Below are 144179 nucleotides of genomic sequence, written 5' to 3' on the forward strand. Positions count from 1 at the left end.
TAAACCATTCACTTTGCAAAACTCTTGCAAGATTTGATTCACGGAAGTGCTCTGAGGCCTTGGGTGTGAAATATTATGACAAATGAAGGCATTCCAGCTCTTTATTTACATCACACATTTTAAATCGTGAAAAATTGGTCTAAAATACAAAAAAATTAATATAAAAATGAATGCTTTCCAGTTGTCTGTCAGGATCTCTTCAGTCTCATAACTGTTTTCGTGTGAAGCAATGAGTGTAATTCTTGTTGATAGTTGTTTGTTCCCTTGTTGTTTCGAAGTTGCTGGAAGCAATTTACAAGTTACTCTTGCTCAATGTCTCGGAAGAGAAGAGAATGGAAAATGTTTACTCGTTTCTGTTTGGTAAAGAGTTCATTCCCAACGAAACACACTGGACTGAGGATGATTTGAGCCATTGACTTTGGAGGTGGAAGGAGGTGTCTCTTTGTACCTCCACCACTGGTCATTGGTGGTACTGAGCAGAAATGTGGGTGTCAGGCCTGTATGCTCCTTGCTATGTTCATTTATGTTGTTCCTGTTAAGGAGAAGGTTGCTATGGAATGAGTCATAATATGAAGGGAAGGATAATTTTTTTTTTTATACTATTTGTTGGTACAGAGTTTCTTTCCCTTCAGTTTGAATGGGACAATACGGTACCACTCAGCTTCCCTGCTCCTACGCAGGCCTTTCACCCCCAAACCCAGTGAGTAGTTTGCTCACCCTGTGCAAATCTGAAGATGTAATTCAAACACTTTATGATCAGTCAGGGTTTGTTTTCACATGTTGTCTTCATGTGTGCATTACTCTTTGTTGAATGAGAGATGGCATTTGGAGATGCAAAACAATGACAGAATTTCTAAGGGCATTTTAAACTGTACTTTCACTCTGTAACCTGTCCAGGGCTAAGGGGAGACATAAGATTGTCTCCTGAGGATTGCATGTCTCCCACAGCACTGAAAGCATCACAACTTCTTCTTTTTGACTTCCTGCAGACAGTCTAATTATATGAAAGACTATCACTGTCCATTTGGTCAGAAGATGTATTCTTAGCTAAATTTACCTAATGCTTTCCTGATTTCTCCCCAGGCACTCCTCCCCTGTCCTGGACAGCAATGTGATCTTAGTCCTGCAATCAAATATGAAAGAGAGTCCAATATATATGAAGTACCCTCCCCATGCTGGAACTTGTCCAGAAAGGACAAACTGGCTTCATGCAGGAGCTCTGGTTTCACATTAAAAAAAAAATATATGTATTAAAAAAGGAGAAAAAAAAATCTGACATGAGAAGTGTCTTAGGATAAGTCAGGGCAATGCTGTGGCCATTGCCATGGTGCCGAGCTGCACTGTCAGACCTGAGAGCTCAGAGATGCAGTGGTTCTTCTGCCAAGACCAAGAGAGGGCCAGTTAGTGCTAGGAGGGGTGCTTGTCCCCTGCACCCCAGGTTGAGAAGCAAATGAATTGACCTGGTGCCTTTCAGAGGGGGCTTTCAAAGGGTACATGTTGCACTAGCATTCCCTGAAATGCATACCCTGGCGTTACCTGAAGAACTGAGCCAGTGAATGGAAAAGCCAGGAATGCTGGTACAAGGCATTTTTAGGAGTGCAACAACGTGGTGGATTTCAATTAGGTCTGTGTGGGATGATAGTGCTGCTGATTCCCTGCAATCTGTGAAGACATGGGTGGATATTCTTGGGAGGAAAAAAAAAAGTCTCTCAGTTTCTATCAAATTTGCCGTTTCCTATTTGAAATCTGGTCAAGAACATTTTTGTAGATGACAGTCTAATTGCCAGCCTGGAGGTGTCAGATGGACCAGTCCTGTGGGACTCCCTGGCTTTGCAGATCTCCTCATCCACAGACAAAACTATCTGGTCTCATCTCCTAAAGCAGGCCACACACCCCCTGACAATGACTTAGACATCAAATCTCAGCTCTCCTTCCATGTGCCTCTTTGGAGGAGGTGAGGTTCAGCTCCCTGTATGACTGCCCAGGTGCTTTTTTCTATCCCAGGACTGAGGTTCAACTTGGCAGCGTTGGATCTTGTACGTTGTTCTTGGAGATTCTGACCTTCCTGATGATGGGATCATCAGTGCTAGTGATGGTCAGATATGGAGCACTCTTCTACTTGCCTTTGGCTCACAGATTGAACCTGCACCGGCTGCAAAAGACAACACTGTCCTTCTAACCAGGCCACCCAACCTAGCAATGATAGACACGGTTGTGTTTGAGGTTGTGTCAGCTTCCTCTCCCACCTCCACCCTCTGCATCTCTGGTGGCTTCGTGCCTCCCATCTCTGTGCTAGAAAGACGAGGCTGGGTGCCCCTTTCCTTGTGTGGAAAGAGGCTGCAGAGGGACTCCCAAGGCAATGCCCCAGCTCGGTTGTGCAGCCAGTGGTGCTCGGAGAGGGCAAACCCACTGTCCTGGGTGGGTGGTTGATACAGAAATGAGAGCAAGGGGGTGTGTGAGTGTTGACCTTTTGAGCAAAAGCTGCAGTAAATTACAGGAATACCGATGGCTGTGCTGCTATGAGTGAGTGCAAAACATAGTTATTTGTCAAGGTTAACCACCACCGTCAGCCTCTTGTGGACAGCTAAAAGCTGTGGTGCAGCTACCACTGCACTGTGGCCTCTGTGAGCACAAGGCCTTCTGGGCTCTTATCTATGAAATAAGGATCAGTAACTTCTCCTCCCCTTACACCTACTGGGTGTGCCTTCTAACTTGGCTTTTCTGGAATTGTGTTCTTTTGGGTGTGTTCTTTTGCGTGTGTGTTTTGTGCGTGGTGTTTTTGCGTGCGGTGTTTGCGTTTTTTGCGTGTGGTTTTTTGGGGTTATTGCGTGTGGTTTTTTGGGAGTTTTTTGTGTTGTTGGTTTTTTTTGTGTTTTTTTGCGTGGTTTTTTTCGTGGCTTTTTCTGTGTGTTCTTTTTGTGGGTTTTGCGTGTTGGTTTTTTTTTTTTGCGTGGGTTTTTTGGCGTGTTTTTTTCGGCGTGCCTTTTTCGCATGCCTGTCTTTTTCATGCGCGTTTCTCGCGCGTTTTTTACACGTGTTTTTCACGCGTGTTATTTTGCGTGTGTTTTTTCACGTGTTCTTTAGCGTGTTTTTTTGTATGTTTTTCTGCATGTGTTTTTTCACACGTGTGTTTTTCCGTATGGTATTTTACGTGTTTTTTACACGTGTTTTTTGTGTTTTTTACACGTGTTTTTTTACACGTGTGTTTTTACACGTGTTTTTTACGCGTGATTTTTTAAGTGTGGTTTTTTGAGTTTGTTTTTTACGTGTGTGTTTTTTGCGTGTTTTTTCACATGTGTGTTTTTTGTGTGTTTTTTAGCATGATTTCGCGTGTGCTTTTTGTGTGTGTTTTTCATGTGTTTTTCATGTGTTTTTTGCGGTTTTTTGTGTGTGTTTTTACGTGTTTTTCTACGTGTTTTTACGTGTTTTTATGTGTGTTTGCGTGTTTTTTCACACGTGTGTTTTATGTGTTTTTGCGTGTTTTTACATGTGTGTTTTTTGCGTGTTTTTATGTGTGTTTTTTCACATGTGTTTTTTGCGTGTTTTTTGTGTGGTTTTTTATGTGTGCTTGTTACGTGTGGTTTTTTGCGTGTTTTTTACGTGCTTTTTGGGTGTGTTTTTTTACATGTGGTTTTTACATGTGGTTTTTTATGTGTGTGATACTTTACGTGTTTTTTTTCGTGTTTTTTCACATGTGTTTTTTGCATGTGTTTTTTCACGTTTTTTGCGTGTGTTTTTTACATGCGTGTTTTTTACGTGGTTTTTCACGTGTTTTTTCATGTCTTTTCGCGGTTTTTAACGCGTTTTTTACGCGTGTTTTTTACGTTTGTTTTTTCACATGTGTTTTTTGCATGTGTTTTTTCACGTTTTTTGCGTGTGTTTTTTACATGCGTGTTTTTTACGTGGTTTTTCACGTGTTTTTTCATGTCTTTTCACGGTTTTTAACGCGTTTTTTACGCGTGTTTTTTACGTTCGTTTTTTCACACGTGTGTTTTTTGCATGTGTTTTTTGCGTGTGTTTCTTACATGTTTTTTCGCGTTTTTTAAGCGTTTTTAGCGTGTTTTTTGCATGTCTTTTTGCGTGTCTTTTTTGCGCTTGTTTTCATGTTTGTTTTTCTGCGTGTGCTTGCGCGCGTGTATTTTTGCGTGTGTTCTTTTGCGTCTATTTTACGTTTGTGTTCTTTTGCGTCTTTTTTGCATGTGTTTTTTTGCGTGTTTTTTGCATGTCTGGAGTGTGTGTTTTTGCGTGTGGTTTTTTGCGTGTCTGTCTTTTTCGCGCGTGTTTTTTTGCTTGTGTTTTTTGCAGCTTCTTTCTCACCTGAGAGACTCCTCCTGCTTCTGCTCTCCTTTTCCTGTGTGTTTCCCAGTCAGGCTGGAAGTTGAGGGCTGTGTAAGAGAACTGGGGCCCTGAATTCAGGTCATCATTGCTCTCAGACATGATTCCCGCTTGTCTCCAAGCCATCGCTCGCTGGCATGCCTGGAATATCCAGGATATATTCATGTGAAACGGAGCTCTGCTTTTGCCTCCTGGTAGGGGCTGTCTTTGGACAAAGGTTTCATGCCAGGCTGGATGCCCTGGCTATATGGGGAGTGACGGGACTGTGGCAGTGCTGGTCAGCTGCTGGAGATTTGCCTGCAGGCTTCTTTGGCAAGAGGGAGGTGTATGAAGCCCAGCAGTGCTCTGGATTGCAGAGGCTCCCTGTTGACTGCCTGGTGGTAGATGCTGCCAGGGAAAATGGGACACAGGAATCCCCGTGTCTGTGTGGTCAAGTGCATCTGCATGTTTTCCATCTTCTTACCTGACTTGGAGAGCCCACCCCAGACAGACAGAGCTTTTCCCAAGATCATCTGTGCCCTGACTCTGTTTTTTGCAGCTGAGGAACATCCCCTCAAGAGCTGCTCCTGGAAAGTTGGGAAGGGGGGCAGCTGCAGCTTGGCTTTGGGGACAAATGTAAGGGTTAAGCACTGCTGTGCAGAGGGAGCAGCCATCTGAGAAGATGATTCTTGGAGTTGGAACTGGTTCCCAAGCTTTCTGTGCTCCCCCAAAACTTTCTGAGTCAAATCCTCCACCTTGGTGTGCAGATGCTGTCCCTTGATTCAGGCATATTTCACAGCTGTACCAGAGACTCATGTTATGTTTTTTGCCCAGTTTTAAAGAGGAAATATTATCTAAGAGCTCATATATATATATATATATATATAATACATTCTGAATCCCTTAAAAACTGCATTTTACTGACAAAAACTCATCTTTGTTTTTGAAAATTCACCCCCCAGGTCCTTCCTGGAACAAACAAGGAAAATATTTATAGGTCCTTAAACTGATAGAAAATTAGCACAATCATCAAAGGTGCATGTGGCTTTAGCGGTGCAGCTGAGAAGGAAAAATGATTAAACGTGCCACTCAGAAACTAAAAGGCAGAGCTGAAGAATGCTGCCATTTCAGCTTCCTGGCCCTTGTCCCTGTGCGAGTGCAAAAATAGTCTCATCCTCCCATGCAGGCCAAAGGGAAGTGCTCCTCTGCTAGGATGTTCCTGCAGACACTACACTCAGTATTGTGCTACTATAAAGTGCATGACTAGAGGATATCCTAAATTAATTTACATAGATATATAAATATATGCATGTGTGTATATTTTCTGTGAAATATGAAACCAGTGATTTTGTTAGCCAACCCCTTAATTTGTCTGAAACAGTTCAGGCATAATGGAAACTGCCCACACATTTTTCCATTAAAAGTTACAAAGGGAAGGGAAGGGGGGGGGAGTGATGGATAGAAAAACACATGCACACTCAGCTGCCACAGAGATGCCATGCAGCTGGGCAGCAACATACACACACTTGCACCAATTTGCTGGAAAAAGGGTCACCTGTGTTTTGGTGCTTGGTGCTGGTCCCCCTGCTCACACCCTCCCTCCTAGGCATGTGGGCTGCAGCCGTGCTTGTGCCTGTGCAGGTGCTCTCAGTGAATGTAAAGCCATCTGAGGTTGCCCATATCTGATTGATTTACAGGTTTCCTCTTCTGGATTAACAAGAGAAAGCCTCACCATCCTCTTGTGGTGTCAGGTGATAGTGTTGGTGGCTGTGTGAAGCCCCAGAGTAACTTTGTCCAGTTGGGTTACAAAAACAGGATCCCTGCCCTGGCAGCTCCTTGACCCTGCTAGGTGTGGCGCTTCCCTGGTTTCTGTGCCATCTGTCCAGACTGAATGAGAGTAATTTTCTCCATGGATGGATGAATGAGCAACTCTGTGCTATGCTGCTGAGTGTAAACCCAGTGCCAGCCAGCAGGCAGATACTGCAATGAACCACACTGGCTGCTGCACTGATGGAGAGGGCAGGATGGAGCCTGAGGGGAGGCCTGAGGGGCACCATGGATGTGCCTCAGCATCAGGCAGCTCCCTGGGCCATCCACCACAAGAGAGAGGTGCTCCAGCTACCTTCTTGCTGCTGACCAGGGAGACCACCACAAGCAAGGGATTGCAGCATTGAGGCTCTGTCTCTGTGGCCTGGCAGAGGTATCCCATTGCTAAATAGCTCTCATATATGTGTGAATGTATATATATATATTTGTGTGTGTGTGTATGTACTGCAGTCGCCTGCCTTGAAACAGAAGCTTCTTCAGCTACGAAGGTTGATTTTTCCCCCTTTGCCCATCTTTGGATTGGGAGTGTCAGGTGCATCAGTTATTCATTGCAAGCAACCCTGCAATCTCAATGAACATGTTGTATCTGGAAAAGGCAGTACCATGAACTCACTAGTATTTTTTTGAAAGAATGTGTTGTGTTGACAGTGCTAACCAATTTGCACAGTGGGGGAGAGAGGGGGCTGGTGAAATGCAGCTGGTAACTAATGCAGAGCTGTGGGGATTTGTGAATGTGTATATGTTTTTGTTTTTCACTATATTGTCCTATAACCCATATGCATCACTGTGGGTTATGGTAGTGGAATTTTGCTGCTCAGCAGCTGTCTGGGCAATGTGAAGCCAGGCCCACTCATCCTTTCAACCATCAAAGGTATGTGTTCAATCCATTTATGGCTGCCTCAGGGTGCTGCTCCACATGGCTTTCTCAGCAGCAGTGCCAGCTTAAGACATTCCCGCCAACTCTCCTCTAAAGCCATGTGGTAATCTGTATCTGTTGATTGATCAGAGTTAAAAATAACTTGGTTGATTTGACTGGGTCCTTTTTACTGCACGAACAGCTGTGCTTGCCCAAGAGAAAGGCGGTGCAGAGGAATGAGGCTGGGAGGTGAAAACACCAAACTCTAACTTTGCTGATGAGAAACTGTAAGCAGATCTGCTCAGATTGGCGAGGTGGCTGTGAAGTCTGTGTTTTAAGTCTCCTTTTGGGAAGCAGGATTGCTGCCAGTGAAGGACTATGAGAGCTCCTCAGTGTAGAGACCACCAGCCCTGTTTAGTTCTTCTGCTTGTTTCAATCTGCCTCTTATCCTTGGTTGGGTCTTCCAATATGCCTGTTCTGTGGTAATTTAGACATGTAACAACTCCTTCTTCTAACTACTGCCCCATGCCTAGGAACCTAAGACCACAAACGCATCTTCAGGTCTGTTCTGGTTTGGGCCAGGATGAAGTTAATTTTCTATCTTGTAGTTTCGCTTTCAGCTAAGTTTGTTGTAATTTTTTTTTTCATTTTTATCATTACTGTTTCATTAAACCTGTGTACTTTAGTGTCCAACCCGTAAGTCTCTCTCCCTTATTCTCTCTCCTTTCTTTATCAGGGAGGGGGATTAATAGAGAGCATCTGTTACTTGGTTTACTTGCCAGGCCAGTGTTAAACTGTGACAAGGTCTTACTTGAATGTGAAGATCTCTGTATTTAGGAGAATAAGCTAAATCTGGCGAAGGCAAACTCCAGCACCTTGCTAAGGAACACTGCACAAAGTCATTCCAGGTATAATTTTAGTTGTAGGAAAGGAGAAAAAGAAATTAGAGCTAAATAAAAGCAGCCCAACCCTGAATGGATCATAGTTTATTATAAAATACACCAACTTTGTTTTAAACTAAGACCATTGCTTAAGGCTGCAGAAGTGAGAATAGTCTCGACTGCTTCAGGACTCATCCTATGGAAAACCTGGTAGGTCCTTGTAAGTGGTTATTAGGCTCCCTCAGTTTATAACCTTGGCAAATTATAAGTGGTAACACTTGAAACTTTGTGCGTCATTTCATTTATTAGAATAATTTTTCCTCTTCCTTGACACTTTATTTGTTATGTTCAGTATTAACTGTGTCGTAGCATTTCTCAATAGCACCATAATTTACTAATCCATAAACTGCAGGGATATGTTTTATATTTCAAGAATTGTGAGTGCCCTCTCATCACCCTCCCAGAGAAACCTGAGACTGTTGTTCCCCCCACGTCATTAAGTGAAGTAAAAAGCAGAGCTTTCTACCCCATGTTGCAGAAAATACCTGTCTTCCCTATTAAGTGACTGATCCTGGAGTTTCTTATGCCTTGCATCCATCTGCTGTCAATTTAACTGGCTCCGCTAGCTGGTGGCTCCTTCTTATGACCTTGGAAGAATTTACAAAACATGGTTTCTATAAAAATCAAGGGGTGATCCCCATGTTTACCCTGTTGCCCAACTAACCATGTTTTGTTGCTACCAGCTAGTGCTGGAATATATGTGCAGCTCCCCCCACCTCTGCTTCAAGCCTGCATCCGGGAGGATCTGATGTCTTGGCCAAGATTTCCAGCTGCTGAAGTTAGCTCAGTAGATCAGTTGCTGTGGTGTGTGTGCAGTAGCTTTTTCTGGACCACTGTCCTTCTGGAAGCTTGGAGCACAAGTGCAGTGCTGAGGCTCTGCAGCCTGTCAGACCACGTCTGGAAGGTCTGGGGACAGCCTTGGCCATGTCTGCATCTCATATTTGGTCAGAATGGGTGTCCAAGGACCAGCCTGCTTTTGAATACCCCAATTTGCACTGCCTGGGAAGACCTAAACAGGCCTGACACTTCCCAGTCTCAATGGACTTTTTCTGCATATGTTAATGCTGAGGTGGGGGGAACCAAGCACACATCTGTCTGGGAAGCTGCAATCAGCCAGCACCTGAAAGGCCAAGAGGGCTAAAGAAAAAACTTACAGTATATGTGTGTGTGTGTACACAGCTGAAGGAGCTGTCTTTCATGGCTCTCTTGAATGCTTCAGCTACAGTGGCTGTGTGTGGTTCCATGTGCAGTGCACACATGTGCATCAGACCACATAACCCCAAAATAGGCATTTCTCTAGGAGCATTTAACCTTAGTTTTCCAAGTGCAGACATGGACTTGCAGCAAGACAGCCTTTTGCAAGATGGAACTGTGTTTATTTACCCACGGAGCAATTTTTATCTTTCATAAGGATGCGGGTACCAGCTGCTTAATTACAGGATTATGTATGTAAACTTGCATTTCATAAAAATTTGGAAGTAAAACCTTTGCCTAACAACAGTCTTATTCTTGGCAGTCCAGTTCCATCTACAGAAGCCTTTCATGGTAGAGACATATCCCACATGTGAGTTATTGTTACAATTCAATAAATACTTTACAAAAATAATGCTAGCTTTAAAAAAAAAATAAAAAATTAAGACATATGAACTCACCAATAGTTCCTCCCAGCTTCCTCTAGGAACAGCTTCCTCTAGGAACAGCCTCTCCTGTAGGACACTGTGCACTCAGCATATGATAAACAGGGGGGAAAGGGCCAGCTGCATGTTTTAGCTCAGGGGCCTTAGAAATGTGTATCCCATTTTTCCTGTTCTTTAAAAAAATAAACTTATTTATTTTCTTAAAAGAAAAAACCCAGCAGATCTAAAATGCTCTTCATACTAAAAATTAGGAAGTAACTCTTTTTTTTTTTTTTTTTTTTCCCCTTGTTTCCTTCTCTGGCCTCACTCCAGAGACTTACAGCATGCTTACTTTACAGATAGTTGCCCTGAAGATCTGCTCTCCAGCATAAGACATCAGCCCTGACAGCTGTAGTAATGTATCTGAGATGTCTCCAGGAGTGGGCTGTTTGTAACTCTTGCAGAACCACTGCATTGGGACTTTTTCTGCTCTGTAGGAAAACCACAGCTACATGTCCCTGCAAGCCTACCCTGGGTGGACTGCAAAGACCTGAGCTAGAAGGTAAAAGGAAGAATTCCAAGGCAAAAAAAAAAAAAAAAGCTAGTAGCTGTCTATATTCACTTTTGAGTATTAATCTTAAAAAAAATTTATTCCTTACTTAGATATGACTAGTCATGAAATCAGAGAAAACCGGTGCTGTAGGTGCATTAATCTTGTAAACCATTCCCATATGGAAGACTTCAATCCTATTTTTTATAACAACTTCTAAATATGTGCCCTCCTCAGCTGGGGCTTTGGGCCCTGATGGTGATGGCAGCTGCTTCCCCCCTCCCACCCCTTCTGTTACAGTTGGGGAATAAAATGAAATGCACATTATTAAATGAATGTTATTGCAGTATAAAATCCTACCAGGAAAAGTTTTATGTATGTTTGTGTGTAAAAATAGGTGTGTGTGAGATAGAGAGATATGTGTTTATAAATTACACACACTATGAAAAATACTTATGTATTATATTACAACTATATACATTCATTAGAAAGAAACTGATCAACCCCCTGTCAAGGAGACAATGCAGCAGCCACCATCAGTTCTATAGCATCCAGGAAATGAATGCTATTTTGTGTCTGAAGAGGAGGAAAAATCTCAGTATTCCCTTGCTTCTTGAAATTGCTTGTAGTAGTCTTCATCTGAAGGGTTTTCTGTGCACTTCTGCCCGTTGTTTGGAGGCCGTGCTTCATTGTATCGGCTCCAGTCACCTTTGCATATAATCCAAGGCAGAATGTCCACTTTGTAATGGAGTTCTGCTGAGAATTCAATGCTGATCAGGTTTGGTGTGCCTGCCCCTTTCCCTCTGGTAATCAGCTGCATGTTATCATCATAGCAGCAGTGCTGTGCTGCCAGCGTTGTGCTTTCCAAAGAGAGCATGGAGCGGATGCAGTATCGGGCAGTGGGCTTGTAGATCTCCAGTTTTTCCTTTGGACCACTTGCATCTTTCCAGCGGAAATTTTTCCTCTTAATTCGATCGTAGATTTCAGCAGTGCTGTATGCAACTTCTCTGGGGTAGGAGCATGGGCAGCTAGGAAGATCATTGACCACTTTGTGCATATATTTCTTCAAGAACTCACTTTTGCAGCTCATCCATCTTTCACAGCTATCAGTATCTGTTTAAAGGCAGGAAATGGAAACTTAAGATACCTTAAGATCAGTGATAACAAATGAGTAAAACCCAACTGCTCAGCATCAGAGCTTTGCTTAAGAAAGAAAGGGCAGTCAGAGCTTGCCTCACTATCTGCAAGGTGTTAAATGTGCTGTCTCTTCAGATAAACCAATCATGTGTGACTCAGGCACTGCTAGTCTGAATTACAGTGCCAGCAAGAATCCTTGACATTTCTTTGACCTGGCAAATTCTAATTAAGCCACTGGTATCCCCATCTCTGCAGCATGAGAAACACTTAAGGCTTTACAAGAGACAGAACTGAAATGGGGCAATCACAGTGGCCTGATGCCAATCAACAGTTCAAACCCCACTCACCTGGTAAGAACAGCAGATTCAGGAGTTGAAGGATTAAGTTTATCAGAATGCCAGAAATACCAAGATGGCAAGCAAGGCCTGGATTACTTTTTGTAGCTCATTATTAAGCCTTAATTCAGCCCTTCTTTTAACTAACCAATACTTTTTTCCTATTTGGTCTCTGTCTTCCCAAAGGGGTATTTCAAGCATCTGTAGTTCAGACATGGAGATTGACAGCTGGCAAATGCAGCCAAAAATGATTCAGATTCTAAAAGGGCATATGTGACACAATATCAATGTCTGTACATTAGGAAGACTTAATGGCACCAGAGCCATAACTTATAGCTGGGATTAAAGAGATTTATAGACTAGTAGCATATTTAAGACTTGCACCTTATTATTTTGCAGAAGTCTCGGGAGAATCCAGTTAAACATCTCCTACCTAAAACAATATTTAAGGTGTCTGTATCCTGCTATGGGCTTTCAAAAAGAACCCTGCATGCCTTGCTCCATACTTACTTAACAGGACTGTGGAGTAAGGCAAAGACTGGGACCTAAAACTCTGACAGCAAACATTCTTGCAAAATGTTTACTTATTTATCTGTGCCCTGTTTTTCTGTTTCTTTGAAGAGTCCTGTCCAGTCTGACAGTAATTATTGTGCTCTACCACTATAGGAGGGAGGTGCTGGATTACATTAGTAATCCAATTAGTCCAGCTTCCAATGTCTATGAATGGCCATGCTATTGGAAGAATGAAATCAGAATATTATAGAGGTTGTGGTGAGTTTTAGATAGATCAGTATCATCCCATGCCCTATAATACTGTTTCGGCTACCCCCACAGCAGCACAAACAGTTACAAAAACTACACATGCTCATAAAAGTAACTGTAATTTTTGAAAAATGTGACAGTTCTGCCTAGAATGCTTTTATAGTATCTTCCATTGGAGATACTTCAGCATTCTTCAGCAAAATACTAGACAGTGTTTGATTTCCCCCCCCCCATCTATTAGTGTGGAGCTTTAAGGGTCTTTTCTGAAATAGGACACTGAATCACCATTTTGGTGATAATAATGGAAGAGGTGTAGAAACGTGCTAAGACTTAAGAGGAGAAAGATTCTATGACAGAAGCAATCTAAGGTTGTGACTGTAAAATTAAGCAATTTAACGGCCATTATTACTGACATTTTTAATTATAAACTCAAAATCTTTGTCCTGCTGTGAGAGTCGAACCAGGAAAAATCTAAAGAAGTCTTTTATCTGTTTCTGAAAACTTGAGTAGGCTGCTTACCAACTTCAAACAGTTTGGTAGCATTGAAATCTTCACTTCCTGCGAGTAAGCTCACTTCTGTGGCAGCTGTTCGGAAAGTATCTTCGATCCCTAAGACAAACAAACACTTGTTAGTGGAGGTGATGTTTTCCTATTAAAAACACAATGCCATCAGCTGCTTCCCTTCCCTAGTTCTGTGAGGTGTTCTTGTTTGTCAGGAAAGTATTCTGAAATTGCTGATGGAAGGAGCATTAATTTAAAAGTATAACGAACAAGGAATGCGTGGTGTTAGGAAGATAAAGTATTACCGTAGTACAAAGGTCAAAAGCTGTCATGTTTTAGAGGTTTGATTATATTTAAGCATCAGACTTGTCAGTTATGAACCCAGGGACTGCAGTGAGGGAGCCAGTTTTCTTCTTCCTCTTCCGAATGCAAGGCTTGCCAGCATCTCCCAGTTATCCAGGCAGAAGCTTTGTACACGCTTCACCAACAGCCACCTGGTCATCTTTATGAGACCAGCATCATCTCCAGATCATGTACCACAGGTGACTGACAAGATAAAAACAAGCCTCCAGATGGAAGCTGTCAAGCCCTGGGTACAATTTGATGTCTAATACAGACAGCCTTTGTGCCACCTCTAAACCAGAGTGACATGCCTGAAGACAAGTGAGTAAGTTCCTATTCCTTTGTGGGCAAACATTTTCCAGGATGTACAAGGAAGAATGCTGCTATTACAAGAAGATTGGTGCTTGTTGGTCTCTCCAGTGACAGGGAGCTGAAAGGTGTGAGTAGGCAAGAGATAAGTAACTTCTCCAATCTATCCCATACCCCCACCTACAATAATCAAATAAAATATTAGCATCGTAAAATATCAGGATCTTCCACCAACCTCCAGTTAAGTGTTTGCTATCACTAGAGAGAAACACCATCTGTCAGAAAACGTATTAATTGATTATGCCAAGGCCAACATCTTTTCATTGCTGCTTCAGTTTAGGCTCCCTACCAGCCTAATGTTTCCCTAATGTTTCTGTGACATGTAGCCTTAAAACAAGTATCTCTCCAAAGAAGTAAAAGAAGTATCTGAATAGGTTTGTTGGTGGGCTTTTTTTGAGGGATTTTTTTGGTTTTTTGTTTTGGTTTTGGTGTTTTTTTGTTTGTTTTTTTGTTTTTTGTTGTTGTTCTTTTCCACTGAATTAAAGACCTCCAAAGAGTGCAGAAAGCTCTTAAATGCATGATAACTATATGGTTAATAATGAAGCATGTTCACCATCCACCTTCTTGCCAATAAACTTTCTCCTTATCTCTTGAACTGGGGCATAATAGTGGCTTGCAAAGCTTCAAAACAACCTCAGGCCACTTTTCAATAAAATTATGATAGGGTTTTGCCTTAACTCCAGCAGTAGATGCAGAGTAATAGATACTCAAGAATCTATTACAAGGCAGTAATTCACTGCGGGAATCATAAACAGCAGAAGCTGAGCTTTGCACTTGTAATTTAAAAAATGTCAGCAGATCCTCAAAGAGTGAATGTATTTTGCTTGCTGATCGTTGGGGGTCTATTGTATGACATACTATATTATTTCAAGTTTGCCACTGTTTGATGCTAGATGGTAATAAATACTGGAGAACAGAACTGGTAGCTACATGCTTTCTTCTGGATTTCACCCTTTATTATTAAGGTTTTAGGATGTATGACAGCATCTAGAAACGTTTTTCTCCTGAACTGCCTAGCACCCATGACCTTACAAAGGATGGAAGCATCTATCTGTGAGTGAGAAACTTTCTCCAGCTCTCTCTCTGAGGCTCCTAAGTCTTCTCTTCAGCACTGCTGACATTTCACTTGCCATAAAAAAAATCGTGACCTCCAGTTGAAGAACTGCCTTTCTGAGTCACTAAGTAAACTCACTGAAATGGATACCACCATGGCATGTGTTTTTACTTCTCTCTGATCTTGAGAAGTAATGAAATTGCACATACCCCATGCATTGTGGCAACTACTACATCACTCCATTACAAACTTGCCTAAATCCAAACACAGAGTGGCATTTAAAGAACATCATGGGAAAGTTTTCCACAGCAGATTTAATTTTTTCTGATGTGGGTTTGAGTGCTCAGCCCTGTTTTCACCAAAGTGAAAACTGCGTGATGGTAAGGACACCTCTGGGACTGGCATTTAAATGTCAATCCCTGTGAATGGGTAGCAGCTAAGGTCACCCATGCATCCCTTCATCCTACTGTGCATAGCTGCTGCAGGACCAGACTTGCTGTTTTATAGTTCTCCAATTATCAAGCAACATGTAAGGTAACAGAGTTGGTGTTTCTACCTTAACATTGACTTTCTAGGACAGGAAATTTTGTAGCTTAATGCCAAAAGAACCCAAAAACTCCGGAGCAAAGCAGGTATTTAAAGTATTTTTTTTCACTATTAGTGCACATGGCAGTCTTGAAGCAACTCTGTACACATTAGGCAGAAAACTGAAAAGCCATATAACTGGGGGGAGCTATTTGTTCACAAAACAGGCATGCCCATTCACTGCACAGCAACACATGAGCTCGCTGAGGTAACAGCACAGCTGTTCTCAAATTCTAAAATTAATACAAATTTGTTTCAAGAGAGTCGATTACATCCTTTGGAATACAAAACGTACTGTGCACAAAAATGACTGTCGTAACCTAAAAAATGTCTGTATTTGTCTTTTAAGTCCCAGGGGACAGCAGACTGCATCAAGCAGCATATTATTACCAGTGGAGAACCTGCCATTTCACACCCCCCCTTGAAAGTCAGCATGTCCCTTCCCACTAAAACTCTTACCTAGCCGGGGCACAAACAGGCCTCGGGCTTTGTGTGCAGGAAGGCTCTGTCCCCCTCAACCATCCCTGCCCACTCCCCCCGGACTGCCCCTCACCTGGGCAGTTGGGTCTGTCACAGGTCCGTGACTCAGTGGCAGTGCAGGCGTACCCGCAGGACCGCGTCCGCTTCTGGTTGCCGCTTCCGCAGGTGACGCTACAGAGGGACCATGGGCTCCAGTCTCCCTCACCATCTATATAATCTGTGTGAGAACAAGGATGGGGAAGGAAATAAAGAAACGAAACTCCTGCTACCCAAAACTACTGAACAGTGTTCCGTATTTAAGAAGGCGAAATAAGAATGGAATCCAGATGTCTCTACCTGAAGCTCAGGCTGAATGCCAGGCATAAGCCTGCTGTTTAAATGGTTTTCACACTTGATGCTCCTCAGGGAAATGAACACAACATTATTTGAAAAAATATTTCCTTTCTCTTTTGACCTTTTGGCAGCTGCAAATCCTCAGCTGCAACGCTGGGTCATGAACTAAAAGTGCACATCTATTCACATAATTTCCCTGTATATGGGAATAAATTTTCTGACCACAGACTAATCAGGCACAGGATAAATGAAGTTTTCTTTTTCTTTTTTTCAAAACATACTCACTCAATTAATTTTAGGACAAAATGAATGTTGGACTATGAGTGGGCTGAGGGTCATGCAAAAAGTTGCAATTCTGTTTTTAAGTTTCTTGAACAGGAACTAGATATCACAGGAGTACTGCTATGAATACAGGGAGACGCACACGCATCTTGAACCCAAAACAACAACATTCATAGTATTTCATATGAATTATCAAATAACATAAAATCTGACTAGCAGGCGTTTACTAGGAGGAATATTATGAAAATGAAATATGACTTTATTCTCTCCTGGTACACAGCCAAGGGCAACCGATACCAAATCTGCACCACTGTGCCTCGATGTCACTGTAAGTAGCTAAACCCCTTAGAACCCATCTCCTTTGTTTGCTGAGTTAATTGTCACACATCCCACTTCGTGAAGGCCAACAAATGAAGCCCATAAACCAATCCCAGTTTACTTGCTTTCCCAGTAGTCTCTCCAGCTGAGTGTGGTATCTCACTAGCAAATGTCTGGCTTAATGAATTGCCCTGCAGACTACAAGAGATGCTTAACTGCCCCCTGTGATGATGACTTGCATCCTTTGCTCATTTGGGTTAAACCAGGACTAGTATCAAAACAAAATCAGGTATAATGCCTCTGATCCAGCCCTGCTCTGTAGCTAGAGGCTGAACGTGTATGTGCAGGCGAGACACAGGGACAGATCCCTGCCTGCACTGGCCTCTGTGCTACTCGCGATTCCTGCTCCCCCCCACTGCCATGCTGTCTGTGGGCTTCCTGAGCTGGTTAGTAGGACACGTAACTTGATTTGTACCATATGTAATGACTGACGACAACTCTGTGGGGTGCAATTAAACATTTATTGCCAGGAGTAGGGGAAGGTTATATATCTCACTCATAGGAGGCTGCCTAGATGCAAGTTCCTTGTGGCTGGGACCTCACATGCTTTTGCACACTCACACTGCCCAGGAAGCCACCACACCTGAATCAGGTATCCATGCTGTAACAGGTGGGACCATGGGCCTTGCAAAGTGCTGTGATTCTGGCATTTGCTAACCCAGGGGGCACAGCAGCACTCCAAAGAGGCATAAGATCTCTTGGGAAAATGTCATCTACATCTCTCCCTGGCCTTGCTCTCCTACCCAGCTCTTTTCCAGCTCTGAATTTTTATCTCCATGAGCCTGGTGAGGAAGAGGGAGGCTGAGCAGGTGCAATGCTTGTCAAGAATCCCAACCTGGGAGGCCTGCGAAGGGCTGGCAGAGCCCTGCAGTGCTGTTTTTTCTTTTTTTAATCAGGGGCAAGAGGAAGGAGACAGAGCTGTGAAACGTGTGAACAGGCCTATGAGTGGAACAAGCATAAAAGCTCCATACAGGCAGGATCTGTGACTATATACTCCTGGCCAAGGCCAGTGGCCCATGACATTTTAGGTTAGTCAGAAGGCCAGGAGTCTTTTTTTAAATAGTGGGGTGCTCTGGTGTATGGCAGAGAGCTCTAGGATCCTTTTGAGTCCTATCCACCAGGAGCTTATACTTCACTAAGAAACACAGTATCTATGTATCTGTATCTATACCACATTATATTTTTCAGCTGGAGGTCAACCTTTTCCTCCTATTTTCCTATTTTTAATCCTTACTGGGTTTTTTTGGTTAGTCTCGTTTTGTTTTTTTCTTCTACCACAATTATTTGTGAAAGCGATTTTATTTTATCTAAATTAATAGATACCTATATAGATAGATATGATACCTATATATATAGATAGGTTCCATGAAATGTCTCTCTCACTTGTTCAGTCTCTAGAACTTAAAGTTAACAAAAACAGGGGGAAAGTAAGACTGGATCAGTGCATTACATGGAGTATCTAGGGAAGGCAACATAAGTCCCAGGGTTAAAGCACTTTGAAACCCTGCTCTGACTAGAAATCTTCTGTAGTTATATATAACTTAAATCCAAGAGGCTCTGCGCTACCTGTGGGCACATCCTAGTTCACCTCCTTTGAGTCATTCCCATGTGGATAGTTACTACAGGTTGGGGCAGTGAGTAACCGTAGCTGGTCTCTGTTTCTAGTTTCAGCAACTGTTTCATACAAGCTGAAAACAATTGTTTTCACCATGACACATCTGGAAGAGAATTACACACGCAAATACACAATGTTCCTGCTGCATATGCCACTCCCCACACATGCACCAACATAATTCATCTTATTTGTGTATTCACCAAATACTACCACATTTTAGATCTTGCTTATTTATACAATAATTGTATTTCGGTTCAGAAACCACTGTATGATTCTAAATTTGTATTTATCCTTAGACTAAAAATAAATACGAAACCTTGTTTCCTTTGCTTTTTTTTTTTTTTAAAAAAACAAGTACACTTAGGACTAAAAAAAGGTCCTGTTATGGGATAACTGGTATGATTTTCAAGATTATAGACTTACTAGAGGAATGCAGCTACCACAGTACAGCTTGTGCATCTGCACAGATTTGTATTTAAAAGCTGATGAACAAAAGCCACATGTTGAAAAATTCTGTTTTGCTTGGCTTTTGTTCAATGATGCCTCACCATTCCCATTTCCCCCAAACTCGTTTTTACAGTCCCAAGATGCCCATAAGAGGCCTGGAACGCAAACTCACCATACTCTGGCTGCTCCTTGGACTCAAATGTCCGGTGACTGGGTGCATGACTATCCCACCCACCGAGAGGGTTTAGGAAGTTGCTGTCCTCAGTAGTGCTGTCATACTTGTAGTCCTGGTCACCGCTGCTCATGCGAGCCAAGGTGGAGGACCTCTGCCACCAGTTCCTCCAGTCAGGTGATGGGACTGGCCAGCTAGGCTTGCTGCTCTCTTTCTGCAGATCCTTCTCTGCCTCGGTGTCAGGGCCATCCACCACTTCAATAGTAACCTATGGTATTCAAACAGACCAGCCCGTCCATCAGCACCTCCTCCTAGCCAGTGGGAAACTTTCTATACAGTGAAGACAAATGACTGGTGTGCTGCCTTGCAAAGGGGCTGTGTGGGGTTCGCGTGTTGGAAACCATTTGGGGATTACTGAGCCCAGAGATATGCAGGGGCTGAGTGGTTCCTTCTGCCACCTCTGCTGAATCAGACCTTGGAACAAAGGCTAGGAAAAAATCCTGCACAAAATAATAACCCATGCTGTGCCTAAAACCTTTGCAGCGTGATTTTCTGCCTTATGGGGAAAAGATGTTAAAACCCAAACACATATGACCAGGAAAAAGAAAACCGAATCTGTTACACTAATTAGGCCGAAGCTGAATTAAGCATGAAGCACACAAGCCTGCAGAGCCCGTTCGAACAACTCGGGATGACTCAAGACAAAGGAAGTCCCCGGGCGCGAAGGTGGCGGCGGCGGAGCCCCGGCCCCTGCACCTGCCTTGCCATCTAGTGGCAGCTCAGCCCGCCCCCTTGCAGGGATTCCCCGCAGCACCCGAGCTGCCATCGCCCACCCCCGTGAGCTGTCACCACTCCACGTGGGCTGTCACCGCTCCGAGAGCCAGCGGCTCCATCAACCATGGCCGAGAAGGTCCCTTGCTGCTAAGCCCTTGGAAGCAGGTCCTCCTTCTGTGCTGGAGACCATAATGATACACAACCTGTTTATGGTTTCTACAGAAGCCCAGAGCCAAGATTCAGTTTGCTGCCCAATTCTCTCACAGACATCAAGAATGTAAATATAATTCTGCACAGGGCAGCCCTTGATTAGTCCTTGTCTGTGCTGAACAATGTATAACTATGAAACTCTTAGAAAAATACTATGTGTGGATATAGGTGGCTATTTCAGTAGAAACAGGAATTACCCATCAGAAACCTTGGCTCTATGAGTCATGCAAGTGCACTGTGGCCAGAGATAAATCATAAAATGCTCTGATGCCTCACACTAATGTGTTTCAGTGGTTGTATTGGTGTGGCTAAACAAGCACGACACAGAAGTGACTATCAGATATACTCATACTGTTTAATAGGTGTGGAGAAGTTCTTCATGTTTTACAGATTTCCAAAGCAGTCTTTCAAGACAGTGCTCCATGAAAATCAGGTTGTGTAAAACCAGGAAAAACAGAACAATGCACTATTATGCTACAAGTCATTTACATAGCTCTAAGGATTTGCATGTTGGATAAAAGGTTTAGTTTTATACATCTGTTGTTAGTAAAATCCAAAGGCACACAGAAGAAAAAGAAAGAAAAGAGCATCCTTTGTTTCTTCAGCTACCTGTGATCCACAGACGAGTGTGACATAGGAAGCAAACCAGAACTGCTGGTGTAGCTTTCTAGCTGCAGGCACAGCTACACAGACAAGACAATGCCCAAGCATCGTTTTTGGAGAAATGAGATTGTGCATCTATTTCATGCTTTGCATTTGACTGTAGATCAAGCCATTGAAAAAGAAACAACTTTAAGTCTACAAAGAAGCTCCACGGGGAGAAAGAGCAAGAGTGAGAGAATGTGTGGTTGTCAGCCTAATTGCATCATCTTTACACAAGAGATATTTTACTCCCAGACAAAATATGGAATTACAATGATTACTTCCTTAAACCTTAGCTTCTACAGATGAAGAATTAAAATGGGCTTCATAAGCTTGAAAACATCAGGGTTAATTCAGGGATTCAAAATAGTTGCATTTATCCAAGCAAAACAGAGTCATCACAATAAGTGAAAGGAAACAGTGTTATTGGGCGAGTGATGCTGCGCACTGCTGCCACTTGGGGGGCATTAGTACTGTCCACATGAAAATTAGTATGATTAGCATTTTAGTAGCAAGTATTTGTAAGACCACATTGACTCTGTAAGCAATGGGGGTCATAAAACCTCATCAGACCTCCAGCAGCACTGCCACTAACTTGGCTTCATGACATCTCTGTGCAATCAGTTATCCATCTCCAGTCTGGTTTTGCTACCAAAGAGGCTTATTACAGCGGCCTTTAAAATGAGTTTTCCAAGACACTTCCTGTTAAAAAGAGACCATAACAAAAGCAAAATCCAGTGTGCTGATCTGACACCTGTATTCCTCCCTCTGCTGTTTTAAGCTTTGATTACCAAGTTCTTTGTTTAACATGTGTCATAAAAAAAAAACTATGAGGGAAAGAAATTCTGTCAAGGACACTGGGATTGCCTGAACACCTACTCTTGGAAATTAGAAAAAAAAGACAGCTTCAGTTGACTCTGGTTCTGCTTGTTTCCAGGCATTCGTCTATGCTTTGTCCAGCCCCATTTAACTCTAATGGACCTTCCAGAGGCAGGGAGGAAATCTGTGAGTAATCCCAGTAATCCCTCCGTGGTGTGACCCAAAAGTTAGGGCAGAGGTGTGAGAGGAGGCTGCTGCTTCCAGTGAGCAATTGCTCCCCCATCCCAGTCTAAAATTTAGAAAAATTGGCATTCAATATGACTACATAAACATATACATGATACCTATACATGACACATAAACATGTATCTTGTTTGATTGGTTTCTATATTGGAGGTTGTTTATAAAAAGGGAAAGAGAAATCAGATCTAAAACTAGTCAGTAAAAAAAGACCATTTAAAGCAGCTCTGGAAAAAGTTTCACGCTGTGTAACTACTCCAACAAAAACTTGTTCTCTCAAAAACTAAAAATTAGACCTGGTCTAGTATTTCTATCTTGGATTTGGCTTAAAGACTTCATTTTCTCCAGTTTCTTCTTTCAGTGATTATCAGACCTGTAAAGACTGTATTTTCTCAAGCTTTCCAAAATGTCTGTGGTAACATGGTTCTTGTATAAATCCACAATCATCTCTATAGGTATTCAAAACCTAAAATGAAGCTGCTTCTTTTATGGTTGTAAAAGCTATAAATAAGGATGTTCCTCTACAAATTGTTAAAAACAATTGGCATAGGTACATTAAAAGAGGAAATTTGCAGTCAGTTTGCGATGAAACAAATGTATCAAGCACAGATGTCTTGAGACACCAACATCCAATTTTCTCCTGGCCAAAAATATACAGAAGATAAATGTTATCCCCGCCTTTTGGAGTGCACAAGAAGTTCTGTGTACTTAGTTCTGTTTACTGAGACAATGTTTCTGAACTCACTTTACTGGGGTAAACATTGCCCTAAGCAACAGGAAGATGATGTTGCAATATTGTGCAAGCAGTGGGTTCTAGGACATTTCTATGGGATGTTTCTTTCAAGCACCTGATGTAAAGTTTCAATGCACAACTTGCCACCCTGTGAATGTGGGTATATGGAAGTCAGCAATGAGATAACAGCAACAGCAGAACATAAATGCTTTCATTATAAAACACTGAAATAATAAATTTAGGCTTACGCCACAAAACAACTTCAGTTAAAATGATATCATTAGATATCAACACTTGGAACTGTTTTCTGGACTTGATGAAAAGAAAAGCGAAGGACGCCCAACATTTGCTGGGAGTAAAGAAGACATCATGACTTCAAGGCTGAAATTTGTATTTAATGTTGTCAGTCCTAGTTGCAGTCTTTGATGGGCTTAAGTGAACCTCAGAATTAAAAATCTGGCCCAAACCCCAGCTCTGAATGCTGCACTCTGCAGCGAGCTCTGGTTACACCACGACATTAAGAAATCTGCGCAGAAGTAGGAACAGCCCTGGCGCTGAGAGTGGTTTAACTATGTCCCTCTGGCACCCTGCTCTGCCCAGACCAGTCTCTCCAGCTCCCTAGGAGGACTTGCTAGCTTCTGGCATGGCTATGCTGCACTTCTGGCACTGCAGCTAGCTCAGGGAAGTGGGAGGACTGACCTGGGAGACAAGTCTTGGGAGCAGGGAGTTCTCCATGCTACAGACACAGCCCAAGGGTCAGAAAAGCCCTGCTTTTCTGGGGATTAATTTAGTGATACAGACAATAGCTTCACTGCTACCTAAATGATTAAACCTTATAGGAATTACAGGAAATAATCTCTGCTGAAGCTCTTCAGTTCTTACTGTGCTGGATTGGGGCTGAGATATATTGCATCAAAGCTCAGTATTGCTGATGCTGCTGAGTCTTGTGTGACAACACAGACAGTGTATTACTTTCCAGTGCTTTGAAACAGCAGCTTCATATGACAAATACAAATGCCACCGAAAAAAAACCCTCTAATAAAATGTTAAAACTGATACAGATGGAGGTGAAGGAAATGGCTGTGGATAAAGGTGAAGAGCTGGTTTGAAGGCTGCAGTTCTTTCTTAAAGGCTGATCACGCAACCTTTTTTTTTTCACTGTAGTTGTTATGTTGCTAGAGTGGGTTGGTCTGTGTAGGTATTTTTTTAAGGGAAGGTAGAAACAAAATATATATCAAAGAGAATAAATAAAGCTAACACAGCAGCACTGGCATGGCATGATATGGCCCATAGGCCTGATGCAAAATGATAAAGACAGCATGCTGGCACCATCAACTTCTTCTGGCTTAAAGCACTCCTATCAATTGCTATGAATCCCACAAATCAAAGCAAGGATTTAAATCACAACAGAATTAATAATATACCGCTTTAGTTCAGTTTTCCAGGGAACATAAACATATTTTTAGGCCAGGAAGGAATCCTACCTAACCCTGCCTAGTTTCTACTTGGAATCCATCACCTCATCCAAAACATTTAACACATCCATTGCGACTGGAAGTACTTAGCTGTGTTTCAGGTATACTTAATGTGAAGCTTGATCAAGATTCAAATTCTCTAAAGAGCATTAATATCAACAAAATGTTCTTGCACAACAAACAGTAAGGAGGCTCCCCTTTCCTGCTTAGCTGTCATGGTGTGCAGCACTGATAGGAAAGCAGCAAAGCAGTGGCATGACAGAGAGCAGCACAATACCTGTTCCAGTACAGAAACCTGGCTACCCAGGAGTAAAGAAAAAAGGGAAGGTTCAAGAGCAAGAGTTCAATTGCAAGTTGAAAAATCTGATTCCAAACAGAGGATCAGCTGCAGAGAAGAGCTGAGGGCTTGTAGAAGGCTTGTTAGAACAGATGAGAAAAAACATCAGAAATGGAAAATAAGCAGGTTCCTATAAACCCCCCATGTGACTTCATTCTGCTACTCAGGTGTAAGAATGTCTTTACTCTGAATAATCACCCAACCCAATTACAAGGTCTGCATATATCCCTTGGCTAGTTTGTCAAACAAATGTAAGCCTATACAAAAAAGGATTTTCCACTTGTGAAAGGAAATCCAAAGAAAATGTGCAAACAGTTTTGCAACCAGCTTTTCATCCAAAAGTTTTCCAGGCACTGACAGAATTTTTAAAATGACAAAAAAGAAGAAAATATGCCCCAAACCAAGCAGCCTTTGCTTGCTTAAGAGCAGCTGCTGCAGTTAGTCTCAAACAACTACTGTGGAAGCCATGTTAAAGCATAAAATGCCCCTTCAAATGGTGAGAGATTTTACAAGGCTAGAACACCGCAGAATGCCCAGTAAGTTTTGCCCTGGTCTTGCATACAAAAAGTAAAATTACACTGGGATTACTGCAGCTCTGAAGTTTTTCTAGAAGACAGTCCACTATGCTTGCATTCGATTATCACCTGATAATCACAGTAGTACTTGGGAACTTGTTAATTTTCTGAATACTTGTGCTTGTATTCTACTTTCCAACTCTTCCTCCCTGAAAGAGCATACAACCAGGGCATGATTCAGCAATTGCAGTCTCACAGGAAACCAGAGTAGGAATGGCCATAAATAGAACTCACTGGAGTGCCTTTTTGATCTGACTTTTTAGGCTGATTGTTATGTCTGTTTATTAGGTTTTTAAATGTCCAGGTATAATTTCCCTAGAAAATTTTGTTTGTTTGTTTGTTTGTTGGTTTGGTTTTTTTTGTCCATGGAGGTTTATAGTAATAGAAGGGAAAAGAAGTTGCAGGTCTTCAAGAGGTAAATGAGGACATTGTGCTAGACTTAAGACACAGAGGCTTTTTCCACCTTTCCAACCTCACTGTCCTAGAAGAACTTTTAAATTAGCATCCCCAGGACTGTAACTTACAGAGCCTGAAGCCATTGTGCAAAAAGAAAAATGAGTCTTGAGTCTTCTTTCACCTGTTAAACAGCTGATGAGGAATCTGCAAGCCAGCAAGTGTCATTATTTCCATTTAGGTCAGTGTGGTACTGTTTAATGAGCAAGAATTTAGTATAACCCTATTTTCTCCAAAAGGGCAGGCAACGTTTTTTACAACGTTTAGGCAAAGAAATAAATTTTCATTGACTTTGTAGTGAATTAATGGGACTTTTATCTCCATGAGGCCTGACCCGCTGCAGGACTGTCAACCAAGAACTTAAAGAAGTGTTGTATACACTATATATGCACCTAAGTGAGCTTAGGAAATCGAATACAGCACTCAGGGAGCTTGTTTCTGAAAGAGCTGATCTTTTTGCACGAGAGCTCTGGGATTAATGTTGCCCAATGTTTTGCAGTTTACAGGACTAGGCTTCCCAGTTCTCAGTCCAGCAAAAGTGCTGACATAGTTGACTGACATTTCCAAGATCAGGTGATGGAAAAAGAGGTCCTAGCAGAAGCAGTTGCTACAAAGGCAAGCCAGGGAAATGTTTTAATCTCATTTATCTATTTTCTGGGTTTAAACATCAAATGCTGTTATGAATCAGATAGATTTTTTGCTTCCTCCTGTCCTCCTCTGCAGCTTACGTGCCCATCAAACAATGACATACACTATTTACCTAATGTCATAACCTGAGGCCCCTGCAGCTTCCCTACCTTCCAGGCTTTCTGGAAGGCTTCTCCTAGTGTGATGGATATGTGCAGGCACCACATGTTGAACATGTTTACTACCTTGGCCCATCAAGCATGGGACCTGCACTTGATCCAGATCTGTTAGGCTGCTTCATGTTGCAAGCCATCTATGATGTAATGGAGTGTCAACTTGGAGACAGCTTGTTCTTGCCTGATCATGTTGGTCTCTCACAAACACATCTATTATATCTTTACATACATACTTCTTAGACATATCAAAAGGATGGTAATTTTGTGGGCTGGGGTACTACAGGAAGCCAGGAGGTAACTTACAAGGAAAACCCATTCTATTAGAGTATTGTTTTTATAAGCACATCGTAGGCAGAACAAGAGTTCAATTTATTGTTTGGTTAAAAAGACTGCTTATTAATGCCAATTCTGTTTTAAGGCTCTGAATTAAAAACAAATAACTCAGATTTTCCTCTTTCTAATCCTTGAAGTTTGAAGATGCAAGTGGTTTGTAAGAGGCCATTTCCGACCCAAGGAACAGTATGAGGAACAACATATAACAAAGCTACTTGCAGACAGTTTTTGTTTGTTGGTTGGGGTTTTTTTTGGTTTTTGTTTTTGTTTTGGTTTGGTTTTTTTGTATTTTTTTTCAATCCAGGCAGCTGTTGCATAAATTAACTTTATGTCTCAGTTCCATACAGACAACCACATTTTGAGTTGAAACTTGTCCTGTAAAATTTGGGGATGTTTCCATTTTATATTAGCACACCAAAAGGGAACTGTTCACAAACAAATTTTGCAACAGAATTGAAAACAGAATCTAAAATACCCACTTAATATCAATGAAAAAAATATGTTCTAAAACAGCAAAGATGGCTTTAGTATCATAAATAGGTCTATGCTGGCCCCCAAGCTTATTCAATGGACACTATCCAAAGAGAAATTCAGAAAAAAATTAAATCTGTGCATTCACTTAAGACAAGAAGTATAGTATATTTTCTATATGTATAATATACACCTATTACATTGCAAAGAGCCTTTAGTAGAGAAAGGGTGTTTTGACTTCATGTCATGGAAGCTGGGCTAAAAGTTGTCTTTGTTCAGTAAAATAATTGCGTGCAACTCATAAAAAAAAAATCACGTTAACATAAATTTGTACCTGAATGTTGGGATTCTGCCCATTGATATCTGCTTTTGAAAGGTCAGGGAAGTTTGGGAGATCCAGAAGGAAAGATCTGGGTCCATCTCTTTGCAAGGATGTATGCCCGTTTTCCTGCCTGAATCGCTGCTTAGGGAATGGCCGGTGGGCAGCCTGGAGATCAGGATATTCTCTTCTGTCCTCAGGGTTCAGGGTGAAGCTGTCTTCAGGAGAATAGTCATCTGCTGTGAGTGTGTTCTAGGGAAAAAAGCAATGCACTGTAACAACAACAGAGAAAGTGTGCTGTCCTGCCAGTGCTTCTCTTCTTTACCTTCTTGCCAAAGATGGCAGCAGCATGTGTACAGAAAGCCTGACAGCATACAGACACATACCTTGCCACTGAAATACATCGGATTTATGGTATTTTCTAGGGTCCTCATGAGTTTGGCATCTGAGTCTTGCTGAAATTCCCTTGGTGTCTGTGGTGCAAATCTCTAACCATATGACACAAGATAAACCTGAGTCAGCCCCAGGCACTTGGCTCTTTCAGGTTCCTGTGACATTCCAGCCCTGTGTGACCACCTACACATTGACACAAACATCTGACTTGAAAAGGGACTGCAAAGCTCTGAAGTCACTCCTGGCAAACCAAATTACATCATGTTAAACGTGTCCCTAAAATGGGGAAAGGTATCTTTATCATAAATCACTTCAGTTTGCTTTGTTCCAAAGTGGAGCAAAAACCCTGATTGCCAAGTGCATGTTGAAATTTATGGTATTCAAAGTCCTACCGCTGAACTGGCAATCTCCCCCTTTCTCTCCTCAGTCTGTAGCAACTTCAATCTCATCGTCTGTGTTCCTCACCCAATTTCTCTGGTCTTGAACATCTGAACCTTCCTTCCTCTGGGACCTCATTTTCATGTTTGCCTAAATGGTGGGATTGGATTTCACCAAGTTGTGGGTCAGTGGTTAATGCTTTTGTTATTGTTGAACGTACTTTTGGGTTTTGTAGCAAGTTACAGCAAGCTGCTTTGGAACCAGTAGTACTTTTGCCACTGTCTTTAACCTCACCAAGAAGATACATTTAGTATCAAAACATGCACTCCCTGGGTTAGGACTGGCTTGAGGACTCGGAGAGGGAGGGGGAAACAACAAAGAAGTGGAATCTTCTTATAGATATAAAAAAATTAAATATACACATAAATAACACATTGGGTAGATTCAGCACAGGTTTTGCTTTTGACTCAGCTGAAAAATTTTAGTCTTGAGGTGGTAGTATGACTGCCTGGGGAGCTTTTATTTTCAGTTCATAAAGAGACAGCAAGCATGAAGAGGGTAAATGTTAAAGACCCTTTTTTTTTTAAACAAGCACAATTAAAGTGGAATGGCCACATGTGGTTCTGGCTTTACTGAAGCATATTTTTGCCAGCATTTCTGGTTAAAAGCAATCTCCATCCAGCTTCCCTGGCTCAAATTAAGCTCGCATACCTTTTCTTAAGCTCTCAGATAGATAACAGTTCCAATGCCTTTTCTTTTATTTTGTGTTTATTTGCTTAGAAGGTTCTAAATTGACCTTTTGATTTTACAATATAATATGTGCACATAACAAGAAAATATTCAGTGAGTTAAATAAACCAAGATTTAAGAGTTAATCTGGGACTAAGTGAATCATTTCAAGCAAGAACTAAGGCCATTCTCCTTTTCCTTCTTGCTGCACTGCATTTGTAAAGACCAAAATCAGATTTAGCGGCATTAATGTCTCGGTATTTTCATGATGATGATCACTTTGAAAGTGCCAAAAGGGTACTTCTATACATCTATCCACAGCAGAGAGGTAAAAAGTTCATGCTGAATTAGTGTACATGAGCAGTGCTAAGAATGCATGTGCTCCTGAAAGTCTGTATTGCTGAAACAAGAACACTTCTCTTTGTTGATGAGCAGGTAGGATTTTCAGATGCCTTTGGTGGGATGCCCATCAACACACTTCTTATGTGTGCCACTGGAAAGCAAATCACACAGCAGCAAGCTTGGGGAAACAAAACTGAGAGCCACTTAGGGACCTTCAGGTTCCTTAGCCATGTGCTAGTGCTTTAGCTTGACACCAAACAGAATGGAACTGCAGCTTCTTGGTGCATGAGGATTAAATGGCTTCTCAGTTATGTCTGACTAACAACAAGATGTAGTTGTGCTTCAGACAGGAACAAAAAAACCTGACATACTTAACCATTTTTTTGTTCTGGGGTATCATGTCCATAATCTTACCTTTATCAAAAAATAATAAAATTCTCATGAATGCAATTTCATACTTTCCCTATCTGCTTGCCACTTCAGGAGCACTGTGATTCTTCAAATTAATATGCCATACAGCTAGAACTGGCCAAGGACTTTAGAGACCAACATTTAATTCTCTGATAAGACTCGCTATGTAATCTTGGCAGGTCACAGTCTATCTGTGCCTTGCTGGGGATAACAGCACTTCCCTTCCTCACTGTGATGTTTGCAGGAAGCTCAACAACTACAATAGTATGAGCTATATAAAAAGTTTTTAATAGTGTCAGACAGATGGAATATCACATGGAATTAGTTAGAAAATTGTCATGGTGAAGTAATGACATCAGGCTGATCGGGCCCACTACCAAGCTGCTTGGGGCAGGGACTGTCATTAATTACAGACTGAATTGGGGTTGTTTAAAAAGAAAAACAGAGGGGGGGCATGATAACTGCCCTATACTGAAGGCTGCTGCAGTCAGGAGGGTGCTTGCTCAGGGTGCATGTGATCAGAACACCCCGGTCCAATATTAGGTACACATTTCTCATGGCAGTGATAGCCCAGCTTGAGAGCACACTTAGGGGGAAGTGGAGTTTGTCTTTATGAGCAGGACTGAATAACGCCTGCCAGGAGTGATACAGGTTAAACAGTGTGTCCTCTGCCTAAAAGCAGTGTTACTTATTGCAGTCCCTTTCACACATGTACAAGCCCATGCTATGCCATCCACAGGGCTTCTGTGTAAGATGGCAACATAAGCAAACAGAAAAGCTCAATATGCATGAACATTTCTGTTGTCTGCTCATAGAACCATGAGCAAAAGATCATTTGTTTCTAAACGGTTACTAAGATTAATACTATGCCTATTTTTTACGTAGATAATTTGGTGGAGTGTCTAAACTGATTTGCAATGTTACTAGAAATGTGTATTTCTGGTGAAAAGGTTAAAAGAGGCTATCATCAATAAAAAGTGAGGTTGAACTGCAGGTGAAAAGAATACGGGCTCACTCTGTTCTACTGCATTAGCTCTGGAAAAGAATCTGCCAAGGACAATCCAGCAAGAAAAAATGCATCCTTACTGAAATGCTAGCATCCTTTACGAAGAAAAGGGATTGTTTCTGTGTTCCTTTATGTTCTTATACTGCACATTATTTAGGTGCACACGATTCGTATTCCTGACTACTTTTGGAAAAGCAGTGTTGTTGCTTTTCATTAAACGTTATGTCACTTCATTCTAAACTACTGACTCAGTTTCTTTGGTTATGACATTTCTGGTTCAGACATACTGGTTTCTTACTCAGACAATGCATCTCCTCTAAATATTTTAAGATAAAAGACTTTTCCTCCCCACATTTAACAGGATTATTCACAACTTTAAAACTTTCCATTAAGATGATACTAAGGAGTTACTCATGCTTGCTGCCAGTTATGCAATAGTTCAGTCCATATCAATGTCTTTGTGGCCGTTTATAGAACAGGAAAGAAGAGAATTTCACAAGGATTTTGTGAGGGCAACTTTAAATGCTCCTGATCCAGGCAGGACTTGCATCATTGCAAGTTTTAAGGCACCAAGAGACAACTTTGCAGGAAGTTTCCTACCCTAATGCAGTTTAACTTTTCCATAATCAAATGGGTATTTTAACTCTTTCCATTGTCTCCCTATTTTTCTTCTCCCTCTGTCACGTTAGAAATTAGCTGTAGGAAACTGTACCTTTTCCCCACTGAGAAGTCAAACAGAAACAGGAACTTGTAAAAATACTAAACTGGGGAAAAGGAATTTCTCTGCATTTTTAGCAGGTGATGAATCCAGCCTCCTCTTCTCTTCCTTATTTTCCTTAATCACATTTTCAGTTCTGGAAAAACATCCAAGACAGGCAATAGTGAGGAATGTCTGGAGCTGCAAAAAATATTCTGGAGCAGCTGCTTTTTCTCTGTCATTCATACTTCTTACCTTCCTTCATTCCTTCCCCACTTGCATATTTGCAAGTTAAAGGCATATTTGCAAGTTAATTACAGAGTTGAAATAATTTGGGAAAACTGATGCAACTTTTATCCCTAACAGTTCCCAGACAGCAAGGGAATCTATTACTAAACCCTTGCTGCAGCTACACTGCTTTTTTATTTCTTGTATGCTCCTTTGAAATATCTTGTAAAATGATCTTGACAAGAGGTCTTGAACTGAAAACCAACAGTCTGTCAGTGCACTTTCATGATGCACCTGTACAGCATCTTCAACCACCAGGAACAGGGAACGTTTATTTATTAGGAAACTTCAGAGACGCTATAAAAGATTATATTGCTATCAGAGACAAAATGAGGCCTGGGGCCTTCACAGAAAACCATTATGGCCATTAGGACCGGTTTCATTTCCCACCTGCCTAAACAGATTGTTTTGATTTTGAAGGCTGTTGTGTGTTTCCAGGTTAGTGCTAAATGATCACTTTAAAATTAACTGGTCTGGGGAGGTGCAGTAACACGCCAGGATAGTACATGAGACTTTCACCTCTCCAGATCCAAGATCTGTAATGAACTTGGGTGATCCAGTTGCTGGGGTTCATTTATTTTACTGTCTATCATAAGCATAAACATAAACAGCACAAGACCTAGCAGAAAGAGGTATGAAGACACTATTAAATAAACAGATGGCTTATTTAAAATTTATTTTAATTAACATCTGAAAAGTCTTATCAGAGATACATGGAGAAAAAATTACTTTAGGATTAATGCCACATACAGTCCAAGCAGTCAGAAGACCCTGGTTCTGTTCTTAGCTCTGTATTGGCTTTCTCCTTTAACATGAAAATCACTTAGGTTTATATTTAATTTCTGTGTGACTGGATGAAAGCATGCAGTGGTACTGAGCCTCACAGCTCTTGTTCACTCCAAAGAGTCAGCAATGGTTTGCATCTCCAGACAAGTCAGAACAGAGGGGTGTCACATTGACCACTCAGCTGAGATACTTCCATTTTTTCTTAAAACCTGATTGTCTTTTACATTCACGTACATCAGTGAAGGGCTTACTTATCTTTAGAAAGCCATACAAATTAGCTGGTGCAATAATAGCATGTTTTAGATAATCACTGTTGATAAATAATTCAAGCTGAACTGCATTGGCTTGAATGTACACAACTGTTTCCACTAAGGGACTCAAAAACACACCCCAAGTGTATAGAACATGAATCACTGACTACAGTTCATAATGAAAATTAATGATTTTTAAAAGGAGTTCCATTTATCACTGTTTATCAGTGACTACTTTTTAATAATTCTCTATTTATTCTGGCAAAATTAGTAAAATTATATTATATCCAGCTCTTTCTCACTTAGAATACATCTGCATGTGGGACTAAGTGGTGATGCAAAGACCAAACCCAGTCGTACCACAGGGTACTGCTATGGGACACATGAGCTTCGGGGCCGTGCGACTCTTGAAGCAATTTTATTTCTGTGGAGAATAGGATGGAGTCACAAATACTGCTGCAATTAGAACAGCAGAAATTCAGAGTAGACATGCCACTCTGCAGTTACTATTGGAGCATAAGTCTTCTGTAGACAGCTTAAATGTTGGGTGCCAGAGGCAGAACACTTAGGCAGTGAGATCCTTGGGATGCCTGAGTATATACCCAGCCCACCACAGCTGATTTTCTGCCATATGCTGAAGCAGCTCTCAGAAGCTGCATACAGCAGAAGCAGAGTCTCAAAGCATCTGGGCACACTCGTCTTGGAATCACAACTTTTGAATTTTAGGTTTATTTATACTAAAAACTTCTAGCCCTCATAGCTACACATTAAATCTTGAGAACACGTAGCCAGGACCTGCAGAAATTCTAGAGCGGTAGTGTTGAGGCCCCCTTCAGATCTAAAGTCTACTAAGTCCCAGACCACTCTTCCAAGGCACACAGCCAACACTGCAACATGACCCTCAGCAGTGACGGAAAAGGCTCTTGCCTTATTGAGCCATCTGAACAGAGACATCCTGAGTGCCAGAGCAGCCCTACAGCCATTCCCCCCCTCACTCAGCCTGTTTATTCACTTGCAGTCATCAAGCTTTGGTCCATCCTTCATTCAGCCTCTGGTTGAAAGTTCCTCTTGTTCAGCTCCCTGTCTCTTCCATGTCACTGGTAAGCAGGGGATCCAGATCTGAACTGCTCTGGCAGACAGAATTTTTTCCTCAGAGCTTAAGGAGAAAACCAATCATATTATACTCGGATCTGGCAACATTTTGCTGCATGTTGTGGACACACATTTCACAGTGCAGCTATTTTTATATGCCCTGTTGTTTGCTTGTATTTCATGTTTTCCTTCAGCTGGAAAATACAAACAGTATGGCTCAGCTTGGAGGTGAAGAGCTGCCAGTTCGTATAAACACTTTGATAATAAAAAGGACTTGGTGGTGATTACAGCTCCATGTCCTCTGGAAAAAACAGAGGCCCTTTAGCAATTCTGCTAACATACTACACACTGGTGCTTTGTTCCTCAGCAGATACTTAGCCATCCATGGGACAGCCAAGTGCACAGAATTAAAATTGTGTAGGGCTTTGACAGATGCTCTGTGCCAAGTTTTGCTTGTAGTTCACAGATATTTTCAGTCGCCTAAGCTGGCTGTAAACATTTAGTTGTTCTTCACAACTCTGAAGGTCTTCAGTGTAATCACTGCCTGGCTGGAGCTCCACATACAGGACACACTGACTTGGCAGCTGAACAGGAAAATGTACAACTGTAGCACAGCCCAACTCTGCCACTCGAACAGCCCGTGGTGCCAAAATGCAAATCCTTTGAAAGATTCTTTTCAGGCATTACTAAATACTTGCATAAAGTCAGGAGTATAATAAAGCTTTGAATAGAATCCATTTACACCATGGATAAATTCAATTGAATGAGCCCAATCTTCCAATCTCACCCATCATTTGACATCTGCATCATAGTTTACACAACAGGTTCCAACAAAATGGGAAAATCTGCCTTAAGCTGCAATCAAACCCACAAAGGCAAAGGATATCCAGAATATTAATACTTTCTGTACACACAACATTTTGGTCAGACTTTGCAGGCCAGCACACAAAAAGTCGGTGTAAATGAAAAAGAACAAACATACGTCTGAAATTGTTTTCATGCATTTGCAAGTTTATTCCACTAAATCACTATGGCTAAGATTTTACTAGGTGAACCAGCTTTAATAAACTAAGTTTTCATCTCTCCCCAGCTAAAAGAGTAACCTTACTTGAAACTCTTTCAATTTCCAGAGTTGCTTTCAGCTGTTAGTTTCCAAGAAACAGCTATTCCCAGTCTCTGTGTCTCCCTCTCATATGCCACTGAATATCCACCCTGTGCTTTCAAAAGTGTCTATGACTCTGCCTGTGTCAGCTGGCAGATGTTTTTAGAGACTAGAAAGTGTTTAGTCCCTGTGGACCAAAAGTTACATGATGACTTCATCACATAAGCAAAAGCTAATAACGGGAAAGCAAGAAAGCAGACAAGTGTTATATTCCAAAAACATGATGTTTCCTGTGCTTCTGGCAATACTACTTCTGTGCCTGAAAAAAAAGCAAATCACTTGTGTCTTGATGCTCAAAACATACACACCACTGAATCATTGCGAGGTAATTTACTTCACCCTCCCTTAGTTGCCTTTCCCACCATTACTCTTTTCTTTTGAGGGAAGTTAGAGAGTGAAGGCAGAGGAAAGGCAGCGTTTGTTTACACTCAATATCTATGAACGAACTCTGCCTCACAACACTCTCTGTAAGAGGTTATTACTACACATAGGAGTTTACAGCAAAACAGCAGCATAAATCTGGGCAGATGCCTCAGGACCACGCACCTCTGCTCCTGCAATGAAGTATTCTTTCAGTCCTGAGTGTACAGTTTTAACCTCTCCATTTAGAAAACTTCAGAGACTGATACATGAACAACTGGCATTCATTAGTATAAATGGCATCTGTACACGCCGTACAGATAAAAATAATAACTATCTTGGTTTTTGTATAAACAATGTCAGTTGTGGACATTATGCCCTCTCTCTACATCTCTGTGAACTGCCCTAATGACAGAACAAGAGAAAGAAACAAGAGGCAGCAGATATACAAGAGAAAGGCCTCCCTCCAGTGACATTACGGGGGAAGAAGAGAAGACAACCAGATACACAGTACGCCATGACAAGGCAATGTGAAGATCCTTCTGTTTAAGAAGGGGCAGGGAAAGGATTTGCCCGGGAGAAGTGTGGGCTTTTTTCTATTATGATTTCTATGCATGTATATATACATTTTCTTAGAACAGTAAGGGAGAGGGGGGTGCTATTTCCTAGAGCTGATTAAAGAAGCATGACTCGATTTTCAATTTCAAACGACTCGGGGGGCATTCCAATTGACTGCAGACAGGAAATGAATACCATACATGCATTGAACAAGGCAGATGCTTTTGAATCTGACACTTACGTGAAAAGAAAATATCTTCATCTCTGTCTCCTCTCCGCCCCATGATTACTTAGTTCTGAGCTATTTTTAGAATAAATGGTTTTATTTTTCAAACTTGTTATAGTCTTAGCATGTGCCTGAAGCCACCCAGACGCCACTGACAATAAACTGTATGGAACAGGCCAACTGTATCTTTAGATTAGTCCCAGTGGCCAGATGCAGAAGTAAGGTAGGAAAGGAAAGATTAGTTCAGGTTTGTGCTATCCCAACCTCCTTTGTTGAGGAACAGAGATGAGACATGCACTGATATGCCAGATCTCAGGGAGGGAGAGCAGCTTCTGTACAGCAGACTCTGAAGCTCAGGTTGGAAGAGCATTTCTTGGTAGGCTGTGTTAGGCACAGAACTCACTTTCAGCTACTTAAGTGTACTAATAAGATAAATACACATCTTTTCTCCTCATATAATCCTTAAAAGTAAGTGGCAATAATTGTCATGAGAGTATTATGGGGTTTATAACTTGACTGCAACATAACTGTGGCTCCTTTTATTAAGGGCAGCAGTGCACATTGGGGAATTGGCATTTACAGAGCCTTTCACCCATTTAGTCTATATGTGTACAAACACACAGTTTCAGCTGCAAACTCCTCTTGTGTTTCATTGTGGGAAGACATATAAAAATCAAAGAGGTGGTATTAATCTGGTCCTTACTCAGATGTTACACAAATAGTTCAATCCATGCTGATGTTAGGATTGCTGTAGCTATATTCCTAACAGGAAAAAATTATCCTCTTGGGAGAGAGACAAGAGAAGAAGAAAGAGGGGTGGGTAGGTGAGAAAGGCAGCTCTGATTCACATTATTCAGAAAGCCATGAATGCTAGATCAAAGAAGATCAAGAATCACATTCACCACCACTGAAGGATTTCAGCAGTTTTTTCAGAGCTATTGATCCCTCAAGGGCAAACTCTTTTAAACACTAGGTGATGCCTCTAACTAGCCAGAACTTCCACCTTATACTGGCTAAGCCTCACACAGTTTGCTTTCATCAGCTGGAGTGGAGTACTGGGGAAATGCACAGCAGCTAAGACACTGCTGTCTCTGGGCCTGATGAAGCAGAGCACAGAAATAGCATGTGTGGATTTTCTGCACCAGATGGCACCTTTTTAATGGCCATCATGGTAGATCTTAAATAAAAGAACAGATTTCTCACTGAAAAGCCACGCATTTGGTGACCACTGATACTGTGGAGTGTTTTGTCCAGGGCTAGAAGGCAGTCACCCTGGTGAGAATCCTAGGAAGGGTTTGTTGTTTCAGCGCCCGCTTGCCAATATATTTAAAAAATCACCTCATATTTTGTTGTAGGATGAAGGTGGGATATGATCTCTAAGGTGCCAGCACACCTCAGCCAGCCAGAAAGCTGTGACTTGTTCATCAGTTTGGACTCACAGGTCTAATCTGACCACCCAGAAGGCACAAGATCCAACATAAATCAAGTCCTGAACAGTCAAATGCACTGTAGATCCACATCATTCCCATCCCTTCCTTGGGTCAGGTGTCTTTGGAGTCTGGTAGAGAAGCTTCCAGGTGTTCTACCTTGTCGAGGTACTTGTCTTAAGGATCATGTCTTAAGCAAGAGCCACTGGAACTGGCTGCAGTAAAGCAATTTCACCTGGCACATCCCCAGATGGTCTCCTTAGAGCTGCCTTTGGGCTACTGATACAGATCCACTTGCAATGGGCTCATTGCTGCTGCCACTGTTGTGTCTCTAGGAACACTCCATTCATCCTGCCTTCTGCATCTACAATATTGTGCACATGGCCACAACAGTGCATTATGGATTGTTCAGCTCTTTCCAAGCTTTGGTCACAAATCAAAGTCTTATCTACTCCCACCACCACTTAGCACAACTTGGTACCTTGCACATTTTCATGAAATAGATGAACCTTTTCTTTCAGCATGCTTTGATCAAGAGCATGAGCTCGTGCTGCTACCATTTAAATGCATTTCAAAAGCTCCAGGACTCTACCAGGCTAAACAGTTAATTTGAAACCTTTGGTGCTATTGTTCCTGTATGCCTGAAGACACAGACATAGTGTGGCTGCCCTACGTTCCCTTTTGATATATATTTTCACAAATGTTAGACATATACATATCAAACCCTCTATTCTTCCCTAATGAAAGACTGGACACAAGATAAGTAATAGATAGTCTCTTGGCCAGCTGCAGAAGCTCTTTCATAAATGACACAACAATCAACCCCTGTAAAGGAAAGTGATACTCCAGAAGCTCGTTAGAGCTGACATACATCTGTTTTGATATTTTAGGCAGGAATAAGATAGAAAAAGTTAAATGATGAAAGATTAAACAAACTCTGTATTAAGAAGAGATGGTAGGGTAATGATGGAAGAATTGTAAATCACCTGCAAATGTTAAGATTGCTGCTCTCTTCTGCAGACCATTGAATCTGTACTGCAAACCTCCAATAGACATGGACTGTGCTCTATAAAAGTCATGATGAATGCAGACTTGTTTTTATATTATGGAGGTCCTAATCCTCCTCCTCCTCTGACTTTGCTCTATTGTTACAACATCAAAGACCAACTGCTGGCCGAGATACAGTCAATATGAAAAGGGCGACCAGCAAATTTACTGCTTGACTTCATTCCCTTTAAATGGAATAGGCACCATGGCCCTTTTTCAAAGTCCAATCACAGACATATATCTTTTTTATTGGACATCATGTACAATACAGTGAAGCTGTAACTTGGAAAAAAAAATAGAGCACCTTAAAAAAATCCCATGAGGTGAACATTCCTTTATAAAAATATCACTGTGGTTACATGTTTTGAAAAACTCTGGGCACTCTGTGTTGCAAAAAGCACGGGCTGGCTAGGTTATAGTTTAGCTAAGATGCATACCCATGCCTAATATCTAGTTGGTTTCAAAACAAAACCAACCCAAAACCTAATAAAAAGTGATATATTTAAGACAGAATGCCAGTGTCATTCAAATAAACTGAAATGGCAGCATTCGTATCACAAGAATCATTAACTGCTTTGTTATAGTCTGCTTTGTGCAGTGAACCTTTACAGACTTCTTCAGTTCAGAGAAACTTAAAATCAGTGGCACAAACTACCAATATACACTGCATCTTAATCAACTACAGTATGATTACTGAGGCCATTCCAGGAGACAGTTTCAGATGAGAGTTGAATCTGTAGAAATTAAAGACAGGGACAGTTTTATTGCTGTTCTGTTGCTGAGTAGGTGCTAAATAACTTTTTGCTATGAAATTATAAATTTTATAAACAACTCATATGATGTAGAAGGTGAGTATATGTTTCTATTTTTAAATAAATTATGTGTCAATTTAGTGAGATTTTGTTTTTAATTTAAACTAAATTTATGTTTCATTGGCTAACTTGTGCAAACAGACATTAGTAAATACCTCATTACTGAGGTTATATCTAGGGCACATCCATATTGATTTTAAAATCCTTCACTGATTTATGTGGCAGATAAAACCAAGCAAATTTAGGTTTTGTTACACTTATAGTAACCTTAGGCAGCTGGTTCCAGTGTAGTAATTTTGTCTGGTCATGGCAAAATCTGCTGCTCTTGGGTTACTTCTTAGGTGAGAAAGATACCAAAGCTATGTGACTACATTTTGAAGCACCAGGTTCAAAAAATAGCCACCTTTTTCCTTTACATTATGTTCTGCTGTCAGTCGCCTCCTCTTTCCATCACAGCCCACAACACAGACCTTCTGCTTCAAGGACATCACCTCCAACTCAGCCATCCCATTTTACAAGGAAAGGTGTTTCAGTTCTATTGCTCAATACCTGAATGCCCAACTCAAGGGGAATGCTAAGGCAAGATGCCTAAAGGAAGTTAAAGCTGGCCCATAGACATCACCAATTCAGTTCCTTAAAAAGGTGGGAATCCACTTGTTGTTATAGAGGGGTACTGTGAACAGTGGCAGAAAAAGATGGGGCTTATTATTTGGGTGGTACTTATACTTACACTGTACTCAGTATACAATAGTATTGTCACAAGTACAGATATCAACAGCCAGGCAGGCAAAGAGTAAATTTCAGTCTTCCAGATGAAGAAGTGCTACTGTGGAGTAAGAACTCCAGGATTTTTCAGTGCATATGAAATTAACAATGAAAGATAATGGACGGAAATTAATTCAACATCCTGAAGAAAGTCACACCTCTAAGCCTAGCTTGCCTTCATGGATGGAGGGCTAGGTTATGTGTGTTATGTGCATATCAATTCTGTGGAAAAACTGAACTGTGAAAGATTAAAAGTTAAAAGGAACTTCGCCTGACTCTGCAGCTAACACAAGTCAGTGACATCTTGTTTTGTGAAAGTCAGTGGAGCAAGGTCAATTTAAACACCCTGAGAATGTACATTTTGCAGGGAGGCATAAAAGCCAATGTATGTTTGAATTTATCCTCCCTTTCAACATGGACTGACTGCACCAAGAGCAGCAAGAAAAGTTTTCATCTTGGATTTTCCTCTCACCTTCATGAGTACCTCTGTAAGATTAAAAGCACCCAAACAGCCATTACTCTTCAAAAGCTAAAATGTGAACAACTCCAGGTCTGCTTTCATCCTGCTGACTGATAAAAGGGAGGAATAAAAAAAATATGACACACTGCTATGAGTATTCCAAGCAGTGAAAAACAAGGGCAAAAGGATAAAGAAGCTGCTTACCAGTACCGCCCACACCAGCTCCTCTGACCAAGCATTATACTGCCATACACTGACCGCTGTGGCAAGCCATCACTTACTACAATAACAAGTTACATTGTACTTTGTTTTCTCTCTTTTTCTGGTATTTAAATAGAAAGTACATGGAAATACCAACACTGGAAACTTTTTGCTCTTACTGATCTATCAGTGAGCTCACCACTCTATTCCTTGAAAATGTTATTCATTTCTATGCTTTGGGCTATGAATTTAGCCTGGCATTTTCAGTGTTAAAAACTTGTAAAATCATTATCCTGGAGTCACAATGGTATTAAAGTGCAACAGCAACCACTGCATCATTTAATGCTTCCTTTTGCAACTTACTGAAGCACATTGTATTTTTCTGCTCCAAGTTATCACTTCATTATTCATTTGTGACAGTGCTTACAGCCTCCATTCAGAGAGATCTATTATACTACACATTGTACACAAGCAACAACACAGCAACAGAATCTCAACCTCGGAGAGCTTGGGTTGAGATTTAAAAACCAAAATAAAAGTAAAATGTGCCAGCAACCTAGATCTGTTACAACTAAGAAATGCTTCACAGAAGTAATTTTTATGGGGAGCATTAATCAGTCAATTAAAAAAGGTTTTAAGTAGTGTCATCTTAAAGCAGACAATCTTAAGGAAAAAAAAAAAAGCCTAACCAACACCATGAACAGAATAAATGAGGGACTGGGTACTACCAACATAAATAATTGGGTACTACCACATGTATTTACAAGGAAGGCTGGCAAAACACATGAGAGCCAAAAGCAACCAACTCTGACAATTAAACCTGCCAAAGCTGCTAAATCTTCTCTGTTGCTTATATACTTTCTTTTATATACTTATATACTTTCAGGATATAAGCACAAATAAAAATTATATTGCTTTGATTTTTTAATTTATGCTTGTGTAAGGAGACATCTAAACTGTCTGCATATATAAAGCAGGAGTGTGTTCCAAGATTTAAAAATTATGACTCAAGAATGTAAGCATAAAAATGTATGGCAAAATTATTTCCTACCATTGTTTGCATTCTGTGTACTTTTGCACACTGATGACTGGGTTTTCAGGAGCTATGTTTTTCTCTGTCACATTTTATTTTCTAAACCTTTTCAAACACATCTAGTACTAGGCTGGCAGGCAGAGATAGCACAGTCACCATCATTATCAATACCACTTCCTTCTGTATTTTTTGTAAACTTTCCAGATGCTGTGACAAACAGAGCTGGAGTTTCACCTAATCAATAACTTTTTCATTGTTCCTTGTTTTCTTTGAAGATCTTTTCTACCATTTTGGAACAATAAGGCATTGTTCAGAACAATAAGGCATAATATACATATGTAGTAGATATAAGTAGAGACAAAAGAACAACTCAAAATATGCTTCCAAATTTAATGTACCCTGGATTGGTTAAACAGATGTCTCCCTGGCAAGAGCAAGGTGTCAAAAAAAAATAGTATGCTGAAGCTTGAAGTACTAGGGGTCGGTTACCTTTTAGCAGGTCTTAACATGTATGTTGAAATGACAAGGGAGTACACAGTGATCAGCTTCAAACAGTAAAATGACGATGAAATTGTAGGGGTCATAAAGCCCAACAGCAGAGCTTCAACTCTAGGCCTCCTGTTTTTGTGGACAGCTGGCATTAAAAAAGGACAGAGCAGGAAATTGTGACTGATTCTGAATGCTAAGAACTGAAGGTGAAGAAGCAAAGGAGAGATTCTTGTGCCAAGTGGGTAACAGTGAGGGGACAGTAGCAGTGTGGTTGTACAGCTGTCCTGCTGCTGTTGTAGCTGTGATGGACCAGCTGTGTTCTTCCTGTGCAGAACAAACTTCCGCACTTGATCAACAAAGACTACAAAACAAAACCTACTTCAGAGCTAGTGCTGATTGTCTACATTAGATGAATCCACATGCAAAGTACCAACCCGGCTCCTTCCAGGATCTCTATGTACCCATGCCTTTCCTCTCATTGTCACCAAGGGCGATCATTCTCAGGAACCAGACTCAAACCTACCACTCCTTTCACTTCCATGAGCCAGCCAGCTGGCTGTCATAGTTAGCAGGCTTCCCTTTAACCACTCTCTCCCACACAGCTCCAGAGCACAGGTAAGGATGGATGGAGAGAAGTGAAAGGCTAAAGCAGCAATGTCTCTGGGACCTCTGCCCTGTACCATGTGGTTCACGTCTGGCTCCAGGTCCAGGAAATATACATAAAGACACCATCGTGGCCCAAAATGAATTTAAAACTACATACCCTCTGCTTTATTCATACAAATATTCTGATACTATGAAGAGCTGGAGAATTATCCTAAATCATGCTCAAAACAGAAATAAAGACCTCCACTCCAGAACTCTTCTGTATAAAGGCACTAGGAAAAAAACTGATCCAAACTATAGTTAGAGATTAAGCTGAGAGGCACACTGTGATTTAATGCCAGGTATTTATAGGTGTTGATCCAAGATAAGCAGTACAGTAACTTAATTGTTGAACAGAAATTCAGCAAAATAAGCCTCATACAAACATCTTCATTCAGTCTGAACTAGGAAATTAACATTTGTATCTGCCTGACACATCTCCTTGCAGACATAACTAAATATAACTTGCGACCCTGTTCAGAATTATTGCTGTACTCTTAGACACTAAAATGCTTGCCACCCTGAAGGTGTCATAGCTCTTTTCCACCAAGATGCTTTAGTTTGCTCAGAAATTAATTGAAGTGATAGGTATGGAAAGAAGCTTAATTAATGCCTCTTGGAGTTTTCCTGGAGCCAGGTTTGGAAGGTGGAAGACTCTCCTGGGAGCCACAGACAACAGCAAATACTCTTCTGCATAGAGCAGTGGCCTCACACCTTCACCCTTGTTTCCCACTTTTTCCTTTGCTTCCCAAGCAACCAGCAGCAGCACACGTAAAGCTAATCACCCTTCCTTCCCCCTAGATCCTGGAACAAGCCACAGCCCACTAGCAAAACCACTAAAGAGCACACATAATTCTCTCCCTTGGGAGATGAGAGAATGAACTGCACATGGTGTAAGTCATTCGTAAGGCTTAATGCATAACTGGAAGAACATATGCTAATGGTAAGGGTAAGCTTTAGCTAAGAACCTATACAACAAAGCCTGCTAAGAACAGGCAGGTTATACTACCACTGTCAAAAAGCAGGAAAAATCATCTTCTGTGTTAACAACTTCACCAAAAGAGATACTGCTTTTTAGGGATTCATCCTGCTTTATTCGCAAGCCACCTGTTCTGAAAGTTATTTGTGTAATGTATAAGCTGCTCTTAAGGCAGAGAAGGATTTAATGCTCATATTAAATATTTGATGTATATTCACCTAATGGCATCTTTTATATGCTAAGGGCAGTCTGGAAAACATGAATGCAAAACCATGAATCGACAGTATTTCAGTGATGATTTAAGCAATCGTTTCCTATTACAACTAACCAAAGGTAAATACCTAGAGCTCAAGTAAGCTTTAAAAACAGCTTTAAAAAATCAGTCTAAAACTCTCCCAAAGTAAACAGCTTGAGCCTTACACTGAGAAAGCCACAAAGCTAAAACACGGCACTTTATCTGACTGAAGGTCATTTTGCAATTTGCCTGAATACAGTACAAGGGACAGCAGGAACATAGAAACCTTAAAAAGACTGAAAAGCATCCCAGAAGAGGTAACAGCACATTTCTGAACTTCGCATTGTATTGAACATTGAAAATTAAGAGCTCAGCCCTGTAAAGGACTCCTCATGTGGCTTGGAGACCAACTCTTGTGGAACCATTTATAAGCAGCAGAGTGTGTTTCTTTGGGTAGGGCTCACAAACTCTAATTGCTTGCATGCTTATTGAGAAGGGGGGCAAGGACAGGAGCAAGGAGATTAAAAGTAAAAAGCTGTTTACAGCATTGTCCTTCTTTTCAAATTATGTTCTCTTATGTGGCTCCAGATTTCTGCACAACTACTGAGATTCATGCTAATGTAATACTGCTGCAAGTACCATAGTGGAGAATCTGACTTCATGTGCTATGGCATATATTGCTGGTGGCTCTATTACTACATTTTACAAGGTCATTTTTCTTGGTGTGGAAACACTGTTTTTCTCGGTGTGCAAGGCCTGCCATGGAAAAATCCGAAATTATGGGAACAATCTTGATGAAGTATTTTCTCTCATAATGAAAGCACAGATTTTAGAGCATTGTAAAGTATTACAAACATCTTTCAAAACTTATTTCAGCCTTCCTTTAATTTTAGAACTATGTCAAAAGATAAAAACGTACCCTGGGCAGCATTTTTCCATCTCTTAATATAGCTTCACTTGCTCTTACCCAGAAGCGAAAGTTTGTACTTTTTAATTTCATAAACAGACTTCACAGTAGTTTCTGGATGCTAATTACATTAAACCCAACGGAGTTATCACCAGTAAAAACAAAATCTCCCACCTTCCTAATTCTCCTTTTTTTCTCTGATAGAGATGAAAGGAGGGAATAAAATCTTACTTGCGAAACAGAAGGCCAATTCCTTCTCATAACTCAAAACTGCAAGATACTTTAAAACCCCTCTCTGGTTTTCCCTTTTTGCATTACTTTAAACTACCACAAATTAATTACAACAGCATCATGAAACTGCAGCAATGCAGAGGTCCAGTGCCTATTTCTGCAGCAGTGAACCGAGCCTGTATCTTAACCATCCCAAAAAGAACCAGCAAAGTACATCAGGATTTTCTCCTCGATGATGCTTCATTATAGCCAGTCACAGCAGCACAACATGATCCCAGACATCTGGGAACTCTAGAGACATTCATACTATGAGGAAGGGCATCAAAAGTGAAAAAAAAACAACAAAAAAAACTTGTTTAATTTCAGGATGGAAGTTTTTTCTGGATTTCTTCCCTTTATCAGTCTAACTAATTGCAGAGGTTAACATAATTGAAACACCAAGAGAAAATAAAAAAACTGCCCTCCAAAATCCTTCCTTCATTTGAAAGATCAGCAGATGGGAGAGAAGCTCTTGCTTCGTTAAATAATCAGACTTCAAAGGCATACAAATCTGTATTTTAGAGTACTTAAATTTCCAACAATATTTTAAGATTACTAAGGATTCCTCCTGAATCCATTTTACGTAAAAAGGCTCAAGGATGTACTAAGTTTTTGGGGGTTGGTTTTGTTTTTTTTTTTTTGGAACCAAGTCTAACACAAGATTTTTTTTCAGGTACAAAGAAGCATATTCTGACCACTTTATTTGTGCACACAGGCCTGCCTACATCCTAAAATATCATACTCTGCATGTGATGATAGTTTGTTTTTATACAAACGTGCCTTGTCAAAATACATCCCTAGACAGTTGCTGCGAAGATGACTCTTTCCTGGATTTGCTGCAGTGTGCGCAACAGACTTTGTCAAATGAAATTTCATCAAATGAAACACCGATGTAATAATTTCCCACAATCTTTTCTCTCCATGGGTCTACCAAGACAGAAAGCACAATAGCTGGTTCTAGGGGTTTTTTTTTGTTGTTTTTTTGTTTGCTTGTTTTGTTTAATTTGGGGTTTTTTTGTTTTTTTTAACCACAAGCAATAGCGACCTTAGAGATTTCTATTTGCTTGTAGTTATAAATATGCTGTTGTGCGGTTTTACTTTACACATTGATTCTTTACTTAAGAATACAGTGCACTAGGATTTCGCACGTCCCTTCAGTATATAACAGAACAACAGTCCAAGAAATACTAAAATCTGAAGATCCCAGAGCAAACTTACCATGAAGATCTATATTATGATGCTTTGAATAGAAGCATCTGGCTGTTAGGGAGTTCAATTTTTAAAAGCAGGTGACAGTATTTTCCAGCTAGCAATAGAACCCATGGAAGTTATAAAACAAAAAAAAACCTGATAGACTTCCATATATTTAACTCATTGCTCTGATCAATATACTTCCCTCCTGTAATGTCTTGGACAGACACCCTCTCTCAAACACATAACTGCAGAATCGATTCAGTTGGGAAGCACATAAAATTTTCAATTCTACAAATGGCAAAACATGATGAAAATATCAACTGCTAAAGCTATCACAATGCTTAAAGGCACAGAGCTTTAGTAAGTTATCTGTAAAAAAATCACTGGACGGAAAAAAACCTCTTGGAAGTCAACAATCAACAAATTTTCATGAAACAGCCAACTACAATGATAATACTCAAGGATAATTATCTGAAAATGATTTACCTCGTTTCACCCTAACCTTGCAATAGTTCTCTAAAAAGAGCTACTCAGGGAAATGGCATCACCCAGATCTCCCGCTTACCCATATGTTTCCCTCATTATGTTACAAGCCTGTCAAGAAAAGGCACATTCAGGTTTATTCTAATGATAGAAAACACCTAGTAAAAAACCTCTCCAAATTTATTTTTCCAAGGAACATCGTTTTAAAAGGCATTTTCAGTGCCCATGAGGAAAGAAAGCATCATTTATAAAACACTATTACCAGGGATCTTGAATATATTAAAAAAAAACATCCTGGAATGTCAAGCCAGTGATAAAAGTGCAGCTCAAAGAGACAGCATCATGGGGCCTTACCACAGCATGTGGCCCAACACTCCCAAACAGGACTTCCACCAACTTTGACAGGAGATTTTCTGAATTAAGAAGACTTGATTCCAGTTTTCGCTTGGGATGTTGAGTCTGCAGCTCTGGATTCCCTTCTGTAGCTAGTGGTTTCACTTTGTGGACCACCAGCCAGGGATCCCATGGAAAAAAGAGTGATGGTTACAGTCTGCGCTGCCCCTGTTTTTCCTCATGCTTCATAGAAATGTGCTCTCCTAGTACCATGATTCTATGACGATAAAAGATGTTATGTAAATTTACGGTGTCAGTTATTTGCATGATTTGATGGTTGATTCTTCTTTAACATTTGGACACTAGGGAAAAAAGTTGGTCAGAGCACATGCAACTGACCAGAGATTTACAAGCTTTGCCTTGGGATTCTGAGGATTCTGCAGGTTTTATCACTGTCTCCAAGCATTTTAAGTGATTGGCAATATGTGATATTGAACAAAAAAAAACCACCTGCACAAATAAGGAAACCAAACAAAATAAAGGCCGTTGCCTCTGCTGGGCATAATTCACCAGTGATTTTGTGAGATCAGACTGGTTGGGTCACAAACTCCGTATTTCACAGTCACAAGCACCTATCACTCTGTTTTTTGGCTATTTCAGGATTAAATATATCTACCTGTCTCTTGACACTTCTGAAGGAAAGCCATGCATTTTGTTCCCATATTTGACACTATCATACACCCGTTTCTTTCCCTCTCTCCCTGGGGAATGCTGCATCCTCACAAGAGAGGACCTGGATGGGACATGCCGTGCCTGATACGGACTAGAGGACCACCCCATGCGCTCCCCAGGTGAGATGGCCGTCGTCTGCTGCTACCTGTCGGCCATACACAGTAGGGGAGCCGCCCCGACGCCTCCAACAGTATGTCCAAACTTGGCGTGGGCAGAATTTTAAACTCTGACAAAGTGTAAAACCAAAGGAGGGGACGGGGGTGAGAGAGGAGAAGAAACACCCCAGGCACCCCGCAAGAAAAGCCCTCAAAGTGGTGAATACCTGGAGACTGCGGCCGGGACCCCGGCGGACGGAGGCCGCGACCGTAGCAGGTGCACGGCGCCGGCTGCCGTCAGCCCGGGCGGCCCCCGCAGCCCCCTCCCCGCACCACAGCCCTCAGTGGGGTGAGGGTGGGGACCGCGAGGGAGGGAGCGGGGCGCTGGAGGGGCGCGGGGCGGCCGCTGGTCGCGCGTGGGTGCGGGACCGAGGGGGGTGGGTGTAGGCGGGGCGGCACTCACCTGCCGCTGGCTGTGGTTGCCGGCGCCCGGGGGGGCGTGGGGCTCGCCGCCGCCGCGCAGCACGGTGATGTGCAAGGTGAGCAGGAGGAGCCCCAGCAGCAGCAACAGCTCGGCCGCCAGCCGCACCATCCTCTTGAGCCGGGCGGCTTTAGGACCCCGCGGCGGCGGCCGTGGAGGAGGCGGAGGAGGAGGAGGAGCCGCGGCGGCCGCCGCCGCCGGGGCCGCCGCCGCCTCTGCCGGAGCGGCCCCGGCCCCAGGGCCGATCGCGGCAGCCGCAGGACGGGCGGCGGGGACCGCGCCGCTCTCGGCCTCGGCGGGGCGGGCGGCGGGCGGGGAGCAGCGGCGGCAGCAGCAGCAGCAGCAGCAGCGGGGGCCGCCACACCACGGCGGAGCCACGTCGGGGCGGGACGCCGCGGCGGCGGCGGCGAAAATCCCGGCGCTGCCCGGCTGCGGCGGGGGGCGGCAGGTAGCCGCGACGGGGCCGCGGACCGGCGGCGTCTCTGCGGGCAGCCCTGCAACCCAGAGTCACCGTGGGCCGTCGGAGGGAAGGAGGGAGCGGAAAGGCCGAGCCCCCGCCGCCTCGGGGAGCCGCGGGCCGGCGGAGAGCAAGGCGGCTCGGCTGCCGACGGGGAGACGCTGCGAGGACGGGGGGAGCCGGGAGCGTGTGTGCGAGTGAGAGGGAGGAGGGAGCAAGGGAGAGGAGGGAAGGGGGGGGGGGGGGGGGAGGCTGGGGACGATTCTCACATGGCGGGGAAGCCGGGACGCTCCGAGGGGAGGAGAGAGCTTGGGGCTATCGCCTCCCTCCTCGCAAGGGGATGGGGGTGGCCCCTGGACCAGCTCCCCCCCCCCTGCTCCGCCGTGTCCTCGCCCGCCCCGCGGTTCCCCCTCCCCTCACGATGCCCGTCGAGGCGTCGCCCTGGCCCGCCCTCCGGGCCCCGTCCCGTCGCGGCGGCAGTGTGAGGGAGCGGGGCCGCACTGCGACCCCAGCCCTCGCCCCCCCGCCGCTTGCCAGCCCTCGACGGGGAGGCTACGAGCTCCCCGTGGGGGGAAGAGGTGCAGATCACTGATTCCCCCCGACCCCCCTCCCTCCCTTCCTTCCTTCTCCTTCTCTCGGAGGAGGGGCAGGGGGGGCGAGGGAATCCAAAAGGCTTCAGTGGCCTGCCCTCCCTCGGAGCTGGATACCTGGCTCCATCTCTCCTCTCTCTTCCCTCCAGTGGCCCTAGGACCGGCAGGGGCAGCTCCGCACTCTCTCCTGCCACCGTGCGTGCGTGTCTGCAAGCGGCCGGCTCTCCTCCTGCCTCCTGCTGCTGCTTCCAGACCAACTTTCTCGCCCCCTCGCTCTGTGTCGGGAGAGGTGCGTGTCGGATGCTTTTATACTGCCCTGCCTCCCTCCCCTGCTGTCCTCCCCCCTCTCCGTCGCTCCCCCCCTTTCCCTTCTCCCTCTCTACAGCTGCAGCTTAGCGTCACCCCCCCACTGACCTGTTCCTCTCCTCCTTGTGCCGACCTGCCCCTCTGCAAGCCCTGCTTTGCCGGGCACCCGGCAGCGGCACCCGCACCCCCCTCCAGCTCTCGGCTGCACCTTGCATAGTGACTGCCGCCGTTGCTCGGCAGGGACGGGGTTGGACCGAAACCCCGTGTCCGGTTCGGCTGGTCCGTACATCCCCGGCAGCAGACGAGGCACCGGTGGACTCGGGCCCCCAGGTGTTTTACACTCCTCGCTGTCATTTCCTTTCCTCTTGGTTGCTGACAGTGCTAAGTACAGCGGAAAGTACTTTCTCTCTCGGATGGGAGGCCCTCAAATTTAAAACTAACGTGAATTTGAAAATATGTGGAAATGAGGGTTGGGTTTATCACTTGCTGTAAATCAGTACCTTTGCCTCCTGTCTGATGGAGCCAAACCTCTTTCTGAGTGCTGAAGCTGCAGCTCAGTGTAACAAGAATGAACAGCTCAAATAAACTTTAAGCATAAATAAAGTTATGGGAGGTTTTGGAATCTTTGTTGTCATTCTTCCACAATTGGGAATGTTAGGTATAAAAATGAGAATCCAAGCCATCAGGGCCTGTACAAGCAGGTAACTGCTGGAGGCTCAATTGGTATCAAAATGTCTGAGTAGGCGAATTGAGGATAAAGTGTTCCCCATCTGAACCATTTTCAGTCTGAGACCAATGTCCTCAGCAGGGTTCCTGTGATGTAAAGGTGATTTTCCCTCCAGTGGGTGGTGGTTGCAGGGGCTGAGGCACATCTTGGGAGTGTGTCTGATCCAGGAGGCGACAGATTTGGGGTGCAAGGAGACTCAAAGCTCATAGGATGTTTCTTGCAGGTCTTGGTGGATGCTGTGGTCACGACTGGGTTGGAATGATGTCATGTACCCTTCCAGTCAAATAGATTTCCCTTCCAGTGGTAACCATTGAAAATTATTAACCATCAGGCAGAAATATGGCTAAAATAATTGCACTAAAGTATTGGTAAAGATGTGACCAAAACTCACAAAATCAAAACCTTCAGATTTAAGGATTTTTAATCCACAAACATGTTTGTTGCTAGTACTCAGTGGAAACAACCAGTGTTGATGATTGTGCAGGATAGGGACTCCAATGGTGCTGCCCAGAGCGTGTTATAGGGTGTTACAACCCCTCTGTCTCGTGAAATTACTTTTTTACAAATAAGTGATATTGCACTGATGGTCTCAGTTATGCAGAAAATCATACAGAGCTCTCCAATATTACATAAAGCCATAACAGCCTGTGGGACCATCATGTGGTTTTAAAAAATGTGGGGTTTTTTTGTTTTTTTTTTCTTTTTTTAACACAAGCATTCCTTGGGCTAATCAAAATATTGAGCACATAACACTGATGTACTTCAGCTGTCATTGTTCAGCTTGGGCTCTCCTGCCACCATTGCTGTAATCCTGGTGGCTGTGCCCAATGGCAGGCATGGCAGAGAGCACAAAACAATGAGGTGAAGGAGGCAGGCCTGGGGAAATGGGTAACAAAGAGGCAGGAGAATTGTCTTCCAGCTTTGCCAAGGCCTGACCTTACCTGGTGGCTGTCAGTGGATCCTGACTGTTGGAGGGAAGTGGAAACTTGGCACGTGAGTTCTGTATTTCAGAGCTTAATGGTACGAATTGACAGCTTGAGCTAGACTGAAGGCTCGTAATGCAAAACAGCCTAAGTGACAGCCTGGTGAAAAACAAACACATGGGTCTGCCTCCGAGCTCTGGGTAATGTAGGTTTTCTCTCACCTTATGAAAGAGAGTGAACCAAAAGACATCTTTAATCCAGATGAAATGGGCCTGTGCCGGTGCGTATCTCCTCACGGGACATTAAGTTTTCTGCATTAAGCTATTGTGCAAAGACAGTGAAGGACTGAGAGACTGCACTTGGCAGAGAGTGGGTGACAGCAAGAAACTGAAGCCTCTTCCTGCTTGACAAAGTTGGCTTAAAAGTGGCACTTGGGTATAGTGATACTGTCTGTGTGGCTGCACTGGTGGTGACCAGAGCAGAGAGCATGAGCATATGTGAACCTCAGATGCCAATTTACAGTCACAAACACTGTTGAAACACCAGCAGATGACTTCCTTGATGAATCCAGACAGCTGAATCTCTCTACCTGGGGGGGAAATGAAGTTAAAAGCAGAGGGAAAACGTGCCTTCTCCCAGCTGGGTGAACACTTGCTCCAGCAGCTACCATCTAGTCCCTGGAAAATAAATTCAGAGATTGCCTGGGGAAAAGCTGCTCCTGGGATGCAGCTACAGGCAGCCAGCAGGGAGGTAAATCAGCAAGTGAGTCTGGCGGTGATGCTGGGGTAAGGGAAGTTTTCCATTGTTGGCTTCTTCCTTGTGAAGGTGCACAGCTCACAATTCTCCCCTGCACCTTCTATTTCTCTTCCTTCTAATGGCAAAAGCAGATGCAGCTCCTGTGCACTGCTAGCCCTGCACCAGTGCTTGGGGAAACACACTGAGCCCAAGTTCCTCAAAAGAGGGCTAAATTCACATGTTTTATGCATTATTTGTGATATGACACACACTGCATGGTCAGGTAGTGTAGCTCAGCTGATGCCTGAGGAATCAGGAAGCCCTGCTAGCTTATCATCTGATGTCCTGCCTCTCTCCAGCCCCACAGGTCCTGCACTCCTCACTGCACAGATTCAAAGGGGTCTCACAGCTGTCTGTGTTGCAGCCTCCATCCCTTTCTTCTGGGGATGTGTTTCAGGAAGCCGTTGGGTCCAGTTGTGGTACTGCCAGGTGAAAGGCCCTTTGGTCTCACCAGCCTGTCCACAAAAATGCACAAAATGCACATCATTTATCCAGGGCCACTATGCTACCTTCAGTGCTCAAAGCTTAAAAATTGCATCTGACTTTGAATTTATGAGGTCCTCACTGCTATGTCTTGCTGTTGGTTTTCCTGTCTCCTGCTGTGGCCATCCCAGTTGACCACAGGGTGTGCTGACCCCACCCCACCACCATGCAAGCACCTACACTTGGTGTTTCGAGTCCTGAAAAACGAAGCTTTGCCTGACTGAGACACAGCACTTCACAGGGTCTGGGTGGTCCTACTGACCGAAATGAATACTACATCAATTGTACCCACTCAAGTGTGAAAAAATCCTCAATCCAGATGAATACAGCCAGATGACATCCTTCAAGACAAGCAGGAAAACTGCTGCAGTTGGAGAGAAGGAGAAAAAAATGCTGTATGATACAATATAGTATAAGAGAGCATAAGTTACTTTATGTGCTTTATATCAGAAGTGAGGAGGATGCACAGGTGGGAGCAATAGATAACTGGAGTGTCACTGGGGTTTTTGTCAGAGCATCATAGCTCCTGCTTTCTGCACTCCAGCTGTCTCAGTGGTTAAAAGATTTTGGTGCTTACCTGCTTGTCCACTTTATCCCTTTATTGTCAACCTTGGTATTGCTCCAGGACTGTGGAGGCACCCTATCTGTAAGACTGATAGCTCCCCAGAGGAACATGGCTGGTAGGGCCCTGTCTGCCTTCCTCAACTCGCTCCTGCCTGTGCCCGCTCCCAGGATGCTGTTGTTTGATCTTTAAGCCTGGGGGTTGCTTTAAAATTATCTGGGATGAAAACCTGGCTCCACTGAAGTCATTGGCAAAGCTCCCACTGACTTCAGAGGAGCCAGGATTTCACCCTAAGACGCTTTGTAGATTATTGGTGAATGGAAAGCATACGTCTGGCTTCTTGAGGGTTATTATTGTTGGTGGTGACCTCTGCTCTGGTGAGCATTGAGCAAGGCTGGGTTGAGACAGATGGCTAAAGCTTTCTCAGCCTCTTCCCCTGCTTCCTCAGAGGGGCTTTGCTTTACAGCTCATCATCTTGGATGCTGCTTATCAAGGAATACCTTCCCGTCGCCTGTCGGTGGAATTTAATGCCTGTTTGCCCACATTCCCCTTCCCCCAACACCAGCAGATCAGCAGATAGGAGACAGAATGGCTGATTAGCTTCTAGCTCCAACCTCTTGGCTATAAGCTGCAAATGCACACACAAGGGTCTCTTCTAAAAAAAAAAAAAACAAAAACAAAAAAAAGAAAGAAAAAACCCCCAATAAACCCCAAACCTTCCCCAGCAGGCAAATTCTTTCTATGATGTACATCTTATCTCAATAAATTATAATTTGAATAGTAAATAAATTATATAAATAAATAAATTATAACCTGACTAGTAACCACAGTCTTTTTAGAAGAACTGATTAGCTTGGAAGCTAATTCTAAGCTTAGAAGTGGCATTTTCCTGCTTCTTCTAAACTGGTGCTTCCCTTTCAATCTACATATTTTGCACTATGGACCCTAGTGCCTGGGTCAAGATGTCTGAATTCTGCAGTGCCTTGTGTGACAGACTGGCAATTCAGCGGCCATTTTACTAAAACTTGAAGCAAAATTGGAAATGTATAATGAGTACTCCGAATTATGGAATATGGAAAGGGAGAAATCAGTCCAGCCCAACTTCCCTCCTGTTATTTATTTTTTTTAATACTAAATTCTGTTTATTTTACACTCCCCCACATTTTCATATTTCAGTATACTGCACATTTTTGTACTGATGACGTGCAACTGCACTGTAGCATTTGCCAAGATGTGGCAGTATGGGACTGTGGGAATCAGCATGCTGGGCAACGTTTTTCAGAAGTGCCCGAAGAGCCTCAGTTTCATGAGTTTGCCACAAGGCAATTTTTATTTCTTTAGAGAAATACAGCAAAACCAGCAAACCCCTTTCCTCTGGACACTGTTTTATCGCTGCAGAAGTGTCTGGGTTGCTTCAGCTGAGATGAGTGCTACAAACAAAGTAAAAGCTCAGGCACCTGATAGAGTTACCTTGGTTCAGTGAGTTGCACCACACCAGCTGAGGCCAACACTTTCCTGGTGGTTTTCTGGCTGTGATGCCAGCCATGTCACAGAGGCAACCCTGTGTTTTGGCAGCAGTGAGCCATTAAATTGGCTCATGCATTAAACTGGCTCAGCCAAATTTATGGCTCAGTTTACATTATTGCATACAATATTGAATAATGTGGCAGCTCCCCCTGTGCATAACTGCCCAAGCTGTCTGTGGGTGCATGACAGTGGGAATTGCAGAGTAGAAGCTTTACAGAAACACGTTTGGTGGGAGCTAAGAGCAGACTGAGGAGGTGGTCCTGGCCCGGCTGATAGGTGAAAAAGTTGTAAATGACTGTAGGGTTGGCTTGAGTTGGCTGATCACTACTGACAAGTCTTGTCCTATGTTTGACAGCATAGCAGATGAGCAATCTTTCTGATAGTTAAAAAATAGACATAAACAGAGTGATTCACACCATCGGCACCTATGGTTTTCAACCCTTCACTTCCTCAGAGAAAAATATTACATCACTGGCTTGCCATTGGCTTTTTCTTAAGACTATTTCTGTGACTCTGAAGATCAGGAACTTAAAAAAAATATATTAAAAAAAAAGAAAGCCAGATGAATGGGTAAAGGACAGCTCTGCAGGAGGGAAGGGAAAGGAGGATTTCACAGCAAATGTGACTGTGGGTGAAATGAAGAGCTGACTGTCTCCTAAAAAAAAGAGTTTAGCTGTCTTCATTGCAGGGAGCCTTGCATTCCTACAGGGAAGGTAAAGAAAATGTAGCTCATTTCTTGATGGCTTCAGGCTTTTTTTTTTTTTTTTTCTATAAAAAGGTGATGTGTCACCTGGCTTCACTTCAGTGGTTTAACATGGCTGGAGCACAGCCTATGCAAGGTGACTCAGATTCCTGCTAGTGTCTTGCTGCCCTGGCACAGGTAAGGACCTCCCTAGTCTAGTTATGCCTCCAGGAGAGGGGCTTCATGGGATTTATTTTGTTGTACTCACTAAATCAACTTGATAGCCAGTGCTCTGGATTTTTTAAATACTTTTGTGCAGTGCCTTGTCAAGTCAAAATTATGACACATCAAGGAAATTTCCAGTTGTGAAACCTCCTCATTTCTGTAACCAAATCTCCAGCAAGTGTTTCAGGTAAATATGCCACACCACGTACCAGAGCAAGTGGACAAATGTCACAGTCCCATCAGTGCAGAGAGACTTTGTTCAACTAAGGCGGCAGAAACATGGAGAGTGAGGGAAACTTTTTCCCCTGCCATTCAATTCTTTCTCTGAGGCTCATTGGTACCCCAGATATGAGACTGATGACAAATGCTCTATGCCCTGCAAAGACAACTGAATGATCTGCAACAGTCTTATGAAACATATGTGATTGCTGAGATGCAGAGAAAAAACCAAAATCTGTTGCAGGAAGTAAATGTCTTTTCTGTAGGGACTATGACAATGTGCTCAGTGCAGGCGTATCTTTTACCCTGCAATTTGGAATGCTGTAAGGAAACAGTGGAAAGAGGCTCACAGTTACTACTGCAGGTGAAGAAATTGTTTAAATTAGCACACGTGTCCCCTCTTTTAATGCTTTCTATAAAGTTGCTGAGGCCCCAAATGCATTTGTGCTGGACTAAGGCTGGGCAGTTGGATTAGGGGTTCCTACCACTAGTGTTGAAGTGTAGACTGTTTTTTGTGTCCTCTCCTGGAGCAGCTTTTAACAAAGCAGTTCCCATGTTTGCCATACCAGAGCACCTACAATGTAAATCCTAACAGCAAATAGTGATAGAGTCCCTGGGGAATGTCCTAGGCAGAAGTCAGTGGGAATAAAGTGAAATGTGCCTTTAAAGGAGGATGATATGTCAAATAAAGTAATGGAGAAAGGAAAGAGAAAATCTAGGGCTTCTCATCTGAAGTATTTAATTCTAAGGAAAATGTTCTCTGCTACCCAGCTTCAAGCATGCTGTCTGGCAAACAAATGTGCACATTACTGGTGCTCTCAAGCGCAGTTTGGATAGCAACAGCTTCACCTACTGTCTACAGTGAGATGGTAAAAGTCTCAGTGGATCCGGATGCCATGGTCAGAGCACAGAGCTAAGCTGGAGGGAGATGCTCAGAGAGCCTCTGCAGCAGACTTGACGCCTGATGAATACCAGGGAAGAGGGGGAAAAGATGTGAATATCTCTCCTGGTCCTGCCAGTGGCAGAAATTCTGGAGAAATCGCTGAGGTTGTCTGGAGACACAGGGCTGGGCTGGCTGGCTGGAGGCTTCCCTTCACAGGGCTTGAGCAGGTTTGCAGCAGGGCTCAGCACATCTGAGGGAGGGAGGAAGGGAAAACAGTTTGAACATGAAACATTCTGGTACACATGACTGAGGAAATCACTGAAGACCAAAGTATGTGTTTGTTCAGGGCAGCTGACCTGTCTGAAGGAGATTTTCTCTCCTGCAGTACCCTGAAGAGAACAGCAAGTGCGAAAGAACTGTGCTGCCTGAGACTGTTCCTTGCTGCTAAACTGGTATTTTTCTTCTCTGATTAACAGTAACATCCCAGGGCAGTGGAAATAGGCATCAGGACGAGGTGCAACCCTACACAAATCCTCGTTGGAGGCTTTGGAGACGCTGGTACAGAAAAGGGGCAAGTGCCACAACACAGCCCCATCTGATCAAGCTCAGACTTTTGGCTATAAGTGTTATTCATTTTATGCAGTTATATCATGTAACATTTTAGACAATTCTAATACATTTTCTTCTAGATAATGTCATTTTCTTAAAACCTGGGATGCGTGAGCGTCTCGTTGCTATTGAAGCTGCTGCTGATGGCTTTTTTTTCTGGATAGTCCATCAGTCTGATCAAATGGCTGGGAAATGGCAAGCATTTGTGCCAGCCTCTTTGCAATTTTGGTTCCAGAGTCGCCTCTTCATAAGGTTAAAAACTCTGAGGCTGTTTCTAGCACTTGATCCACAAAGCAGGTGGGTGATAAGATTATTGGCTCAAGAAAATAGAAAATCTGTAGCTGGGCCCATTATAAAAGGAAATTCTTTTCAATGATTTACAAATAAATGAAATTCGGTGCAGGCAGGATCAGATCCTTGTGTATGAGGTCTTTTTACTGTATATGGAGACACTAAAGATATCTTTTTTAAACAAGAAATAACTTGAAACAGAATGAGAAATGGGGAGAGAGAAGGGTGAAAAGCAAATTAACCCTTTTTTTACTTCTGGCACTCAACCTCAAGAGCTTTTAGAAGAAACCTGGGGGAGTTTGTCTGTAAAATGCTACAATTTACAAGTGGGTTTAACTACATCATGTTGCTTTTCAACTGCAGACCGACAGGAAAAGATCCAATTGACACCTGCTTCAGACAACAAATGGGACACAAAAGATGAAACTCATTTCAAAGAGTCTATTTGTTTTTCTCTTGTCATGGATTAAACCAGGGTGCCACTATTTCAGGATGGATTCTGCTCCCATTCCAGTCAATGGAATAAAAGTCTATTTGTGTGAATAATGCAGAACCGGCCTTTGGCAAGGAAAGGAGTTGGTTGTTGATGAAGTTTTACTGACAATGCTGTAGTAAGAGAGGATATAGTGGTTCTGAGACGCTCAATTTGCAAGCCAGATGTTTGAAATATGAATATTCACACTTGCAGAACTTTAAACAGACTGATGAAAGTTTACTGAAAAAAAATTGGGAATACAATTTTTTTTTTAAGAATGCAAAGTACCACAGTGCTTTTTAAAATAAGTTTTCATTTATTTGATTCAAGTCTAACTCAATTTAGAAAATTCTTCCTGTCTAAAGCAATTTCTGTGTGTGTTTAAGAACAGAGAAGTTTTGCTGGAATTATGCTTTTTAGAAATTCAAACCAACCAAGAAAAATAATTCCTACCTTATTGCCAGTAGTTTCATTAAAGGACATAATGAGATGCTGAAGCAAACACTTAAAATCATCAATATGCTGAAACAATCCCCCAGCACACAAACTGTCACAGGTCTCCCCTAAACACTTATTAGACTAAAGTCTAATAAACTCTTTGCACTTCTGCAAAAAAACTTCTCATTTGTTCTCCCTGGGAGCGGGTGAGGCCATGAGCAGCTCGGCTGCAACCCAGCTCTGCCTGCCCAAAGGAAAAAACCAAAACTAAACAAAAACCTTTAAAAAAAAAAAAAAAAAAAAAGAAAAAGAAAAAAAGCCTGACATGAACATTTTGGCAGCTCTTTGTTTCAAAGAGAACAGAACTTTGTCTACCGCTTGCTGTCCTTTGATTTTTCATGGATGCCGCAGTGGAGGGGGTTTCCAAATCCTTGCCCCTGCCAAAAAGCAAGCCAGATTTTGTCCTCAGATACCTGCCTCTAATCCCTGGGAGCTGCACTGAGTTTGGTCCACATGAAAGCTTTAGCTTGTGCATTTAATCACTGGGGATGTTGTAATTAGAGCCTGAACTGTTATCCACTGTTCTGCTCTTACGATTAATCTCACAATCGCTCTTTGGTTTCTTTTCTTTCAAGCCTTCAGACTTCAAGCTGCAGTGGATATGAAATTAGTGGGATATTTTTTAAACTTGCATTTCTAACACTGACATATATAGAGGAAATAATAATGTCAAACAAGCTCCAGAGCAGCAGACAAGCCCCAGTAGCTGCAAAACTTAACTCCCAGGTCCTTAGCTCTGAGCACTTGCAGCCAGCAATGCTGGCCAGCCTACCTTGCAGAAGCCTAAAACCTCCCTTTGGGAGTGTTGCCCACGACAGCATTTGCTACTACAGAGTACCTGTAGCTGAAGCTGCAGAAACTGGACTCCACAGACAACCTCAGAGCAGCCAAACCCCACAGAGTGCAACAGAGCACCATTTCCAAGACACACCTGCGAAGAAGGTGATGGCGCACAGGGGAGTGCTAACTCCGAATTTCCTGCCTTTTTTAACCAGTTAAACCTGCCTTTTTTAACCATTTAACCACAATGTTGAAAATCCACTGATAAATAATTTCGTCTTCGCATGCATTTACTCAATCGCTTTATATCTGGTTTCTGCCCTTTTAGCTGCTGCTGGCTCTTCCAGGCTAAATGATGCAGGGTTTTTGCATCGGTTTAACTCAGTTCTAATTTGAAACTGAGCTGCTTTAATAGTGTGGTGCAACTGCCCCCTTTCTGCAGGTAGAGACAATGCAAACAAAGTGTATGCCAATCTGCAGGAATAAGCAGTATAAAACACCTTGTGCTGTTAACCTTGCCTTTATTAAAGCTTTCACTAATTTAAAAGTTTCCATTAAAGATAATTTAAAAAAATCACACCCCGTAACTGCAATAGATAGAAAAATCTATGTATAAAATGTGTATGGGATATAAAACTGGTGGAAGGCATGGGCCTTCCTGGCTAATAATACAATTTGAGGTATTAGATTGTAAATAGATCAATTGGATCTATGTGGAAGTAAAGGCTGCTGACTGGTGATGCATTAAATGACATAAACATTACCAACACTTTAGGGTGCTGAACCTGACCCTCTGCCAAAGAATTCCAAATGAGCTTACATTATTGCTTGATGAGCTAATTTAAACCAGACAGCATTTAGCTGGGGAAAATGGATGTGTGAATGCTTAAATTGCTCTGTTTTGTCACCTCCTCGTGATCAAGGCTGTGATATCTTTTCATATTTAAATATGGCAGCTTTAATTCTGTCTCTAGAAAACACACTTGGAATCAGTTAGACTACAAACAATCCTGGTTCATATAGTTCAGTTGTTATATCTATAATGGCATCTACTTACTGTAGACATCAGTAACAAATAAAATAGTTGATATCGTTAAAGAAATAGAGGACTTGCAACCATAACATGAAAACAGCTATGATATCTCACCAGTTCACGAGCATTCTTTGACTGTTCCAGCAAAATAACAGATAAAGCTTTCTTGGCCTTGCAGAAAGAATTGCATTAGATATTAGTAATGAACTGGCATGAAACGACAAAATACTACCACTGACTGAAAATTATTTCAACAGAAAAATAATGATAAAAAAATAATACACAAACATATATGTATGTGTATGTAATGGAATAGAGTATGATATATATTTTATATAAAAATACATCTTCCATAAGGAGCAAGGCTCTAGGTTGCCACACCTATTAACAATCTGGAGGACAAACTGAGAAGCAATGTGCTAAATTGGGCAGATAACACAAAACTGATAAATCTAAACAAATCTGAAGAAAAATAGAAATGGATTCATTCCAAATAGACAATGCACCAATGAGGAAAATCAGAGTAGAAAAAGTAGCAGAAATTATGTTGCAAAAATACTCCCATGCATTGCTTGATGCTATTAATCTGGGTGCCAGTGTCGATGATCAACAGTTGCTTGGGAAGAAGTGCCCAGAAGAAAAAGCTGTGAAGGTAGGGGGGAAAATAATGCTGAAAATATTGCCTTGCTGTCATTTCAGATAGTGTTTTAAGTGGTGACTATCAAAATCAGAAACAAGGAGATGAAAAATTCCATGTGATAACTAAAGTCTAATTTTCCTTATGTAAGAAGGACCTAATGGAAGGAAAGGACCAGACACACACCAGTGAACAGATTAATGTCTAGCTAAAATAGCAACTGGTTTACACAAAAGGGAAATGAAATTTTAAGTACTATTGGACAGAGAGGATGCAGCTTCATTAAATGGCATGACTTCAGAAACCAAAAAGGAATATGCCTTTTAAGAAATAATGCCTAGCACTGTAGAAATGAATTGTGGCATTCAGACAGGAAAGTATTGTAACCAGAAAAACAAAGAATTTATCTACAAATCTAAGCATTTTTATGAAACCAGAATTCCTCTACAAAGAGCATAACATGAATAAAATCAGAGGTCTTCCATCTACTTTTTAATGGGGACTGCTGCATTTTTTTTTCCAGTAGACATCCGGATCCCTGTGCAGTTCCTGAGCGTACTCTCACTACATTTGCGTTTCTTAGCTGTCTGTTGCTTCCTCCAGATTCATAAACTACAGGCTGAAAATCTCCTTTCTGAAAGATTTCAGACCTTGGAGCTCAGGAGACAGTCATCTCAAGACTAACTAAGAAAAAAAACAAAAACAAAAACAAAAACAAAACAGCTAGTGATGGGAATGGAAAGATTCTGCGTTGGACTTAATTATCTAAGACAAGGAGAAAACCTGCTTTTCATCCAGAGATTGCATAATCGTCTATTGAAGGCTACAGGCTTGGCTTTAAAATGAGTGAAAAAACTCATATTGAATTAAAAGGAAGAAGGATTTGACCCATGAGGGTTCAGAAATTTGGAAGCGTCTGATCTGCCGATTAGTGACACAAAAAATCTGGGATAAATAGTTTAGTACTCAGACCATTTACTTGCAATGACTGATAAACCTCTCTTGCACAAAACCCCATACAAACCAAACAAGAAACCCAGGCTGATTCTACCTGTCTCCACAGCCTACATGTGTGTTTGTGAGAGAAATTAAGTTTGCAAGTGTGGTAGTCCAAGCTATGTGTGTAATCTGAGGGTTTCCTTAGGCTCAGTAATGTGTCTATATGATTAAAAAGAAGTAGAGTGTGGGAAATACAGAAATTATCCACACTTAAAACACTGGTCAAGGCTATTGCTGCAAGTAAAGAAACCAGGCTAAGAAACCAGTTATGGTCTGTGTTAGGCTGGCAAACTGGATTTTAAATTAAGTTTTTGCTGGAATGAGTTTCTAAAGTTATTCTTAGCCTCAACCATGTGAGAAGCACATGGCTCCATAAATACATTACCCTCAAGAAGTTAACGGGGGTGGGGTGTGTAGGAGGAAACAACCTAAACAATTAATTTGAAGTTTATAACTGAGTTAAGAGTTTTATAGCTTTGTTTTTGAAACGTTTGTCATTTAAATGTGATAGACTTTTGCAGTTACTTGCATGCATTAGACTGTAGATTGATGGGAGGTTTCAAATGGGCCTCTATTAGGCTACAGCATCCCTGGGTTCCCCCCAGAGCTAGGTGAGAGGGGAATTATTCACAAGAGAATTTTGGTGCAGCTGTGGTAGGTTTTGGCTCTGAAACTCTCTGCAGAGGAACCTGTCTTTTCCTTTGCTTATGCAGAGAGGTCCTTGGGAGAGTCAGCCAGTGCAAAACCCTCCAGGAATCATTTTGGAAGTTGGTACACAAGAAAAAAAATAAAGAAAAGAACATACATGCAATAATGCTCATACATTTTCACCAAATGTAAGGGCGGGAACTCAGTGAATGCCCTAAACATGTTTGGCCTTTTGGTGCAAGAGGGACCTGAGTTCTGTATTCCCAGCTAAATCATTGGATCCTTCAACAAGGCAATAGTTCCTCTACCAGCCTTCTTTCTCCTCTGGGTAGAGATAAAGATGACCAAGAGCTGGTGCAATTAAGCAGTACCATTATGTCCTCAGTCTACAAGCATTTCAGTTAGGAAATGCTCCTTCACTCTGGGGGAAAAAGAAAAATAATAGAGAAAAGAAAGAGATAAATAAGGCTGTGGGGCTTGATTATTCTGGTTTATTCCCTGCCCCAGCAGGTCACACATCAACTATTTGGGTGCTGCAGCTCCCCAAGTGTGCAGGTTGATGAGTAAATTCAGTCCTGGTAGGGGAGCAAACACAGAGAGCTTTGCTGCTTCTGCAGGACAAATGACTTTTGGTCATTTTGTTAAGTCAACATAGGCACCAAGTTGCTGTTGTGATGGTGAATTTGTGCCAGTCTTGAGGGTATCCTATGAAGTGTGTCCAGGACCATTCATGGCTAAGAGGCCCATGGAGTGAGGGTAGCTGGACCTCTGTGCTAGTGAAGGGCCGGGAGGACTTTGCTGGCCCTTCCAGTTTGGGAACTTAGTTACCTATTTTTAAGGTGCTGGATGGGAGGTGTAAAGGTTTTCCCCTCCTTTTACATGACTGATTTGTTATACTGGATGATCAACACAACAGTTAAAATAAATACAGTCACTGTGAAATCCAGAAAAAGGACTTTGTTAGCTGAAATGGACATTAGTTGTATTTTTTGGCATGCTGAAATCTGGGTTTCACATCCCTGTTGTACATGTCCATGCTGTGTATCTCTGACTATGGACTTGATTTTCTTAAACTCTACAGAGAAGTTTTTCTTTGCTTACTTCTACTTTGCCTTTTTTCTACCTACAGATCAAAGACGTTACACAAAACCAGTGCAATTATGACTAAGATAAACAGTTTAAACTCTCTTACTGTGATCTCATCCAGAATTTTTTTTCTAGGTTTGTATTAACACTCATGTGACTCAATCAGCACTGGTAGCAATAGAATACACATGATAATCCCTTGCTGATCCACCATTTGTACCCAGAAATTTAAGCGATGCAGCTTGCTTTTTATTTCCTTTTTCTAGCCTCTGTCATACCCTTATGAAATGTACATGCGATACTTAGAAATCAAGAGAACAGCTAATTAATTACATCCCACCTCCTCATATGGAAAAGGGATATAAACTAGCATCTAAAATACAATGTGTTTGCTTTAAATAGCCAAATGCGGAGGGACTAGAGAGATCTGTGGGGAATTTTTGGCACCATATGAAGATTCTTTCAGCCCTCGAATCCCCCACCCTTGAATTCTGTGGTGGGTTAGTAGGGAAAGGATATAAAATTGTGGAATTTTTTTAAAAGGCTTTTCTCTTTGTTTTCTATTCTCTTTGGCTGCGCTCTTATGTTTTAATATCATATAATAGTAAGGAACAAGAAGGGTCATTCAAAAATATTTTTTAATCTTTATTAAAAACAGAACTGTCTTTTGCAGCCACTGGACCACATTTACCTACAAAGTCCTAAAATGGCTGAAAGGACTGCAACCATAGCTTCTAACTAGGGGCTTTGAGGGGTGCCCACACCAGTCTGAATGACTGCTGGTAGTGCAGAATACCAGTCCCTCATTAAGTTTTTACATGGTGCTGACCACTTCAGCATCAAGGCATTTCCCAGGGGTCCAAAATTAGATACCAGCATTGCTCTTTTGCTTCTGAAGAAAAAAAGATGATTTGCTTAGGCATGACTATTTTTCACTTCTCCCCTCCACTCCCACCCCTTTCATTAAGTCATATTTAACTTTAAAAAGTGACTTTGAGGGTTTCGATGAATGAGGAGGGGATTGTTCATGTATTAATAGCTACGAATAGCAAGAGATGGAGTGAAAGCTTAGTCACAGCTGTAATGTATTTAGTTCATTTTCTTCCGAGAGTACATATACAGTGAAGTTTTCTACATGGCCATATACATCCTTGCACTTTCAGAGTTTTACCATCTGCATCAGAAAAAGGAACTGTAAAGGCCTAAAGGTTTCTTCAAGGAATATGAACAGAATAGGGAATATGAGGGTTAAGAACAGAAGGTTTAATAATTGAGAAGTATTAAGGCTGGCCCAGCCTATTCCAGTATGGAGGATGGAATGTCTGTATTTACTTTTCCTTCCTCCTACATGATGTACAATCCCAGCATTTATTGGTTTTTGTTTGGTTGGTTGTTTGGGTTTTGTTTTTTTTTGTTTGTTTGTTTAACAAATCAATGATAAAGCTCCAAATCGCTGGAATTAATGTATTTCTTCCAGCTGTGGAGTTTTCTATTTCTTGCCCCTTGCCCAGTTTGCACCACCCTCCCCCCATCTTCCATGCCACGGACAAGATCTCAAATTTCTATATAAAAGAACTCAAACCCATTGCTAATACTTACTGAGACTAAGGTGATCCAGATACCTTGCTTACTCCCACAGGCACAGCTACTGGGAATTGAATTGTTGCCATCACCTCATATACTATGTGGAACTTAACCTGGAACTATTAGGAACACTAATATCAATTAGCAGTCCTATTTAAAAACAAATAAACAAGAATTAAACATAAAAGTTAGAAACCGGTCATTTTCAAAGGAGTAGAATTTAAATGTTTACAAACAGAAAGAACAGCAATATAAAAAAAATGACAATTTGGCTTGCATAACACACGAAAATGTCTGGGCTTCTCCAGTATTATCTTTGATCTTGAAAAAAAATTCTTAGTAGATTAGAGAAAATAACCATTAAAAAGAGTAAATTGCCATGCTAACATCACATGGAGCATTTTCATTAGAACACACACATCCTACCTCAATCTCTTTGATGTAGTTAGAATGGAATATTATTTTTCTTCATAAAGAATGGGGAAAAGACAGCCTCAGTAAATACTGTGTACATGAAGGGATCAGGTCATCCTGAATTATCCTGGAAAAAAATCCAGCAGAAATTACAGCCACATCACAGATATGCAGATCAAGTACCTTAGACCAGTCAAAGTATCTGTTATTGCTTGTTTTTATCTTTCTCTAAAGGGAAGCTATGTTTGACCTTTAAGGAAGGTCAACAACTTAATTATTGTACTCAAGACAAAGCTACTCTGTGCACAGGAAATGAAGGCTAAAGAGAAGCACTTTGAAAAGAAAGTTAAATAGTTGAGACCTGCAAAATTCAATATTGTTTTCACCCTGACCAAGTCTTCTGGATCGATGCTAAGTGATATTCACTGGGTAAGGACAGGAAATCCAGGAGACTTCCTGCCTTTGCAACACAAGAGCTGTAGCAAGGCAAAGCAGCTTGGAAGACAGTAAAAGAAGAAAAGTCTGTACAGGGAGGGCTTTCACATCCATATTAGAAAGCCAAATCCACTTTCTTGAGAAAATGAGCACCTTGAGGCATTTTGATTAGAAAGCTCCCAATCACTTCTCATGCTAGGATACTGCTTAGAAGAGGATAGCTCAGATCTTTTAAAAAGATGCAACCTGAAGAAGGGCAAGAGCACTTAGGCTCTCTGACATGCCATCTTCTGAGGGAACAGAAAAAAAAAGAACCTGAAAAAAACCCAGAAAATTAAGAAAAAACAAGAAAAAAGGGAAGGATGTGTCACCATCACAGAACATAAGTACTGTGCTCTGGTGCATTAAACCAATTAAACTAATACAGCTCTGCCAGCTTGAATCTCAATTTTTATACTTATTAATATGTCATATACAGGAATATGAGAGTTTTGATTGAACTTTGAGGTCCTTTCAATATAAACACTGTGCTGTTCTTTGGGTTTGAGCTAACTGATGCTGATCAGGACCAATGGAATGTAGGGTAATGGCTTTAAACCTGAAGAGAGGAGATTTAGATTAGACAGGAAGAAATTCTTCACTTTGGGGTTGTAAAACACTGGCACAGGTTGCCCAAGGAAGCTGTGGATGGCCCATCCGTGGAAGTATTTAAGGCCAGGTTGGATGGGGCTTGGAACAACCTGGTCTGGTGGGAGGTGTCCCTGCCCATGCAGGGTGATTGGAACCAGATGATCTTTAAGGTCCCTCCTAGACAAACCACCCCATGATTCCGTGATATAGGTCATTGAAAGCAAGGTAGGGTACAGCAGGAATGTGGAGCATTTGGCTTACAGAGGTAATCTGGCTTCATCAAAAAGTGCAGAAAGGGAATGTTATTCACTGGTGATGGACAAGCATGAATCATTAACTAGGGTAGTCTGGTAAAGGGTGTAATAACAAAGCCTTTTCCAGAGTAAAAAATACCCCACTTCCAATGACTTATGGAAAGACTGCAGCCCTGCTCTGGGTGAAGGAGGGAGTGACCACTTTACCATCAATGAGACAAATGCCCATCTGCCATGATCCTGGAGAGTTTCTTGTCAGAAGAACACGAATAATTGTGTATGTGTGTGCAACCTCTTTCTAGAGCTCAGCAATACTTTTTCCAATACTTGTACCAATCTTTGTGTCCACAGGCCATAAGTAAACACCTCCATAGAAATGACCTGATTGTCACCAGTGCAGAATAGTGCAGCCTCTTCTGTGGTTAACCATCAGCCAAGTGCATTGCACCAGCCAGGCTGCTTCAGCTGAGCTCTCTGCTTATGGACTGAAGTCCACACCTCCCACCATGCATCATGCCTACCATCCTGTGGTGCAGATAAGAAGCCCTGTTCATAATTAATACCAGTCCTGTGTCTTCCAAATCCATCTTACTCAGGCTTTGAAATACCTCCCAGGTGTTACAGGGAGGAGGATGGGAAGTCCAAGAGAGCAAGAAAATCCCTTCTGGCTCCTTACCCGTGGGCTATCCCCACCTTTGGGGCTGTCTGGTGCTCATTTTTGGCAGCTTACCTGCTTGGTGGCGACTCAATGGAATGATGTTTTCCAAGAGCACTTCAGTGATTTACAGCACACTTTGCATTTTCAGAAGTCAAGCAGAATTTAAGAGCCTGTATTAAAAATAATGCAAACAGAAAATCAGTAAGGGACTTGTGGAAAAAGCAATAGTAGTTGTGGGATCCTAATTCCTGCTCACAAGGCAAATTACTTTAGTTTGCGCAAATAAGCTTAATCCTGGCATTTCTTACCAGTTGAATACCTGACAAATTCTTTCTTATGTAAACCAATCTGAACCACTAAGTCTGAAGGGTTTATGAGCTTCAAGAACGCAACAGTGATTTTCCCAATCCAACATCATTTATTCGACAGATCTTTAGTGATGTTTTGAACTCTCTGATTTCCACAGAGCTGTGTTTCTACACTTACAGTTCATAGAATCATAGAATCCTTGGGGTTGGAAGGGACCTCGAAAGATCATCTAGTCCAACCCCCCCTGCCAGAGCAGGGCCACCTAGAGCACTTCGCATAGGAACGTGTCCAGGCAGGTTTTGAATGTCTCCAGTGAAGGAGACTCCACGACCCCCCTGGGCAGCCTGTTCCAGGGCTCTGTCACCCTTACAGTAAAAAATTTTGGCAACAGTTGGCAAAGCTACCTTAAGACTAGAGCCCTCATCAGGCAATTGGTGTGCTAACTGGAAATATTCATATATGCAGGATATTTGCTGTATACGATGAAACATTTCAGAGGGAGAAGAAACAATTATGTTTCAAGTTCGGGTACTTTCCTGCCTTTTTCCAGCTACTGAGGAAATGGGGAAAATTGTCCCAAGCAGGCAAACTTTTACTGAAGCCTGCACCATGGCTGAGAACTGAATGGTCTGGCTAATGAGAATGACCAATTATACAGATGTCACACAAACAGGTTTTAGCATGGCCAGGATGGGATTTTATCTGTCCTCATGTATGTATTGCCAAAGCCCACAGCCTGCACTTGGGGCAAGGCTCTCACAGTCACTGCTACCAGGATGTTAACTCTCATCTATAGTCTTATTTCTCAAATATATGACTTTGCATTTTGCTGTTTTAAACAATACATTCATACTTGTTACTAAGTGCTGCAGTTTGCCTCACAGACTAAACTTGACTATAATGTTTCTGCAACTTTTCCAGCAGCTAATTTATTTGTTTTTCTCTCAAATAATTAGTAACAATAATGAATAGCCTGGAGGCAAGAATAAATCTTTGCAAAGCCTTGATAAAAATACTCTCCTGATACCTCCTATTCTGATATAACAGTTTACTCATTTAATATGTGCTACATTTTGGGTAGTGACATTTTAAAACTATTTTGTACTGTAATTTTTATTAGCAAAACTACTTCAACTAGTGTAATTTATGTCATCACTGCTTTAACTAGATGTTGACCATTTTGTGCGTCTGATTTTCTTGCAGTTGAATCAGAATTGACATCAGGCCAACTGGGATACTTCCTTGGGGAGGCTGGGAGAAGTGGGTCACCTTCTTCATCTTTCTAAAATAATGAAACATTTTTCCACTTCTAGATCTTTGGAATTTCCCTACTACTTTATGAAGGAAGGAGGTCCACAAATGATGTTGGCAAATGTTGCTTACAGCAAATGTTGCTGTAAGCAGGAGAAAAACATCTCAGCCTTGAGGATTGGTAAGAACATTGTAACAGTTTCAAATAGGTCTGTATGGAAATGGATAATATTTGTTCCTGTTGATTAGCAACTTGTCCTAGTTTTTATTTTGATGTATTCATCTCCCTTTGAATTACTTTACATTTCTTCAATTAATGTCTATCTAAAAGCTCCTGTATCAAATTACTGACTTGCACTGACTCCGTCAGCAACATGATGTGGCATTACCAAGCACTGCCTGGTTTCCACCTGTTCCAGTAAATTTCCTGAATTCATGCTGAACTGCACCCCAGCTTGCAAATACCAGCATAAATGGCATGAATGGCAGGATTTTATTAGACCTCCTAAAGTAGGCTGGTTTTGAGTTTCATTAGGAAAGCTTTGCTCCACTTTTAACCATTTTTAAGGATAGTAGGGCATCAGCACACCTGTTAAAAATGGAGACAAGAATTCATCCTTTAGGGGAACATCACTGCATGGAGATATCACTAGGAGACTGCCTTTGACAGCAGGCATGTTTTCCTCCTTTCTTCTCAACCTAATCTGAAAAGCTCAGAGAGAAATCATCATTGGCTTTTCCCTACCACAGTAAAAGATTTGCCTCCTCCTTCACACTTGTGTATTTTAAGGCTGTGCATACATGGAGCTGTTTTAATAGGGCAGCAGAGTTGCACTCAAGTCACAGAGTGCTCCCTGAAGGCTGCACAGATAAACAGGTGGTGAAGAAAGGGAGTTCCTAGACCCCAAGGAACAGCAGTGAGTAGACACAGTCCTGAGAAACAGCATGAAGTATGCCCTGATGTACATGCAGCTATATCCAAGCAACTTGATTCTACTGAGAATTCTGCCTTTGACACTAAAGCCACCTGAAATCCCATCCCTAGCTCTGGAGAAAAACCAGGTACTTAAACATTGGTATCAAATCAGGAGAAATCCAGCAAGAGATACCTCTTAGATAAAAGACTCCCCCTAGATTACCAGAAAATATGCAGTAGGTTCAGCTGCTTTCTCTCATTCCTGTGGAACAAAAGACATAGCTCAAGTTAGAGATCCCTCTTCTCTTTTTATTTTGTTAGGGTACATCATATCTGTTTACTTAGGACATGATTTTCTTTTCAACAAGAACTATGGTTTTCACAGATACACTGCTTACATAGGCACAGGGTCAATCTCTGAGCATTTCTTCCACCCCTACTCACAACAGAAAGGAAAGGAATATTGCAAAATAACATAATAGCTTTCACCACTACTTTTAGTGTTGTCCAATATCAGCATTTCTCTTTCAAGAAAAATTCCCACTCTCAACACCACAGAGGTAGAACTGGTCTTTAATCTTCATTAAACATCCAGAAGGCCAGATACCCTGCTGGAGTGCATGAGGGTAGTGGCCACTGAGCTCAACTAACACATTTTGAAGGCATTCAGAGCGCATTCTGCACCATAGTTTCTTTCAGATCTTGTAGACTTTGAAGTTTGGTTGCCCCAGATAAAGCCTGAAGTTCACCTGCAGAGATTCTAAGCCTCAGAAGCAGGAGCAGCTTTACATCCTTCTTTTCCATACCTACTTCTTTAAACATTTGTACAGTAGGTCAAAGTCTTAAGTTATTTGACAGCTTTTTGCAAATCCAGAGCATTCTTGTTCAGTGACTATTCTATGGCAATATAGAACTGACCAAAATATTTGGTCAAGAAGGACTTGTGATGACTCCTAGTGGTTTGATGGAGAACTCTAGCTGTAGAACTTGTGCCTTAAGGTTTGCTATAAACAAATTTATGCCTTGTAAAGTTCCTTCTTCTCCTTCTATAGTGTTTTAGGACATGTCCTATTCCACTTAAAACTTTTTCACTGCTGTTCCTCAAATTCATAATGGAAAGGTTGTGCTGAACAATAAATAGTTCAACCTCTGGTTCTTGACATTTTTGCAAAGACTTCACAAAATGTTGTAGAATGCTCTCGAATGTTCCCAAAAGGTAGGGGGTGTGACCCCATGTTTAGATCGGCCCACAATCCTGCACCAGGGATTTGCTGTATTACAGGTAAACACACCGGGTGTCCAATAAGACATTATCTTGATGTTTGGTGACTGGGGTGTGGTCAGAGAAACACTATATAAGTAAAAGTTACTGCGCAATAAAGTTGAAGCTTGTTTATCAACCATATTGGTTGCTTTAGTTTTCCCTCACCGTTTTCCAACAGCAAAACACAAATTTGGGAGCACTAGCTGTGATACTGCACTGGTAGCCAGACTTTCTTTCATGGCAGTGGAGTTTCAACTGTGCTTTACCTCAGGTGTTATTCAGATCAGGAGTAGGAACCACCTGTAATAACTGCTTAATTCAGCTAATTTTTCTGTAATCACATCTCACGTCTTCTCTGATCTAACTGGGTGCAAGCTATCAACAAAAATATGTTGACTCTTTCTTGCAGTGTTAAGTCTGCAAACCTTATAGGTATTATTTAAAAAAACAAACAAAAAACCCCAAAACAAAACAAAAAAAACCTGTGAAAAATAACATGCTTTCTGTCTCCACAAAGAGTGGAATTAAATGATATCTTGATGCATTTGTTGCCAGAAGAGTTTCCTTCAGAAGTATAAAAAGCCACTGAAAATCAATGTGTTTCATCGATATAGCACTGATATCAAAGAAATTTAAAAGCCTTTGCTGTGCTGCTTCTTATGTGGAGAAAGTGGCTAACTCTGTCTTTACACACATGGGCAGCTGCATTGATTTCTGTGCGGAGTTTGTGTCTTGTGCTGCAGCAAACAAGCACTGCAATTTATACCAGACACTGGAGAATATGAATATTTTCTTTACTACTCAGCTCCAGGAAAGGATAATTACTATAAGCAAAACCAGATGAAAATCTGAGAATATTTTATGATCCACTTTCATTAGAAAAAATCTCTATTAGTCTTCGAACAATGGGGCCAAATTCACACTTGGGGTAACATCACTGACATCAGTAAAATACTACAATTAATTTGGCCCATGGGATCTACTTGAAAATATAACATACAGTCACAAGGATAACAGCCAAATTCTGTGCAGAAAATTCTTTCTATACCAACTAATTTGGCTTTAAAAAGTCATCACAGCTGTACACGCAGTGATCCAGTGTGCTGGATCTTCAAGTGCAACTCTGCTTCCCGCTGTACGATAAAGCTCAGTTGTAACTACCTGAGAATCTGGCCAAATGCCTTTTCCAGACCAAATGGGAGATCACAGTATAACTATTATTTGACACCAGAATGATGTTTATGTGATGCTCAGAAAAACAAAGAGAAAGATGCTGGGAGATAAAATTTAAGAGCAACAAGGTAGCCAAAGGTCTAAATGAAATGCCGATACCCCTTGCTAATCCTTTCTTATCCTGTCTCCTCTCTCTCCCACCAAGCAGTCTCCTGAACCATATTAAGCTGCAGGGAGAATCAACAAGAAAAGCAGAAGGCTCTTTTGGTGTTTCTGTCGTCATTTATTTATTTTTAAACAGAAAATTCTTGTCTGTTTCAGTGATGACGTTTTAATGAATCCATCAATCACTGCAAACTCCAAACTAGAATCTTACATAAAAGAGACCTATTTGTAATACGTGACCTAAGCCCATACCTAATGAAATTAGTTCTCAGGGAGACAATGCAGGTCTTTCATTGCTGTCTCCATGGAATCGTAGATGATTAAGCTGGACAGGGCCTCGTGGGTCCTCAAATCCAATCCCCTACACCTAGCATCACTTTATCCCTGCCTTGTTCCCTTGAGTGTGTTATCTAATCCTTTGCTGACTGATTGTGACCCACCTTACAACTTCTCTTCCATGGGCAAGTTTTTATTGTGCATTGCCTAAGCAAGCTCTTGATTACCCTTAGAAGTCTCCAGTTCCCCAGTATCAATGATTTTTAGGGTGTTTGGATCCATGCTATCTCATCTTCCCTCAATTATTTTAAGTCTTTCCACATTGCCTTTTGCTTTTCTTGATTCCTCATTCATTTGTTTTGTACCCTTCAGCACCACAGCTGCTGTTTCAAAGGCAGCCCTGCCAATGCTGCATCACACCTCTACCACTGTGTTGGTCTCCTCGAGGCACATTCATAGCCAAATCTTTGACTTCTTCAGCTGCTGGCATATATAGTAAATTCCTCAACCTCACTACATCATGACTCAACTCTTTGCTTCCCTTTTTGTGGCTAACAAACCCATAACTGTTTGCTTTCATTACCTTTGCACCACTTCTCTTAGGCTGACATTTCAGCTGTCGCTTCATGTCTCTGCTTTCTTATCCCAGCACTGCTTTTCTTCACCATTTACCCTGTACCTAGAGTATCTCAGCTTATTTCTTATAGCCAGATTGAGAGTATCACTTAACCAGTTGGGTTGAGAATAATCTCCACACAAATTCCTCTACCCCAGGACTTCACCCCACTGAGATGCAAATCTCTAAAACACTTTTAAAAATAAAATTTGACTGAGGGAAGGTCCGGACTTCACATTCAAAACTTCTGAGCTCTCCACTCTTCACTGACTGTTATTTTAGTGGCTGGTGACTTAACTTTATGCAGATGACTTAAATGTAGTCAGTGTGCTGCATCTATGAACAAATCCATGGACAATTATCCCTGCTGGCTTCAGAAGCATCAAAGAAAGCAATTGCTGCTCCCTCGTGGTCATCAGAATCACCCGTATTCTGAAAGTTACTATCATCTAAACTTTGTTTCTGTTTGTGATCTCTGCTGTCTGCAGAGATGTTTTTATCTACACACTTGGTTAATTCAAAGCGAACCACGGCAATGAAGATTTACTACTAAAAATGGCTTAAATTAAACTGTGTTTGCAGCTTCATGTTATGACTCAACAAGACTCAGATCGGGAAATTGTTATAAGCAGCATTTTCTGAAGCAACTTGGCAATCCTAAACTCAACGATTTCTCCCCATCCTTTTCCACTTTCTTTTTTACCACTTGGTAAAGTGTTTTCACTGACTACAACTCCTGTCATTACTGTCTGGAAAGACTATGATGTGGTTTTAAAACTTAGGTGGCCCCTTGATTTTCAAAGAACAGAAAGAGACCAGAACACTTATATTGTATACAATACAGAAATCAAAGCTTAGATGCTATCACACAGCTGACCTCCTTCTGTGCTTACCATGGAAGGCATCACACTGTAAATCTGCTATTACAAAGTGAATGGCAATTTCAAAACCCTTAGAAAAAAAAGTATGTTCTTATATTTGAACCAGGACAGTATTAATACTTTGCTGTCAGTGTTCCTTTATACTTTTGAGGTCCATTGTCCTTTTCAATATTCACTACCAAGACATTTATTTTCCCATCTGTTAAGAACGAGCATGAAAATCAGACAAGTCTCTTGTGCCCATTTCTCCCTTTTTTACACTTGAAAGCTGGCTTTACTCATTGTTGCCAGTTTTAGTCCTGGAAGACTAATGGCACAAGTTGCCAAATGGAGAACACCCTCAGAGAAGAATCTGCTTTAGCTGTTTGCCTCTCAGTGATCAAACATGCTTAAATTTCCTTCACAGGTTTATTTCTGAGGAAATATATCCCTTTTTATTACCTTATCATTTTCCATTGGTACTGGAAGAGTTCTGTGGAAAAACTATTGGAGCATCTGTATTTTAAAGCATTGTGCTCTCTACATTGGGAGGACTTCTTGACTTGATTCTACAGTATCCCTTGTCCTGAAAAGAAGACAATCTTCCCATCATCTTTCCTTATTTTATTTGCCAATGTTTCTTATATCTAACATTGCCAGTTACAGAAGTGCAAGGCACCTCCCTGTTCTTTGGCTTCACTTTGTTCCTCTTGTGCTCTAAACAATCAAGGGATCTGTCTGCCCTCATGGTCACCCATGTCATGCTGGTATGGTAGGATCTCCTCTTCTGTGTGTCTGAATATTAATTTGTCTTTTCTTTCCTTCCTCATTCTCCCCTGTGGAGTCTCAGCTTGTCTCCACTGCCTTGTCATTTTGACTTTGGGGGGTAGTTTCTCTTCCTTTCTTCTTTGCCTCTGAACTGTTTTCCTTCTCCAGCTGAACAAATTCATTGCTCAGCTTCATCTCTCCTTCAGTAGCTAATTTCATACTTTTTCTTGCATCTGGGCAAGGTTTCCACATGGATATCCCTTTCCACTTTTCTGTTCTCCAGGCCTTCTTCAGAAGGTGTTGTGCTCTAGCATTGCTTCTACTGTCACCTCAGGTATTCCTCAATCACATCTTTGAATTCCTGCTGGAATTTCAAGTTACCTCTATTTGCCTCTTTAGCGCTTTAATCATTTCCTCTATGACTGTGGTCAAATTCTGTTTTATGCTTATGTACCTTCCATCACATGCCATGTTGCATTGAAGTCGGACTAGAAGCTTCTGCAAGCATCCATCATTTTTGTGAACCCTTTTCTCCTTTGTCCATTTCAAATTTTTCTTCAAAAGAGTCTAACAGGTACCAAATTTAGTACTTAACTAGGTGCATTGGTATATAATACATGTTAAAGAAACAGGAGAGACTATCATAAGCTTTTAAACAATAAAAAACCCTGCAACATGATCTGTTGTGCTTGGGTATTTTATTGAAATCCTGGATAGTCATTTGCAAAAAAGCTGACATGCAGGGTTTGGATTTAATCTTCACATTTCCACTCAAACTGTGGCATTGTTTGAACACAACAGCTTTGGGATCCTGGCAAAAGAGTAAAACTGTCTGAGCTTTTCCACTCTGGTTTGAATTATCTTTCTTTTTATTTATTTACTTTTAGCTTTGAAGTCTGTGTACTTTAAAAATCAATGAACATATTAACAAGCAGACACTAATTACATTTTAACAAACTGAAAAGGTTTGGCTACAAATCTTTGAAAAGATAAATTCACATTTAAGAAATCTTCCTAATCCAACTGGCATCACTGTAGTAAGACACTAACAAAGCTTGCACAGAATGGAAATGTTAAAAGAATCTGTTTTCCAGAAATTTTTCTATGATTTATAAGTAATCTTCAGCATTGTACTGGTCTGGTAAAAAGATCACTCATGATTTTTACAGAATTAATGGAGAAGTTCTGAGATTTAGGAATTAAAAGATTACCCAGAAAATAACAGGTACCTCTTTTATGCTTCTCATAACTTTACAGCTAAATCAGGATCACTATCAGTATTACAGAAGGATAAAAATGAGGCAAGGATCTCTAATGTATCTCATCTGCAATTACTTAGCAAAGCAGAGACAGATCAGAACCAGGTCTCTTGCATGCAGTTTAGAGCTCAGGTCTGTAGGTTACAGTGATTTGCTGAGTAATTTTTAAAATATGGGTATTGGAGTGTGAGGTGGAAGTCAGAGCGTTTGTATCAGGATGTTTTAAACACTGGGAAATGCTGAAAGTATAGATGGTTCAGGAGATATGAATCATGCCTCTTCTGACCACTCTGTCTGAGAAGAGTTCCATCCTTGGTGCTATTATTTTTTAAAAAGCAGCTCCCACATGAAAGGAGGATCCCCAGCAACATGCAAAACAGTTTCTGTACAGTGCAGAGAGCCAAGGCATCATGGGGTTTGTGTGGTAATAACCTGGGGAGAGTAGGACACACACAGGATACTTGTGTCAGAGAGTGCTCCAGGAAACCTACTTGGGAAGCTTTGATTTTGAAATGTCCCCACTGATTTAATCACTTCTGCACTGTTCCAGAATAGCTGCTGGAGAGGTCAACAGATGCAGAAGCCACTTCAGAGATGGGGTTATCTGCTGCACAGCAAATCCAGCCTGTGCCAAGAAACATTGACTGCAGTGACATGGACAGTATCGGTTCATATTGGACTGCAACAGGCTTAGACATCCACTTCATGCTGTGCTCTGGTACAGTAAGATAGATCTGCTGCTTGCCATGCTGGGGGTGGCAGTGGAGCTACTGAAGATAAAGTCACCAAACATGATGGTATTTCATACATCATGGCATAAGAGATCAGTTCTATTCTCTAGGAACTGGAGGATACACATATCCCAGCCTGTTCACATGATACTAGAGTCAGCTCATGTTCCTAGCAAATTCTTTGAGACAACTTCCAGGTAGGTGATAGAAAACAATCTTCACCCATCACCTGTGGCACCATTGCTCCATGTCACACACATTACAATTTCTCAATCTGTAACTGCAAGTACTTCACTTACTTGTGAGAACTGGCTTTATAGACTTCTTACGGTGTTCTGCTTTCACAGCTCACCTTCTAGTTGAGCTGATTTGCCAGAGAGTAACTCATCTGCTGGAGTGACCTACAGGCCACGTCCTGTATCTGCAAAGAAGTAATCAGACATTTATGCCTGTCCTGGAGCCACATTAGTTATACCTGGCAGAGCAGCACATGCAGTTATCGCTATACCACAGCCACTCACAATTGTAGCATCCCAGTAATGATGCCCAGTGAGGGCATCGTAATCATCAGTGATGCTGGGTATGACTATTGCTAGACTAATCTCTTAACAGTTTTCAGCATCAGCATAGATGGTGGCTCAAGCATTACTTAAAACATGGTTACTCCTGCAGCACAACTGATAACAATTAACACCTATTGGCCTTAGCACACATCTGGCAGAAGTGACTCTCCAAAAAGGCTCTATGAAACATAAGACAGTACCAAGTATCAGGGATGTCTGTTATGGCATTCTATCTGCCTTGTCTCTACAGCCAGTATTTTGATATTAGGCACCCACCAAGTTTTCCACCTAGCTGCTTAAAAAGATTTGTGTTTCTCCTGTAACACTTGTGCAAAAAAATTTCTTTGCACGCAACCAGATCTAATCTATCAGGTCCACCATACTTCTGCCGATCCTGTGCCTCTACATTACCCTTTTCGTTCGATTAGCATGCGATATAAACATCAGTGACATACTACATATATGGAAAGAAACCCACTCACCTCTTCAGTAACAGCTCAGCAACCAGTCTGATGCACACTCCAGACTCAGGTTCTGATGATGCTGAATTATTTTTTTGTGTAGTCACTTGGGTGGTTGTTTTGAGTTCATCTTGACTGTCTGATGCTCTTTCTTTCTAATGGATAGAGCGTGAGTCTCATTATCTTGTGACTGTTTGGCAGTGAGAACAAACAACACCGGATGTGTGAGTAAATGAGGGAAACACCTAGATACCTTTTTTTAAGGAATCTGGAGACTTGAATGTTTAGTTGACAATATGGGAATGATACCTGTCATTTCTCAGCTGGTAGTATGATTTCTTTCAAATTTGTTCCTGATTTGTGTTTTAATTTAAAAAACAATTAAATTTTATACTACAAGAAAAATCAGATCAGGGAATCTCTATTGGATTTGGTAAGCAGGACGTAAAGTATATAAACACCATTAGTATGGATTGCTTTTGCTACATCATTATTTTGTTCCCTCTTTCAGTAGGGCAGGGAAATAAGTGATGCACCTTCAACAAAACACATTTTGGAAAAAGCAAACAAACAAACAAACAAAAACAACAAAGGAAAAGGAAAAAAAAAAGATATAATTAAAACAATTAAACAAACTCACCCACTCCCATACCTTGCTCCTCTGTGAAGAGTAGCAGCTGTGAAATAGTGCAGAGACATCAGCATTCAAACTCCTCTGAAATAAATGCAGGCAGCTCACCTTGCACTGACAGGTTTCTCTCATGGTTGCACTAGTTTTAAACTAGTTTTAAGCTTCAAAGCAAGATTTAACCTGATCTGCTCTTGCACGAGTGATAGATCAAGCTCATTCTTGGCTCAACAGCTCGGGTAGTTCAGATTCAGTTCAGCTTAGAAACTTAGCACCATCAGTAAGAACCTTTTATTTGAAAAGGAAAGATTGAAGTCTGCAGGAGCTGATGAGGATGCCAGGGAAAGCAGGCAGAGTGAGGCAATGCCTAAAAGGCCAACTCTTACATATCCTCAGCTGCCAGTGTGTTATCCCCTAGATCCAGAGCACAGAAACTTGCAGAACAGAGAGAACAACATAGGCAGAAGTGGCTGGGGCATCCAGCCTTATAAGTTCAGTAAGTGCTGGAAATTAAGGCTTTCTAAAAGATGAGGGGGGGTAAAGGTACAGGAAAGGGCAAACAATTCAGATACTCTGTCAAACACACAACTTCTTAGTCTTTCCATAGCATGAAGGTCTATGAAGATTTTATATAAGATAACAAGCTCCTGGAAAAGCAGCTTGTCAACAAAATGTCACTGTACTCAGGCTTACTTTTCCACTGCATTAAAGGGGCACAACTTGAGCAATTTTTATTTATTGAAAGATCTTCAAATTCTTCTAAAACAATTACGGAGAATTGTGTCTCCTGAAAACATGCATGCCTGAAGATGGACCGTATTCTAGGAAATTTGTGATCCTTATGTTTGCTGTGCTAATTTTCTAATAAGTACTCCACCAGTTGGTTTTTTTTCCCTAAGCTAGTCGAGATAGAGTCTCCAAGTGTTGATTGACTCTCAGTCTATTTAAATTGATGTAAATCTGGAAAAACTCCACTGAAATTACACTGGTGGAAAAGCCAGTGCCAGTAACTAAGCCTCATGGGTAAAATCTAAAAGTTTCAAGTTCTTGGGAGTTTTATTGCACCACTAAAGCAGGGATTTCTCCCTAACTGTTCCCCAGTGATAGTCAGCCTGGTCTTTCTCTAATGTGTAGGGAATGGAAGAAATCAGAAGAGAACATATAATAAATCAACTGACAGTCCCTGAATAATAGCTTTCCTGTCTCCTTAATATGAGAGAGAGTAATGTTCTGAGGGCAGGAAGAATTCAGCTTTAGACAGAAAACATTCCCAAAACATTCCCCTATAGGCAGACAAAAAGTGATCATTCTGTAGTTTAATCAATCTCAGGCCTCTCTTTGAGGGAAATAGCATGTTGCCTGCAACAGCACGTGTAACAATGTTTGCTGAAATATAAACTATGGCCCTATACCCCAAGATAGAAGGTCAGAAGTCAAATGAGGATCTGGCTGCAGATGTTCAGCAATAGAGATCAAAACGCAACAAATCAGATTCGGTACTTTTCCTCGAAGAACAGGTTGCAGAATTTTCTCAATCTATCTCCTTTGCAGTAAGTGCACTCAAGCTCCATGTAACAAAGCTGTACATTACAAATTGCCAGGTTATTCAAAGACAAAGTTCTTGTTTCCTAATTTTTCCTTCTATGTTCCATGCTTGAGTATTTTAACATTCATACAGTGAATCTGCTCTTATTCACAAACTCAGCTTCCTGAAACTATGCAATGTTTTTCAAGTCCATCTACCAAAGTGAAGAATCATATGACACCATTTAGTCCTCCCCCAGCCCTTGATACATGTTTCCTAAAGCTGACATTTGATATTATGGAATGCGTTGTAATCACTTCTTAAAGTTATAGCACCACTGGATTTTTATTAACTTGCACAACAACAACAACAAAAATCCAACAAAAAAAATGGGCCCTCATAACCAATCAAGCCTTATTATATCCTGAAAGCTGCTTTAACAAGCAGGGAGTAATATAGTGTAATTGGTACTCCACAATTTAATTGTTCTGTTCTTAAATCTAATATTGCAGCTGTGGGTTAAGTTTACACCACAGCTTTCAAGAGAACATGAAAGTGTGGTACATCTGTGCAACAGAAAGCTAAACATCTCTCATCTGATGTGTTTACAATGACATTTGATAGCGTGGAATGGTTTGGAGTTCATTCTTAAAGCCGCAGAACCGTTTTCCGATGCTGCAAAAAAAGAAAAAAGCCTCCAAACTCCTGCAGCCCACACACGCCTGACGATAAAGCCTGCTGCAGGCTGTAACAATTCCTTCAAGTAACTTTGAGCATTTGTCACTCTGACAGTGGAAAAGGGGACTAGGACACCTTCCCCCTCAGCTGACATAATCAGTTATTTGAAAAACAAACCCCTTAAAAAAGACACAACTGGACAAGTAAAACGATCTCTGACAGTCATAAACCAGACAGGAATATTTCAAGAAATGTTATTAAGTGGATGACTTTAGCACATATAGAAAGGGTGGAGTTTTCAATTTAACAGGTGGCAGAACTGCTTATGGTATCTCAAACCTCACATTCTGTAGAACTAACAGCTTCAGCATTATATACTTGTTAGTGAATTTATTAAGCCTATAAGTAGTTCAAGAAACTTAGGAATGGGCCTGTAAATGTCATCTGCAGTTTGTGAACTGCAAGTATCTGACTGTTTTGATCAGGGTTTTTATAGGAAAGTTAAATGGTTATTAAAATTATTTACTACTGCTACATCCAAAGGGAACAAGCTTGACGAAGAACTTGCGTTGTGATGTGATAGGCTTTAGGTCAAATGTGTTAGCAGAAAAGTATTTCTGTTTATGTCTAAGCCCATCTTGAAACTTATAGTGTATTTAAGTGGGTGAGAAGGGGTCTGTAGAGGGAAGGATGCATTTTTCTTTCCTGTAATCTCCTGACAGAAATACATGATCTGATCAGGCTACTTCTATTGTTCCCAGCATTAGCTACCTTCAACATTTTCTGTCTTTGGAGAAACTCTTGACAGGTAAACTTAGTTAAAGAGCTTACTTTCTGCTCATTCCTCTGTAGCAGTCATGCACCAATGTCTTAATTTATGTTCTTTAACAAAGAAAGCAATCTCACTGATGAAGCTCAGCTATATTATCATACTACACTGCAATACATTCAGTTTTTAAATTTTATTATTTCAGTCACAATTAAGACTATCTGAAGCCTCTTCATAAAAAGGGGCTATAACAAAAGCTGTACGTAAGCAACTTGATCAATGGATGCATTAATTCTGCATCAAAAATACCGTGAGAAGGACAGATCTCCTGGGGAGGCAATCTGTATCAATATTTCAGTCTCTTGAATACAGAATTTTGATATAATAAAATGCAACACCCGAGCTTCTCCTCCTTTCAATTAACTGAGAAACAATAATTGTCCTTAGGAGGGAAGAAATGCATTCTTATTTTTCAGTTTTCAGGTTTCCTCCCCTTTCATAGCATCACAATGTTCTCTTCATGGGTGGAAAACTTAATCTTCAAGTTCAAGTCTAGTTTCTTCACACAGTTCAGGATGAGATGATTTGGAATACCGGGAATATTTCAGATGTAGAAAATCACCCAATTCATCCAGAGCATTCAAAACCTGTAAGACCATTACACTGTGTCAATTTTCTTGGAAACTAAATGATGTTCTAGTAACTTCTACATTTCAGCAGAATAAGATCATAAAAGCACCAATCAAAGAAGGTTTAAAGGGCAAAGGTTGTTTTCAATCTCCTGTAGTGAATGTTGAGGCACTTGTAGATATACAACAGTATCTACAAGAACAAGAATTTACTCCTTCAGTAGGTTATGATTTATTAAGAAGCACATTAGTTGGACACGTAGGAAAAAAAGGCCCTTTTCTTAAGGCACTGGGAGATAATAATCCAGATAAAAAATTATCATTGTTTGTGCAAAAGGCAGTAGTTCACTATTTTCCTAAACATCCCAAAGTCTGGAGTTGCCACTGCATTTTCTTAGATGAGTCTCAGCTCACAGTGCCGGTCAGAGTCACCATAGTCTGAATAGTTTAGGATATTTTTAGCACATTTGATTATAATCTTTTATTAATATCACAGACATAGTAATAAAGCATCAATATTGCAATACAAATTTCTGAGCTGTCTTTAGCTCTCAGTAGATTCAAAAAGTAGCCAGGGAACAGCACTATACCATAGAGAAGCAGCTAAGTGTTTGGCAGCATCTGATCCACATTCAAGAGCAACCAGCCTTTTGGCATCAAAGAAAGCAGCAGTTATGATTTTGAGCCTGTTTCTGTTAAGCCAACAAAATGAGCACAAGAACAGAAAGGAGTAATTTAGTAATGGCTTATGAAGAGAGATAGCTTCAGGGTCATTAAGGAAGTTATTCTTGGCATCTTGCCCTTACATGGATCTTTCCTCTTTTTAGTTCCAGGCTGAGATTCAAAACAAATTTTGCCAAAGGGAAAAGTTTTCATTGTGATTGCTACCTGTTGTTACTCTGGGTTTAGGCATATTCACAAAGTGTTTGTCCTAAAAAAATTTCCATCTGCAAGTAATTAAACTCAGTGCATTTCCACTTCCCCATACTGTAAGGACATTTAAAGAATGCCACAAACACTACAGGAATGATACTACTTTCAAAGGCAGAAAATACACCGTTTTCAATAATGATGGCTGGGGAGTGTTTCAGACCTTCACTGGCCCCAGGAAGTACCAGTGTGCAGGTAACAGGAAGCAAACATGCAATGGTGCCCCCAAAATGTAATGGCCTTGACATTTGGCTGTGGAGGAAGAGGAAGAAAATCAAAAGCAGCTACTCTGAGAGATTAGTCTTCAGATCAAGTTCACCACCAGCACAAAATCTACGCAGGCTAACAGCAAAAGCTGACAGTGACCAATGTAGCTATGCCCTGTTCTAGGTAATTTTATCTTTATGACATTATACTTTCTTAACAACTACTGAATCTTTAAAAGCAGTAGCAATTTTACACTACGCACATCCAAAGCAGATTTTTCTGTATTGCTTGAGGGGGGTCTACACTGGTGTGGGAGCTGGTCAAACTGGCAGGGCTTTGGCTTCAAGCCAAATGTGAATCTCAGGATGCAAATGGGGAACCAGGGACTCTTTACAGGCACAGGTGCTTGTCTGCATAGAGGACTGGCACCTCTGCCCCAAATGCCTCCCATGTTCACAATTTTTTTGCTTTGTCTGTCATGCATATGCAAAGAGATTAAAAAGAAAGACTGAAATTTACTGCTAAGTTTATGCATTTCATGCCTCTGAGTTGGCTTATTCTGAGAATGAAAGAACATATCAAGCCAGGCCAAAAACACCTTTGGCAAGACAGGGAGATGGAAAGTTCCAAAGACTATTCTAAACACATATCTGACTGTGTTGGAATGGAGGTTTACAATTGAAGTCTCAACATACTCTTCATGAGTGTATTTCTGATATCGAAGAAAGTTACAGAGCTGACACAATTAATTAACTGCCAATTAAACTGCACCAATTAAACTTCATTAGGTTCAAACAGTTCCAAATACGGTTTTCAGTTTCTACCTGTGCCCCTATAAGGCTGTCCCAGATACTTCTGCAATTCAACAAACACGTGGACATATGGAATGAAAATAAGGATATGGAAAACTTGACTTTATGCTATTTCCGTACTGTTTCAGATTTCCTATTCTGATAGTTTTGACCTAGCATTTAACTATTGTCTTGACGTACTCTTCATGTAGATCTTTATTAGTGATGACAGATATGGTCACAGTTAGAAACAGAAGAACATAACAAATTAACTGTCCCATAATTTATTTTTAAAAATCAAATATATAAGGCTAAAGTGCCTTTAAAGATCAAGTGACAAGGCCAGAAAAACAAACGTAAAAATGAATTATTGAGGCTAACAAAGTAACAGACATGCAGCTTCTCGCAACCTCCTTTGCATCTGAAGTTAATTTCAGCAGGACATCTGCTGTACTTACCGTGTCTAACATCTCCCGTGTATGTGCAGCTGACACACAAAACCGAGCTCTGGATTCTGTGATAGGAGTAGCTGGAAAACCAACCACAACCACTCCAATATTTTTTTCTAACATGCGTCTTGCAAAGGCCCTAAGGAGAGAAGGAGAAGGGAAAAAACAGTAGTAAATTACCTCAAGTACAATAAAAAAAATGGGTAAAATTCTGTCCTCAATTGAATTGGATGGTTATATTCCCACTGAATCGAATAAGAGTCCGAATTTTACCAATAGGACTGAGATTCTTTGCTCCTTAACAACTCTTGAAGCCAAGTGGGTGTCAAATACTGAAAGTGTGATGGCAGAGGGAGCACTATAGGATAGACACAATTCGCTTATGTCAATGAAAGTCTGAGTACAATCAAAACATGTGGGCATTCACAGTCTCTAAGCAAGGAAGAATCTGGGCTTCTGGAAGGTAGGAGCTCTGCATTCCTGCACAACAGGAATAAAACAACCTCTGTGATGGTTTCTTTGCTCTCACGATTACTTTGCGAACTTAGGAGCCTTCTGTATGGTATGCACTAGACTTGGAGCACACAGCCAGCCTAATCTACATGCAAATACTCCCTATGGATCAGTCCTTACATTATATTACTATTGACTTCTGCTCTGCATGTCCAACCAGTGCAAAAGTGCTGCTTGACAGGTACTGAAGAGTAAAACGTACAAAGATTATTCAAAGACCAGATGGGGAAAAAGAACATCCATTCAAAACAATTTATACACCAGAGGCAGTGTTCCTCTTAATGATTGCAAATTAAAAAAAAATAATTCAAATTCAAAATGCTTTCAAAAGTATTATTCCAGAGCAAGTTAAAAAAGGATAAGAGAAATTTTAAAAATTGTGAATGCTGGAGCAGCTCCAAATTAAGTCTAGGAACAATATTAACATAGAACATAACTAAATGATATATTCACCTAACAGCATAAGTTTCTCCTGTGAATCATGTACCACACATGACTATGTTTTTTACAGTGTGTACAAAATAACCTATGAGCTTAAATAGTGTTTGTTTTGCCACAAGTTTTTTTTTCCAGTACTTACCCTATCTTACCAGGCATATAAAGGAGTAAGGGGACAACAGGAGAATCATCATTGCCATAAATGATGAAGCCCATTTCATGCAGTCGTCGTCTGAAGTATCTTGTGTTTTTCCCCAGCTGGCGCACTCTTTGGAGCCCTGGAATGAGTCAGTCAGTGCAAAGATCATAACCAAAGTCTAGTAAACAGCAAGAAACATGGCTATAGGGAACAGTTCAAAAAGGTTTGGCTGAAATGTATGTGTTGCTATTTGATTCAGGAAGAAAATATGGAATGTGTTAAATGCAACTACTTTGATTATTAGCACATTATAGGACAGATGACTGATACTCCTGTGCATGTGAGGTACCTTCTCACTGGCAGAAACAACATATCTTCTGGGAATGTGTAGGTGAACAATTACCTTTACTAGGTTGCACTGAATAGAGCCTACTAAATGACACTTCTGTAGAGAAGTAGTCACATGTCTGTGGATAAAGCACATGTAAAAAGAGTAGATTCTTTCTCAGCATAATTCACTATAAAGAAAAACAACTAATGTCTACAGATGTTGATACAAATATTAGCATATATGTAACTTCTCTCTAACAACATTCCACAGGGGTCTTCATATATCGTAGCTGGTTCTGTGCATACGCTTTTTATGTATTTATTAATTCTGTGACTGTAATAAACCTTTAAAGTAGAAAAGACTGAATTTTATCTCAAACTAATGTTTTTGTTGCAATTTTTCAGACAGAGGAAAAGCACTTTATGAACTCTGCTCTTACACAAGTTCTTATCTTCTGCAATTTGTAACCAGCATTTAGCATAACCCCAGTTACTCTAATGTGCATCGATGTATGAAATCCCTTCCTGAGTTCTGTTCAGTTTCTCTGTCCTGCTATCTTGCTAGTTTTACCTCAAGATGATCATCTGACAACAGACGCTAATCATTCAAGACTTTCAGACACAAGTTTTGTTCTCTGCATTGTCCTTGGCCTGATTCAGTCACAAATCTACTGATGTGTCCCCCAGCAAAACTGACAGGAGAGTTGAAAACAATTATTTCTAATGAAGGAAAAAGACACAAAACTGCAGAGAAAATGTGCTTGAAAAGCTATCTCAGCCTTTTCCTTTACAGCATCACTAAGGAGGCTATTTCCAACTAGCTGCAGTTGCTTCCTCATCCACTACATACAAAATGTAAGAGACGCTCAACCTTACTGCAGGTAGGAGATATAGTATGTCTTTCCCCCAACTCTACCTGCAGTATGTTTCATCAATGAGCAGATGTTTGTGCTGCTCCTCCAATGCTGTAAGGTTCTGGCAGGGGTGGTGCCACATAGCCCATACCCACATGCTGTTTTTTCCCCACTGCACCCCAATACCAGTCGTAGGTTCACATAGCCATGTGATGCATCAAGCTAGGTCTGTCATCTGCCTAACTTTGCCAGAAAGAAAACAGCCAAGCCAGTGTCTTACAGAACAATTGTCTAAACCTGATTCCTGTGTATCTGCTTGTGCTTACCCAGCAGAGGTAGTGGGAACATGTGGCAAGACTGGGATTTAGTGGGACATAGCTACGTTCTTAACTTTCATTTTCCTGCTGTTCATCATCCCATACTATCAATATCACTTATTTTATGTCACCAGACATGAACACTGAAGACTCCAGTATAACCCATTTCCTCTTTTTCCCTTTGCTTTTAAGGTGTCTCTGCACAGATGTATTCATTTTGACTCTCCCTTTACTTTTTTACTTTAGTTAACTTCTCATTCATTTCATTTTTCATTTACTGCTTTCTGCTGTCACATTTCTCTGACTGGCTGCCTGTTTCCTAATTTCCCATCTTCCTCGTAATCACAGTGCCCACTCAGGCATTTCTAGCTGCTATATAACACCTATGGATATTTGTCCTGAGACCATGTCCTGCCCCACAACCTTCTTCCTCTTGGCTAAGGTGAGGATCACCACACCTCCATAATCCTCTTCCCCATTAATCATTTCTGAGTGTGCATAGGTTTTCACAAGATCTACTGGTTCATCTGTTCTGTATCTTCCTACGTCAAGGTTCTGTCAATGTTCTGGCTGGGAAATTTATAGGGAAACTGGGACTTGCTTCACAGTGATCAGTGTTTTGCTGAACAAATTAAAGGATCTCATAAAACCAATGCATTTGTAACTTTATGCACAAAACTGCCCACGCAGACAACCTGTTAGCTACAGTTTCAGTCACTCAGTTTAAAGCATTCAGTGGAAGAGATTTGCTGGGTTAGAAAAGGCCACAAATAGTTTAACCATCTCTCTAATGCTGCTAAAACAAAAACAGCTGTGCCAGAGCAAGGAAAACAAATGAAACACAAAAGCATCCTACTACAAAGCTTTCCAGTCACTAATAAAAACAATAGTCTGTGGTATTTCCAAAAATATTTTTGGTGTAGTAGATCTCAAAGAACCAGGAGGAAATATTGAGGAGGAGGAGGAATGGGGGAAGGGGGGATGGCAAGAAAAGGCAGTTATAGAAGAACCGCAGAATAATGTGTCTGAAGACTAAAGAGAGAATTTTTCCCTTGTTAAAATTTGTAAAGATGTTATTAGCACCTCCTGAATGCCCAAATTACAAGGAGGAGGGTGGGGGAGTAACCTGAACTGGGGGTTCAAAACCACTGCTGTTTCTTGCTATATTAGCAGCCCCTGAGCTAGTTTCCAAACTTGCAGTCTGCAGCATTTGAAACTACTAGATTTTCAATTAGGGAAAGTTTTCATAAATTCAGATGTTCTCAGCGAGTGCCATTGGAGACTTGCTGCCTTCTCCTTTCTATTCAGCTGTTTACCACAAAGCTGGAAACACAGTGTCAGCCATGCAAGATTCCAGGCGTTCGGTATTTATCAAACCATATGCACATGGCCCTGAGCTGATCAGTTTGGCTCCACTTATTTTAGGTACCTGAAATTTAGACTGCAAAGCAAGAAGGTGAATCCAGCAAAGGAAACATTAGAGCGGAAAGAGGAGTTTCAGGCAACCTCCTAAAACATTGAACACCTCTTACTTTTCCAATCTTCCCTTTTTAAATCTTAATCCTCTGCCAGCTTGCGATGGGACAGAACTCCTTTTGAGACTCCCTATGGAACTCATTTCAAGCCAGACAGTGCTGATGCAAAAGAGCCACTAGAATGTTTTAGCAACATCCCAGAATAGTAATTTCATTTGTAGGGATGCATTAAAGAGCAAAATAAAAGATCAGAGCACTCACATATATCTGGAGGGAAAAAAAAGCACACTGGGAGACGATTGCTACACACAATGAAGTTGTGGGTGGGTGGCTGGTAGGAACCTATTTCTTTACCAAGTGTCAACACTTTCCTTTCTCATGTTAAGTTTTGTGGTCAGAGACCACATACACACATCATATACACAGCCATCATATATGCTGTCCTGATAAGAGCAATAAAAACCTTAAAGTTTGTAACTGTATTTCAACACTCCTTTTTATTCCTTTATGGGACCCTCCAACGTCAGATAAGGAGGCAGATATGAACAAAAATATTTATTTTGGTCTCACTTGCCCAATTTTTCCCCCACACTGCAGATTAAATCAGTGTAAGAGTGAAGAATTCAGTTTAGAATTAAATCTTAGTCCAAATTCACTGTGGTATGTTTAACCATAGAAATAACATTTAAACCCAAATTTCTTTGATTCTTGAGGCTGTGACCTTGCATCCTTTATTATTTATTGAGTGAAAATCTGTAGAATTGTACCCTTGATCTAAAACAACATAGCTGCATCTACTTGAGTGCAAGAATTTGCCTGTACGGGAATAATTAGAGGACCAGGTCTTCAGACAGTAAATTTATTTGTTCAAAAATTCTTTGCTTGCAAAATTCTTGAGAATTTACAGTCTATGTAGATAGGTTACAGCACAGAATGCAAGATATCTAAATAGTTATATTCCATACAACATTTGAACTACAGCACAGCATATGCTTGGAGAAAACAGGCTGGACTGGGAAAATTGATCCCTAGCTAATTAAAGCTAATCCCACTAATGCTCCAGAGTTTTCAGCTAACATTTAACATGACCTTATTAAGAGCTCTACATCTTTTTTATTAACTGAACTAAGAAGATACACAAAAAGAGAAAACTGAATTATAAGGGATTCTTAAACTTAGTAAGTTAACTTAACAGAGCTTGGAACACAGCGATAAACAGCCAGATTAGTGGGATTTAGTTGAAATACAGGATTAACTACCTGGATGGTACAACAAAAACAGACTTACTGCATCTGCAATCAGCCTACTAGTGGCAAAATTAGAGCTTACACGTGTTGCTTCTCTTTAAAAATATATGGTTTATTGCAAAGTTCTAAGGTGTTGGCCATTCTGGAAATAATGCTGATTATAATTTTATTTGACACATATTATTTTGTTTTGCTAGTTCTTGCTCATTCATTTCTGCAGGCTTTTAGAATGCTTTATAGCTCAAAATTACTATGGTTTAGTTTAAGGAAAAATAGAAAGAGAAGGCAAGAGAGACAAAAATGATGAAAGATGGTAGTTTGCCCATAATGTCTTTGAAGCTAGAAGATTTTTAAGACAGCCACTTGGAGTAAGAGACTTAGTAGATGCTGTATGAAATACCAGGATATGGCTTCAGACCTACTTTCAGTGAGGAGCTACTCTGGAGTTTGACAGCAGGAAGGCATCCTGAGTACACATCTGAGGGCCTCTTCCTAAGTGGGTGTTACCTGGCACAGCTCCATGCACTTCAATGGAGCTTTGCTATTTATGCCAGCTGAGGACCTTCTCCTGGCAGTGAAACAGGTAGTAAAACGATCAGCTCTCTGAAACAAAAGTTTGTTTTCCTGTTCCAGAGATGTCTGCTTTTCACTCCTGCAAGATTTTAATAAGCAGAGAAGCTGGCTGCATTCAGTTCCTGCAGAAACAATCTACCTTTGAACTCTTGCTGTAGGCTTCTACCCTTGGAAATTCTGACTCAGTATATTGAAAACAGGAATAAGCAACCTGTAGCCTTTCATATCAAGATCTCAGGTGTATTTTAATTGACGGAGAGCTATTTTTCCTGAACCCATTCCAGGAAAGATAATCCCACGCCATACTTTTTTTTTTTTGGCATGCGGTGGACTCTTCAGGAGACAAATCCACCTGCTTTAATCTTCTCCAGCTGTTGTTTCATAGGGTCTTTCTAGTTAATTAGTAACATAATCAAAGTTTTGCATACTGGTGTCAGTGTGTCTCTTCAATCTGTGTTCCTTGGATGAAGAACTCCACTCTCTGCCCTCCCCTACTAACAACTAGATAGTAAAAAGCAAACTTTCATAGGCTGAAAAAAAAATCTGGAAAACAATAGCTCTTCCCCACTAAACTGTTGCAGATGCACAGATTTTCTTCTTTTCTTCTGGTTCCATTATAAGAGTAACACACATGTACCTCCATGTGCATTAAATCACAAATAGAATGCTATAAAACTGGGGTGCCTAAAGGAAATGTGTTCTCAGATAAAAAGATCTTTATAAATAAATAACTTTGCTATGAACTGGGGAGAAGTGAAGACATTTTCTTCTTCAATCTAATGCCAACTAGAAACCTAGTAATTTCAACTTAATTCTGCTGCTAAATTAGCCCTTAAGGACTTGTTTAGTCAGTCCAATTTTAACTGTGAACTGCTGCAAAACACTTTCCAGAGCGATTAAGGGAAGAAAAACTGGCAATTTCAGCTGAAGCAGAAAGGAGAAAAAACCGTACAAATCCTGCCATTTTTACCTTCTTTCTTGAATGAGTCAGCTCTGCTTACCCAGCACCTTATTTATATTCAGACAGATAATGTAAGCATTCAGTGTCCTGCACAAAAGCAGGGACAGAGCAACCAGCCTTGGCTGAGCCTTATTTACTCCCAGCTCAGGTGATTAATCACGCAGCACGTCAGTCCCCTGCTGAAAGCCAGCCAGTGCACAGCATGCTCCATCTGTATCACATTAGGTGGTTCTGCAATGCCAGAGATCTAAGCCCCCCTAGAAAAGGCACTTCTCTCCTTTGTGCTCCTCTGGCTGATAACAGAGCTGGAGTCCCTGGGCAGCAGCAAGCAGCATCTGGAATGGAGGAGGGATCCTCATGCTCTACCCTGGTGACAAAGTCACCCTTGAAAGGTGACAGTGTCACGGAGCACCTTGTTGCTGTCCCTGGGGAAAGTGTGGTTTGCCTTGCCTGTCACATCCAAGTCTGATCACATCTCTCCTCTGCAGTTAATATTTATTTGTGAATGAAGGGGACACCTGTATGTGGGTCAGGTCTGCTGGAGGAATAAAGCACTGGTTTAACTTTGAATATGGAAAAAGTGACCTCAGATGAGGTAGGATTGGGTCAATCCTCAGAGCTCTTGCAAATCACTGCAAACACTATTACTCCAAAGCCCCTGCTTGTTCAGATCAACTGGCCCTCTATGGATACATTTGGCTTTCTTTAGGAGGTGGACCTCATGGCAGACGGCTCCACTGGAACAGCACTTCTTAGTTTGATCCACTGCTGGGAGAACATCTGTGATGCTCAGCTCAGGCAAATTTTATAATATTATCATCATTAACATCTTCACCATCATAGTGACTGGGAGCCCTAGTCATGGAACCAATGCTGTGCAAATGGAATAAATTCACTTAAGCACTTTATATGTAAGCATATACTTACTGGGGTTATTAACTTATTTAAAATTAAGCCAGGGTTCAAGCATTCTGCTTGATGAGGGCCCAAGAGCAGCAATCATCTCAGAATGAAGCAGTCAAATGAGAATTTGAGAAGGGACAGTAAAAGTGCCATATTTTGTATGACTGATTCTGTAAGCTGTTTCGAGCAGGTCCAAGATGTCCACTGCTAAGTAGTCTGCAATTATTAAAGCTTACAGCGACAGATTCATGATTGGGTTAGTCTGACACAGGTTTATTTTCCTGAAAAATGGATCGTTCCTCTTGGCTCCAGCCACTCAAGTCCTGGCACTGGGATTTATGGAGCCACATGGTAGACTTGCTCAGGGAATCAGTCTGGCTGTAGGCTAACCATTTGTGAGAGGCTTGCTTGTTTTGCAGCTAGATCAGTTCTCTGACTCAGTTGATTGCATGGCTGCACGAACATTAATGTTGGCATGAGGGAAAGGGGCATGAACAAGGGGATAGGCAGGAGGGTTTGGGGAGCAGGGGGGGGGCATAAAAAGGAGAGCAAGACCACCCCTGTTGTAACCAGTGCTGGTCTATGGCAGGCTGTAGTGATGGGAAACTACATGGAAATTTACAGAGGACCCTGACAGGCAAAATGAATATTTTCAAAAGATTGCTGAGCACAGATAGCAGTGGAAAATGTTGAAAACTAAGCATTTTAAGAAGCTGGTCCTCCAGTTATACAAAAATCTAAGGCAGACGGAAATGTTTTAAAAGGAACCTTTTAAAAACAGATCTTTTTAATGCCAAGCCAAAACAGAAAGCAGTGTTCTGCAGCTTCTCACAATCTGAACGAGCTCAAATGTAAAAACTCAAAGTCTGCTAAACAAAAAAATGAAAACCAGTAGTTGCAAAAAGGTAAACCAATCGGCACAAATGGCAAAGTAAATTAACATTCTGAAGAAGCACTTTCTATCTAAAGAACGTCACTAATTAACTCTTAAGGACACACAAGGACAGTTGATTCCTGGGTATAGGATTTTAAATGTGTCAGCATCCCATAAAAGACATATGAAAAATGCCCATTGCTTTTGGTGAATCAGTGTTTGCCATGCATTAAACAGAAAAACAATGCCTTTGCAAATGCTGCAATTTACTTTTTAGCCCACTATAACCTGTTTGTTAATGCCCACCAAGAAAATTGCTCTGGATTTTCTTGCAGCCTTAAGTTTGCCTAGTGGTTTTATTTTTTACCTATCCAGCTTAAGTGTAAAAATATGCTTTTGGTGCTCTCTGGCAGAAAGGGAAAAAAAAGGTCTGAGGTCACAGCTGGAGGGGCTATGTTGCATGCAAGTAAGTTTACTTGAAAATTTGTGCAGGGTCCAAATACTCTGAGTCAACTAGTCTCATCATGGGGATAAAACCACTAAGGCAGCTGCTGAGTTTCCTGAGGTATCTCCAGTGGTGTAATGAGAAGCCACGAGGAGAACATATAAAGAATATCTGTATTATGAAGTATACAGAGTAAATGCCATGGGGACTGCTGCTTCCCATATCTCCTAATACATGAGGAAAGACTCATTTGAGATGAAAAGGCCACAAAGGCTTAAGAGGGATAAAAGTATTTTTTTTTTTATATAGGCTATATGAACTGAACTGTCGAACTTGCTGCCTTATGACATTACTAAAGGAAATACAGCTGCCAGAAGTTCATATGCTTTTGAACAACTCTATTACAGGAACTATGATAGTATCTATGACACTATGTTACCAAGAACAAATGTGTCTTGTTCTACAAGCCGTTGATTTTCAGTCCTGTATAACATGGCACTGAAAAATACCAGGACTTGTACTCTGCTAAAAATATAATTTTACACAAAAATGGAAATACATTTGCCTGTTTTGTTGTCATTTTCTGACTCTCCTTATACAAGTCTCTCAAGAAACAAAGGACCCAAACCTACCCCTCTCTCCCCAGCATAAAGCACTGTGTTTTGAGGCAACTATCATCTCCTAATGTGGCATTTTTTGTACTTCATTTTCTCAAGTCACAGCAGAAAAGAGCAAAAGAAGGAAATTATAGTGGCTGATGTGGGCTCTACAGTGCCCTCTCAGTCACATGACATTATATCATGACATATAATAAGCATATCATGACATTAATGACTCACAATTATCACAAATATGTATATGGGGTATACACACATATTTATAGACGTTTTCTTTGGGAGATACCATGTCTTTTCCGTATCTTTTTACTTATGTCAGTGCAAGGCTTTTTTCTGATATAAAATGAGAAACTGGAGTCTGCTGTTGCAAAGGAAGATAAGCACATATCTTGCCAGTGCACTTTCATAGCAGTTTGCTGATCAGAGAAGAGCAAGGCATGTCTGAAGTACCAGCACTGGTTTGGAGGCCCATGTGTTTGCTACAGTTCCCTGCAGACACATTTGTCCCTCATCCTCTCCTTCTCCACACCAGGCACTTTTTGTCCACAGCCTCTCTAGCCTGTCTTCCCAATATCTCAGTTGTGGGCCTCATCTCCATCCTTATCACCCAACTTGTTACCTATTCTCTGCTGCATCTCCTTTACTTGTCACATCCTCTTCTCTCTTTAATTTTCCTGGCTCATTTCCATAAGACCCTGACAGTGCAGAATAGAAGAGGGGCCCTAGTCTTCTGCCCAGGCCCCAGGTGGGGCATGCTCTGCTCAGGGCTGCCACACCAAGCTGAAAGACAGTCCTTCATTGAAAGGATCTTGAGTTTTGTCACTGTTCATTTCAAGTAGAAGTTGTTTTACAGACTTGTAACATCAAGAGACTCAAATAGTATTTCATAGATTTGAAATGGCAAAAATTCTAAGTTTGTCTGTCACAACCCAAATCTTCATCCCAAAGACTGGAGAAACTGAAGCTCTTCAGTTAAATTTTGTTTCTTCCCCCTCCCCTAGATTACCAAAGCCCCATATATATATATACATATATATATGTATATATATATGTATATATATATATTTATAGCTTTCTTATGAGGAAGTACTGAACCATTTTTGCTGATGTGAAAAAACTGAAGCCTGAAACAGACACCTGTTGTGGATAATTTTCCAGATAAACAGTTTAGGTTTAAATAATTATTTTCAATTATGTTCCACCTGTTCCTTCCTTGTAATTAAATTGTACCCCAGGTGTCCATACACATTTTTTTTATATCCTGGAGTCACGCATCCAGTATACTGATCCTGGCCTGGAAATGAATGTCCCATTTCCTTTCCCGTATTCTTACTTCCCAATCATATTCTTACTGATTGGAAGTAAATGAAGAAAGTAGGGAAGATCAATCATATAGATACACATCACGAAAAAAAATCAAACAGCATTCACTGCATTTCTGGCTTCTGACATTACCATTTACACCTATGCTACTATTCCATCTATGCTGCTTAACAAATTAGTGGAAAAGAACCAGCAAGAAACTGAAGAGAAGGTAAAATCATGGTATCTGGGAAAATATAAAAGATGACTGTGCGAAGTGCTAAAAATATAGAACAAAGCGTTTCTTTGTTCTATAAACAGAGCAGTGATTTAAATGACTGGATCACCCTTCATTCCCTTAGCTTTCTGTTAATCTACAGAAGAGTCAGTCATGAATTTCCAATGTAATAACAATCTGGCTTAATTCATTTATCATCCCATTACTTTAGTGTAGTATGGTCCAGATTTTTGGGGGGTGGGTTTTTTGTTTTTGTTTTTTGTTTTTGTTTTTGTTTTTTTTTTTTTCAGTCCACAAGGCAGTGTAATGATGGGAGGCCCACATGAAAGTAAAACAGTAAACTATAATAATATATCTAAATTAAAAGGACAAGAAACATTTTAACACTTCATAGCCTGTTTGTGATAGTCTAAGTTGTGATATGTGATTTTTAAATTTGCTTTTCTATTCATTTTTTCATTTTCATTTTGTAATGCAAGACAAATGAAAAAAGAAAACCAACTGGTAGAACATTAATTTATTTCATGAAGTATTTGCAGAAGACTTAATAAGCACTTACTTTGTGCAGAAATACAAAACACTGTGTCATTAAACAACACTGTTTCTGGAAAATGCTGCAAACCCTTAGCCCTAAGACAGTCAGACACGCACAACTTAAAAGACTCCGTCTTGAACCAAGTTCTGCATGCAGAATCACGCTAGCTGGCGATCATTTTTAAGAGGCTTTGAAGGTTTGGAAATGCTCTGCGTGTTTAATATCTTACACGCGGCATCTCCGAGAGCCTCAAGCTCTTGGGAAGGCTCAGTGTAAGGCCGCCCTCTGATGGCAAACGCTTCCTACAGCTGCGGCAGGCAGCACACACAATTCCCAAAGGACAAGAACCATGCCAGAGCCAGTCTCTTACATCCAACAGCACGCAGGCATAAGCACAGGCAACCTTGACCTTCCAAATTTCAAGCTGGGTACAGTTGTTACGCTCCTCTGCCAAAACGACACAAGTGTCATCTCCTCGTTGCTCACACGCTGCGACGGAGTTTTGCTGCGCTTTGGTTATTGCACTCAGAGAAACTCAGCACTGGAGCTGGATTCTCTAGCCCTCCTTCTGTACACCTGGGTCTCATAAATTCTGGCCTCACTGAAGGGCTGTGATAATTGTCGTAATAACTTTGTGTCTGTCATGGTTTGAAACTACTCTCTCGGGCATAACAACAGAATAGTGCAGAGCAGTATCTTAACCCCGCTCTCATGTACCCTTTTCCCCTTCCATTCCTACCTTACCCCACTCATATGTATCAGGAAGGGCCAATACAGAATTACCCTGCTAGTACTACTTAAGGTAAGACAAAATAACAGCACAGTGCTGCTGGACTGGAACAGAAGAGAATTCAGAGCAGAACCTGCATCTCCAACTGCATGTCACACAATTATGTCATTCTCCAGACAAAAACTGTACAAGTTAAAAAAAACCCACTCTGAGGATTTAAGCCCTAGAGCACTGAATATCTCTCAGTATCACTTTGAAACAGAAGCATATAGATACGTCACACGTATTTTGTTGCTCACAGCACAGAAAGCACCTTAAACAGAGCATTGGATTACATATGCATGTGCAACTTCAGTAAAGGAATAGAAATAAACCTGATTTTTCATAAAGACACCAAGCAGTCAATTCTTTTGGAACAAAATGTACTTCAAAACTATTATTAGGATACCACGGTTAAAGCCTGTGTGAGGTAGGAATTATTATAATAATCTTTTCATACTATCATTTAAAACAACACAATACCAGTTTTGAAATTCTGTGGCACGCTTGAGTTGTCTGCTATTTTGAAGGTTCATGCTTTCAAAGAAACTAAACTGACAGCATCTTGCCCATAAACGAAGGTTTATCCTTACTGACCCCTCCTACAAAGTCAGATAGTTTACTGAAAGGCCAAGTTGTGTTCTGTTTGTTGTTGCAAAGCAGAGTAAGCTGGCACCTGCAGAGCCAGAATTCTGGAGTATTTCCATTCCTGCTGCGTGCAGATGAGTGTAGAAAAAGAAATGGAATTGACAGTATTATTAGTATGACAATTTGTATATCAATTTTAGAATAAGAATAATTTTCTTTGCTTTACCATACCACTTTGCTGTTGAATGGCACTTTGTGTGTGCCTGTGCATAGCAGATGCTCTGCAGGTTACTGAAGTAAGTGCAGATAAAGAAGGTGGCTTACCTTGTGTCGTGCCGTCTAGTCCCATGAGACATTTCATTGCCCTGATGATTTGCTCTGCCACAGGGGGACACATAGATGTGGCATACACAGCACTGTGAGAATGAGTTCGTAAAAAGTCCACAAGGTCCTTACACAAGCAAAACAAAGCATGAATGAGCTTTGAGCTGGTGAAACACAGATCTCCTTCTTAACTACTGCAGGAGTGAGAGCACACAAAAGGAAGAGGACGTTTCACTAGTTACTGGCTTGCTTTCCTGGCTGCTACTCTTAATGCATGGCCTGAAGAAACATCAGGCAGGTGCAGATATTTTCACATATAAGTAGGGCAATTACAGCTGAAACATAGGTCTGGAATAGAGCAATGTTTACTTCTCTGCTAAGACTTACTAGAAAGGAGCCAAAATAATTTAAAGACCGATGAACAGCTGCACTTAAAATACCATTCAGTTCCTCTCTGGAAATGAAGCAAAGCCTACATGACATCAGTTCAATTTCTCTACCACAACACTTAACCCAGGAAAAACAATCTTACTGGGATCTATCTTTAGCTGTTAGCATATATATTTATTTCAACAGAAATAAACAGTATGGCAGGGACAGTCATGTTAGAGTTGATATAGTTGCTTTAACATTTTCTTAAGTAACCAAGCACATTCTGTGCTTGGAGAAGAAGCATTGCTGCACTGCGAGCATGTGTCAAGTACCAGTAACTCTCCAGAATCTAGGGTTATAGTAGGAATTTAGCACTTGATTAAGACCATCATTGTTATGACAGCTTATATCTCCTGGTGCAAAATATCAAAGTAAGAGTTACCACACTGAAAGCTGAATGCGTGTTAGTGACACAGCTCCATGAGGCTTGCTTGAGAACTGCTTTTGATAAAAAATATCACCAGAAAAAAACACCTCAGAGTGTAACACAGACTATTGCTAAAAAAGCTGTACGAATCTGTGCAGTAGTTCTGGTGCCGAGAATAAAGATTCACCTAACCTTACAGAGGTTATGCATTGCTATATTGCAATTATATTCCTAAGGGACTGATCACATAGTTAAGAAGGCTTCTGTGTCATAGCAGATGCAGTATAAACAGTGCCACAATGAGTTTTTGGTTGCAGAAATGAATGTAAGTTCAGCAATAAGTGTGTAGGGTAAGCAGCTGCCATCAATGCCTGGAAGCCCAAGGCAAAGCTTTGTGATATTCACAGGCATGAAAAGGATGATCCACTTGCATTTTAGAAAACTTCAAAGGATTATATGACCAAATATGTCAGACTGCTTTTCACAGGTCTAGGCGTCCTATAATTGCTAGCTATATTAGCCACATTGTCTTTGGTAAGAATTAAACATTCAGATACATATTCAAGAAGCAAAGAAAAGGGATTCTTGATGCATTATGATAGCCTGTTTTAGGGTCTCCACGGGCAAAACCAAAAGAGGACAGCAAGAAATATATACTTTCTCAAGCCCTTTTATTCTATCCAAGTGTTAGCCTTATTAATGTTATCCTGACAACAACCATACGGGAAGGCTTCCTACTCATTCAACAAACTACTTTAGAAATACTTTCAGCAGAGTATGAAAAGGGTAAACAATCAGCAGCCACTTGATATCTCTGTCAAGCAACAAAACCAATGACATTTCACAATGGTGCTGATTAAGCTTTCTCTGTTTCTACACTCCTAGTTAAAACAAGCTCAGCTCTACTTTTTGTTGACATCTGTTGTTGGCAAGAGGTTGTTTTGCTAATTTATGCAGAGCAACTGAGGACACCCATCTTACTGTTGCAAAAGAACCTCAGTAACCCTCTTTCTCCATGCTCCTAAAAAATGCAACTTTGACAACCCACAACTGTTTAGGAATTTTATTATCAGTGGATGAAACTGTGGCTTTAATCTCTCAATATTGCTCCACACACTGTTTACAAATGGGAAACAAAGTAACCAGCAGTCTGCATGCAAATTAATGTACTGAAGAAAATTTAGCCAACCACAACATGTCTAAACATTTCCAAGACAAACAACAGTCCTCAGGGTGGCACAGAAATACCCAACCCAAGCAAATTACATAATATGAGCATGAGACAAAATAAGAATGTCTGACTGTTTGATGTGCATTTGAGATCCAAACAAAAATGGTGCTAACTTTAGAATAGTGCTCCTGTAAAGCAGGAATCTTTTCCTATGTGAAAAGATTGTGAAATGAATCACACATAGCAAGAAGGTACTTCCCCCCCCACCACCACCCCCACCTCCCCGATGCTAAAATGTTTGTTTTTTCGTTTTACCTTTTTGCCAGCTATATAACCTCCAGCTGCGCCAAAGCTCTTTGTGAACGTTCCCATTAATACATCAACGTCATCAGGACTCATACCGAAGTATTCCACAACTCCTCGGCCTGTTGCTCCCACTGCACCAATGCTGTGAGCTTCATCCAAGTAGAGGTAGGCTTTGTATTTCTTCTTCAAGGAGACTATCTCTGGCAGGCGCACAATGGACCCTTCCATGCTGTGGATGGAAAGAATCACGGATGCACAACAAATCCTGTTCTCTCTCTCTCTTTAAGATATTGTCAGAAAACACAGGCATTAATTACTTTATTTTATGGAAGGCATTCTGGAACCTCAGCTTTTATTTACAGTTCAAAGAAAAATTGCAACCCTTTCACATCTGCAGGTGAGTATAAAATGGTTTTAGAATGTTCTAATTCAAAAAACTAAAACCAGTCAAAAAGACACTGAACACTGAACATGCCAGGAAACAGCAGGAAAGGTATAAAGTAAGGGAAGAAACTCACCCAAAGGAGCACATCACAATTAATTACAAGCCAAATAGTGTAATGAATTATAAGGAATGGCAATAATTCCGTCTGGTCCTTGCTTACTTCATCATCAGCTACTGTGGCAGTATGTGGGGGTAACAGCTTTAGAGCAAATTAGGTTGGAGCAGGGGAGTTGGGACTAACACATGCAGGAGACAGGCCACAGAGAATGCATGATGGTGGCATAACTGCAAGCAGCTCCAGCCTTCTGAGTTCATGGATTTGGGGATTAGAAAACGGAGTACTCTTGCCAATTGTTAATCCGATTTGTATTTTTTATAAAATGGAGATAGCCTGCTACCTAATATGCAAAAGAAAAACGTTTCTGTTCTTTTTACTGTCTTACAGCCATGAAGGAAAAGGAAACATTCTGAATTGGCACTGATGGTGTATTGAGACTTGTAGAAATAAGAAAAGATGATAAATCTTTTGTATCATTGGTAATTGTCACTAAGCTAGAGGGCACAAGGGAGATGTACAGGAAGATGAAGGCCTAGAAAGATAAATAAGAAATGCACTCTAATGCCATAAAGAAGGAGTATCAATAGTATTGCTGTGAAAGTCTTGAAAACCTTTGTGAGGTGACTAAAGCTACCCTCAAATATGCTCTGATGCACTCGGTATTCATTTAAGTTAAACATGTTCTATTCCACTATCTGAAGTGAGAAGGTCTTTAAATGCTGAATACTTCCTATCACACACAAAGTGAGTGCTCTGTGTGCGAGAAAATACAGCACTCTATGGCTAAGGCAAGCGACTAAGGTATCTGACTGCAAATGTTACAAGAATTTCAGGTAGGCAGAAATGTTGAGTTTGTTCCCACAGAGCACGTATAAAAGAGCTGTGAAATCAGTACAAATTCTTGGCAATTTTCAGATCCTGGATCAGTGGCTGTCACAGATTGAGTTTTTGCCACTCTAGATGGCAAACAGCTGTACCAAACAGCTGTAAGTTTGGTAGCATGAAAGAAGCAGGATGTGCTTTTAGCACTTGAAAAAATTCTGACAATTTTAGTCCTTTTTTCATCCTTCGGTCTCCTGGATAAGCCTTCAAACAGCTGTGGCTCCAGTTTTGAAGGAGACCTGCCCATGGGCAAGTCACCATTAGTTTGAAAGGACATCGTGGGGAAGAAGCCATGGAGAAGCCTGTGCTTTTGTACTCAGAGATTCAGAGAGCCTGGCTGTGTGTGCCTGGAGGCATTTTTTTGGCTGTCAGGTGACTGGTGGCAAATCTTGCCCTTCTGCCTTGCCTAGCAATAGAAGAGGCTGCTGTGGGGCCGTATATTAGCACCGTGGTCTCTTGCAGCAAAAAAGGGTGGGCTTGTTCCTGCCAGTTGACACTTGGAAGCTGGGGGAGAAGAAACTTGAACTACCACAGCTATTTTCCTAATGAATACAAGGGCAGAGCTCACAGTTCTCACATAGCCCAGACCTGAAGAATTTGTTAGCTAAAAATTATACCAAGCCACTGGGTGTGCTTGGGCATGCAGCAACCTATGTGCTGGGGATGGCAGCTTTCAGCTGTGCCTCGTTGGCCTGCAGGTTGGCTGGATGTAAGAGAGGAAGATAATGGAGCCAAGGATCAGCTCTGCAGACGGCAGGGAATAGACATCCCACCCGCTACCTTCCAGCAATACATGGGCAGACTAGCTAAGTGGAGGAGGACACAAATAGATTTTCCACTTTAAAGTGGACCTCATTAGGCTCAGTGGCCTAATGGGGAGTGTGGCCTTGTGGGGAGAGTCAGCATTTATCTAAAAGAAAAACAAGAGTAAAAACAGAAAATTAAAAATACAGGGCCTGATTTGCTGCATATTTGTGGAATAAAAGCAAAATTGTTGCTGAATCCCAGAATATAGAGGGTTGGTACATGTCTGTGGAAAGATTTAACCATTAAGTGGATTTAATGAGAATTTTTCTTACTCTTATGAGCAGGAGACTTCTCTTTGAACTCCAAGCTGTTTAGCAAAACAAGGCACTTGTATTCAGTTTCAGTGTTGATTTACTGCTCCTCAAAGATGTTGGCTGACATAAATATTGCAATAGTTGACAGAGATCATAATGTGGCCTTGGAGTGTCCATGGAGTAGATAAAGCATTGCTGGTTTCATGTATGTTTTCTTTGCTGCCATTCAAACAGCCTCAGCCCTTCTGATGGCAGAGATGAGAGCTATTTCACTGCCTACTCTGTTCTTGATCTCTCTTTTGACCCAAGGAGATGGTTTGTGATATGAGCACTGCTCTGTTTAGAATTGCTCCAAGATAAAGCTCACTTCACATAACCCCTTGGGTAGCCCAAATGGAAAGTTTACCAAATCCTTCAGTAAATATTGATGTCAACTGAGTTTAAATCAGAGAGCCAGAAGTGAACTGTAAGCATTCTGTCTCAGTCTGCTTGTGTCACTTTTACAAAGCTATTGATCTGCTTCCAGATCTGCTCAAGCATACAGGGCACAACAAAAAAAGCTGGATACAGATGAACATAAGCTGGCTCTGCCCAGGCCAGACATCCTCCTTACATGGTATTACATCCTGTCTTGTAGCAAAAATTGTTTACTTGGTGGCAGGGATGTAAACTTCTAGACTGCAGCTGACCCTCATCTCCCTTGCTTGGTGGGCAGGTACAAGAGCTTGCTTCAGTACACATTAAGATTTAATAGATTTCCAGATGTGAAGAGATAATTCAAAATTTTGGGATTAGTGAATTTTGAACCTTGATTCGATCCACATCAAACCATTGAAATGCTTCCTGATGCAGCTGATAAAATGTAGAGCCAGGTCCTTTTAAAGACAGGAGGTGTGCACTTGTTCCTGCCACTTTACTTGGAACACAGGCTTGCTCCTGACAGGACACTGACACTTTTTGTCCAGTTCATTTTGAATCTTCTCGGGAAAAGAGTTCTCTACATCCTTCATTTTTTTTTCCTGTCAGAAAAATTAGTTCACTAATATTCAACCTGTTATCTTATTCATACTTGCATCATGCTACCTCTCTGAACATGCCCTATAGTTACACTACCTTTAAAATATTCATAAGTTTTATTTGTTCCCCTTTCAGGCTAGTACATAATTGAGAAAAGCCTCCCTTCCCTGACCTGCTATTCCTAATACATATGCATTCTATTTTTATGTTTATTTTGGGTCTTGTTTTCTCACATAAACCTTGCACAACCTTACAACAATCTCTGTTTTGTTGTCCAGAGAGTTTTTAGAAACCTTCCAACCCTGCCCTCAATTGCAACCTCATATGTTGAAACAATAGAAATATTAACCTTCAATGCTGATACCTGGCCAAAGACATTTAAGGTTACCCCATTCTTTCCTGGAAGTCCAGTCACCTAATACCAGGAAATAAAAAATAACCCTGATAAATTACCTACAGTACTGACATTGAATCTCAAAGAACTTTTAATACACATTAAAAGGCACTGCACAATATCTAACTGATCAGAGATATATTCTCTGAGCTGGAAGGGAAAATACTCAAATTAAATTAAAAGAAGGGAAACAAGAAAGGAAAAAGAAAATCTGTTTTGATCAGTTTCTGGTGCCCTGTAACTACTGCCTTGGGCTTTGGCCTATCTGTCTCCTGGGTAAACATACGTGCAAGAGAGCAGAAACCTACCACAAACCATGTAAGAACACAGTAACTGATTAATCTTGAACTGGAAATGGTAGAAGCCAAGGAAAATATTAGCTGAAATTTAAGTAATAGAAATATTATTTAGCAAGTCAGTTTAACTTGTGCTCTGGAGACTGCCAAAACATGTTCATGCTTTTTGTACTGAAGATTGATGGCTAGATGGTTTCTCTAAGTTTGGAATGCAAATGGAATATATTTTCTTCTAGGCTAGTCCAAGTTAAGAATGATCTTTCACTATGAGTTACATTAACTTCTGATGATTGTTTTTTTGTTTTGGTTTTTTCTTCTTTTTTTTTTTTTTTTTTTTTTTTTTTCTTTTTTTTTTTTTCTTTTTAAGATAACAGAGACATTTAAAAGCAAACAAACATATACTTATTGGTATTTATTTGACATGTATCTTGAGTGCTTCCCAAGTCAAGAGGCCAATTTTTCCTTTAGTTGTAACCAAGAAAAATCTGTGGCTTATGGTTTCAAACACAAGCCTGATTTCCAGAAATGCTCATGTTGGCTGACAATCACTCTTTTTAAATTTTGCCAGCTAGTAAGTCAGGCCTTATGCAAAGTGTAAACACTTTCACATACTTCTAATGGAAACTTTTTCCATATGATCATCTTCACCATATTAAGACTATGGTGTACCATATAGCAATATTTTTTTATAGAGAAGGAAAACTTAGTGTTTCTTTTGCATCTCTGGAAAAAGCATTTCTGTAAAAATTTGCCAAAGCAAACCTGCAAGTCAAGGTATTTTAATTTGAAGTATAGAACTGTCCAGGTTATTTAAATTTTGTGTTAGTTGTGTCTGAATTATAACTTAAGTCCCTCAAGGAAAAGAAAAAGCAGCATTAACAGTTGCAAGAAGAATACATTAACAACACTCTACCTCCTCCTAAATTCTCTAGATGAATGTGAATTTGGTATCTGGCAAATCTTCAAGAAAACTATTTCCATGCCAAGCATGGAAAGAACATGCACACAAAAAAGTTAAGAGTATTTTTAATATATCTTTCTCCAGCTTTTCTTTTGCATATGAAATGTTGTTAGCTACTCACTGGATTAGACTACATGGCCTTCAAGTCTGCTCCCAGCAGTCCTGTAAGGACACATCAGCTTCATGCTCCTCAGGCTGGCAGTGATGGCAAGGAAACAACATGATGGGGTGTGGGAGTGTTCCCCTCCAGTCAGAGCAGACTTGCTTTGCTACCAAACCACAATCTTCAATTTCCAATCTGCTTCGACTATGAAAACAACTAAGCAAGAAACCTAGCTACTGCTAGGGTTAGTTTCCAATAGGAGACTATTAGAGTGATGAGATTTAGTTTTCTTCATGCCTTTTGCAAGCACAGACATGCAGGGCATAAGTAGTCTTGACATTATTTAGCCCTTATGGGGCTTAAGGAACCTTATGGTTCCCTTTTAGTGAGGTTCTCTGGGCCTTAACATGCTTTTATTTTGTGGTACAACAGAAAGTCCTTCAAACTTTTGAGAACAAAATCTCCTTTGAAAATGAACTGCTGACCTAGAGGGAAAGGAAACTACATCCAATATACATCTGAAATTATAGTTATTATAATTGTTAATATCTTACAGTGGGTTTGTCCCACTGATTGGACCAATCTATACTTCTGTGTCCTCAGTCTACCTTCTTGCTCCCTAGTGGTCCAGGGTAAAGGGTATCCAGGGTATCGAGGGTATCCAGGGTAAAGGATTTAGAAGTGAAAAAAAGCTCAACAGCTGGAGCATTTTCTGGAGGCCATGTGACAGATGGGAATTTTTTTCAGTAAAATGTTGGTGGTCCACCTAATTTCTGCATGATCAAAGTCCTTAAATCTGAGCTTTCTTTTGGTAGTGCCAAGGTATGTTTATTTGCAGTTTTGCTCTGTTTATTCTGGTTGAAAGGAGGCGTTCAGTCTGCTTTGGATCAGCTGATCTGCTGCCGACCTGTTTCAGCTCTGAGTGACAGGTGTTTAGATAAGACTGATTTGTTCCCTTTGCAGATGGAAGTTGTTAGGTAAAAAGAAAGCACTGACAAATATGAAGTTGTGATGACATAAGATCATAAGATTTGTTATGAGAAAAGTTAATGAACTCAACTGGGATAACCTTTCTCAATAAAATGTCATAAATGACTGCCCATCTAGACTGGCCGCATTTCAGCAACATATGATACGTGCCCTATATATAAAGTTTAATGTCACTTTCATGAACCATATCATGTCTTGTGAACATTTCTTGTTCCTGTCTCTCTGGTGCAAGTGTCACTATTCCAAAGCCATCCTTCTCTTACTCCCCCATAGCAGCCTGGCTTATATCCCTTCAAACTTTTACCACCCAGATCCCTGATTCTTTAGTCCATTGCTCCTCTGCATGATCTCTACTTGTCTCTGCTCCAGCTCCTTGCCTACGAGTGACTCCTAGTCTCCATACTGTCCATCAGCCCACAACTGCTTTCACAGCAGTCTTCTCCTGACTTGAGCAGTTTCCAGGATGAAGTTTAGGGTGGTGAATCTGCCTAGTGCCTCTGCTTTGCTGCTGAGCTCTCATGATGGCTTTTATTTTGGTTTGGGTGTAGGATGCACCACTCTAGTGAACAACGGCTATCTGACTAGGATACTCTATAATTAGATGGTATTATGGTGCTATCTCATGGATTCTCAAAGGCACTTCTCTCATTCAGATTCCTTCAAGGTCAAATTCCACTATATAATTCTTTCAAAGCCACTCTTTTAATTTTGTTTTTAGGTTTCTGTTTAGTTTTGGTTTTTTTGTTGAAGTGTGAGTCCAGTAGATCCAGCAGTAATTACTATGAAGGTATTGATACCACTTGGCCCAAGTTTAGCTTGAATTTTTAGACCCCAGCAGTTCAGTAAGAACTTAATTAGTTTTGCGTAATTGTCTTTTGATCTGCTCATGCATAACAAACAAGCCTAGAAAACTCACCTTACTTATTAGCAAAACTCCTCACCTACTATAGCTCCATGTATTTTATTGCACATGTGACAACATAAACTAGCTGATGATCTGTCTTGCTCAAAGTACATCTCCCACTCCCCTGTGATTTGCTAAACTGACATTCAGAACGATGCACAGGATTTAACTGGAGCAAGTTATACCAAGGCTCAGACAGAGGTAATGGAAATCAACATATTTACTGTAAACAGTTATTGCAACCTCCACTCTCATTGAGATTTCTCTCAGATATCTAAAGTCAATGCTTGCTTCACACAATGTATCATCCTGTTCTCAGAAATTAGAAAGAGCACTGACATTTCTAAAATGTAAACATACCTGTAAATGCCCTCCACGAGGATGATAATTTTTCTCCACGCTCTGCGGCTTCGAGGCTGCCCATATATTATTGCCTCTCTCAACAGCTTCTCAAGGCTCTGCATATCTTTATTTAGAAATGAGAAAAAGGAGGAAGGAAAAAAATTACAAGGATTTTTCTAAAGAACGTTCATTTTTCTACTCATCACTGCTTTTCCTTATGCAGAAAAATACAACATTAAAAAAAGTATCCTGAAGAGAAACTTCTTTTATTAGTAGGCAAGAACTAGCTATTGATTTAATGTCTGAATGCAACCTAGTGACAAAGAGAGTTAAAAAGAGCTTCCAGTCATGCACCTTATCTGGGAAACTTCTAGAAATTCTTAGCATACGTTTTTCTTGAAAGGCTAAAGGTAACCACTATGCTGAGGTACTAAGGCTAATTGCCAGCAGTTGCCTGTATGGATTCCTGATAGTGATAATGTTCCAAGGCTTCCAAATAGTTTTTTATTGCTTTCCAGCATCACCATGGGCTTGTGAATAGCATGCACTGCTTCACCAAAGGCTTTGATCAGGCTGTGTGAAGCAAGTCAGAATGGAAGCAAAAGAGATCTTGTCCTTTTCAAGGTGAAAAATGAGAAAGACTGCTCATGAGAGAGGGAGAGCAAAGAAGAAGCAAGCACATGAATACACTAATCTGGTGCCAAAATGCTTGTTGAGACTTCCATATAAGGAGGTCTGGAACAATGGTAGCTGGTTTCTCAAGAACTGATCTAATAAAATTCTTGAATGAAAGCCACTGAAGTTTTGAAAAACATGGAAGACACAAGAAAAAAAAAAAAGCAGCAAAGGAATAAGAGTCAGACCAATTGTGACTCTCAAAGCAAGACTTGAAATCTAACCAACATTCTGGTGTCTGCAGAAGAACGAACACTCTCCAAAATTAATTATTTTGAGACTTTTCAGGAATTTCAGTCAGTATTTCAAATTTTTTTCAAAGAACATCTTGCAGGGACTCATAATACTCCGAGGAACACTACTGATCAGCTAAAATTGTGGATTGAAAAAAATCAGTGGCATTTTTTTCTCAATATTACTCCACTGCTCCATCAAAGTATCCTAATGCAGCTATTATAACTTTTTCAAATAGCAATAGACCAATCTGTAAAATACAATTATCCCAGTATTGACCTATATTTTGGTTTCCACCTGACTGGAACCAGATCATTTGCACAATAACTGTCCATCATTAATAACCTATGACCTGAGCAATAGCCAGGTTATAACCTGAAACCTTCCATCCTGGTACTTCACCATTTACTGATGTTGGTGAAAGATACATTCCACGGAAATCCTGTGCCACTCTATGCCTCCAATGTAATCTCTTTACCAAGCAAGACCTTACTATAATTTACAAAGCACAAAACATGCATGATATGTAGGCCCTTACTTTAATGGTACAATCACCTGCTCAGCAAAATGAGCTCTGAGATGGAAAAGCTATTATGAATAATACTATGCAGACATCGCAGTTTCCACTAGATGGCAATCATGGAAATAAAAGTCCCTTGGTGCTTTACAAGGGGATTTTATAACCAGCTGATCATTTGCAGTATGTGCATATGTCACAGGAGAGAGCTGCTCACCTTCTCTTCTGTTTAAAGCAGAGATTATTAAAAAATCCTTTAGAGTTCTGAGCATTAAAGGACTGTCCAGGATGGCAAAAAGCTTTCTCAGTGACTCAATGCAAAATTTGTATGCCCCCTTTTCTACACTGATTTAGTTCTTTACTGGTGCCATGTAAATACTTCTGGGACTTTTGAAACTCTCCTCTGAATCACACAGGGTCTTTCAATTCAGTATTCTGTCTGCATTTGGTTCATATTGGTTCTAGATAGGAAAGTCAGATTGCTAAAAGCATGGCTTGAAGATTCAGTTGTTTTAACATGCATCCACATGAAGAAACAAAAATCAAAAAACAAATAAGAAACCCAGAAAAAAAAAATCAAACCAAACCAAACAAACAAACAAAAAAAAAGAAAAAAGAAAGAAGACAGGATAAGAGAAGTTAAATGTATAAAACTTTGTCCAATAGAGGTGTTTAAAAAATACACGGATGTGAAAAGTTTCGCTGTCCAAAGTAATGTGGAACACAAGCCTGCAGAGAGGGAAAAACCTCTCTGAGGGATGAGCTTGACTGACTTTGCACATGACCGAGTTCTGCTGGAGAAAAAGTTAAGGACAGGTCTTTTTGCAAGAGCAAGGACATCTCACTTTGATTTTGATGTCTGATTTTGAAAAACATGTAAACGTGACCCTTTCCGAGACCTCTAACAGTCAGTATACAATTTGCTTAGGTGCAAATGAACTTTACTAACCTTTTTACTCTGTGCTTGTAGTGTCTCATTTGGAAAGGAGACACTGAGAGGAAGGGAAAATCGATTGCCTTTAATCTTCCCTACAAAAGGCTGCTTCTGTTATCCAAAGTGACCATGCAGTGCTCCCTGTATGCCTATGCTTACACTTCCAGAAAGTAATATATACCGAACTTCTGGAAAAACAACAGTGCCACCCCAGGTGGCTTTTGGATATAAAATTATTTGCCCATTAAATATAGTTAGACTGTGAAACACTGGGACACTGAGACAATGAGTTGCACGAGTCCATCTTGAATAACCAGTTATGGGGAAAATAACTGTCCTTCCTTGTTTGACCATCACCAGCTCAGGCTTTCCAGTGGTAATGGCTAACAACCATTCATCAGCCCAGGAGGTGGTGTTAAGGATTTCACTTGATTAATTAGTCAGAGCACAACCAAATCTATCCTTGTCTCACTTTCCACCCTCTCTCTATGTGGAGACATATTGTCTAGATATGGGGGATAAAGTTTCCTAAGCAGGAACAGTGTAACTCTTATTTTTATTAGAATTTAAGATAGACTTGCATAATCCTTATTTGGGATCTTTTAGAGCTACTTCAGCAGAACTACCAACAACACAGACTGCCTGTGGGCTGAAGCAACCGTGGACCTGGGCAGGCAGCCATGTGTCATGCAGCCTCCAGTGCAGGTGGGACTCCAAGTTCCTGGACAGGCCCCTGCCCTATCCCAGGCACTCTCAGTGCCTCTTTGCAGGGACACACAGCGTATCCACCCCTCATCCTCACATTGCAATGTTGAGGATGTCATCACCTCTCCTCTGCGTAGGCTGGGAAGCTACTGCATGATGTCAGCTGAATAGTTTTTATTTAAAACAAAAAAGCTACTAGTACTGCCCTTTTCACATTCTTCTTTCCTTTGCTTTGCGTTTGGGACTCTTGTTTTCAGTTTCTTCTACTTTGCACTTACATGCAAATTTATGCAGACTCTGTGGCTGCCTGTACCTTTTCAGCTTCCCATGCAATCACCTCTCCCCTGCTGCACTGCAGCATGCACCTCTTCCTCTCTTACTCTCCTGGTACCTTTCCTGGTCACTGTCCTGTCATGGGTGACTTGAGTGGCTGGCTGTAATGCTGACCCTCATGGCAGATCCTGAAAGTAATGAAGGGAAACCACCGCAAAGGTTTTGTTGAACTAAGCAGTAACTGCAGGACTGTAGAAAGTTTTTTGGTTTTTTTTTGAAAGTTCCCAATTGATGGAGCAGCTCTGGACAACAAAAGAATCTTTAATTTTCCTGAAATCATGCCTTCGAATACCTTCATTTAGAATGGGGTGGTGGGAGTGGTAATTACTGCATCCACACTAACAGTCTGAGATTCCCCTCCCTGCTCCTTGTAAGTATAAATCTCTGTGAAAGTAAAAAGAACTTGCTCAGGAGAGCTTCCTCTTCATACCTGGCAAGTCAGACACGGTGTTCTCAAATCAGAAGAGGCAAATGCAGACACATCGTGCTAGGAGCAGGATATACCAGTCTCCTCTCTGTGGCAGCGTCTGTATGCGTCACAGGGAAATAGATGCTCAACTGGATTAGGCTGTGGTCCACCTATCTGGTACAATAATCTTTTCTCTGATAGTGGCTAGAGGCTTCAGGACAAGCCCTTAGAGGATAATGTGCCTTTCATCCTGCTCTGTAATACCTGCAACACTGTCCTCCCTTCTTAAATTCAAGGACCACCTTTGGAGAAAAAGAAATAAATTAAGACATGATCTTGTACCAAGCAACTGCTACGTCTTTGCTTTTCACAATGAAAGAGATTTTTATGCTAACTTTTACTTCTTCATTTATCTCTTTCATTTCCCCCCTGTTTTACTTAGTTGCAATTTTAAAGGCATACGTTTTTAGCTTTCCACTTGTTTTTCACTAGAGAATATATTTGCGCTCAAAGGTGAGAGCCTTGTGGTGCCTAAGAGTTCTTTCATTGTTAACTACAACTCCTCCAGCTGTGTTTTCCCTTTAAGTTGTCCTCATGGCACACACATCTGAACTCCAAAGCATTAATTTGACCGAGTAGACTGAGAAATGCAGGAGCTGATTAACATAAATTCACAACTGCTGTCCAAGCAGGAAATTATATTTTGTATGGAAACCTGAAGAGCTCACACCTGCACGACACATTTCTGCCATCAACCACCTGATTTGTGAGAACCCAAAAAACCCTTTACTACTTTCACAACACTCTCAGAAGGTGTGTACGGATGAGCTAGAAATCTACTACCTATGATCCCCGTTTCAGATGTGGATTTAATCACCAGACTAGAGGCCATATTTTCATCTAACCAAGGTGCTTGGTTCTGCCTTGGAATTTCCTTCCCTCCTTGTACTATCACTGATTCTGATTGCATGCTGAAGTGCCCTTGCAATGAAGAGAACTGGAAATTTTTCTTCCATGTGGCTTCATTTCTTTCACAACATTCCCACAGACTAATCTAAACATATAGATGTGGCAGCAACCGAGCTGCTTGATGCTATGTGGGCAAAATGTAGCAGAACTAGAAATTATAAACAAATCCTAAACAAAGCCTTGTACAGCACCTTAAAAAGGTGCAGACTGAATTAACCTGTATGTAGTTAGTAACACACTCATTGGTCCACCAAGTTAACAAAGATAGGATCTCACCTAAAACCAGTATGAGACCCAAAACTGCTGCACTTGATAGTGCTGCACCAATAGAAGACCAGAACTGCTGTGACAGAAAAGTCTTGAAAAATTCACAAGTTGATTAATGGTTAACTATTTGCTTTTGCTTTTCAAGTTTTATTGGAAAGGTCATGGGATTTTGGCTAATATTTAACCATGATAAAGGTCAGAGGTTCTGAAAAAGTGCTTCAAAGTATATTGTCTTGATAAAAGATCTTAGAAATGAAAAAGTGCAAGTGACAAGCCAGTTTCTTCCTGGGTAAGGAAATAAAAAAAATCTGAGACTGTACCCCCCATATATAGCTGAAGGACCCCATGTGGGTCCCTTGGGGAGGGCAAGAGAGGCTCCCTGGAGCATCAACACCCTCTGGCACAAAACTAACCAAGGCCAGGCCACTACTGCTACAGAGGTAGGGAGATGTTTTAGCTTCACACTTTCCTCCCACTTCATACTGGTTGCTGGACCATGCTGCTGGCTGCATTTGTAATGTAGAAAAGCAGCTCTTTTCTAGCTTCCTAAACAAACCATTGTGCATTTGCCACAGCAGGGGACACAAGATGCAGGTGCTTTATGGGCATGTCAGAATGATTTTTGCCCACTAGAAATACTACTGCATAAATTTAGGAGTGCTCAAGTCCCAGCGTAAAAAGAAAATATTAAAAATATCCCCACACCCATTCATCAGAGCAAGAGATTCAGCAAGACAAGCTTTGTTGTTAGTACGCACAAAATCTCACAAGTCCCTGGAAAAAGTCCCTTAAAAGTCAAATAACCTATGGCATAGTGGTGAGATCAGGACTAGCAATAATGGGAACTAGTCCACATAAAGGGAATGCCTTGTTCAGAAGTTTTCAGCAGGGCTGAAATGGAATATTGTCCTACATTTCTCTCACACGGATGATCTGTAGGTGCGCGCCTGTGTGTTTCTCTCAGCTCAGGCCTGTAAATTCCTGTCTATTTACAAGGATGGGATTGTTCACTGGGAGGCAAGATTCAAGGCGCATTCCTTGGTCCAAATAAAAATGGACTAATAGATCCATAGTGTATTTTTGTTCTATTACTCACCTTAAGGCCTGAAAACCTTCTCATACACCTGTGCAACTTTTTTGTCAAAAAGGAAATAAAGCCCAGATGCCTTTTATTTTACTTAGGAGTAGAAGTGAGGTCTAAAAATTTTATCTGCTCTAGAAAAGATACTCAGGCTATTTGTGCAAATTGCAATGCCCAGGACAGCTACCCTCATACTGAAATAGAATTTCATTAACTTTTGCAACAATAAGAACTATATTATGCATAATGAAGGTAATGGGTAGAGAATACTTCTTGACTTATTAATGAAATAAGCATAATTATTTTCTTTTGTGTAATGACAAACAGATCCAGTACCACAGATTATATGTTTTGAAATAACATGGTTTTACAGAGTTAGGTACAGAGTAGCCTTTGAAAGATCAAGGTGCTTCAGCAACAATGATAAAACGGCAGGTTATACTCTCTTTTTCTGTGAAGTAGTTTTACCATATAACAAATTTTCTGATAATTTGTCTTTTAAAAAACGTTCTTCCAAAAAAGGGAAAGGGATAGAAAAAGGAAAGGGATAGAAATTTATATTGCCAAGCTTGTTAGGAAGGGAGGTTACTAGCACACACCTGTACATGCTTTTTTCTACAATATTCGGGAAGCAGCTGGGTCAGAAAATCCACCATTGCTTCACTGGGTTTTTACATAATTATTCCTCCTTTTTTTGATAACCATTTATAATAACTGCAAGAAGAATTCATACCTCATCCTTCTCCTACTGTCTCTTCTGCATGTGCAACTAAGAAAGTCGGAGCCAAAGTAAATATATTCTAGGCAGTTTTATGAAGGGTATTTCACGGGATTTCAAAAGCGGCTGATGCAAGCAACAAGGAAAAAAACAGTCAGCATTCCCAAGCTGAATTCTAATAGCAAAAGGTAACTTCAAAAGCTGCTTTCTGATTGAAATATATTTTTTATTCTCCTACACAGCAGTATGTATCAGGCACTAGTGGTAATACTACTTGGCATCTCTTTTATTATCTTTAGTGTAGGGCAAGACTGGGTCAAACAGTGTGTTTGTATAACTTGGCATAGCTCCAAAGGAAATGAGCAAACTCCTGCCAGCTCACAGCTTGGCTCCATGCATACAGGGAAGAATGTGATACAAGTTAAGCCTTAATCCTTTTTGGGATAGGACTTAGATTTACTCTTTATTTCTGCACCTTGCTGGACAATTGTTCCAACTGCTCATTGAAGGGAAGGGCCCTAGCCAAGCCTTTGATGCAGTATCATCTTCTTGTTGATGCTCAGGGCCAAGTATTTTAAAGGGTTATTTTTTCCTTATATGATATCACAGAATCGTAGAATGGCTTAAAGATCATAGAATGACCTTAAAGATCACTTAGTTCCAAGCCCCCTGCATGGCCAGGGACACTTCCCACTTAGATCAGATTGCTCAAGGCCCCATACAACCTGGCTTTGAACACTTCCAGGGAGGGGGCAGCCACAGCTTCCCTGGACAAATTGTTCCAGCATCTCACCACCCTCACAGGAAAGAATTTCTTCCTAATGTCTAACTTGAATCTCCCCTCTCTAAGTTTAAACCACTTCCCCTTGTCCTCTCACTACACACACATGTAAAAAGCCCTACCCCAGCTTTCTTGTAGGGCCCCTTCAGATATTGGATGATTGGTATTAGGTCACCTTGGAGTCTCCTCCTCTCTAGACTGAACAATCCCAACTTCCTTAGCATATCTTCATAGGGGAGGTGCTCCAGCCCACTGATAAATTTTGTGGCTCTCCTCTGGACATACTCAAGGAAGTCTATGTTCTTGCAATGACACACATCAATCTCCTGTCCTTAGAAAGAAGAGGTAGATGATATTGCCCTTTTTTGCTAGCATATGGAGGAGGCGTTTTAAAAAGCAAGGGAACACACATTATTATCTGAGGCTGAAATTAATGCTTATTAAAGATCTCCAGGTGGTTACTTAGGGTGCAAAGTTTTCTATTAATTCACAGAGTCAATACATCAGAAGGAACCTTTCTTAAACGTCAAGATCTATGATATGGATAATGGCTTAGTGCTGTCATTGTCATGCTTATGAACAGACAAATTAACATACCATGACAATTTGGGCACGTGTGTGCATGCCTGTGTATATGCTACATATCCACACATTAGCAAGATTAATCTGGGAGGCATAAGCAACACAGCTCTGATCTCAGAGCACCTGTCTAACTGAAAAGAACCCTCCCAATGCTGGCTGGAAGATTTGGTTATATGTGCCCTTAATCAGTATGTTGTTCTAACTTGCATTACACTACACCTTGGCAGATCCACAGAGAACAAGGCTATCTACTTCATTTTGGGTGAAACTCTGCAACCTATAAAAGCAGTTCTGCTGGATTACACTTTTGACTGCTATCCCTCCCCAGTACACACCCTATTTGCTCCAAAGCAAAAGCACATACATGCATTTCTGCACATGACTTTAAAAGCTTTTGGTGATGTGTAACTCATGGATATGATTAAGAAAACATTAAAAAGAATGATCCTTGTAGCCATGGAACTAACAGAGAGAGATAGACTAAAAGTCGGCTGAGAGAGCATGAATGTGTGAGGTTTCTTCACATTAAGTGCTTTCTGCAGCTTAGGTTAAGTGTCATGACCTACAGAACTGTGATGACAAAAGCTGACACTGAAATTCCAAAGAATATTTGCATAAGTTTCCACAAGTTCATTTTGAAAATATGTTAAGGTGATGTCTCAGAAATGACAGGCAGACTGACTTTGGCAAAGCAGATCTCTAATCTGCAATGAGTTTTTCCAAAGCAACCTGGATGGGCTTCCACTGATATTTGCTAATACTCTTCAAGTGACTGTCCACATTTTCCAGTGCTGGATTAGTGCTTTTCAAACAGGTCACTAGTATTTTTAGGCACACAGATTATTCAAAAGATCATCAGCTTTACTTTGTCATAAGCGCAAGCAGAGAGTGCTTAGGTGTCAGGTTCTTGGGAGCAGAATGTAATGCTGGGGGATAGTTAGACACCAAATTCCTTAAAGCAAGAACAACAACTCCAAGTGATGTCTTCACTGCTTCCCTACCAGTCGAGCATAATACACTCCTCAAAGTGGAATGTTATTTGAAATGCTGTGGGAAGTGACACAAGCCAGCTGGGCTGTACAAGGCACAGATGGGTGGAGAGGCTGAGAATATTTGGATCTGGGTACTGAGAGGTCATCCTGCTAGATGTGATGCAAATCTAAGTTTGAATGGGACAAGGCACTGAACAAATTGAAGAAGAGATGAGAAAAGACTGAGAAAAGACATAGCAACCATAACTAGCATATCCAAGTTTGTGGAAGGGAACAACAGGTTGGGGTATGCTACAGGCTAAACTATCAGTAATCACTTCTGTAAAAACATATGGGTTCAGATGCTTTTAATTATTGAATGATCTTCAGAAATTGCTTCTTGCCCAAATTATGAATAGATATTAATTATAACAACACCTTATATTATAATTATAATGTGCTTTTCATTCCTTAGGCCTTTTACAGCATATGCATAATTCATTTTTCTCACCTCAGGGCTGAACACAACACTTAATAAAGAGAAGGGACTGTATTAGCTATTAAAAAAGATGATCAGACCTCTTTTCTCATTCCTTACCACTTCTCTAGCTTCTTAGCCTCTGTGGCATTCATTGTCTGGTGGCAGCAATGGGGATGAAAAGGGGAATTGCAATGGGAAATATGGGAAAAGAAGAAGGTCTTGTCCTCAAAGCCAGCCACAATGTCTCTGACAGTAACCACAGCAGCATTAACTGAATAGAAGTTTAAAAGCATGAATATTTTAGTAGACAATTATATGACTGCAAAGTTAATGTGTGATTTTTATACTTCAAACAGTATATAGGATAAAGCTTTTGATATAATCATCTGCAACTTCAATATAGCTCCCCAGGAATTCAGGGTAATTGTTTCATAGATCATAGAAAGTTACAGGTTTCAAGTAATGTTCCACTAATGTAACTCTAGTTGCACTGAAGCTGCTAAAAGCAGAGGTGGGAAATATGGAATAGGTTTTTGTAAGCATGTTTGTACTATTTTGGCAATAGTGACAACAATAAACCTTTATGACAACACATAGTCAGTCAGTCATTCAGCATGACAAAAAGATAGCAATGAGCTTAAGACTGAAATTTGAAATCAAGGTCCTTCCTAGTAACACAATTCATGCACAATAGCAATTATAGTATTGCATTATTAATTTTCCCCCATCAGATATCACTTACAGTATCAAAGAGTGAATCCTTCTGTCTGAGCAAAAGTATCATCTGAGAAATTATGGCAAAGCGAGCATTGAAAGGAAGCAATCTTGCCTTTGAGGTTTGGGCAACTCTGTCTCTAAATATTTCCAACTTCAATACTCACTATTATGCTTGAAGATTCTAATAGTAGCACCTGAAAGCCTCGCACCAAGAACGAGAGAAGTGTGGTTCAACTCATCACTTAAAATGAGGCAGCCCTGTGAAGAAGTAGTACAATAAGCATCTGCATCAATCAGGAGGCTGTTGACGTGTGTATGTGTGGGTCAGCATATACATGTATCTATGATAGAGCATTGCAACAATTAAGCTGTAAGTATTAAACATGAACTAGATTTTCTGCCACTTTCGTGGAGCTTCCAGGACCCACTGCAAAGCAGGCAGAAATTGCGAGGTCAGATTCTAATTCATTCCCAGGTAATGCAAAGGAGTAAAATATTTCCTGCAACTGAAAAGCAGTGAATAATCCTACTAAAGGCTGATTGTTTTACAGCAAAATCAGGTAGTGTTTCTTCCTCTATCATCTGTTTACAGTCCATTTTGTAATAGATCAATCCCTTATAAATCCCACTTCCACTAAGATGTGAGCAGACCATAGGCACCAGTCAGAGTCCCTTGGATAAAGGCCCATATGGTTCATTTGCAGTATACTTTTCATTAATTAACTCAGTTGACACATCATTTTCATTTTAGTAATTAAAACAGAACCGCAGGAGAAATAATTTTGTATATTATACTACCAGGAGCCAGGATTCACTGTTGAAATTCAAGCTGGAACCCCAGTTTAGCTCTGCTTTTGCATTATGGTTTTATTAGCCAAAGGGCAACAAAACATTAAGTAAACACCTATTCTGGAGACATGGATCATGCCTAGGCTAAGAGTTATTCACACAAAGCTGCTTAAAACTAGTATGCAGAACTATCGGGAGCAGTCTATGCATCTTAAAAAAAAATGTACTTGCTAGGCCTAACTCTAAAGGAAAATCTAGGAATAAATCTTCCCAACATAGTGAAATTACATAATATCTGTAATATATATATATTATAATGCTACATTTTATTAATATATACTAAATTGTTACAGTTAGATTCTATATAATACACATAGAATTTTTTTTTTTTTTGCCACTTATATCTAAATATCCCAACTGGCAGAAGCCTGAGTGTTGACAGGAGGCCAGCTAAGTTAGAGAAAATAATGTTATAGATAGGCAAAGGACAAGTATTTTATGCCCTTATATATGTCTGAAATTTCGTAAGTTTACCTGTTTTACTTCTCTGCATCTCTTCCCTTTGAAATTACTAGACAACTTATCCAGCATAGCTGCAGATTGAAGTTCATGTTCTGGGCAGCTGAAGCAATTCTCCCCTCCCATCCCCTGTATACATGTATTTTAGAAATCTCTTGCAAAGCCTGGATTCATCTTCAGAAGTGACTTCACCTCTAATCTGGTGCTTCAGAAGAAATCTCAATCATACACACCATGCAGTGAATTCATTCTCCCCTCACCAAGAAGAAAACAGTGTTCCACACCCTGTATGAACTAGAGAGGAGCTAAACGCTTCCCCAGCTAACAGCACAGTTTATCTTCTTGTTATGCCAGGAGTTGTAATTGACAGGATGATGGATTTCAATGCCTTCTGTTAGGTACCTTGAATTGTTATGTACCCTGAATTGGAGATGAAGTCCCTTAAACACCAAAGAAGAGCCTAACTTTTATCATATGGTTACAGCTTCACACTTGCATTTGCTGCCCGCTTTCTTTGAAGGGTTTGCTGAAGATGTGTTCCTCAGGAATGCTAAATACTGTGATTTCTCTTTTCAGAAAGTGTTGTAAAACCCATCATCTTTCACAACAGGCAGCCGGGCAATATCTCTGCAAGAAGCCCAAATACTTCATCCCACAACTCCTGAGAGAAAGGAGGCAACATCTACTTACTTTTTAGGGACAAGAAACTTTTTTTAAGAGAGGCTAAACAACCATATTATTCATCCTTAAACAGATGTTTTGTATGTGTGATAGCATCACCTAGAGCTAGAAAAAATGATGAAGGAGCATATTTGAGGTAATAAGCCTTATGACTCATGCATTCCTGATATCAAGCTTTGTTCTTTGATCAAGGCTTTCGACTTAATGGATGCCTAGAATAGTGCAACAGCTGTTAAAATAATTAATATAACAATTGTTCTATGTGTTCCTAAAGGAAGTACTCACCTTTCCAACAAGGGCTGGAATATTCATTGAGTTAGTTGCAAAGCCCATGCCAAACACCATAGAATCTTCTACACCAAGGAACTTGGCCACAAGTTGCTCTAGTTCCACGTGTTTGTCTAGGGTGCCTGCAGATATAAGTACAGGGACTCTTAAATCTCATTAAATGAAAGCTGTTAATTCTAAGGACATAAAACATACAAAAGAACAGGCTAGAAGTATGCCATTAAGCTACATGACATAAAGTTCCAATGAAGGTTTTTCATATCTTGTGCATGTGGGATAACGCAAAAAAAAGCATGGGTGCAAACCAGCTGTAACTAATGCTAACAAACACTGCTGGTGTTAGATAGCAAAGCAGTTGCTTCAGGAAAAAGTTTCCTTTTTCCATTACAATAATTTCTGACATAATTCTAAAGAGTGATTTCTGGCCTTATGCCCCCCTTCCCTCTTCCCTTCCCCTGCATCGAGGACAAAAGCACCTCATTTTTAAAGGAAATGTGGGATGAGCATCTTAGGCATTCTTGCATTCTCTCTGGATGTCAAAGCAAAAACCCATTACGACAAAGTTCTTCCATTTTTTCTTCGGTGCCTTTGTATGTGTACAAAATCCTTAATTATGATTTTATGTTGACAGACCAGCAAAATTATTCTTTGTATTTTTCTGCCTTGGGAGGCAAAAGCTACGTTGCTCTCCATAACTGATGATAACTCTCCTCTTTCCTCTTTCTCAATGGTCAAACATAAATGATAAGGAGCAGTAGAGAGCCTTCTATATCACACAATACTTATCTAATATTGGTGTATGGAATCTACAAGTAAAATCCAACAAAGCAGTATCTTTCCCACACAATTCACAATGGAAGATGACAAAATACAAAAGGCAACAAATTAATGGTTGGTGTAAGAGAATGAGATAACAGATAACTTTGAAGAGTAATGAATCATCTCAACTTGCCAGCTCTCTAGTCTTTGGTTGCCTGGCTGTGTATTGCAGGTACCAAGGCAGAAGGAACTCTTACAGGATGATCTGTGGGGAAGAAAAGAGAGTGGCCTGTGGATTCTGACAGAGCATTTCCCCTATGAATAAGGATATAAGCAGGGAACTGAAGAAAAAAATAGGGAAGTGAATATCTCATCTCACTTGCACTGCACAAACTGATGTCATAATTATATAGGCAAAGTGAATTACAATTGATGGGAACAAGATATCTGGGTTCAATGTGAAGGACAAAGCAGATGAATAGAAAAGCAGGCCAGAGTACCTTGACAAGAATTATGAGTTAGGAAGATGATCTTACCTTATTCATGGAGGAAAGCTCATTAAAAAAAAAAAAAAAAAAAAAAAAAAAAGGCAGCAATACAGTTTTACCAACAGCAGTAACTAGTTGGTTAGAGCGAGGTAGTGTTTTTACTTTTCTTCTTGTTAAATATCCAAAGTAAAAACTGCATTTGCTTGGAAATAAGATGTGAAAAATATCATGGAGGTAGGTAACTCTCTAATAGCCACGGAGATAAATATCATGTGGCTTCTGGAAAAACCTGGATTACAAGCCCAGACAAGAAAAGTGGTGTCATGGTTTTGCACAGAGCCTACCTGGGTTCTGATAAACCTGAGCCAGATCAACAGAGCTTCAAGAGTGTCCCTGTACTTCTTTGATGACACTGGATGTACATGGAGCTGGGTTGTCTCTGAATGAAGCTGAGGATGGCTACTTTACACTTCGTAAATAGTTAAGATACACAGATATGGTGCTGGCTGTACACACAGCCACCATTTATTAAGTTCCATGAAATGCAAACCATGTAGTGTTTCAGAGTTGTGCCACTCACTGGAGATGTGTTTAGGAATCTAACTTGTAAGCCCAGTAGTTCTCAAGGTGTATTTCCATTGTTAGCTTTATTTTTATTTTAATTTTTTTTTCCATTTTGTGCCTAGTTAGTCTTTAACCTCTTCACAGCACTCACTGGCAACTGATGGTTCCAGCCTGGTCCCTTCATGTGTTACTTTGTTACTTGAGAGCTATCTGCTCACAAAGAGAACATAAAGCCTGCAATGGAAGCTTAAAGTCAACGGTACTTGCATCTTCCCGGGTTTTAAGCAAGAGGTGTATTTATTTAATAAATTATGCAATTATTAAATCGTATCAGAAAATTTCTCCAGTATGATTCAGTTCTTGGATACCATATCAACAGCACCAATTACATTGTTTCCCTCCGCTGGAGGAAACAAGGGGTCAGATTTGTTCTCCTGGAGGGAGACTTGTCCACTAGTGTTTTTAGCTGGTCTCAGCATCCACCCCAACAAGCATAAACAGCACTGCAGACAGATGCAAGTTTGAACCCAAAGAAACTTCTGCTGGCTCAAGCTGCTACATCTCAAACTACATAGGGAAGGTAATAATTATATCGGTCTTCATTAAATACAACCTTGGTAGGGTCAAATCAGGTTACCATGACCCTTAAAGATCTCTTACATTGTGATGGATTCACACAAGAATCATGATCCAGTGAATGAAAAGTGATATACTAGATATATATTTATTAATAGACCGTATACACAGACACTTTCTATACTTGTCCTATACATAGTCTTTAGAATTTTCCACCATTCTCTACCTGCTCTGATTTTTATATTGACTACAACTTGTCCTGACTTGAGAAATGAGGTTACAACTTAATAATATATTCCATCTTTTGGGCAAGATCTAAGACAAAAAGAAAAAGTGAAAACTACCTACATCATTAAGAGACAAAATGGAATACTCTCTTTTGAAAGTTATTCGTCCCTACTGAACAGTTGTATGCAATAGAGTACAGCAGGTGTTGCTGTGCTTCAAGATGATATGAGTGTTACAGAAAGTAAACCCAAAGATCTTATCAAAAGCAGGCTTTCACAATGCTAGCCACCTCCACAAGATTCCCACACTTTCCAAAGCATATCCCCTCCTTTTCAAAACTCGATGACCCAGTTCCCTCCATCAGCTTGATACTGCACTCTGGGGACAGGGAACATTAAGTACACTGAGAGTTGGCAGGCTTTTATAAGCTCTTGTGCTGAAAATCACTGCCAGTCTACTAGAGATATAAAGCTTGAAAATGCACTTCCAATGATCCCCACAGTTCACTATTTAGCTCTGACAATTTCAGCTTGCACAATATGGTTTATGCAACTGATGAATCTGCCCAATACAGCCATTCAGGTTCTTATGGGCTAATGTCCTGGTTCAAATGCCAACACTGGCAACAGTTCCCTTTAAGAGAATTTTTCATTTGGAATTTGGAGACCTGAAGAACAGCTTCAAGTGAAACAAAAGCTGGAGGATTTAGCTGATATAAGCAACAAGTCATTGAAAGAAAAAGAACAAATTCCCATAAAAGCCACTTACGCATATGAACAACAACTGGGAATCCTATGGATCACTGCTGTGACTCACCCAGTTGAGTAAGAACCTTTACTCTATGAAAATGACACTTTGGCAGAGGTATCCTTAGGAGGGAACACACACACAGTTTTACAAAAGTGAAGTTGGATGAGCTACTGCAAGAAGGATGAAGAACCAGAAGATGTAAAAAGTGCACTATTTATTTATACCATTTTACAAGAGTGGATGATGTTGACGGTATATCTGTCCTACCCAGCCCACTACAAGAGCAAAGCTGAAACTCGTTGAATGATACATACTGGAAAGAGAGAGAGAAGCACACAGTAGTGTTAGGCAGCTGCCTTTTTAAAATCTGCATGTGCAGAAAGGAGCCACCAAAGAAGTGGGTTTTGAGGAAGCATTTGAAAAAAAGGAAATGCTCAGGTTTTCCTAATGTTGCTACCAGCTAACAGGGCTTTCATACCACAAAGATGCTGTGGGTATCATAGGTACAATAATGTTCCTGTGCAATTTACTGATTCTCAGAGAAGAGTAGATTAATTTCTTTTTTTTTTTTTTTTTTCCTGTGTAGAAACATAAGGCTAACATTTCCAGTTTAAGTACAGCCAGTGTCTTAAGTGAGTAAACAATTGCATGTACACAGATAACATTATACAATGGAGATATTCTAGGATATAAACAGGCCACACAACCTTTAGTTGCTCCTGATGCACTCAGTTCCACCTGCCAGAAGACAGACACTTTGCAAAGCATACTTTTGCAATGGTGAAATACCAGGAACAAACTTGACCCTTTGATCATAAATTGGATCAGTTATTTACAAGAGGCAAAAAAAGGAAAATTATGTTAGCAGCAGAAGACAAAGGAGGAAAATTCCTTTTGTGTACTGTTCCCTAATTTATGCCATACTAAATCAGAAAGCAACGACGACTACGAAATATTTGCACACACACACTGATTCTCATTTGTGTGGATGTATTTCTCCTTAAGCTCCTACTTAGAAACAGCAGATTATGGGAACTTAAGTTCTTTATCTTTTTCTCCGAAATCAAAAAGGGTCCATTTATTTCTCTGTTTGTACAGTACTGCCTTTTAAACAAACCCTGGACCTACTTAAAGCTTTGAAGTGGTATAAAAGACTATTTTTTCACCTTCTTGAAATGCTGCTAGAAATTCATATTAGGCATTACAGGCTGATGAAAAGAGGTGAAAAGGACGGAGCTACTTCTGTAGTCTAATTGCTGGCACAGGTTTTCAGGTCTGCTTTTTAGAAATCAGATCACAATCAAATATTAAAAAATCCTCAAACAAACAAATAAAAAGCCCTACAACTGGTTGCAAGTGAGGCGTTAAAAGGTAATCTCCTAACCATGCCCTCCAGAATGAATCACTCTGTAAATGTTCTGTGCAGGCTCCGTCTTGTCTTTTGGTCCAAGACATAATCACAGGACAAGGATTTCAAAAGGCAGGAATCCTGCTTGGCTGCTTAAGTTGTGCTAATGATACGTTTGCTTCTGTTACTCACATATATCATCTCTGTAAGGAATAATGGTGAGTTAGATAAATACAGCATTGAAACTACCAGCTGCTCAGGTGACTGCCCCATCATTGCCCTGGTGCTGAACCTGGGAGTGATCACGGCATGACAATTTGCCTTATTTTCAAAAAAGTGTAACATTACAGATTTTTCATTAATAATTTTAAGTCAGACTAAGAAAAAACTGACTATAAACATGACAGGGTGGGCACAAACAAAAGGTCGTGAGCCTGCCTCCAGCAGTAGCCAGTTCCCACTCTTGCCATTAAAATACACTGGTTTACGTGGGAAAAAATGACTTTGCATTCAAATTGTCATTTTTTTCACTATATAGAAGGAACACATGCCATTTCATGGTTATTTAGGTTCCTATTGTTAGCAGTTTTATTAAGCTTAAAAATAACAGTTTTTGAGAGGAAGATTTAAATAAACAAACATAAATAAAACATAATACAGAGATTTTTCTTGGGGTAGCTTGCAAGATTATACCCAAATGTTCTTAGTACTCCATTTACTTGAATAGCAAGTTTCAAGTTACTTAAATTCTTCAAAATTTGGGAATGGTTATCTCAGACTCAGCCTTCATTACTGGAAAACAAGACTTTCCGTTTTTTAATATCCCAGTTACTATTTCACCTTATAATAAACCAGCCAAAAAAAAAAAAAAAAAAAAAAAAAAAAAAATATTACTTTTTCTGCACCTGTAGAGGAGATTGCTGCTGACAAAAGCTGTTTTAATTTAAATTACACCCCTGGTCAGTTTTATCAGATACGGAAGGTGCATGTCCCTCTGGATCCTTCCTTGACATTTCACACAGTTAATAGAGCATCTTTTCCCCTGAAAAAGAGGAAGTTTAGCCTTATCATCCTCAAATACACTCAGAATGCTCTTACCATTTTAAGTGAATTATCCTATTGTTCCTCCCAGCCTCTGACAAAGAGGGGGCTCATTTTAATCTCCATCTGCTCCAAAATTTTCTGGAGGATCTTCTTAATGCTTAATTTTTTGCTGCTGAGGTCCTTCCTTGCATTCCAGGCACCACACAGTACTGTAAATCTTTCACCTCCATGCAGACTATGATACCAAGTTTTTTTGTCTTCTGCCTACCATCTGCAGACAACTATTTTCACACATTAACCAAACTGCTTCTCTCAGAAGACATTTCCCAAGCATGTGTGCAAATCTTTTGTGTTGATCTCTGCCCTCCCTGAATGTCTTAATGATCTTAGTGTCCTCAGAAACAGTGAAAACAGTCATTTAATTCTTCATTAGATCTTTACATGTCACCTCTGTCATAAGTACTGCCCAAACTTTATAAAACATGAGTATGTGCATGTTTCTGGCTCAAGACAAACTTGTATAATGATTTTGCTACTTCACAGGCCCAGCATTTATGGTAGTACAGCAATGGCTTTAGGCATGTCAGTAATAATATAAATTAATATTAAGCAACTAATTACATAAAACAATGCTATAAGACTAGTATTAGATGCACCTCGCAACAACAAAAAAAAAAGGTTCCTTTTGCCTGTAATCTTTAATTTGACAGTGGTCCCTCATTGATAGCTGGGGAAGGATGGAAGCAGTTCAAATACATGTATAGTATATTTCAGTAGTATTCCATCCCCTACTTTCAGCATAAAGACATCCTAACTCGAATTAAAATTTAGGTATGTCTAGTAAGTAGCAAGGATATCTCCTCTGTATGTGACTGGTGTCCCCCAAAATGCAAGAGAGTGTAAAGTTTTAGCATCTGTAGCTTTCTTAGGTACAGATGTTCCTTGGGTCTTCCACCTTCAGTATGAAGCCCTATCTCCTGTATTTAGGTGGAAACCTTCTACCAACTTCACATAATCTCCTGTAGATCTCGTGGTGGAACAGAAAATGAAAAGCCAACCCTGACTACTCTTCTAGACCACATATAATTTTGCAGTTTTCTATAATATCCCCATTTTGGCTCTTTTCATGACAGCTGAAGACAGCTAGCTCAATAGTTCTTCAGCCAGGACCTGAGACTTTTGACGATCCTTGCTGCCCTTCTCTGACACTTTCCAGTTCTGCTGAATGTTTTTGACCAGAATTCTCAAGATGACAGCAAACCACAGCTTCAAACAGTGGCAACCAACTGAGGTTGGCTTTCTGTTTACTTCTTAATAATTTCTAGGATCTGATTTGCTTTCTGACCACTGAATAAGCCATTGCTTTCACAGAACTACCACTTATGACCCCAAGATCTTGCGTGCAAGGGATAAAATTAGGTTGGTCCAAAACAAAAGGAAAATATTTTTCTTTCAGCTTGAAAGTCTCCAAAGAACCCTCAGGAATTTGTCTTAAATGACACAGCTATGCTAAGCAAGTGATATATTATTATTATAATAATGAGTTAGGAAAAAAAATGGAGTGAAAAGTCTTAAATCTTTTACAGAGGATAAATCTACAAAGACCAGCTACAGTTTTATCCATTTCCTATGCTGTTGTGCTTAAATGTCTGCTCAAGTTGAATGTGCATTATCATTTTAGAGAAAGCATGAGCAGGCTGCAGAGTTCTCACAAATTGATTTCTTAGCTTTGTTTACACACAGTCTTGAGTTACTTTTCTGAGAATGTAGAATAACTGTTTTATAATAAGCAAATCTTAGCTTCACTGAATTTCTTTAATACAACACAGTTTGGTAAAGATAAAAACAACCTTATTAAAATGTCCGTATTCAGTTATCCTGAGAGCAAACTACTTGCAACAGCGTTGTTATATGACAGCATTTTATACCCATTTCACAGTCCTCACAGTTTTAAAAAAGGAGTTCAGGCAGGAAATCACAAAAGACAGTTTTACCAGCTTGTATTCTTACAGACATCACGTTGTTTTCCCCACTCTCTGAAATACTCTCAAAGTAGTGAGCTGATCTTTTTCAATAAGAGAAAAAATAAGAATAAAATAAGAGTAAAACCCTGAGCATGCCAGAATCTTAAATGCACATAAGCAGAACAGTACTTTCAAAGTCAATTAGTTTGAAATTATAAGTATGTTCAAGTGCTCTCTTGTTTTAGGATCTCACAGGAAATTTATAGCCTTGGTCAGGGCCAGCAGCTCACTGCTGACACGAAATGAAGTATGAAATACTTCAAACCACTTTAGCTCAGCCACAAAAAAGCAACAGATTTTTTAAAGTTATCTGTCCAGAAACAAATCCATTCTGTTGGGTTCTTCTAAATTGAAGAAGGCAAATGATAATTAAAAAAGACCTTTCACACAGACCCTTCCCTAATTCTAGAAAGTATAGATTTAAATGTAATAATAGATTTAGATTTAAACTTGGACAGAATTTTACAAGTTCTGCCTTCTAAGTAGAGCAGAAGCTGCCCAATAGGGTGTGGGAAAAAGAAGGTATCCACACTACTACTAAGAACCTACTTTCCTTAGGTTGTTTATACAGTTCTTGGCAGTAGACAGGCTCCAACAGGGCCAGGGCCAAAGAAGTAACCACTGCTCAGAATTGCCCTGTGGAGTAACCTCTTTCTCCTCTGACCACACAAGCACAGCCTCTCTGTTAGCTGCCTAAGACAGTAACTCTGACAGCTCATCTACACCATTCTAAGCCAGATCTTAACACCCTGCCTTCCTATTTTAATAAGTTCTGATGTCCAAGCTGCTCTCTGAAATTCACTCCCTAAAAGACTGTACATTGTGCAGTAAAACATGCATGATGAAGCGGTATTAAATTAAAAAAATCTAAACAAGGTACTCGGAAGTCAACTGCAATGTGCCCCTTGTATATAAAAGAAGCCACATTTTAGTAATTTAGGTGTTGATACTGACAAGACCTGTAAAATGTTCTTTATTTGTAGACCATTGGTTTACTGTGAATAGTCAGAATGAAGCTCATAGACTATTTGTTGGGAAAGTAATTAGAATGAATCATCTAAATGTTTGCTCAATCTGTCTAGAAAACTGAGCACTGCACAGGAGTTCAGATGAAGAGAAAGTCCTAGAAATCCATTGACTCTCAAAACAGACTAGATTAAGTTTACTGATATTTTTAGACAGAACAGATCTTTTTTTTTTTTTTCTTTTCTTTTGAGAAAAAGTTATACAATTCCTCCATGTAAAAAATTACGCAAAAGATAAATAATGAAGAAAAGCAGGCATACTGTACTCTTTGAAGTACTGAAAACAACTTGAAATGTTCTCAAACAAAATAGAATCCAAGAGGAAAAACACACAGCGAAATGATCCTTCAGTACCTTAGATGACTAGTAATGGTGACCACTTTCAAGCATGCAATTCAGGTTAAAAAATATATTGTAGACACCAGATGGGTTGCCTACAAAAAGAAAGTAGGGTCTATCTGTAAATCCTCTCTGAGGGGTGTCACTGGCATAGTTCTTATTGGCGGATCAAATAAGGATGACAAGATAGGCAGTAGATGATGAGGTTTGCCTTAATTTTTCATCTGGAAATGAGACTTTAAACTTAAAAAACCCCAAAAACCCAGCACAAATGGGATACATTTTTTCCCTAAGTACTTCTGGAGGAAGTGACTTTGCTTTGAGATATAAAAAATGAAAAGACACTAGATTTTTGGGTTCGAAAAAAAGTCTATAAAAAACTTCTCTATGCTGGTAAATCTACTTTTTTTTTTTTTCTTTTTTTTTTTTTTTCAATCTCCCTGAGAAGCATCCTATTCCATCTCTAGGGCTTGAAATTGTCTTTCCTGGAATACAGGCTGACGGCACCACTAGGAATTCAAAGCTTTGTATAAAAATTTACAATTGAAGATAACATTACAAGCAGCCTACAAAAAAAAAAAAAAAAGTAAAAGCTTATTTAAGTAATCAGAACACTATGTGGTAACTGATATAAATCTGTGATGTAATTAAATTTGCCCTAGAGCAATTCTTAAAATCTCAATGTTTATTTTTCTTCTTTCAAAAAATAAGCCTGTTACTTCCATCATTAAAATCCCATCTAGCTCAGTTTCACATTTTCAAAAACCAATGACAACTTTGCTTTTAAAAATCTCCATGTGATAACGAATAAAACAGTGTTGCTTTTAACAGTGAAGTAAGTAATTGTTAATGTGACTAAAATTATCTAAGTACCCACTTCCTTCAAGACATCTGGAAGAAAAAGTATAGAGTTATAGAAACTTTGGTGATCGTCAACCTGTTTACTCACCCATTTCTTGTCTGGTACTGCAGATTCCTGTCCCATACTTTTGTAACTCTCTGGTGACAGTTTTCAAAGCATTAACATCTGTTTCTGCAAAGCCGAGGTAGTTATATGAACCCATATTGATTACATTCTTGATTGTCCTTCCTGTAAATCTATAATTAAAGCAAATTTTAAAGAACAGAGCAGCTTTCCTTCCAACACTAAAAAAAAAAAAGAAAAGCAAAAAAAAACCCCAAAACCATTCCCACCAATTTTTTCTCCACTATTAAATTCCTATTTGGGAATTTACAATCCTCACACTACAACGGTTCAAAAACTTTTCCAGCCCCTGTTTTCCTGACAAAACATCACTTCTTGCTCAGAATGTTTTCCAAATTCCAAGTAATTTAGTGGTATATTGCTGGTAAATGGCAATATACTGGAATTAGGTGAAGGGGTGCTTCTATGTATTAAACAAACAAACAAACCTGGGGCTTTATGTATGGAACAACTATTTTCTTCAAGCAAATTGGGAATAACTCCCACAGTCATTCACATTCACAAACACAGAGACATTAAAGATGAGGAAAACGTGGGAAACACTGACATCCTCAATAAGCTGAAATATAGTCAACCTACACATTGTCTATGTGGTGAATTTTTATACCTACTTAATTTAGTAACAGTTGTGAGGCACTGAAATCTTCAAGCTATAAACTCACTGTCAAAGACTCACTATATAAGTAAGAAGCCACATTTATGCAATGCAAGAAATTATGATTTAATCTTAACCATGGGATACAATAAATTTCATTGTAATATTCTTACTAAAGGTCTGTTGGTACAAACGGACCTCAAGCAGTCTTACTTGTGCTGACACAGCCAAAGAAAACCCATTTCTGCAGAGTTTGGTCCCTTCCATGCTTTATTTCCAAGAAGAAATGGAACAGATTGTCAGCACAGCACTGATTTCGGAAAAAAACCATATGCTGATATATATTAGTTGAGGAGCTAGGTATGAGGGGCTAGATGCAACTTTCTATGCTCTGCAGAAGAATCAGGAGTATTCTTGAGAAGCTGACAGCTGAAGAGTGTAGGCTGACTCACCTAAATGTCCAGTTGTAATCATCTGTAACACGTTCCATGAGGTCAAACTGTGGCCCTGGGACACTACAAATTGGACGATTCCAGTTATCCCGTATTCTCATATAGAGGTTTCTGGTGTAAAAGTTCTCAAAATCTTGATAAAGTGGAACAAAATCCTGGTTTGAAAACATGCACAGGGTTATGTTGCTAGGGATATGCCTGTTTCTGTACTCAAGTCATTTCCATTAGAAAGGAAAAACCTTTTCATTAGTAAAGAGTCAGCTACAACAGTTACATGTGCTTTTGTCACAAACAACTTCAATCAGCTAATACCTTAATTTAAATCCCTTGAAATAGCAATGACTTTTTAGGGGTGGGATTTTAAAATTTTATTTAATGTTCAACATGTTGGTCTAATTCTCCAGTCCAATATTTGGAAATTTGGAAATGGAACATTTAATAACTTTTTCACGTGGAGAAAGCAAACGCTTTAAATCAAGCATTTTGATATATATGTAAAGCAGATTGCAAAACGAAGATAAACAGCTTATTATATTTCATGAAGTGATGGACACCTTAGAATAAAGCAAGCCCAAAGCAATTGATCTGGGCATTAATGCCCTAGACTGGACATACAAATATCCAGTTAAGACAACTAGTTTGGCTGACAGTTCATTTTCAATGTGCCACAAATGTCTATCTCGGATTTTACTAGGAAATTAAATTCAAAGAAAGTTGTGTGAGAAAACTCATCTGTAGACAAAAAATATCTTTTTCATACATACTTTTTGTTGTTCTCTCTCTGTAGCAACGTTACGTTTTTCTAGTCCCCAGGCTCTCATAAAATCTCGCAGGTAGCCAAATACTGTTCCCACTCCAAAACCCAGGAAAGTAAGAACAGCAACATACATTGGTGCCTGTTCAAAGTGCTCAATAAATGTTTTTTTGTAGAGAGTTCCATTTGATATGCCATTCTTCTGAAAATACAGAACAGAAACTTGTGATTAATACATTTCCTTTCATCAAAGCTTAGACTTTAGACTTCGAGGAAAATGATTTTCTCTAATAAGCCACAAGTTAGGAGAGATATTTAGACCTCACAGCTGATGCAATCTATACCTGAAGATGAGGGCCTTCAACATTGCAGCTTTTAATGACCACTAGAAGTATCTTCCATTTTCTCTCCTCCCCACCAATGCCCTCAATTGAAGGTGTCTTCAACACCACTCCCTTTTCTATTTTGAAACGTGAAACTTAAGAAAGATTGGCAACATATTATTGTGTAATTTGACAGTTATTTGAAAGGTGATTAAATGTAAACCACACTACTTTGTTCTTGCAAGACAAAGCTATAAAAAGGGAAGGGCAGCATCAAAAACTCACCTACACTGTTTCTGCTTCTGTAAGCCTTGTGTAACCCATTGCAGCAACTAATACGTATAAAACAAATCCTGTCTAAAATAGGGCATCATCATCATTATGTTCTTCAGACCTGAAGTATCCAAAAGAATAATGATCCCAGCCCTTTATTACTCTTCTGATTTAGTTTTTAATGATATATTCAGTGGCTTTTTCAATACTTCTAAGGGTACTTAAAAAAAAAGAGAAAAAAAAAAAAGGAGAAGAAGAAAAAAATAGAAGAGAGACTCATACACCTGCTTGTTGGAATTAGTGACCTAACTATGGGCAACTTCTAAAAATTTACAACCATGTGTGGACAAAATATTTTGTCTTGAAAATATTCTAAGATTTCATTTTTCAAATTAAAGCAGTAAAGTTTTTCAGTTTCTCTGACCAACTTACATTCAGCAGGTTTATCAGATTATTCTTTGGAAGAGACGTAACTTTCTTATTTCTACAAAATATGATGGCATTTACAGATGCTCCCTAGTAACAGCCAACCTTCCAATTAAAAAAATTAACAAAATGTAATTCAGAAAAAAATACTGCCTCTCTGAAAAAAAAGTAAAAGATACAAGAAATAATTTGGAGCATTTATATATATATATAAAGTAAGACTACCTACATATGAAGAAATATCGTTAATATATAGCTGCCTGTGGGATGGATAGACTGAGAAATAGATTATTTGTTTATGCAATGCAGCAAGTTGAAATAGAATAATCAGATTAAGAACAAGTGCAAATTCACTCTACTTGTCAGACCTACAGTATTATTGATCTATATACTTCATTAAAATGCATTTATACTTGAAAGATTTTGATTTCAGAAATAGCACTGCAAAATCCTGGGTTCAAAAAATTTTCTTGGGAGAGAGAGGAAACAAAGGTGTTGGGAACAAGATAGAATACAAAAATTCTGAAGGAAACCCAAAAAGAAAAAAAATGCTGGTGGAGCTGAACAGAAACATATTAAGAATTTGGAAAGATTTCCCCTGCAATGGTGAAGGAATGCAGGGCTGGCTCTCATCACATGAGGGTAGACTTTTGAAGCAATACCACACATTCACTTCTACCTCAAACTAATTGCTCTTTTAGGGTAACCTATTTACCATGAAAAACATTTTACAAGGACAAGTTAAATGCATGGTCAAGTCACGTTTCACATGAGACACAACAGCTGACAAGATGGAGTAAGTATTTAATCAAGGATTAAGCTCAGTTGTATTACCTTACACTTTTCATGGGCTAAGAGTGTTCAAGTGACACCATGAAGTGTCAAGCTGTGATGATGCGATAATGCACCTGAGCCAGGGAGAGAGAATTAGCATTGAGAGTCTGTCTATCAATTTTGTTAAGAAACTCTTTGTTATTATATATGTAACCAGTGGATTAAGGGCTGGACTTGATGATCTCAGAGGTCCTTTCCAACCTATCTGATTCTGTGAAAGATCATATCAGACTCCTGCACTGCAAAAATCTTCTTCCACAGTGAGACTCCTCTTGTTGTGGTACTCTCATTTCAGCTGCAGCTGTTTTATGCAGTCAGTATGACATATGTGTTTAAACACATAACCACTGTCACCTACTATCCTCAATACAAACAGCTAGTAGTAAAAGGCATCAATAGTCCATCTTAGTAAAGCACTAAGAATGAGGAGTCAGACTATGACTCATAATCCCCGACCTCTGAATGATGAAAACCAAGAGTTTTCAAATAGCCCAAGGTTAGTAGAAGGCTGGGAAAACAAATTGAAAAAGAAACCAAAATAGTCACATCCTGTCTAGAAACTAAAGTGAGCAAAACAAAGAGCATTTCATTTATCCCCATAGCCCCGCAAAAAATGAAGAAAGAGTATTGGGACTGGAATAACCAAAACAAGTGGATTTGCTACTCATGGAGAGGGATAATGCAGATGTTTTTGTGCAGCACTTCAAATTCAAGCATTGGATTATGGGTGACTGACTGAACATCATAAGGAAGTTCAACAATTTCACCCAACCTGTCAGTGGATGAATGGTTAATTGCCATTTTGCACTACATTACTGATGACCTTTTACATGTTTTCATGAAGTTTCATTTGAGAAGCAAGGGGAAATAGGATATTCTTCATTTAAAGCACCTAGGCAGTAAAGATGGATGTAATTAAGCTGTTGCTGGCACCAAAATCAAATACAGCAGATCTCCTGTAAGTGTCCAAAGTGATTCAGAGTTCACTATTTACACACACTGGGTGATCTGTTGAATTGTACACTCACAAGTATATCATTATCTGTAATAACACCAGGAGCAGACAGTATGTTTTCTAGTTCCATTGTAGCAAACTAGCAAATTGCGATTGTAGCAAACTTAACTAGCAGATGGTTTGTCAAAGATTCTAAAAACAAAGATAGGGAATAATACTTTCCTCATTATACTCTCTCAACTTCCAGCAACTGGTAGCTTGGAGATTTCATAAGCCTGAGATGGCGTTTACTACATTTAATAGTCATCAGGGGATAAATACGAATTTGTTCATCATTTTTGAGCCCACAAATACTATGGAAATAAATTGTGAATTTTGGTAACTGATTTAATCTGTTAAAAAATCCTTTTTTCTTTATTTTAAAATTGCATGATAATTTCATTTGACAACTTACTTTAACCATTGTTTTCTGTTTAGCTTCCCTCAGCCAATTACACAATTTATAATTATCTGTACTTAAATGACTTCTGTCTCTCCCCTTGTCTCTTCCCAAGCTTAAGAATCTTATTTTAATTCTAGTCTACCGTCCTTGTCTTTACACAGATTTAAAAAACAAAAAAATATGTATTTAAGGCTCAACTTTCTCTTCAGTCTGCAAAGTTCAGTAATACCTTTTAGAGATGAAGAGGAAAAGAATTTAAATTACATAAAAAAACCTAAGGGCACAGTGAGGTTTTACAAATCTGCAAACATGCTTTGTCTTGTTTTCTGTGCTTTCTTAAAGGTTGTTAACACTCTATTTGCCTTCTTGCCATTTTCAGAAATACCTCTTATGATTGCAATACACTTTTTTTCAGTCACATTAAGTACCTCATTTAGAGAACCCTGCTATTTTTGCATTCTTAGGATAATTTCCCTCTTCAATTCATTAATTGTTTTTTATTTAGAGATCTGCAATTTTGTTTAATGCTTTATCACCATTACACTCTACCAATGAGAACTTTCTGCAATCTTTTTTTTCCAGAGCTAATTTTTCTCTATTCTAAAGAATTTGGTTTTGACAACACATATTGTCACCTCTTTCTTCTCACCCCTTTTCCAAACTATTGGTGAAAATGTGAGAGAGCAAAGGTCCAATAAGAGATCTCTGGGGGGACTTGATTGCCTCTATGTCCCCAATCACCTTTACAAAAATCATACCTTATTTGTAATACCCCATTTCTCTTGCAGTTTAATCAGCAGCCCAGAATTACTCAGCAATTTTGTTTGGCTTCTTTTAAAAATCTTGAGTAAACACTCTTTATGATACGTTAATCCACATTTTATTGGTTTGTTTTAAAAATACTGCTGGTATTTCAAAGCAAAATAGTTTCTCAGTGGTCTGCCACAATGCAAGTAACCACAAGCAACCTACTAATGCAAAGACACACAGTGTAGAAAGGTTATAGATGAAATTTGAAACAAATGCATTTGACAAATACAGGATTTCTCAGAACCCAAAAGCACAAACAGGACATGCAACATCCACGTGTTGAACCTCTGCTTGGCTTATTAGGTCATGTTGTCTTGTATTCTCTCGATACCAAAAGGCCACACTTGCAGCTCAGCCTTATAACTGCAGCACATAGTTACAGAAATCCCATGTCAACAGACTTGGCAATGACCTTAAACCACAGATGCAAATTGGTTTCCAGTAAGACACTCACAGCAAGAGAATTCTCAGGAAAGATTTTGATGGCAAGAAAGTCAACAAGAGTGACTTCAATGCAGTAAACTCAACATTAAGTACAATGCTTCTTAGATCCCCATATTCTGTAGTTATAAAAAGTGTTCTGAAACTCTCCCCTAGTGATGAATCTCCTTAATGCCTTCAGTTTTTAAAATGGAAAAAAATAACACTATAAAATCCCCTAACAGTGCTATTAGAAAAGGCATCAGTATAAAATACTGATTATAATGTCAACATAATCTTAATAAAAATAGCTTGCCTTAAAAATAATGCAAACTAATCTCAAAGTCCTGCACACTCCTGGCAACACCTTTATAAGAAATAGTTAAAACTATGATATAGATAGATAAAACTATGATATTTGCATAAGCAAAGAATAACAAAAGAGAGTGTGAGGAATGCTTAAATATTTTTTCTCATACCACCACTAAAGCAAAGAGAGAATTTTTCATTGCATTTCGGTTCTGCCACTTTTGGTATAACACTAGTTAGCATTTTATCAAATGGAGAGCAAGAAATTGGACAGCACAAATAGAGTGTAAGAGTGCAAAACCTGTGTGCTAGCCCTGATAAATTTATTAGCAAAGAGGTAATCACTAATGCTACTGTAACTTAAGAGTGTACATGTTTGAGTCAAGAAAACTATACCTTCGTGTCAAAAAGACTGAGACCCAAGCACTCATGTTTTGATGATACTTTTGGTGCTACTATGGCCATTCTCAATACAGCAGCAGCAGGTACAGACAGCTATATCCTTGAAATAAAACTGGGAGAATAATAAAGGCTTTGTCTTTTAATGTAAGATCCCAACTAGGAGTAAAATTCAGAAGCAGATGAAAATTTATTTTACCCTCCCTCAGTTAAAGCATGTTTCATCTGTGTCTGGATCAGACTTTATTGCGTTGTTGTGGACAGCCTAATAAAAAAGCAATGCAAGTTGACTGATCTACATGAAGCTTCCAAGACAAATACGTGCATGAAGAGATAGGTGTTGAAAACTGTGAACCAAGTGATAGCCATGTTCACTCAGTATCTGTGAGATTTCAATATGACACTGAAATCCTGAGCAAATTAGGGCAGTGCATCATTACAGATAAAAACTGAAAAGTCTGATAGAAAAGTCTGATAATCACTGATTCAACATGTGATTGCTTGCAGATGGGTTGCTTCTAAACAGATGTTTCCTCCCTAACATTAGAAGAAAAACATCTGGGACAAGACTCTAAATGTAGGTGATTTTAAATGTCTTAAGATCTGTGAGACAGCTACATGGGAATCACAGGATCTATAGAAGCTTACACCTTTTCTGGAGCAGAAGCTGGAGGTAGGGTGCTACAGGGCTCAGTTTTAGCCATGAGAAGGGTATGGTCTGTCTGAATCCCACCTGGAGCTTGCCATTGAACAGCCACAGCTCAAAGTGGCTGGTGTGTAGTTCTGTCCCCTATGGGTCACTGCCACCAGAAGACTGGGTCTCACAGAATAAAACTGTGAGGTTTCTACACAAACTCACCAGGCTGACTGCCATAATTCTTACGTTTTCCCAAAACCACCATCAGAAACTAGGGCGTTCCTAATGATTGTATGCAGTCCCCAGGAAAAGAAAAAAAGAAATAGAAATTATGAAAATCTTAAGTTTCCTGTAATTAATATGCTATTGACACAACATGGGATTACTCACAAACCTCTTCAGTTACTGGCAATGATATCCTTAACTCTAAGAATATCCTTTCTTTTCTAATACATTTCAGATCTTACAGGCTCAGACTTCTAACTTGTAAAGCAGAAAAGGCTACTTGGGAATTTCATAGCTTACTGAGCTATACAGACAGGGCTTCAAATAAACATAGTTGTGAAACTTGCATGTCTAGAAATCACTAAATTGAATGTTGCGGCCTTCTCCAATGTGAGAAAGCCACAAAAAATAATAATCCTCACACAACACAAACTATAAATAGAAACCAAGACAAAAATACTTTAGTTCTTTTTACTTTGTATCTGCAGAATCCTTGTTTAGATTGAATATTGATTCCTCCTGAAGTTTCAAGAAAAAATATATACCTGGTAGTAAGAAAATCAGTAAGCCCCAGGAGTAAATTTCCAAGGCTGTCCAAAAGGTTTAGGAAACATCAGAAACCATCAGGTTTGATATTTGGAAGAAATTCTTTACACAGAGGGTGATCAGGCATTGGAATGGGCTACCCAGGGAGGTGGTGGATTCTCCATCCCTGGAGGTTTTTAAGAAGAGGCTGATGGGGCACTCAGTACCATGGTCTGGTAACCACAGTGCTAGTGGATCAAGGGTTGGACTTGATGATCTCAGGTCCTTTCCAACCTGGCTCATCCTATGATTCTATGATTTTATGATTCTATGATCAGAATAACTTCAGCATCCATGTACTATTGAACTTGTCAGAGACTTAGAATTTAACCGTTTAGGAACTCTAGAAAGTTAGCTCCCCGTAAACAGTATTAAATGCTACTTGTTCTTCTCTCCTGCTTGAGGGTTATGTGAAGACTGAGTTCATTTACTATACTTTTCACAAGTACCAGGAAACGGTTTTTCATCTTTTAATCAACTGTCCAGAATGACAAGAACATTAGAAATAAATTGTTAAATAGAAATCTTTGTTATCTAATTAGGAAAACAACTCATTTACTGTATAATTTTCAGACTAACACTTAGATCTGATGCTAAAACGATACTTCTGAGTGCAACATAGGACATTGGAAGAATATAAAAGACTTTCTCATAAATAACATTCAAGAAGAAAAGAAGATGATAAAAGTCTAGAGGCAGCTGTGGCACGATGTTCAAACTAGAGCAAAAGTGAACTTGGAAGGTGTACATTTCATCGTCCTAGTTTTGTAACTTTTTGTCCAGGTATTTATGTTAACTCAAGAACATAACCTGGGCTGTCAGAATATGAGTTTCTAGCCCTGAGTACACTAAAAGCAATGTGCATTTTTGGCATCAGTTAATGTTTATTTACAACTGTGATGTGAACTGTTTACTGGGTGCAATTTTCATAAAACCTATAGAATGCCACATGCTTTCATCTGGTAAGAATTTAGTCCAACAAGTAGACTTGCCCATTGCAGAGTGACTGTAATAGAGTGTTGGTCAAAAGAAAACTCACATCCACACCTTCACAGTGCAGAAGCTTAGAATCATGCACACAGTCTCACGACAAATGCCAGTAGAAAACCATGGAAATGCTGTGTGTGATGATGGGGATAAAACTCTAAGAAAACACTACCTTTAACATCAAGTTTCAGAAACTGCAACATATATCACAGCAGATACTACACATTACCAACTAGCTAAGGCACTTACATCAAACAGTACACTGGAGATTAAAAACCTGTAAGTAAACTCCCGATGGCTTTATATCTGTACATTGGAAGAAATAGCAGGAAACACTAGAAAGAAAAAGGAATATTTATGCCTGATACAGTTATTATTTTGTTTTCCATTCTTCCCAGAAAACTCAAAGTGGACTCAATTCAACATAGGAAGGCATCAGTGCAAAGATGGACCTCAATAATTTCAGATTATTAGAGGCAAAATAATGAAATTCACTAACTTGAGAGGTACTTACAAACACCAGAAGGTATTTCCTAACCTTACAGCAGTTACAGAGTGGAAAGCCACACATATTGAATCAGACAAAGGAACTGGATGAAACATCTAGGTTACAGCAATCCTGACAGAGTTCATGGTGCCAAGTTGCAGCAAGTGTTTGCTATTACTTCCAAAGCTTATAGTAAGCTGCAAGACTCACACTGGGCACAGCAGAGTATCTTCTGATCATTCACATCCTATGGCTCTGGTGTGAAGAATAAACAAAGATGATGATGTGGTATCACTTCAAAGGCTGTCAGTTTTTGCACATCACTGGTGATGATCAACTAACACAGGAAATTCCTTCCAGAAGCAAATTAGCATTTAGAATTTCATTCTATGGATCTCATTTTTTATATGAAACAGATAGTTGTAGGGATCAAGACTGGCACTGAATGGAAAGATACTTGAGATGATCTAATCAGACTCCTAGTGATTTTGCCCAGTGTGGATTCTGAGCTAAAATCCACCAACCTGATTTCCCACATAATGACTTCCCAAAGAACACTAGAGATCATTTTAACGAGCATCAAATTGCTCTCCCTGCAAAATTTCCATGTGAAGAAAACACCACAGGTGAATAGGCAGATCTTATGCACTGACTTGCACAACTGAACTGTTTTTTATCGCAGAGCTTTTCCCATTACTTAGTACAACAGCTTCAAACAAGGCTGCCATGGTTTAATGCTGGGCCAGCAATTAAGCAACTGACAGATGCTCTTTATGTATTCTCCTCCCAGACAGAGAATGGAGAGAGAAGGGACAGGGACTTATGGGTTGGAAACCAGACTACACAGATTTCATGAAACAGTGGTGTGGTTGGGCTGCTAGAGGCAACTGAAGATGGGAGCTGGAGGGAGGAACACATGGATTCAGGAGGGCATGGATCAGATCCACAGTAAAATGAATGTATGGGATTCTCCCAGTATGTTGGCCATGGGCAAAGGAGAAGAGGGGAAGAACTTGACTATGGTTCCTCAAATTTATACCAAGTATGAAGCATATGGGATGGAATAATTTGGTCAATTTTGGTCACCAGTCTGCTCTGCTCCACCCTAAAAGAGGGTTCCAGGTGTGAACCCCTTCACTCCCTTTCTCTTCCCAGAGCATAAAATGTTTCTCAAAACTGAGCAATGGCCCAGGTTCTGCACACCATTCTCTAGCCATAGCTATAAATACCAAGATTTATCAGTCCTAGAAGGTGTCACTGACTGAGAAACTTGCTGTTAAATTCAGAAAGTACAACTACTTAGAAGAGACTTGTCTGAACACAAAATTACAAGACAGAAAACTAGTTATATCCTGGCCCAAACCAGGACACAATGGCCAAGATTTTGGTGACAAATGAAAACAGTTTAATAGTGAGACACATATTCCCAACCAGAATAGATGTGTCCCTGGACTTTTCTAGATCACTCCAAATACATCACAAGCTTCAATCTTAATTCCAGAAACAGTCTCAGGATACCATTGGTTGCTGAGATGACAGCACCTTTTTTGATGAAGACTTCTGGAAGGCATAATACATTGTGTCCCTTTTTAAAGGATCACAAATGTAATCTACAGCATTCACACTTTCTACCTGAAAGGTGCATATCATTAGAATATTTTTTCTAATTATTCTGAGAGCTGTGCACAGGTTTAGTTGAAACAGCGTGCTCTCCAAGACATCCTTGCTTTTGCAAGAGGTAACATCATATTTCAGAAAGGTGATGACAGATAAAATCACTGCCAATTTTGTTAATGCAATCAGAGTCTTAGCTGGATCTATGCTGTCCCTTCCTAAGTAATTAACTACTTCAAACTGATATTTAAGTACACGTCTCTTGGCATACCATGGCTAGAGAGAAAAGATATAGATAGGAAATACCATAATAAAAAATTACCAATTTAATTACCGGGAAAGCGGAATTTCTCAAGAATAGGCAGTAAAGAAACAATCAGGATCTGTATTGTTAGATTTTCAGATAATGCAATAAAAAAACTCAGTAGAGTTTTCTGGGTAGAAAATATTCTCCTCTGAGCTAGGATAGGATTTAAACATAAAAAAAGCCCTAGTGAAAAAAAAAACAACCAACCAACATTCAGAACAAACAAACTTATCATATAGCACATAGGTTTTTAGGACAGAAGAACTGGAAGAAAATGAGGGAGACAGCTATCCTGTAGATGTGCCAGTAGTCTCATAGCACACCACAGCAGGAATAAAGTTGAGAAAATGAATAGTTTGACACCTCAAATGTAAGAGAAGCTGTCTTAAGCAAGAAGAGACAGGAATTCATTTAAGCAATAGTTGGGCAACCTGGCAGCAGTGCCCATGCCATAATTAAAGTCAGACACACTATATGTACCAAAGCCAGCATCAGAACAACATGATAAGAGCTGAAACCCACCTATCCTAAAACTAAATAAAAAAAATCAAAACCTCAGAAATTTTACAGAGTAACCTGCATTCACCAACTTGTTCCCTACTGTAGAAAAGCCATATATTTTTAGAGATGACAATCAATCACCTAGTTTAGATTTATATTTTTTTATCTACACTCTACAGAAACAGTTATATCATTCCCTAGCTATTCCTTGGTTGGGAAATACTGAAAAAAGATGGTTTCATTATGTTTTAAGTAATGCTCATCTCTATCCCTGTAAAGAACTCACACGTGGACTCATCCTGGATCCCAGAGGTGGTACAACAGTTCTGCAAGAGGTTGTCTTTTCCCACTGAATTCAGTTTCTACCTTGCAGAAGTGCAAAAGATGACCTGAGCCTTGATGACTTCTTAATTTGTATTTGACTATGATGATATTCATGAACCATTGTTATATTGGCTAAGTCTTAGAGCTCAAAAAAAAAAAACAAACCAACCAACAACTGCATTCTACTTCAATTGTGTGAAGATTAATAAAAAAGAATCTAGAAATTAGAAATTGATACATGTTTACTTTTTTTTACTACACCATACTTTCAAATGCTTTTTATAGATTGTTCCAGTACTAAAGTAAAACATAACACTGGAGATGAGAATGACAGACTTTCTTCCATGCCACCTGTGACTATCGAGTTTGCAGGATCACCTTTAAATAAATGCTCTCTTTGGGTTTTATAGCAGTTTAAATATAGAAAAAAGGGAAGTCCTCATCCCACACCATGTATATATTTTCATCAGGATACACACTGGCCTAGAGACAAACACCTAGAAGTTGTAACTTGGTTGAAAAGACAAGGCTTGAGAAGAAACAATCACACCAGAAACTCAAGAGACAAATCAAGGGCAAGAATACTGAGGGAA

At 40.2% G+C, this 144179-nt stretch overlaps 2 protein-coding genes across 2 annotated transcripts; both read right to left on the bottom strand.

Annotated features, from left to right (window-relative positions):
* Positions 1–9775: 9775 nt before the first annotated feature.
* On the bottom strand, positions 9776–48467 carry ISM1 (isthmin 1). The gene is made up of 6 exons (XM_030447667.1): positions 48330–48467; positions 27096–27332; positions 18897–19164; positions 15743–15886; positions 12858–12947; positions 9776–11217 (listed from the first exon to the last, which is right to left on the bottom strand). Exons 1-6 carry the CDS (start codon positions 48456–48458, stop codon positions 10700–10702), a joined length of 1386 nt encoding a protein of 461 aa, XP_030303527.1. The 5' UTR covers positions 48459–48467; the 3' UTR covers positions 9776–10699.
* Positions 48468–82161: 33694 nt separating this feature from the next.
* SPTLC3 (serine palmitoyltransferase long chain base subunit 3) lies at positions 82162–132924 on the bottom strand. Its single transcript, XM_008500897.2, has 11 exons — positions 132739–132924; positions 131975–132129; positions 130892–131040; positions 120795–120919; positions 118685–118778; positions 108165–108270; positions 100703–100922; positions 98418–98544; positions 86069–86204; positions 84985–85114; positions 82162–82616 (listed from the first exon to the last, which is right to left on the bottom strand). The coding sequence occupies exons 1-11, from the start codon at positions 132862–132864 to the stop codon at positions 82503–82505; spliced, it is 1482 nt and encodes a 493-aa protein (XP_008499119.2). The 5' UTR covers positions 132865–132924; the 3' UTR covers positions 82162–82502.
* Between the last annotated feature and the right edge of the window lie 11255 nt (positions 132925–144179).

Source organism: Calypte anna, chromosome 3 (genome assembly GCF_003957555.1).
Source record: "Calypte anna isolate BGI_N300 chromosome 3, bCalAnn1_v1.p, whole genome shotgun sequence".
In the NCBI taxonomy this organism is placed as follows: Eukaryota; Metazoa; Chordata; class Aves; order Apodiformes; family Trochilidae; genus Calypte; species Calypte anna.

Coding starts and splice junctions, on each gene's coding strand:
- ISM1 (XM_030447667.1), bottom strand. CDS start 48,458: ATGGTGCGGCTGGCGGCCGAGCTGTTGCTGCTGCTGGGGCTCCTCCTG. Junction 15,887..18,896: donor CAAGGAGCAGCCAGAGTATG/GTGAGTTTGCGT, acceptor GTTCTCACACAG/ATTATATAGATGGTGAGGGA. Junction 12,948..15,742: donor TGACAGACCCAACTGCCCAG/GTGAGGGGCAGT, acceptor TGTTTGTCTTAG/GGATCGAAGATACTTTCCGA.
- SPTLC3 (XM_008500897.2), bottom strand. CDS start 132,864: ATGTATGTTGCTGTTCTTACTTTCCTGGGTTTTGGAGTGGGAACAGTA. Junction 100,923..108,164: donor CTCGTGGAGGGCATTTACAG/GTATGTTTACAT, acceptor TTCCATCCACAG/CATGGAAGGGTCCATTGTGC. Junction 86,205..98,417: donor ACTAGACGGCACGACACAAG/GTAAGCCACCTT, acceptor GACTCATTCCAG/GGCTCCAAAGAGTGCGCCAG.